Here is a 144,179-nt window from a genome sequence, read left to right on the forward strand (position 1 = left end):
TAGACAATTAAATAAGATAACTGTAAAGGAAAAATATCCGATGCCAATTGTAGAAGATTTGATAGATCGAATGCGCGGTTGTAAATATTTCACGTCCTTAGATTTGAAGTCTGGATATTATCAAATTAAAATTAAAGATGATTCTATTCCTAAATTTGCATTCATTACATGTGATTCAAAATATGAATTTTTAAGGATGCCGTTCGGGGTTTGTAATGGGCCTGCAGTTTTTCAGAGGTTGATGGACACGGTATTGGGTAAACTTAGATTTGGACGGGTTATATGTTTCATGGACGATTTATTAATAGCGACGGAGACACTAGAGGAAAACATACAATGTCTGGAGTCCGTTTTGAGTATTTTACAAGATAATGGATTAACAATTAATTTAGAAAAATGCAATTTTTTTCAAAACAAGATAAACTTTCTTGGTTATGATATTTCGGGCGAAGGAGTCCGACCAGGCACAAAAAAATTGTCAGCAATCAAAGATTACCCAATACCAGAAAACGTGCATCAAGTTAGGCAATTTCTAGGGTTAGTAAATTTTTTTCGAAAATTTGTAAAAAACTGTGCAGTTTTATGTAGTCCTTTGACGAAACTGTTGAAAAAGGGTATCACATGGGAATGGGGCGATGAGCAAAATAAAGCTGTAAACACATTGAAACATGAACTATTAACAAACGCGCTGCTTACTATATTTGACCCCAAATTACCGATTATTTTATATACAGACGCGTCACGTGATGGGATCGGATGTATTGTGGTACAGGTTACTAAAGATGGTGAAAAACCAATTTATTTCTATAGTCGACAGACAACGGACGAAGAAAAAAAATACCACTCGTTTGAACTCGAGTTTTTAGCCATTGTTGTGAGTTTAAAGAAATTTAGGCATTATTTGTTGGGAAATCAATTTAAAATCGTGACTGATTGCAATGCGGTAAGGTATACTATTATGAAACAAGAAATAAATTCTCGCATAGGTAGGTGGGTGTTACAAACACAGGAATTTAATTTTGATATTGTGCATAGGCCGGGGAATCAAATGCAACACGTAGACGCGTTAAGCAGAAATCCAGTCGGTAACTTCGCAGCCCCTGTTAATGAAAGTGTGATGGCAATTAATGTGTTGGAGTCTGATTGGCTATTATCAGTACAGTTGCAAGACCCTAGTATATGTTCAATTAAAGATATTTTAGCGTCAGGCGAGGCCGAGTCGCATAAGCAAATTTTTAACTGCTATGAATTGCTAGGGAATAAAGTGTATCGTAGAACTGAGTATGGTAGGAGATGGGTAGTACCCAAACAATGTATATGGCAGGTAATAAGGGCTAATCACGATGATATAGGGCACTTTGCTGTGGATAAGACGATTGAACGCATAAAGAGCAAATATTGGTTCTCTCATATGAAGAAAATTGTAACGAAGTATGTAAATAATTGCGTAAATTGTATATATGGTAAAAATGTTCACGGGAAAAAGGCTGGTAAATTGTATCCGATACCTAAATATGCTAGGCCTTTCCATACGTTACATATAGACCACTTGGGGCCCTTTGTTAAAACAACACAAAAGAATACCTACTTATTAGTTATTGTTGATTCGTTTACCAAGTTTGTATTTATAGCCCCGGTACAAAACACTAAAAGTAAATGTGTCATAAACGAATTAAAGAAGATTTTTAAAGTATTTGGAAACCCCAAGAGAATTATATGTGACGCTGGAAGTGCGTTTACCTCCAAGTTGTTTCGTGATTTTTGTATTGAGGGTAAGATTAGGCAACATGTCATAGCTACAGCGATGCCACGTTCGAATGGACAGGTCGAAAGGTACAATCTTACAATTTTGGAGGCTTTGCGGAGTAAAGGAGCAGATACCGATAACAATAAATGGGACACTCATGTTACTGATATCCAACAAGGTATCAATTCCACAATTAATAAGTCTACCGCCGCTGTCCCAAGTGAGGTATTTTTTGGATATCGATTGCAAACTGATTCCGACAACCTTGTTGACGATATTGAGCAAGCAGTAGATGTAACGGCCTTAAGAAAGAAAGTAGATGAAAACATAAAAATTGCTGCAGAAAAACAAAAACAATTATTTGACGCGAAAAGAAAAGAAGCCCGAGTATATGCCGTAGGAGAGCTAGTTGTTATTAAGATACCTAGTCAAAGCAATGACGGACAGAGTACGAAATTACTTCCTATTTACAAGGGACCATTCCAAGTTGTAGAGGTACTAGGTCACGACCGGTACAAAGTGGCAGACATGCGAGGCGCTGAGAGGACCGCAAGGCGATACGAGGGCGTCACGTGTGCAGAGAATATGAAGCCCTGGGTTCGTATCGCTGACGCACAGGTCGACGAGGGCACCCCGGATGTGTAAACCGGATGTTGTCAGGTATGCTTTGTATCAATCATTAAAATGGTAATAAAAACAAATAACATGTTTTTTTGAAATCATTTTTATTACATGAAATATAGTTTACAATTATTGGACATCATTACATATTGCAGTAATTATTCTATGGATTATCTAATTATAAAAACATAAATCGTGTCTAATGCATAATGCTACGAATATGTGTATGTTACAGTGAAGATTAGCATGAGATTGGCCGCTGATGGAACAATAAAGCTAATAAAAACTGTGAATACAATATCGTTCATAATGCGTACATGATAAGTGTTATTTTTAATGTGTGTACTTGAGTTTATTGACCGATGAAGGAATAATAGACTCCTGAGCACACATTAGAAGAGTGAGCGTGTGGGTGTCAAAGCTAGCCGATGACGGAATAGCTAGGACACGGTGGCATACCTCACTCTTTGAAAGAGGTAAAACCTTACAAGTATGAGGATGATGAAGACTAATTTGTTATTTTCTTCGCAGCATATGCATCAGACTTGAACGCATTCGGGACGTAATGCGTACGTAGGAGGGCCGGATGTTGTCGCCGCGAGATGACAGCACTTGGTGACGTCGATTGACGTCACATCCGAACGAGCAGAGTGGGGCCGACGGGGTTCTCACGCCACCAAGTTGCAGTGGAAGGGAGAAGACCGGCGCGCCACACTTTTGTACTTGACTTCGAGCGAGAATGTTGTCTTGATTATTATTGTACTTTGTTGGATCAAATTAATTATATTGATTATTTATTGCGACCCTTGGCTTTCATTCTATAGGATGGACGAGTGTAGGGTTTTTGGTATTTAGCATACCTACTTAATTCGTTTTTAAAGTTAAGGGTAGTTTGAAATTGAAGACTGTTATTGGTTGGGTATAAAAAGAAACTACACTCGGCCGACGGGTCTCAGTTGGTTGTTGAGTCGGGCTAGCAAACGGTTGTCATAAGATGAGATTATTGTGTATTGGAACAAGACAAGATGAGATTATTGTGTATTGGAACAAGACAAGAAAATAAATGGATAAATATATTCAAGGGTGTTGTTATTTTACAATACATAGAAAACACCCATGACTCAGGAACAAATATTAGTGTTCATCACACAAATAAATGCCCTTACTGGGATTCGAACCCAGGACCATCGGCTTCGCAGGCAGGGTCACTACCCACTAGGCCAGACCGGTCTTCAAATCAATTGATACCTTTATTTTAGGTTATCGGACTTTTGCCGTTTTATTCGGACACCGTTACTGTTCGATACTTATTCAATTGATACCTTTATTTTAGGTTATCGGTCTTTTGCGGTTTTTCAGTCCCTGGCTCACTGGGCAACAACGGGTTAAAATAATAATCCCAAGAAGGAAGCACAATGTTGACAAGCATTCTTGACGTCTTTTCATTTCGAGGACTGCATTTTATTATGACAACATACGTCGCAAATTCTTACTTTTTCTCTTTCTTTTGATTGCCGTCAGTGGCATCAGTGTCGTCGGACAATTTTGACTGAATAGTACTTTTGTTTGTCATCAGTTGTCAGTGCAAATTTGGTGCAAATAGTAATTACTAATTACCGCGTAGGAAATCTCTTCAAAATGTTGGAATTTAATTTGATTATTACTACAGTTTTATTGCTACCAATATGCGAGGTAAAGTTTGTATTTGTTTGAATATACGTTGGTACAGTCTGCACTCACCATCAATAGTACCTGATAGACCGAGGTGCAAAACTGTCTGCCTCAGTATAATAGTTCAACATAATATTATTTTTATTATTATAACTTAGACTACTTAGAAAATGTTAGATGCGTTTGACGCGTAAGTACCTAACTTTTCTGCTGACCGTACAATACATAATTTACAGACCCTTTTAGTTTAGACAAACTAACTAGGTATTATTTTCCGAAAACTAACGGGAATTAACTTGAGACATAATTTCATTCAACAGTTTTTAATGATTCACGGTTCGTTTCACTAGACTTACCTATTGAGTATTGACACAATCTGATGTTTAAACAGATTATTTAAGCTAAAAAATAATGTGCAAAAACATGTAAAAATAGTGTGCTAGAACAGAAAATTGTTCCTATTTGATCCCTCCTAGCAGGGAAGAAAAGTGCCACGTTGATCCCTCCTAGCAGGGAAGAAAAAGCCCTTTTTCGAATTGGTGATGTGAAAAAAATCTTGCCGATAAGAAACCTTGATGAAAACAGAAAACTCTAAGCTAGCGGTCCCTACACTTTAACCCTTTTTCAGGCATAGTACGATTTATCGACCACATACACGCCAATAGAATTTGGTTGCGATGTATGGTTCAATTAGATTGCACTTTCGGTAAATGAAATGTGACTTGTCTTCAAATTATTAGGTACTCATCAAAGCTGGCTTAGTTGGAATATATTTGGATATTTTATTAGACAACCGTATATATTGGTGCAGCCTGGAAAAGGGTTAAACTTTATAGACTGGTTAATGGTTAAAAATCAAGTTTTGCGGCATTTATTACAGTGCGCTACACTAAGAAATTCGTCAAAGCAACACTTCCTCCTCTACACCAAATCAAATCATTGGTCAACACCAGGTACCTAATCTATTATTAAATGAAACATTGAGCATTGAAAAACATTAGGTGCATTACGTAGTGGTGGCGCTACTGCGCCAAAATTCCCTTTGGACCTTTTTTATAATAAAAACTCTACGGTGACTGCTGGCCACCTAGACATGACGCTGACATATTGACATACTGACAACAGACTTCACTCTTGTAAAATAAATCGCCGCATCCAGTACTGATTTTATTGTGATATTATAAGAATCCTGCAAGTTTAATATAATATATATCGCTCCGCCCGCTACAATATACTTAACAAGAAACCGCTTTTAATTTTGTGGACAAGGACGACGGACGAACGGGTAAGTCACCTGCGAGTATAAAATTTCTTTAGAACCGCACCGCAGTATCGGCTCCAGCTCCCGGATTCTCCGTATCCTCTAAATTCTAAAAGTTCACGACAATCTTTCATTTTTGGTCCTTTTCGAACCGCGTATTGATCCATATTTTATTTATTATATGTTCCGCCATTTCCGCTAATTTCATCTGTTTTATTTTTATAATTTCCGCATTTATATTCCAACATGTCTAAATTAGAGTTGGAAAATAAAATAAAAATTTTGAAGAGTAAGGAAGAGAAAAATATTAAACGTGTTTCGCGTATTTATGATGCTTCAAAAAATATTTCAAGTTTCGAATCGAGAAACAATGAGAAGTTTATGGCTGATTGTGAATCAATCGAAGAATTACGCGTTAAGGCTGTGCATCGCAAAATAACAGGATCTTAGAAAGATGGCAGTGGCTAGCCCCGGAAATAAACAGATGTGATTTTCGGATATATGTTTTTTGACTATATGATAAGAGATTTCATGCTAGTCGAAACACGAATGCTTAAAATTTTCTCGATAGAAAATAAATCCAAAGTTACCTCTTCATTTTCCTTAAGTACCTCAGTGCAACTAGAAAACACATCCATATCCAGCATAATCCACTTTAAAGTAAAGGTTTTCATCTCGTCTTAATTGTCATAGCAAAGAATATTTACTTATTATCATTATACCGACGGATTTATCATCGTTTATGATTTTATGAATTCAACTGAAAACGCCCATTTTACACAATTCGGCTTCTCATTCTGTCATGCGTCAAAGTCATAAGTGCATCCTTTATGCCAGTAATGTTAGATGGCCATCGGGCCTCAAAGAGGTAAGACCTATGTCAAATCGCGCAGCGCTCCGGATTACGTAAAATTTACATATCCAATAAACGATGAGTCGTAGCTCCATTGAGTAGTAACGGAATCGGAGGTCTACTACAGGTGGTGACATCTTTACAGGCCTATACGTTACGCATGTGTGCGTGTTTGCTTAGCTAAGTCAAAATATATACTCTTTGAACAATTACAACGGGTTAGGAAATTTCGACAGTTGTTGTAATGTATTGGTGGCTGTGTGATATAAGGCATCAGTGAAAATTGCGTCGCCTATGAGTGACCGATCTTCGGTTCTAACCTGAACCATCCTCAACTTTTTGTATTTTTTTTTTCGAAAATATCTATAAAAATATTATTTTTGCTTATCTTATTGTAATATAAAAATAAATCGTAAAATAAAATAATTAAAATTTTAAAATAAATCTTGTCTGTTTCATACGCAAATTAATTAAAATTATTGAAATATGTGTATTAATAAAATAATTACTTATGTTATTTTAATATTACGAAAAGTTTTATTCGTAAGTATTTATTCATACCTATTTGTTGTATCTTCTAGTCACATTATAATTATTTAAGTACCACTAAAAAAAGATCCCTACTTACAAAAACTCACACGGTTCGGGGTTCGAACCCGCGACCATAGGTTTGAAAGCCGCACGCCAGTACAATTTCACATACTTACCTAATTTCTAATTTATAATGAATAATGACAGGATACTGTGGAAAAAGTGAAATATGTAATACACTGTACTCTGTTACTATCATTATACAGTTTGTTTTAGCTTGACTAGGAGGAATGAGAAAAACGTGCCGAGCGAGAGGCTTAAATCTATCTGTCCCTTTCTTAAAGTTGCCAATTAAAGAAATGATGATTGGTTTATGACATTTGTTTTGATATTCATTGTTTCAACATATACTTGGTCAATCAGATCTTGTCAGTAGAAAAAGGCGGCAAATTTGAAAAATGTAGGCGCGAAGGGATCTCGTCCCATAGAAAATTTGAATTTCGCGCCTTTTTTTACTGTAAAGTTTTGCTTGACCAGCTATAATTTGTCGGTATTTTTGGCATACATTTAATTACTTTGACAAATTTTGCTTTTTAGTATGTTGCGATGACTCAAAACGTGTCGCCTGGGTTACCAGCGATTTTTATAATAAAACTTTATTGAGTCGAAAGAAATGGTTGTCTACTATACTGGGTGGAAAAAAATAATAGGCTCTGGAGGGAAAGTGCCTTAAAACCTTAAGTTGGCTCATTTTACTTAAATTAAGCATTCTTTTATTTTTTTAAGAAACATCTATAGTTGGTCAAGCAGATCTTGTCAGTAGAAAAAGGCGGCAAAGGATGATGTTTCGCTCCCATACAAGTTTGGCCAACACTCGCTAAACATGGGAGGTATATTATCAGGCTCTAAACATGAAATGGAAGTCCCGACAGTAATTAGAAATTCACGGACACTTCACAGAACATTATAAAAGCGGGATTTCTCTACGATTTTGAGGTTAGAAATTCTGCCGTAATGGGTATCAATAAGGTATCATCGTACGGATATGTTAAATATTATTATGCCTTATTACAAGGAAATAAGGTGCCGTAAATAGTGTAAACATATCCATGATATTAGGCATTTAAAGGCTGTCAAGGAACAAAAATCGAATGAGTTGATATTAGGTTAATAGATTTTTTTAAATACCTATGATAATACATACATTCAATATGCGTTCCATAAATTAATAAGCCATAACATGCGAACCGGAATAGAGTATAACAGTTAGAGCTATTTTATAGTAAAAATTGTTATAGCATCAAATGTAAAACCAATCACATAAGTAATAGTTATTTGTTTTACAAGGGGGCAAAGTTGTTGTTTAACCGCTCGTGCTAATATTGATACCCGAGCAAACGAAAGATCCCAAAGTTGAACCACGAGCGTAGCGAAAATAGAATCTTGAGCGTTGCGAGGGTTTCAAAGCACGAGAGTTAAACAAAATTTGCCTCCGAGTGAAACACAACATTTTTCACCACACCAACCCGAAGCAAATATTTAATGTAAAATATCAAACAAAATCAAACCAAATAAATCCAAATAAATGTTTTTAAATATTTATCATCCAAAATCATCATTTAAAAGTCAATTCTAACATAAGAAAACAACTCAAAATTTGCATTTGATTACTTTGCCTCACATGTGAATAAAATGCAACATTGCTATCAGTTTTTGAAGTGCAAAGTAAGCCTTTCCGAGCTGGTGTGGTGAAAACATATTTACTTCAGTTCCAGAGAGAGAAGGGAATATAGTAACCATCACAGGATTGTTATAATAAATTCAATAACTTTTCCAAAAAAGAAAGTTTGTTTATGTTTGCCTAAAAGGCAGTTAATAATAAACTTAAATTATTTCAAATAAATTAGGATTCTTAAGTTGTAGGTTTTTATCATATACGCAATTTATAAATAAGTTAGATATACATTTTCCCTTTACTTTTAGTTTAAGTATTTTAATGTATTTTTAACTACATAGTATAAATATTCGTGTTTTAGTTTAGTTACTTTAAACCTATTTTTGTGTTATTCATACCCTGATATCAAATAACGTTTTATAAAAAAAACAATAATCAATTTTAAAGAAGAAATAAACGACTCCAATGGGGAAAGCCGGTGAAAGTTAATTGTAAATTGGTGCTCATCTAGATTTCATACAATACCATCAAATAAATATGTAATAATTAATATGAAAACACAATCCATAGCGACTCTATTCGTTCTATATTCGTTCGCTATTCACACGCTATTCACTTTTGACGTAAGTCATTTGGGCATGTTACAATTAAAGTCATTGGAAAAAAAAGTTTTTACTGTATCGCAGTTCTGTTTGCAATTTTGATACTTAGTGCTTAAAACAGTATGTCGTTAGTGGTATGAATGTTTTTCTTTGAAGAACATTCTAAGTAAGCGTTATTAGCATCAACCATCAGGAACATCGTAGAAATGTATTCTGCTGCCATACATTTTTGTTTAGCTCTAGACGTCCATTTATAAACTGTCATTGATTCTATGTAATGGCGCAGGATGTGTTGATTTGGTTTAATTACTCTTTTACTTATTTTTGTTACTAAGAAGTGTCCGTTGGAATCTAATATATGTATGAGATTGTAAGAAATATGATTAAATTTATCATATATATGTCGGCGGCCGATCGTAAGATCAGGCATATCGTGAAATTCCTAGGCATATCGTGAAACGTGAAAATCTTTGACTCGTTCCCTGAGTCGACGGAGCCCTGCGGGCTCCTATTTCTGGGCAGTTTGCCCTTCGGGCATCTGAAGCAACCTAACGAACCTATCCTACCTATGTATTGGTTTAATGTGACTATCGTCAAAACATTACACAGGAACATTACGATCTGCCTGATCTTACGATCGGCCTACGACATATATATGCTTATCGAATGGTAGGCTAAATTCGGCGTGATCCTTTGAAAAATGTAGGCGCGAATAGAAGGATATCGTCTCATTGACCAAAGTATTTAACTATCTATCGGTGTATATACCTATGTACTTAGAAGTCTAAAATATCGTTTATAATAATAATAATAATCTCCTCACAAGCGTCATCGGGCGATGAATTTGCCACTGCGCCCGATACCAGCGAGTCGAGCGACGAGTGCGGGCCGCCGCCGCCGCCGCCACGACCACCAGCGCGACGCGGGCGGCCACCGCTGCCGGCACGCTTGGGGCCTGCGGGACATCATGCTCCGCCCACGGTTCCCGCTGCCGGTGGTGTAGTGCGTCGCATGCGATGGTCTCAAACAATGAATGAGAACGTCATGCGCGCCTACTATGGGGCTACAGAGGGGGGAACCGACTTATGCGCGTACCGTGTCCGAATGCTTCCACTGTTTCAGGCCCTCGAACCAACCATAGACGTGACTGCGCAACGGCTATCGGATCAGGTGCGAGTCATCCAGCGGCTAAAGCGGTTGGATGACTCGACACTTGATCGGCTTCGCCTGGAGGCTCTCTCTACTCGCGCAGCTTCCACCTCGGTGCGAGACCCGCCCGCCACATCGCCGGATCCGGTGCCGGCACCCGACCAGGCACCGGAGGCGCCGCGGGTAGATCTCTGTGCCGACGAGGAGGAGTTCGCGCAGAGTGTGAGTAGTACAGCCAATGAGCAACTGAGGAGGACTTTGGATGAGGCGATTACGCAGTATCGCTCCACACCCAATATTAGGCCACGATTACCACGTTTGCCTATGAATAGACACAATCTAGCGCTAATGGGAGCCCTAAACGCTTTACTAGAGCCATATTTGCGGACTAGTAAAGATTTAGATGATACGCACGCGATCATGTATTGCGGAGCCATCGCGGCGTGCCGTGTTGCACGAGTCAAGTTTCCGGACTCTGAACGTGCACCTAGGACCGCCGGGGGTGCCCCCGCATGGCAAATACGGATCGAGCGACGTATCAGCTCTTTTAGGACTCTTATCGCAAAGCTGATCTGCTTCAGGGGGGGCAACAATCGCCCCCGAGTAATGCGCTTTGTAAACCAGGCATTCGCGGGGACGGATATCAGGCCCAGCGACTACATGGCCAACATTACGGAGCGCATCGACTTTCTAAAGCAGAAAGTCTATGCATGGGCAAACCGTATTCGCCGCTACAGAGAGCGTGTGGACCGATTCCAGCAGAACCGTCTTTTCCAGAGTGACCAAAGGAAGATGTACCGAAAGTGGGAGGAAACCAACCCTCGTGCGTCCGACTCGCAGCCACCGGAGGCTACTGTCATGAATGACTTCTGGCGTAGCATCTGGTCAGTGCCTGTCGGACACACCGAGGGGAGTTGGATGAGTGTTGTCGAGCGTGAGTGCGAGTCCATCGAACCTATGGGGGCAGTCACCATCAGCCCCGATGACGTAAGTTGTGCCATTCGCACGGCCCAGAACTGGAAAAGTCCTGGGCCGGATGGATTGCACAACTTCTGGCTAAAATGGTTCCGATGCTCACACTCCTGCTTGGCAGCACAATTTCAACAAGCCCTCGAGCTTGGTTCTCCCCCACCTTCCTTAACAACTGGTGTCACCTTCCTGCTCTATAAGTCCGGTAGTACCACGGAAGCGAAGAACTACAGACCCATCACATGCTTGCCTACACTCTACAAGCTCCTTACATCCATTTTGAGAGCAAAAATCAACGCGCACATTGTCGCAAACAATATTTTGGCCTCTGCTCAAAATGGATGTAGGGTTGGGTCCCGTGGTACTAAAGAGCTCCTCCTCATAGACATGACCATCTGCCAACAAATCCGGCGGAACAGGGGGGCCCTCTCAGCAGCCTGGATTGACTACAAGAAGGCCTATGATTCGGTGCCTCACTCATGGCTGGAGAGGGTCTTAGAGCTGTATAAAGTTGATACAGCTTTAAGAGCCTTTCTAAGCGCGTGTATGAGGCAATGGACCACAGTCCTTCGTCAACCAGGAGGCGGGGATGGGAGCCCTGGCCCGCAGGATTTTATAAGGATTGAGCGAGGAATATTTCAGGGTGATAGTCTGAGTCCTCTGTGGTTCTGCCTAGCTCTGAATCCTCTCAGTACCTTGCTGAAGGATTTAGAACTAGGTTGCCGGCTTCGGAGAGGGGGTGAAGTCATTTCTCACCTTCTGTACATGGATGATCTCAAATTATTTGCACCAAATAGCCAAGACTTGGTGGAGCTACTGAAAACTACCGAAGTCTTCAGTAATGCCATCAACATGGAGTTTGGTGTCGATAAATGTGCGGTTATGCATGTACAGCGGGGGAAAGTTGTAAATTCAACAAATTTACAACTTTCTGAGACAATGTCTTTCAGATCCATCTCTGAATCAGAAACCTATAAATACCTTGGCATGTCACAGTCGTTGGGTATTGAGGAAGAAGGTATTAGACGGTCGGTGAAGGAGCGCTTTTTCAGTCGGCTCACAAAAGTACTCAACAGTCTTTTGTCAGGAGGCAACAAAGTGCGCGCCTTCAACGCCTGGGTAATGCCTCTACTCACATACTCCTTTGGCATACTAAGGTGGACTCAGACCGAGCTGGATGCCCTGGATCGGAGGGTCCGACAGCTGCTCACCACTCACCGTATGTTGCACCCACGCTCGTCTGTTATGAGATTGTACATCCCACGGAAATGTGGAGGTCGCGGCTTTCTAAACACCAAAAATCTCCACAACCGTGAGGTGTACAATCTCAGGAATTATTTCCTCAACAACGAGTGTGGGATGCATTGTGATGTGGTGGCAGCTGACAAGGGCCTCACGCCGCTCTCCTTGGCGAACGAGAACTGGCGCAAACCTGTAGTACTAAGCACCGAGGACCGCAAGGCGGTATGGAAGGATAAGCAGCTACACGGGCGGTTCTACAAGGCCCTCACGGGACCCGATGTGGACCTGCTCGCGTCGGTGAACTGGTTACGATTCGGGGACCTCTTCGGAGAAACCGAGGGTTTTGCCTGTGCAATTGCGGACGAAGTGATGATGACGAACAACTATCGGAAATATATCCTGAAGGACGGTACGGTCGACATTTGTCGGGCATGCCGCCGTCCCGGAGAGTCACTCAGGCATATTATCTCCGGTTGTTCTCATCTTGCTAACGGCGAGTACTTGCACAGACATAACCTCGTAGCCAGAATTATTCACCAGCAGCTTGCCCTCCTATACGGCCTTGTGGACCGCGAAGTGCCGTACTACAAGTACTCACCTGCGCCAGTTCTCGAAAATGGTCGTGCCACGCTCTATTGGGATCGATCTATCATCACTGACAGGACTATTGTAGCCAATAAGCCTGACATCGTGCTGATAGATCGATCGCAGCGCCGGACCGTGCTCGTCGACGTCACCATCCCCCATGATGAGAATCTCGTGAAGGCCGAGAAGGACAAGTCCAGCAAGTACCTAGACTTAGCCCACGAGATAACCGCTATGTGGGATGTTGACTCGACGATCATTGTTCCTATAGTCGTGTCAGCGAACGGTCTCATAGCGAAGAGTCTCGACCAACACCTAGAGAGACTCTCGCTGGGTGGTTGGATCAAGGGTCAGATGCAGAAGGCGGTAATTTTGGACACGGCGCGTATAGTACGTCGATTCCTCACTCTGCGGCCCTGACCACCGGCAGCTTGGACCCTGCCCCGCTGCCGGCGGCACCCTAGGTTAGGTTTTTTATAATGTGTTTATATATTTTTGTTATGTTTTGTAAGTGTTTTTATATTTTACTTTTATACTCACATTGTAAAACCCTAACCTAAGACCCTAATTGAATAAAGAGAATAATAATAATGAGTTGGTGGCAAATAAGCTTACGGACCTCCTGATGGTAAGCTTTCGCCGTAGCCTATGGACGCCCGCAACCCCAGGGTTGTAGCAATCGCGTTACCGACATACCTTTCTTGAAGAACCCCACACCCACACTGATGGAGCTCCAGGAGAAAACCTCGGCAGGGAGCGTCCGCGGGAGGGGCCTCACACTGCGCGATAATGTGAGGATGAACACCCTACCGACGGCGAGCGGTACGGTGATAGAAAGCGGCCGTTGGCATCATGTCAAACAATTTTTCAAAGCACAGCCCATCATTGTACAAGCGGTAGAACACACATATGGAGATACGATATATTTATACTACGTACATGAATAAAATGTAATTCCATATCAATAAGGTTGTAATTTGCATTTAGTGACCGTAAATCCCAAGTAAATCTATTTTCATCATATTTTAATATTTTACCAAAAATAATCTTCTCTCTTTTCTTGTGTTATTTTCTTATTATCAATACTCTTATAATACTTACAATTAACTATGCTGTTAGCATCTTCCAAAAATCAACAATAAAAACTTGCTACGTAGTCTTAAGTTTATTACAACAATATATGTAATTATTTTATTATTTGCCATTAGTAACAACGCCATCTATTTCTTTTCTGTCCGAATTTAAGTTCCTGGCGGACCGCGTTACGCGTTATGGTAGTTAACTGTTTTGAAGTTAGATGGAGTTCAAGTGCACCGCGAAGCGCTTCCATGTGTGCGTGCTAGCGGGGGGGACGAAGCTAGCGGGTGTGGCTTACGAAACGCTATTCGCGGCTTTGGTAGGGCCTTAATTTCGAAACAATTCTCGACGATATTAACAAATATACAATGTCTCTCATGCCTGGCTCTGAACCTGATTATGCAGCCCTAGATTCTTTCGGGGATATGTATTCGCCAATTAAACGCGCTCGCAATAATATTATTAAAATGTCATCACCGCAAATAAATACGGAAAATTGGCCCATATTAAGGCCAACATACATGACAATAACCAGTTGTCTGACGCGCAACGTGTGCAATACCTTGTTAGCTAATTAACAAATAACGCTTTAAAATTAACTGCTGGCATAATGCCTAATGGTGAAACTTACTACATAATTTGGAACAGTCTCGTCAAAAAGTATCAAAACAAACGCGCTTTGGGTACTTATTACTTGAACAATATACTCGATCTCAAGCCATGCACAAATAATTCCAGCAGCCTTAACAACTTCATTGAGAAGTATTCTGCGTCTATCTCTGCACTTAAGCAGTTAGACATCCCTGATTTGACCGATTTTATATTTTTAAGTTGCGCCTTGAGGACCAGCGCTGGCATTATAGCTAGCATTATGCTGAGTTGGGTCCATTTCGTGATGCACACTTATTGATGTCTTATTTCCTTGCTGTTGTTGTCTGTACATGTTCGTACATGTTTTGTGAACGTCACAAATAAATATCTTTTTCTCAAAAATGGACGGCAAAGTCGACTTTGCCGTTTAAAAAATAGGTTGCGAAGCGCGTAGTTTATGGTCAGTCAAAAATTAAAAAGTTAAAAACATTGCAGTCTCGATTTTGGGACTGCAATGTTGCATACAAATTCCATTATTTGTCGAGTTCCAAACTTTTTAAAAGTTGAAATGGCCATATCAAATGAAGGCACAGGCCCATTAAACAGTCAAACAGATGATTAGTACCGCGACTATTTAGCTGTCTCAAATAGGTTGGCGTATTTTCGGCAGAAAAATACACTTCTATTTTTTTATTAAAAAAATAAAACGGCAGCAAAGCTCATTTTTTCAATTGTTTCTACTTTTTTCTGTGAAAATATATACGTAAGAAAGTTGCTTTTGTAAAATATTTCTATGATATTTATATTTCTTGCACCATTTTTGAGAAAAGCACTATATATGACTCGGCTGGAAGGCTACTTGCTGGCTTCGGATTCAATTAAACGGACTCCCAAGGTCGTCCGTTTAAAACGAATCCTCAGCCTGCAAGTAGCTACTTCCGAGCCTCGACAATAATGTACTATTATCTTATCTTTATCTATACAAATCTCGGCGAGAAACGGGGTTGCCGGGCGCGTATCCCTATTAGCGTTGAAAATGTCGGGATAAAATCAAATGACTTTTTCGGGAATTTATTAAATTTTCGTTTTTTTCGGATTTTTAAAGAAAAGACCAATAAGTCATTAAAGTAAATGACAAAACTGTGACAACTGAACTGAACTGACGCCGATCCGGTGTCAATGGCAAAGTAAGTCTATAATCATTCAATCGGTTATTTTTCTTAATACTCACCCGTATTAAGAAAAATAACCGATTGAAACCTGCTTGAATCGTTTTTTTTTTCAGAAAAATTGAAGCGGTAAATCTCATGGTTTTTTTCCGTAAAAATCCGAAAAAAAACGAGCCGTTTGGAAAGAAACGGAAATTTTCAACGCTAATCCCTACATCTACTTGGCCTGCAATCCTTCGTTTCCCGGCCTCTCTACGGTAATGTATGTAGGTACTATTAAACACTGTTTTCTATCGAATATTTCAGAACTAAGGCAGAATAAACCAATACAGAACGAGTTTCATGTTATTGTAAATAGCTTTGATGTGGGAATGACAGCGTTGGTGATTGCCGGAGCAGTGCAGGCACAGGACAAGTTTCCACAACTAGACCCGAAACTTGCCCATTACCACACCGCTGCCTGGAGGTGGACCTTAAGGCAGTTGACTCTGTAAGTACCTACTATACTATTAAACCAACTGCTTACCATACCTAATATATACGGATAAGTAATCCCAAATAAGCTAGAGTTAGATAGATCATCAAAAGTTGCGCGTAGATGGATATCAAGTACAGTCGAGGACATAAATATGTATACATTTTTTCACCTTATTTCAATGGGTTAAGGTGAAGAAATGTATACATATTTATGTCCTCGACTGTACCTATCTAAAAATTCAGTTAAGTACTTATTGGTTTTAAAAAGTAGGTAGGTACGTAGGTACAGGTATAGGTAGGTATTATAGTCTAGACTCTATAGTGAAGTTCCTAAAATACGGCGTTGCGTGAACAAATGATTTCCTTTGGCAGGATTCGTCCTTAGGACTTAGGTCCCAAGGATGGATTTAAGAAGTGGAGCCTGAATATATTTATTTATATATATATATTTCGGGGATCTCAGAAACGGCTCTAACGATTTTGATGAAATTTGCTAAATGGGGGTTTTCGGGGGCGAAAAATCGATCTAGTTAGGTCTTATCTCTGGGAAAACGCATATTTGAGTTTTTTGAGTTATTTCGTTGAAAATATGATACTAAACTTCACTTAGAACTTAAACAATTATTAACCTCAGACGTCGCCGACGCTTAAACCCCCCCCCCCCCCCCCCCCCCACCTGCATCAAAAACTAGGTGGCTCCACTTATTAAACACAAAGATTATTTTCTGCCACAGATCTTTTATTCAGAGAACGCATTAGTTGACCGTTTTATGACCTGAGCCTAAACACACTCGACTATTAACTGTCCATGTTATTGAACTAATCCACAACGATTATTGTTATCCAGATACCCGGAACTTAAGAAGTTTTGCCAATTGCACAAAGTATGGCGTCGACGATTCCACTACGAGGATGTGTTCGTACCCGAATGGTTAAAAAAAATGTTGGTATGGGTTGATGACACCTCATGGGATAAAGAAGAAAATATCACTCAGCGGTACAATATATACGCAAAACGAGAATTTAACAAGGCAGATAGATATCCACCCAAGAAATTCGTTTCAAATGAATCATTCAGCAATTCAACCAGTACATTCTATCCAGGCAAATTTGAAAAAACACTATATTAGACGTGATCATAAGTGATATCAACTGAAATCATAAATGAAACAAAAACTGAGCCAAACGAAAAAATATTTGGGAAATTAAGAAATTATGAAACACGTCATTTTCATAGCAAGTATAATATTATATTATTAATAATTAAAAATACAAGGCCTTGAATACCTACGTACCACTGGTTATCTAGTAGGAACAAGATATAAAGACAATGAATTCCAACGGAACCCAAATTACACGGCTACGGTTTATTAATAATTCAATACTGTTCTCTAAACAAGGCCCTAGTCTTAATAAATGCTCAAAGTAGGCAATTTCTTATTAATTAACTCAGCTTTACATACTACTGCACAGTACTTACATGTATTCGTTATGATAACTAGAGAGGCAAGACAACCTAACTGATAGGTCCTTATAGTGTATTGGTTTTGAAAGTCACCTCAAGCTGACCACCGCGCCGGTAAGATATGATCGAATTGCACACAGCTACAACTTTTATAAGTACCTACACTCTCTTTAGACTTGCATAGGTACATCCGAAATATGTTTTAGTAAAACATAATAATGTAAATTCTTACAATTCTTATTAGTCAATTCGATCAATTGTTCAGTTTACAATAAGTCTTTGGCTTAATTAATCATTATTGAAAAGTATAATTAAATCATTAATGAAACGAATTAAAAGTATAATTAGATTTTAGTAGATTATTCATTTCATCAGATATAAAATGATTGTTTTGTCATTTCTTAATTACTAATTACTGAACTATAGACACAATTTGTACCTATCCATTTGACAAGACTCTGCGTACCACAAAAAGGCGATATCTACACATTATTACAACGACCCAGTATGTAATGTAATATGTACGACCCAGAACAAATTCGTTTTTAAAACAACATACTTTTTAGAATATCATGTACTATTAATGTTTTTTTTTTAATTAATACGAAACTTATGGATTTACATTTACACATAAGGTCACAATTTTTTTAATACAAAGTACATATTCTGTCATATACAACATGGCATGTAGGACAGATTTACTTTTTGCCTGTTAGTATTTATTACGAGATATAAATACTAACACCCGGCAATTATTATTGGCAGGTGTTTGGCAACCGTGATACTCTGTGTGTAGCGATCGAGTAGCGTTGAGAGTGGGCAGGGCAGGGAGTTCACGGGTCGACGAAGGAGATCATGATGTAGCGCGTGCCGGCCGTGACGCGCAGGCCCTCGTGGTAGTGCGTGAGGCGGCCCGGGTGCATCAGCAGCCAGCCGGGCCGCGTGTCCGTCACTGAGCAGTTGTAGCGCAGGAAATGGCAGCCGCCACCCTCGTAGTCCAGCTCTACAACCACACATTATAAACTTTACATACCCATAACGTTATACGTTCATATCTGACGATGTACCTTTCTTGTATGAAATAGGTCAATACTGCGTTAATTTGTTACCTACTCAATGTGGCATTGGCAACTGTAGGAAATGACACGGACTCTACTGCTAATAGGAGCCTATTTTTCTAATAAAACAATACAAAATACAAGTACCTAAAGAGCTGCAACAAATTTCACCCTTAATTTGACGTGTAAAATACTGGACATATGTTCAGAATCATTAATGATAATGAGCGACGCGTCGAGGAGACTCAAACTCACAACCTTCCGTATTTTCTTCATGTGAATCATCATTCATTCAAGCATCTGAATTTAAGCAGTTCAAGCAATCGCGATAATTAATCAAACATAAAAAACTTGTGAGCAATGGCTACCTAGGGCGTGAGTTCGTACATTTATTCGCATAATATATGCGCGCTATTTCATGTTAACTTAAAATCGAGTTGAGATATGCGGATAGTGTGATTAGTTGTGTTGGTGTGATACTAACTGGGCGTGTTGAGGGCCAGGTTGATTGTGTAGGTGGAGGAGTCGTGGTGCGGCCGCAGCGAGGGCTGCTCGTCGGGCCGGTAGCGCACCACGAAGTTCATCAACGACACCGGCGGCTGCCAACATACACCACTTATTATGTCAAACAAGAGAAAAAATATATAATAATTAATAACCCTTTTCCAGGCATAGTACGGTTTATCGACCACATACGCGCCACTAGAATTTCAACTTTAGCATTCCGATTTAAAATTCAAATTAGATTGCACTTTCGGGAAATTTTACTTGTCTTCAAATGAATCATCAAAGGTGGATTAATCGGAATATATTTGGATTATTCGGGAAAACCGTAGATCGGTGCGGCCTGGAAAAGGGATAAACTTAAATATAGGTAGGTATTCTTTTTTCCTAAATAATTCTGGGTAATTAATTTTCTTGCGTTTAACCTTTTGGACGCCAATGACCGATATATCCGCACCGCAGGTTCAACGCCAAAGATAGACCACCACAAACCACAGAGCAACATAGACCTACGTGCATATATACCAGCAACATAGACCTACGTGCATATATGCAAAAAGTTCAATTTCAGTTTTGACACTTCGGTGACGTGGCGTCCTAGTGACAGCTTTTGTATTTGACACGGCGTCGAAAAGGTTAACATATGTTCCTTCAGTATACTGTGTAACTCGTTGCTGGTCCACGACCACTTGGCTTGCGCCAACTGGCACCGCATAGCACCCGCCATAGTCTCTTGAACAGTAGATGTGAACCACTCACGTTGTGATAGTAACCGATGAAGACCATCTCCTGCAGGGGACGCACGTACTCCTTCAGAATGTGCAGCCAGTGCTTGTCCAGGCCCACTTGCGTCATGTGGATGTCCCGCGTCGGCACCGCCTCGTACCCGCCCTCCAGACGTTTGTCCTGTCGAACAGTATTAGGTACATCGATTATTGTGAGATAAGCTAGCGAGGGCATGACAGTAAAGGCATTGAGACGGGACAGGCAAATGTCAGCAACTATTAGGTACGTATAATTTTAAGCAAGTTATAAGCAGGCTCCGAAGTTTTCATAACACTGATATTAATATTTAAATTAAAGTCATACTCATTCTCATTTAATGATTTCGTCCTAAAATGCCTTTTTAAACATCCTAAGCACGTAATAAAACATTGAAATTGTGCTATATTTTTACTTAACTATCTAGTTAAACATACTATTTAGGTGTCCGTGCCTTCGCTTGAACCACATATGAGATTACACCCTTGTAACTCAGCCCTAATCTAGCGAATTTATCAACTAGTAGCGCCATCTATCGCACTACTCATGTACTAATGTCGCCCGGTTGCCAGCGCTCGGCTGCTTGCTCTCCAGTACGCTTTTGTAACTCAGCCGAGCAACACGTGTACAAAGCAAGTTTAGAAGATCGAGAAATTTCACATTCCGCTCGGTGCCCATGGCCCAGCGACGAGACGCAGTGACCTTCCTACAGGCACCATCATAAAAAGTACGGGAACTTACGCCTCATGGCGTCGTCCCGTGAGACGACATGGCGTCGTCCCGTGAGACGACAGGCGTTGTCCCGTGAGACGACAGGAGTCGTCCCGTGAGACGACATGGCGTCGTCCCGTGAGACGACAGGCGTCGTCCCGTGAGACGACAGGCGTCGTCCCGTGAGACGACATGGCGTCGTCCCGTGAGACGACAGGCGTCGTCCCGTGAGACGACAGGCGTCGTCCCGTGAGACGACAGGCGTCGTCTTGTGAGACGACAGGCGTCGTCCCGTGAGACGACAGGCGTCGCCCCGTGAGGCGACATGGCGTCGTCCCGTGAGACGACAAGCGTCGTTCCGTGAGACGACATGGCGTCGTCCCGTGAGACGACATGGCGTCGTCCCGTGAGACGACAAGCGTCGTCCCCTGAGACGACATGGCGTAGTCCCGTGACTCGTGAGAAGACATGGCATCGTCTCATGAGACGGCATGGCGTCTTCCCGTGACAGTACATGGCATCGTCCTGACAGACGACATGGCAGCGTCTTGTAAGATAAAGAGCATCGTCTTGTTAGAAGACCTTGTGACATTCCGCTCGGTGTCCGTGGCCCAGCGATGAGACTAAGTGAGCTCCTATAGCTATCGTCATAAAAAGACTACGGGTGTAAATGGCACATGGCTTCGTCCCGTAGGACCGCAAGCGTCATTTATTTATTTTTATTTATTTAAACTTTATTGCACAAAGTATATACAAAAATGTACAAATGGCGGACTTAATGCCAAATGGCATTCTCTACCAGTCAACCATAGGGCCAAACAGACATCTACAATTGGTGCAGAGAGAGAAATATACCTATTCAGTGAATATAAAAAAAGCAAACTATACATATAAACTACATAAATAAATAAAATATATATAAACTACTACATATTTATACAATACATACTATAAATATAATAATGATGGATATTATTCGAACTCTTGTTTTAGCAAATGCTTACGCAACAACCGCTTAAAAGAAAACTTACTTGGAGCTTGTCTAATATTTAGAGGGAGTGAATTCCAAAGACGACTAGCCTGGACGGCGAAAGAATTAGTCATAAAACCAGTACGGTGAGAAGGTATGGTCAGTTTGAGAACGCGGGAGGTACGCAGCTCACATCCTGGACGAGGAGTATCGAAGACGAATTTACTTTTGAGATATCCAGGAGCAGAAGGCTCAAACAGGATCGAAAATAGGATACAAAGGATCCGAAAGGACCTACGAAGACGGATGGAGAGCCAGTGGAGCTGCCGGCGGTAAAAGGAGACATGATCGTATTTACGAAGTCCAAATATAAATCTAATACAGTTATTGAGTAGACGGTCTAGTTTATTGAGTGATTCCTGAGTGGCATTAGTAGTACACACATCCCCGTAATCAATTATTGGTAACACTAAGGACTGCACTAACATTTTTTTCGTGCTTACAGGCAGAAAGTTTTTAAATTTATATAGAGTTCTAAGTGTACCTGTGACCTTCCGACTTGTCTCCGAGAGCTGACCAGACCAGGAAAGGTTGGAATCTAAAACTAATCCGAGATTCTTAACCCGACTGCTCACCGGAATTACAGTATCCTCAAAAAGGATCGGAGCAACAGGTACTGTACTCAACCTAGACATTTGCCACTGGCTACCTAAAATTATGGCTTGGCATTTAGCTGGATTTACACAAATGCCAAAGCTAGCAGACCACTCGGCGATGTAATCCAAGTCAGCATTTATTGATGAGATAGCCGTGTTTATATCTTCCACGCCAACTTGCGCGTACAGCTGAAGATCGTCTGCGTACAAATGGTAAGAGCATCGAATCTTGGCGGTAATAAGATTAATAAAAATTGAAAAGTGAAAAGGAGAGAGAATACCGCCTTGAGGTACTCCAGTACTCAGTTCAGACCAATCAGATAACGAGCGGCTGGCACGGACTGCCTGGGCTCTATCGGAAAGATATGAAAAGAACCACTTTGTGGCATCTGAAGAAACCTGCAAATGAGTAAGAGTAGCCAAAAGTAGGTCATGGTCTACCGCATTAAAGGCGTTGGAGAAATCTATCAGCACTAACACCGTAACTTTGGAAGATTCCATACCGAGTCTTATGTCCTCTGTAACTTTAAGTAGAGCGGTGGTGGTGCTGTGTCCAGACCGGAAACCAGACTGCAGCGGTGAAAGGAGACTGTTGCTATGAACAAAGTGTGAGATCTGTTTGTGGGCCGCGGCCTCCAGTATTTTGGACAGAAACGGGAGAATAGATATGGGACGAAAGTGGCTAAGTGAGCTCGGATTATTAATTTTGGGGAGTGGGATGACAAACGCCTTACGCCAGCATGATGGGAAAACGCCAGTGAGTAGAGAAGTATTGACTATGTGAGCAATAACTGGCAAGACGCTGTCCAGAATGTGAATAATCATAAGACGACTGACATTATCATGGCCAACGGCCTTAGATTTAATTGATACTATAATTTTGCGGATTTCTTCAATGGCGACAGGAGAAAAAGTAAAAGGAACGATATCTGGAGAAGTAAAAGAGGCAATGAGAGATAAAGTTTTGAATTTAATTAATGGATTGAGAGTTGATGTTTTAGAAAAATGCGAATTTAACTGGTTTAATGTAAAAGAAGAAGAATCTATATCAGGTTTACCTTTACCAATGCCAAGCGATCTCAAAAATTTCCAGGTGTCAGCAAGGGATGAGTTCAAGACATTTTCGTGGATATGCCGACGCTTTGCTGCCCTTACCGTTTGGTTACAGCGGTTTCTAGCAGCTTTAAAAAGACCCCAGTTACCCTCACTCCGATCCTTCTTGTATTTACGAAACGCTTTATCCCGTTTAGCCATCGCCATCCGAACATCCCTTGTGATCCAAGGAGCAGGCGGTCGCCTCAGTCTCACTGCGCGAACCGGCGCGTGTGCATCAAATAACTTTAAGAGAGAGGAGTTAAAATTGGCTACTTTCTCATCTACAGTTGATGCACCCAACGCGGCAGCCCAATCAGCCGAAGCGGCGTCCCGCTTCAAAAGATTTATATCAAGTCGGGCAAAGCTCCGCAAATGTACGACTACCGGTTTTGGTTTGGGTGGCTTGACTTTATATGTTAAGAAAATCAAATCGTGGCGTGAGAAGCCCGGTGCCAGAAACTGGCCAGAGTTAATAACGTTATCTAACGACGATGTCAGAATCACGTCCAGCCATGTATCAGGGGAGTCAGAATTGCGGTGCGTAGCCTGCAAGGGCACTAAGGAAAAATCTGCCGCTTCAACAATAGATCTTAGATGCCGTGATCTGGATTTGTCCCTCAGCAAGTCTGTGTTAAGGTCGCCCATAATTATGTGATGTGTGCACTCTGAACCTACATCCGACAGAAGGTCTTCAAATGCTGCAAAATAGTCAATAGTGGGTGGACAGTATATCACGCCCAGAATTATGCTCACACCGTGCAACTTTATTTCAAGTATTAGATTTTCCATTGTACTGGAGTGGAGAGAGGGAGAAGACTTAATAACTTTGTACGGAATGTCTGCGCGCAAATATATGGCCACTCCACCACCCCGCTTACCGGTACGGTCATTTCGCAACAGGACAAACCCGGGAAGGCTGCAAGAAGTCGAAAGGACATTGGGTTTAAGCCAACTTTCACTAATGAGAATCGCATGAGCATCGCATGAAGAAAAGGTATCAAAGAAATCTGAAAAGATCTGAAAAGTGCGTCATTGCGTGTAAAACGATAAGACGTCATCCTGTGAGACGACAACGTCGCGTTAAGTCACTTTATTGTTTGATGTCTACACGGTCGGGCTCGTATTTAAGATCTGCATGGTCATGAACCAATGTGCGAACCCAGTTATTAGACGTCATCATCATTGTAGCCGACCGAATGGTGTTTTTCAGAATTTCTATTAGCGGGTTTGGCGCGAAATTGATAACGAAATGCAGTTACAGTAACTGTCTCAACCCGCCGGGAAAAAGGAAGATTTCCGTCTTAGTCGTGCACAAATGTTGGTCTTGGTCGATAAAAAACAATTGCCGGGGGGATACCAAACACCCCAAAAATATACATTCTGATGATCCTAAACTGTATGACCAATTGGCAATTAAAAATACCAGTTAAGAAGCTGTGAAAAGGGAAAAGTACACAGTGGAAAACCTTGTGTTATACTTTGCCCAACTAGATCCTATACCAAAAAGAGAGAGGGGGAGGCAAGAAAATCGACAATAGTTTTAAAGAAGGAACGAAGATTAAAACTTTCTCTCTTCTGAATAGGATTACCAATACACGTATAATGCCAATTCATTTACGTCTCTGTCATAGGCCAACAAAAGATAGCCCTTTACTGCAGCTCTAAACCTGAAAAGAATAAAGGGTTTATGATATGAGTGGAAAATCATCGCACTTAATCCCTCTTTAGATGATGAATGACTAGTCAGGTGGATAGTGACTTTGGGAATACTGAAGCATCTCCTGTATCCTCTCCAAATATTGACCATTAGCTACAACATAGCGGCCTGTCACAAAGAAAAATCTTTGCGCTATAGTCTAGAAATTATCTATACTTACTTTAAATCGTCTACTAAGTAGCTGTGAAACAGGGACCACTGAACTAAGACTAACACGTAGAAAACAGCAACTCTACCTTCCATCACATTCCGTTCAAGAGATCGAACTGACAAAAGCATTTATAATGCTCCTTACATATCAGTCAGGTAGAAACTTGTGCAATCAGGTTCAAATCCTGTAAGTAATAAGCTCCACTTTGGAAGATTATCTAAGCAGCGGGTTGTCAATCGACCTGCCGTTAGTATAACAATCATGCATCATAAAACGTTGACCGCAAACATGAACTCGTACTAGTGGTATAACTATCGGAAACAGACGGTATTTGTAGGAGGTCCTTTCAAAAAATGACTAAAAGGACCAACTAGTACAATGTTAATGTAGTACGGCAATCCCCATTGTTACCCATGATTAATCAATACGAGGTTAAACATCGATTTCTTTAGTGGTAAACGTTATACCTATGTATGATGAAGCGCACCTCCAAGCTATGTAAATAAATAACGAATTAAATTAGAGGTGAAGCCGACTAAGGGAACTAAACCGTCGAACCAACAGCGACGGTCCACGTCCACGGCTTTGCATCTAAACGATGATTGTAATTTTTTTTTTTTTCCAAAAAGACAGATTAAATGAAATCACTTCAGAATCCTTGAAACCATGTGGATTGCGGGGCAAGACATTATATGTACATATATACAAACGTACAACGTATGTAAACGTACAGCATACGTATGCGTAATATTTAGAAAATATTCAGTCAAAATAGGCAGTCACTGATAGCAGATACCTGATTTTGAAAGAACACGGGTCAGAAATACCCTTCTTTCGTTTTCCAGATGAGAGGTTTCCTTTGTAGATAAAGAAGTACTCACATGATTTTGTAAAAGAATTACAAGTTACGGTGGTTTAGGCAAAATGCAACCTTTAATGAAGATATATTATGTAATATTTTCACAGGAATACCCGAAATAGGACATCCTTCTCCTCCCAAATAAATGGAATCAGAGGCATGATACTACTGATAGCACGCTCATCATCATCAAACAATCACGCAAGATCTAAGTGAAATATGATCCTTGTAGTGACTCACAACTACAAATTTGGTCGCCGGTCAAATAAAGACTGCAATATACTCTGAAAATCAACACTTACTCTGCTGTTATTGCCAGATCTGAGTACTACAAGCTTAGCTGAAACGTAGTAGTCCAGGTTTTACAGCATACTATTGAAACAGGTCTCGTAGGGCATGTAATTTTATACAACATCGTTAATTCAATCAAGTAGAGTTGTTGGATAGGTGTACTGGGTGTAGTACCCTTCATTTATACCTACCGTTATAGGGCAGATGCGCTGCTAATCGAATTAGAGCATTAGTTGTGAAGACAACTACAATTCATATATTTATATACTTACATCTTACATGCTTACATCATTAATAAATACAGTAGGTATCTATGAGATGTCAGTAGACATATGTCAGCATTACATCTAGGTAATGACAAATATAATATGTCGCATAAAGGCTTAGATCAGTGGTGGGCAAAGTACGGCCCGCGGGCCATCTCCGGCCCGCCGCCGGTCCTATGAAATAATTCGTATATGGCATTGGCCCACGATTATCAATTTATCACAAATCAAAATAAATTTTGGCTACAATTCTGGCCCTCCACTTAAATTTTCTAAACTTTCTGGCCCCCCATGAAGAAAGTTTTCCCACCACTGACTTAGATATTTGGTAATGAATGCACACATGTTAAGGTTTGACAGGAAATGTGCCACATCATCGCCCGCGCGTGCCGTTGCTGGCGCATGACTTGAGATTAGATGACACATGAGGCTTGACCCGTGGTTTGTGCCACTGCAATGATATATGCCAAGAACTTACTCGTTCTGACCATATACAAATAATAATAATGTTTTAATTTGTCTGGGTGGTACGAAAGTTTCGCAATTGGTTTTAATAGGTTATACTACAATTTAAAGTGCATATGTCCACCTCAGGGCCGTCTTAAAATATGCTGGGGCCCTGAGGCACATAAGAATTTGCGGCCCTTTATGAAAGTAAAGAAAGCGAATTAAACTAACATTTTTCTAATATGATCCTCTATTCACTATGGGTAATCAAATATACTGCTTTTGTCTGTCATTCGGGGCCCCCGGACGGTGGGGCCCTGGGCACGGGCCCCGTGTGCCCTTATGGTAAAGATGGTACTGGTCCACCTCCTCTACTCTTATTTAAAGAGTATTCCATCGTCAGTCAAGAGGTATTTACACTCTTATTAGAAGACCGTATGTAGGTATAGGAAAGCATTAAAAACTTACAAAGTGTGCTAAGTCTAACAACAAAGCATCGTACAATCCATTACCACCGCGCGAACCATAAAATCTTCAATTTGGGAATCAGCTCGCCACCAGAAAAAGTGAACATTAAACGACCTAAAACTACAAACCTAAAAATTATAGGTGAAGGCATTGGAATGATTCACAGACTAAAAAATCTTCTAAAATATTCTACTTTGTAGTCGTATCTTCAGTCAACACACAATATCATGGAGAGATGTCATCCACAACAACTGGAGTTGTCAGCATCGCTTTAAATTCACAATCATTCCATACGATTGTCACCTGCGTGTCAGTGATTCTTTTCATTTGTTACATTCGCATGCATGACTGACAAGACAAGCATATAAATAATATAAGCCTGGTTGACCAGGCACGAGCCTAAATGGCATGTTGTCAGTTATCTGTGGGGAGTAGTCAATTTAGCAGTATAGTTACCATAGATGTAAGTAAAATGAGGTATAGATATGGTACGATCGTGAGCCATTAAATATAGGTTACGGAACCTATTGAGTTAGTCTTATGGGTGACGCTAACGTGTCAAGTTGTCACAATCGTTGGATCAAAAATTTTAATTTTGTCAACTATGAACGTCACACGTCTACATTAATAAAAGGTAATTGATAGTTACACTTAAAATAGGTAGGAACCTACCGTTCCATGTAAGAAATAAATAGCTACTCATGGTTTACTATGGTTGTTAGTATTTGTGGTATTTATTTATGGTTGTTATTAATATGGTTGTTCTTAAAGCACCTCACCTAAAACCAATCAGTAAGGAAGGATGTATTATCGCCTCAGTTGAAACTACTGCTAGGTAGTTGAGAGTTGTTACTAGTTAGTAACGCATACATTAAATCATGAAGTGTTGTATTATTCTTCACTTTCGTACGCTACTTTCAGGCAGAGGAGTACTCGATTCGAAATAAATTTCAATTGCTTCCACAAATAAACACATTACGTTTATAATTTTTAACACATTTTCGGAATATGTTGTCCTTATGTAATGAGCTATGTACAAATAAAGCTGGTATACCTAGTCAGTAACTATGAAGTGGATTCCAGACGTGGTGATCAAATCGACCGATTTGATCAGGAAACGAAAATACTGGCGTCACAAATTGATATTCTTGCGTCCGCACTCCATTTTATCGTTAATATCGGTCATAATCTGCGGTTGAATTCGGCGAGGGAAATTGGCGTTTGCGTCCGCACGGCCTGATTCGATCGGACAATTTAATCAGATTAGCGAAAATTGACTCGTCGGGATACGCCTTTAGTATCTAAATAATATCAATATCGTACTCTAGTGGGTACCTATACCAATATTTGGTTATTCTTCCACATTAAAATACATATTTCATTACATCTGACCTATGATGCAACTTACCAATTTACATTAAATTGTTGGAAAATACGATAAATCAGAGAGAACCTAAGCTCTTCCAATTAGTTACAAACAGTTTTTGGATGGGGCCGGCAGTGCTATATTTGTGTTAAGCAGTATATAGATAAGTAGTATTTTGTTTTATTTTTGTAGAATACATAGTATCATTATTTCATACATCAAAACCTTTTTATCACCTATATAGTTGGCTGTTGTAAGGAAAACATCAGAGGTAGTCTGGACGGAGTTAATGTAAAACTCACTTGATGAGGTTCACGTTACATGCATCAGAACTACTACTTCAGATAGTGGTTACACTTAAAATTGTACAACCTACAAGTACCTACTTATGTCTTTAATAATCATTTTAGGGAAAGTTTATCAATTAATAGACACAGTTTTGTTTTATATAAAAAGTTAAGTAGTTAACAGTCACAATGCATAACTTATGTTGCCAATCAGTGCTAACGATTATCTCATCTATCGATAATTACAAATAAGGAAAATATAGTTCAGGTTTGACGCAAACAATTCTTTAGTAGATCAGTATGGAATAAATTTCAAGGCCATATGGCCTTCTTCTTCTTCTTTATAAGAATATTCTTATTATGTGATTTTCGCATAAATATAAATATTATTAGTCACAGTACGCCCGGGCCAGCGCCGGCAGAGGTTTAAACACGTCTCATATGTGGTTCAAGCGAAGGCACGGACACCTAAATAGAACCGTTTTTCCCCCGAAGGGTAAAAAACGGATATTTAGGTTCCTGCCGAAGCTTGAACCACCGCTAAGGCCCTTGCCGGCTTATATGGTACTGGAGAGCAAGCAGCCGAGCGCTGGCAACCGGGCGACATTAGTACATGAGTAGTGCGATAGATGGCGCTACTAGTTGATAAATTCGCTAGATTAGGGCTGAGTTACAAGGGTGTAATCTCATATGTGGTTCAAGCTTCGGCAGGAACCTAAATATCCGTTTTTTACCCTTCGGGGGAAAAACGGTTCTATATTGTTGCGATCTATCAGTTGATATCAAGATGAATTTTAAAAGAGATAATTATGAACTTATCAAAATTACAACTGACCAGAATTTTTTTCAGACGAGCTTTCCAAATAATATGGCACAAAATCATCGCAAGGTTATGGATGAGTATCACTTTTATTTATCGACTCCATACTCTCCATAGCTCACATCTACTGTGCTTTAAAAAATCCGAAGCCTAATAAGTAACAGGCTTGTCAATACGTGTCACGTGAATGTTTCGACTATGGTTTCGACATATTACAGAGTATGCGTTAGCGAAATCACTACACCTTATAAAACAAAGTCCCCCGCCGCATCTATCTGTTTGTATATTCGCGATAAACTCAAAAATTACTGAACGGATTTTCATGCGGTTTTCACGTATCAATAGAGTGATTCTTGAGGAAAGTTTAGGTGTATAATTTGTAAACCCGTGTGAAGCCGGGGCGGGTCGCTAGCACTCTATAAAACCCCAACTTCTAGCAGCAAATATATAGGTACATCAACTATGCTTACATTATTGGATCCATCGCTCCACTGGCCGTACGCCTCCATGACTGCAATCCACTCCTTGCAGAACCGCATGGACATCATTGGGAACCAGTATACATCAGGACATGGCTGGAAATAACAATAAATAATCAAAAACTTTCTCCACGAGTTGTGGCTAAGTCGACTAAATAATTATGTATCTGTAACAAATTATAGGTTCAATACAATTAAGGTACATTACACATTCCGATATACCAAGTTAAGTTAGAATTTAAATGTCAATAACAGCTTAACCCGTCGAACGCCCACCATACAACAAATGATGCAAAGCAATTGGACCCCTATTGATTTGTAGTAACACACGTCTGATACTGAGTCGCAACGACCCAAATTGAGTTAGCATCACACATGTGAGGCTATAATATAATAGGCCTTTTAATCTGTGTCAGATGTTTTAAGCAGCATCCCGGTAACGACACTTGCGTTCGTGGCTGTATAGCCCTGTGCGGGAGAGGATCCCTCGTCCACACACGCGGCAGGTGTATGCTCCCCCAGGTGGGTGGGGGTTGGAGGCCTGCTCGTGGCGCCTCAAGTGTTTTTCTTTTAAAGAGGAAAACCAGACATCGTCGTGCTTGGATTGGCCATAATGAACAACACGTCGCCACGTGGGTCGATCTTCGGCCAGTTTCTGCCATTGGTTGCATGAGATATTAAAGGCAACCATATCACGCTTGGCGCAATCTTTGTAGCGCAGCATTGGTCGCCCGACCGGTCTTTTTGCATTTGCAATCTCTCCTAGTAGAATTTGACGTGGTAAACGAGTCCGTTCCATTCGGTACACATGCCCAAGCCACCTCAGTCGTCTCTTCTTTAGTATGGCTGTGATACTAGGAAGCTGTGCATCGCTTAGAACAGACTCGTTTGTCACGCGATCCTTCCATGTGATGCCAAGTATGCTCCGCAGACAGCGCATGTGGAAGGTGTTCAGCCGGCGTTCTTGTTTTGCGTAAGTAGTCCAGGATTCTGTAGTGTTGCGTCAGTAGTGTAGTAAATGAAGCAAGTTGTTGTATGGAGACCCGTGCATTAATTTCTCAGTCGATGAAATTTAGCTTGGTTATTGTAAAGTATGAGCCGAGACTAACATATAAATATCCAAAAAAAAAACACTCCTAAGTTAGGTAAAAACATAAATCTGATTATATATTGAACCGAGTAATTCCTCAGTCCAAAATTATTTTACAAAATAAGTTATTTGTATCAGTATGTGATACTAGAAAAAAATCTAAAAGTTTTGTCAAACATGAGAATATTTTTTTATGATACTTCCTTTTTTTGACGCTCATTTTCATCGGAAAATTGCTGTCATTTTTTTCTTCTTATATGATCTTAGAATATAATTTGGCGCAGTGGGTAGAAAAATCCAAAAAAAATGCGTATCGAAATGTATGTATTATAGAACTATTAAAAACTGAGAGTGGAAATTTTTTAGATTTTCATTTTGTAGGTATAAAACGGCAATAAAATGGCATTCCAGTGAAAAAATTAGACTGAGCAATTTTCCGGTCCAAGACACGCCATAAATTTTTATTTTATTAATACTGGTATTTCTGCTGGGATATTTTTTTGATATTTCATATATTGTTGCAATACGTTACATGAATATGTCTGGTGAAGAAAGTTTGAACGGAGCATTTTTCCGTAAAAAGATATTAACGATTTAAGACTTTAGGTATTTACTTTAATTCTATTTTTTTCCCATCACGGAACAATGGTGTTCCGGACCTTTGGGAGGCGTGCGCGGAGCCGAAGCCAACACGTAGAGGCCCTTTTGACACTTTAATGAAATGTAAGGGGTACACCGAGCGGAGGCTGCCCTTGCCCGTGTCATGGGACGCACGCAGAGGCAGCACCCGCCAGGGTGTAAGGACTATTGAGAGTTGATGGAATCTAAAATGAACTAGGTTATTGGGTGAAAGCGATGGACTAAGAACTGAGCTATGGGGTAAAAAACCGGACGCCTGCCTAATAAAACGGTATGCAATTTTATTTCAGGCAGACGGTGACTCGCCCTCACAAGATGGGCCCCCACAAAAAGCGACATCTAGGATGGCTCAAGGGCAACACCGGTGTGAGCGGCTCAGGGGTGTCGAGAGGTGTGCGCCGCTTTCTACCCAGTGGCTGTTAACAGCCACTGTGCCAACTCGCGTCTTATGCATATTTCACTTCCACCCCTGGAGCTTATAGCTCTAACGACTCCACTCTGGCCGGCCGGCTAAGGCAAGCCAGAGGCAGAGAATCCTATCCCACCCACCCTCCTTGCGGGTAACAGAACTCCCCAGGAGCACTCGGGTACGTGAGGTCGCTAATCCCCAACAGCTCGCCACAAGCTGCCCTGCGTTGACTGATTGCACTGGTAAAACCAGCGGGCGATGGGGTCGTCACATCCCTACGCCTAATTCTATTATTATTATTCTTTGGAAATTTATACAATACTTTTTATTTATTGATACTTTATCATACTGTAAAGTTTTTTCTGGCTGAGGAATTACTGCGGGGTCCACTACCTTTATTTACTACACTATAGGGCGCTCCACGGATAAATAACTAAAATTCAACATTATGCGAGATAAAGTTTAGTAGGTACTTTTATGCTTAAGTACGTCATTAAATTATTCGTATCGGTACCTCCAACGTTCTTTCAACCAAAACTTTCAATTTAGCATATATATCTCCGTACGAATGTCCCAGTATAAGCACTTAATGTCTCTTGAAAACGTTGACGGTCCAGTTCACAATGGCATACTAACACCTTTGTCACAAGTCAAGATTTCACTGGTGTCATTACACATATAATATGCACGTCCACTTTCATTCGGACTTCGGAGATATCATAAACCCATTAATCACTATAATAAAACGCCCGCATTGAAAGTGGTTCTATTTTTTGTAATGGACGCTTGGACGAAACATTATTTTGTCAAAAGTAACTGTATAGCTTGCTAAACGTTTTTATTGCTTTCAATAGACACTGTAACTTGTATTACAACACGCCCAAAATGTCTATCAAGTAAACAATAGTTGTGAAAGTCGAAATGTTTAGATTATAAAATTAGACGCTTGGTTTCGATTTATTTCAACCCAGACTGGTAGTATAATAGTAAAAAACATGAGTGGTATAAGATGTGGGACGCTTCGCAGGAGCGCGCTAATTGAATGATTATGCGAATCGCGGCGCGGGGATTGTTTTTACACTGCAATTTAACAACGCAAACAGACTAAGTGGTTATCAACAACAAAAACATATACAGCTATGTGCAATATAATAGCACTCATATAACTTTAGATCAATTAATTCAATTATATTGGAGTTTTATTTATGATTCTTCGGCATCACTTAACATTAATTCCAAATTAACTGTATCATTATTTCAATTTAGTATCTTGACCATTATTTTCAATCGAAGCTTCACATCTACACCCGTCTCTTCCAGAAAACATTAAACTTCTCTACACGATGATCTTCTTCGCTGACTGTACTAATACCTAGTCCATCATTCGGACTTTGTTATTGCTTTTTTATCGACTACTTGGTTTGTTTGCTTGCTTGCGGCTCTGGTGATAGTGCTGCCCACAGCAAACCACGACTATCTTTAACCTATTTTTAGAAATTATTTACAGAAGTTATTGGGTTATCCCTTTACCAGGCTAAGGGATACATATTTTCCACATTCGGCACTTCAAACATATATGTTGTGTTATATTTTCTATGCGTAAAACTGACATTGGATTGTCATTTTTGAAATGTCAGCATGGTTAAGGGTTAAACACTGCTATTATATTGCACACTACTGTAGGCACATGTCCATAAACAGTGTTACAGAATTTATACATAAGGAAAGAGTTACTGATCAAGTGATCAGTATTTTTAAGTCATGTTCTATTATCAGTGCTAAGCGCATTGGACGGGATTAGAAAATTTCCTTTTAGCACATCTAACATTTTGCATGGACGCCAATTAATATTTTTTGCAGTTCTTGTGATACAGTACCTAATTCCCTGGTTTTTATTAAAATTGTACCTAAATCGATAACCCGAGTTCTTATTTAATAAAAGATGCACATTGAATACTCTCAAGAGTACAGCAAGTAAGAGGGTTGTGCCGAAGCAATACGAGTAAAACAATACAATACAAATCCTCTTGATTGCACTACCTCAGAATAAATGTAAGTACATGTAAACACAAATAACAAATGTGAAAAGATGATTTGTGTACTGACCATTGCGGGTTTCTTGCCCTCTTCGAAGTTGGCGGCGTAGTCTGGGTGCAAGTAGCGCGCCTCCCAGTCTGGCTTGTTGTCCATCACCTGGTACATGTCAGGGTGCGTGCGAGACGTGTCGAAGCTCTCGGGGTTGACCAGGTGCCCAAACTCCAACTCGTTACTCACGTGCATGAACACACCCTGTCAATCATGCCATCTTTATATTCGATATAGACATGCTAAATTACGCATCAAAATTGGCTCTGTGTATATTTCGATTTGACGCTACGATGGAGATGGAACACACGATACAAACTTACACTCACAGACTGCTAAAATCTCCGTTGTCTTCTTGTACTAAAGTTTACGAATTGTCAGTTAACCGTGTGCACGATGGCACAAATAGGTATAGGAGCGAAGCTAAGTAGTGTCTAAAAAGATTTCATTACAAAATTCATGCAGATAATTTTGACAATTAATCTGTCCAATCAGCCAACAATCATTATAAATATAAATAAATTAGTAACGTACGAGATCTCTAAGGTTAGCGCAGAAAGCCATGTCGGGGTCCACAGCCTCCTTGTGGTAGTCGACGGTCTTGGCGGCGCCGGCTCGGAACGTAGCCATCCTCATCAGGTAGCAGTTGGTGATAAACGGCACGTTCCATATCCCCCTGCGGACGGACCACATCTCATGTACACAAGATCTAATAAAACCTTGTAATGATAAATCTACTTTTACAGTTCTTAGGAAGCGAATACATATAAAACCCAGGATACATATAATAGACTAGACGTAAACAGTCAAAATCGCTCTCCTTGATTCGACTGGCAAATCATGTTACGTTTTGGCAACCGGGTTTTTTAACCTAAGTAGACCCCGCTGAATCCGAATTTGCCGGTTGCTCGATCGAATTCTTGATATTAAAGGTCCGTTTTTTTAGTTTTTTGTAAATAACTCCTAAACGGTGGCGCATAGCAAAAAATGTTCTTACACATAAATAATCTGCATAAAATTGTCTACTAGAAAGATTCCGTACAATTTTTCGCTAGGATCAATATTCAAAGAGATATTAACGCGGCAAATTTAATTATAATCACTTCTAAGGCCCCTTTTTTTAGTTTTTCGTAAATAACTCGTAAACGGTGGCTAATATCAAAAAATCTTGTTAAACGTTAATAATCTACACAAAATTTTCTAAAAAAAAAGAGTATGTACACTTTTCGTAGGGATTAATATTTAAAAAGATAATAAAGAGGGAAAGTTAAAAACATATATTATAAACATAACTTTCCGGCGTTAATATCTCTTTTAATATTGTTCCTAGCGAAAAATTGTACGGAATCTTTCTTGTAGGTAATTATATGCAGATTACTTGTGTAAGAACATTTTTTGCTATGGGCCACCGTTTAGGAGTTACTTACGAAAAACTAAAAAAAGGGACCTTTAATATCAAATATCTCACTTCCGGTCAAGAATTCGATCAAGCAACCGGCAAAATCGGATTCAGCGGGGTCTAATTAGGTTAAAAAACCCGGTTGCCAAAAAATGATTTGCCAGTCGAAATAGAATTTTACAAAAATAAGACCAGTCTATAAGGAAGCCAGTTTTATACTGGTTTTATATGTATTCGATTGGCGAAGCGAAGGGAGTTTTTTTGCATACATTTTTAAAGACCATTCTTTTCATTATCTGTAGCGTCACACTGGTACAGTCAGCAATCAGCATCAACAGTAGCGAAATTAACACCATCTAATATTTTTACATCGCAGATATATTAAATATACTTTTAAGATTTTAATAATTGACCGAGCGTCAGCGATGGTCTCCGTTTCAGCTTGGTCAAAAATGCTTTCGTATATCCGGAGAATCAGGAATCCGGAAACATAAGAAAGCATTTTTTTTTTTCAATATTTCGTTAAAATGGTGGAGCGGCAGTTTTAAGTTGTTATGCTCGCGAGGTCTACAGCTCACAGAACCACTTAGTTTTATATCTAATGGACATAGACATATAAAAGTGATAGCGGACAGACTTGACTGCCCGTATATGAGACACTGCTGCGAAATGCATGTTTCCAGCAGTGTATATACACTCTAGATTCTAGATTAGAGTCGAGATTAGTTAATTAGGTACTAACATTAGGAACGTAAGTCTACTAACAAATTGTATGAGTCCATAGTTGCTCGAAATAAATATTTTTCATTTCATTTCATATCATTTTATTTCATAGCCGACATAGGTATCTGTTTTGGAAAAGATCACGTATGCGGAATAAAATTTGGACAAAGTTTTTAATACTTAAGTAAAACTTAAAGAAAAAATAGAAACGGAAATTATATGTTACTGTCAATTTAACATCTATTCCCTTATAAAACAAAAACCAAAAGTTAAAATATTTTCATTAAAATATGTAGGTAAATTAATTTCTGTCTCATAGTAAGTATAAACACTAATCATAATCAATGTGTAAATAGGCCCCAATATGAAGGCCATCCGTACTTAAGACACACTTTCTTGTTATGGGATAATCTTACACCAATCCTATTCCGATTATAGGACACGAGTTCAGCATATATCGTTTTATTTTCCTCTTTAATTCAACTCTCATACTTCACCTATTTATCTAACAGATAAAACTGCTGATAATAATTCATTATAACCTTTAGTTCAGACATGATAACCTTTATGTTAGGTAGTAGCCAAATAATTGGTATTTCTTATCTTTTGAAGACTTAAATAAAAGCAGAAAAATGCTGTCGCTTATTTCGAAAGTGAGTGGAGAGATTACAGAAATGTAACGACGAATACATGTAATTTTGAACACCATATAGGTAGGTCAATGAAAATCATAAGGAATCTCTAATTAAGGCATACGTCCTAATAGTGAACAACCTGCTTGCCATGAATTAAGGTGTTAAGATTCAACTACTGGGACCATAGCCAGCACTGGGACATTTAAGGTAACCTATTTAGGCCCACTTGCACCATTCCACTAACCCGGGATTAAGCGGTTAAACCGTTAACCTAGTGTCAAATTGTACTGGTAACCATGGTAACGCCAGATTTAACCGATTAACCCCGGGTTAGAAGAATGGTGCAAGTGGGCATTAGCGAGTTTTTGTTTTCATAGTCTTTCATTGTTCTATGTTGGTAAGCGTACGTCTACTTTTGTTTAAGTGGTGTAAGTATATTCTTAACATTCAAAACGCAGATGATAAATAGCAGGTACCAATAAACTTAATATTGGTAGGTAACGCTCGTCCTATAAATATTCAATATAGTTGTAGTATCAATGTACGAAATGCGAAAGGATATGACGATTGGTATATATCAAGCAGGGGACGAGACAAGGGCCCTCCTGCGATCACCTCCGCCATTAGTCAATTGAGAGATTGGCGTGGCGAGCGTGCAGAGCTGCAGTCGCGCAGAAACCTCGCGGGCCCGTGCCAGCGCCCAGGACACCTGGACTTCACCTCTTCCCGCCAATAAGAACCTATCAAAATGTTCTTCCTTAGAGCTAAAATTCTCTTAGGATTGTTCTTAGTATTCTGGTTTATAATCGAGCCAGCAAGTGCGCGTCGTGGACGTTCTAGAGGTAGAACGAAATCCAAGGTAACGCTTTGGTCTACGTTAACTGCTACGCTCTTATAATTGGCTGGTTTTGATGTTTTTTTACTTGCAGGTGCAAATTGGCTTACCTATTACTGGGAAATATAGAGACCCGGAATCCGATCAATATTACAACAACAACGATGTAAGTGAGCTTATTAATTTTGTATTACAATTGAGTTTCGTTAGGAATAATGGCCGATTTGCTGATATTGATACGTATTATAGCCTGACAAGTCCCAGTGCCAGTGCGAACCTGGTACTTACTGGTATTTTTATTTTATATTCAAATTTAGTATGTTTTTATGTATTTGTCACATCTAAACAATTACCAGTTTATTTGAGTAGTTGATAGTTAGATTATCTCATGTAAAATGATGTGCGTCCACGTTTAACACAGCGTTTATCGAATTATATCAACCGCGCGTTTTAGTGTGTCTACGGTAATAAACTAATACTCGTAATAACACTAATGGCCGTTGTAATTCAGGGAGCCAAGATCCTACTGGCTTCGCACTTCGATCTTGAGTACGTGTTGGGCCACAAGATCGCCTTCCTCTGCATTGCCAAGGGCTCACCGCGTCCTCACATCACTTGGTTCAAAGACGGCGTCGAAATATTTGCTCATCATTATCTTCATGTAAGCGAATTCTTATTTTACTTATACATATTACGTTATAAACTTAATTAAGCTCACTATAAAATAGTAATAAATAAACATTATTAAGTAATTCCACTTTTTAGTAGTTTACATGGAAACTAGAAAAAATGCTCCGTGTTAAATATATTCATTATTAAATGTACCGTTTAAAATTCGTAATAGGTACTTATTAGCGTTGTATGATACCATATGGTACTAAACAACTATAAACGCACTGTTTGAGGCGCTGACGCCAAGACACAGAGCCGCATAAAGAGAGGCAACGACAGTTAACCCCTGTTGGTCGTGATTTAACATAGTAGCCGAAATAATTCGGACAATATTATAAATTGCTGACTTATTTTTATGTAACGATTTTTTATTAGTCGCTTGGGGCACCTACAAGGACTGAGTTAAGATAGCTGTAGAAGTGTAGAGTATTACATATTATATGTAGAACAGGGACCATTCGACGCTCGGCATACTCATTTCGATTAAGGTTAGGGGAGCTCTGGTTATGGTTTGCAGACTGTAGTCGCAACAACGACGCAGTTCACTGAACATTCGTTAACCTCATTATAACTTGATGAGACTCATAAGCTTATGAGATATTTCTGTGTACAATTTTGTGTCTTCTTCTGTTTACTGTTACGTATTTTTATGTTATTCTTTCGTTACACATTGAACATTTACTTTAACAGCTATTAGTTGTAAATAAAAATATGACAACAGGGTCTGTTCGCTAAGCCACTTGTACTTTTCGCATTGCATAATGATATCTAGCCAAATAAAATAAGTATATCAATAAATAACTAAATTAAACATTCACCACAAAAGTAAATAATTTAAAACATTTACTCGTCTAATATTTATGATACTTATGGATAAATTTCTTGTCGTCGTTCAATGTCGTCCTTGTCGCCCGGACGCAGTCCATAACAACGTCTCGATTTACACCTAATTATCCTCACAAAATCAGCTCAGTAGGTCACGCTACATGGAATAAAACTAACAATAAGTTTTGGAGTTTAATCCTTATGAATCGATATACATACTATATAGACTCATAATAATAATAATAAGAGACAGAGAGAGACCTAGAGAGACTCTCGCTGGGTGGTTGGATCAAGGGTCGGATGCAGACGGCGGTAATTTTGGACACGGCGCGTATAGTACGTCGGTTCCCCACTCTGCGGCCCTGACCACCGGCAGCTTGGGCCCTGCCCCGCTGCTGGCGGCATCTTAGGTTAGGTATTTTATAATGTGTTTATGTGTATTTTTATTGTTTTGTGTTTTTTATTTTACTTTCATATTCATATTATAAATAACCTAATCTAAGAAATTATATGAATAAAATAAAAGTATAACTATAAGCTCGGGGTATGAAAATGTATGGGGAGTAAAATCAAACGTTACGTCACGTTATGTTTCGTGCGAAACTTATCTTACACATCCCGTAGCATCGGCTGCATGGAAACACTTTTTTATCAATTTTATAATATAATCGTTCATAAGGAGTAAACTCCAGTCGTGCGTCGGAGCTGACACACACACACAATTTATTTTATCGAATAATGGAAATCGAGTCTAATTTAGCTCAGCGATGGGCGAGAATAACTCGAATCAACATACAGACGAGTTAACTCAATCAAGATTCTGTGCAACTCGACAGCTAACTGACTAAGAATAATAGCGTTGTAGCGAAATCTACTGGCAAACCTGAATCGCTAAACTTACAATTGCAAAACTAGACTTACAATTGCACTTAAGTATTGAGATAAAGGATAGTATCAGTCAATATTTAAAAAAAACCGTCTATAGGTTGGTATTGGTATCTGATCCGCTGACTCGGCGAATGAAGAATGCCCGTCTAAATTTAGTACCTAACTAAATTATCACTAACATATTATAAAATAAAGTCCCCAGCGGAGTCTGTCTGAATGTCTCTATTTTCGCAATAAACTCAAAAATTACTAAACGGATTTTCATACGGTTGTAACTTATCAATAGAGCGATCCTTGAGGAAGGTTAAGGTGTATACTTTGTCAACCCCTGCGAAGCCGGAGCGGGTAGCGAGTTATTTTACTTTTAACTCTTATATTGTTTCTTCAGTTCATAAGAAAACTGAAAGAATTATGAACCTAAACAGTAAACACGAATTGATGAATATTGTCTTTATAACGAACAGATTCACGAGTGGCCGATCGGCGAGGACCGCGTCAAGTCCAAGATCGAGATTGACCCGGCCACGCAGATGGACGCCGGCGTGTACGAGTGCACGGCGGACAACATGTACTCCATCGACCGCCGCTCCTTCAAGACTGACTTCTCCATTGCCTTTGACTAGACGTGCTACTGACGCCTGACCTGTGTCTTGCGGTGCACCGTGCACTGCATTTATCGTGCCGCTTACGAACAAAACCTCAAATCACTTTTCCCATAAAACACGATTGTTTTAAGACTTATCGCGTTTATCTCACCAACTTTATAACAGAATGAATATGAATTTAATAGATGTTAATGGACTCCACTTCCCGTGAGATTAATAAATATATAATACGCTAATATACCTACATAATACATATATTGTAGGTACCTCAGAATAATATATCAGGCGCGGGTACTGTACTCTACACTTGTACTGATTTGTTCTTAAGTGCCCTGACATTGGAACTTTTAATTATAAGGATCGTTTTGACTCCTTATGTACCATCATTTTGTATGACAATTACAATATGAGCATCAAAGTTCAAATGGCAGAAGCAGCATAATATACCTACAAGATCAATAATAGATATTGTTATATGCTAAAATAGAATATATTTTTATCCTAGCATTATTAATAGTACCTCTGTATGATATCGTTGAAAGTAAAAAGGCGTATCATTTTGTTACCAACCCATTTATTTGGAGGAGTGTGTAGTAATCAGTGGGTAGGTATTATATCAACATTACACGAATTGAGAGCTGACACGTAAGCTCACTGTTCTCAGTAACGAGAACGCCAGGCATTCTTATGAGATGGTGGCCGCCGCAATCGTAAAATGAACTATGTAGGTTACAGTGGCGAGGTGTCCACAGAACTCGACTCCCAACGACTTGCCTCATTTGAGACACCTTTAAAGGTCTCAAAATAATTTTTAGTAGGATAGGTTCAGTCAGCACCAAAAAGATAGTGGCGAGCAAAGTGGCCAAATCTATCGTAAATTAACACATGTTTGTTACCATAGAAATAAGGATTTGTACCTATCAATATATGTATTTGGCCTCTTTGACCATCACTATCTACATATTTCATGATTTATTTGATGGTGACTGTAGGTACCAATTGCTAAAGCAAGAGATTTAGGTGAAAACAGTAGGTACCTGTTCTCATATGAAATCAAATAACATAAGTACCTAAAGAATAATTTGTGCCGTATGTACGAAACATACTCGTACTATAATTAGTAGTCACTCTACTCTTAGAAAATGTGAAACGGGTGTTTCTATATTCACAAAGTCAACATGAACCCTGAGCTGCAGTCTACACTACCTAATTGAGAATGCTATGCCGCGAAGATTGCAGGCGAGGCGAGTTAGCCAACAGGTAGAAACGCAAACATCGGCTCTAAATGTGGTACATTTACTATCTACACAACCTAAATATTAATAATTATGATATGTTTAAGTTTCGACATGTTGTTACAGTCTCTCCTTTCCTGGCTGATAGGGATAGTTGATAAGAACTTCAATGAATTATTATTCAGCGTTATACATAACGGTGTCAACGCGCCGTGTTATTTAACTACTGAGATAGCAAGTACGTACAGTGCATACGTGATCTCATGTTGAGGAAGATGTGACCGGCTGCGAGAAAGCCAGTAGCGATCGATTATTTTCTCTCGTAAGAAAAGTATAAATTTAGTATGAATGTATATATGTAGATTGGTACAATTAAGAGAGACAAATTATTTAACCATAGCTGTTTACTCTGCGTGGCCGCTTTTTAAAGATTTAACACTGAAGCAAACGAAACATTTACTCATGTTACTTCTTCTTACTTATCATCGACAATGCAACAGCTGCTTACCTATTAACAACTCACAGTTGTTTGAATGTTGTGTACACGTTTAAATATATCTACTTCTAAATACATATATGAAAAATAAATATCGCCGAGCAGACTCTTACCTTATGGCGTGAAATGCGATGTCCATGTAATCTGCAGACCTCGCGTAGAAGCCTTGCGAATTGATCGTGCCCCAGAAATTGGACCAGGCTCCTTCGAAGCGCTTAAGCATCGGGGCGATGACGTCATAGCCCGAAGAGAGCAAGTACCGCAGGGTGTCCGCCTCCACGCGGGCCACGCTGTCGATCGAGAAGAGGTAGTCGCACGAACTGCCCAGGCAGCGCTCCCTAAAACAGAACAACACTTTTTCCTATTTCCACAACATGTAAACCGTGTAGGTACCTAAATACGATTTCATAAGATCACGGGCTCGTAATGTTTACAAAACTTGAGATTGTGATATTTTAACTATGTTACAGCTAAAACTTACATATTTATACAGAATAAAATGGTAAATAATGTCAGCTTTTAAACGTGAGTATAGCACAGCATCAATAAGTATACCAATAGGCATAAACTCAATAGATCAATTGAGAGCAGCATGTTTGATGTAACTATTAATAATTGTGTCTGTATGGGATGCTCGTATTATTATTTTCATTAGGCTGCTGTACAAACCATATATTTTTGAATATGATAGTCTTACTTAGCAGTGTTCCTGGCTTCTGCTTCAGTGATGAAATCACTGGGCTTAATGCGCTTGGCTGTAGCATATTTCCTGCTGTTGGTCTGGTACCACGCATCAACATCTGACTCGTGATACTCTACGTTATTCCGCAGAAGCAAGTGAAGTTTCTCTTTCGGGTAGTTAATGTCAATTAATTGTTTTAGAAACTCTTCCAGGAAAGGTGTAGGTTGCTCGATGAACACGGCCAGCATAACTGACGGTAATTCTTCTTCCTAAAACAAAAACGTCGAAGGACTCAGGATATTAAAGTTCATAGATAATTTGTGAACACAACCTGGTAATATTTTACATAGCAAAATATTGCAAGCTATCAATCTCCAGTCTTATTAATATAGAAATAAATAATATAGGTATTCATACCAAATATTTAATCTAAAATACTTCATAAATAATCTCCTGCAAGCCCAGTCTTAGATTATATTGCGTAATTTAGGGTTATAACTCCGCTTTGTACCTTAAGTTGTATCTTCTTGGCACTACACAACGTACAACCCTCAGATGCCGACCAGGATTTGGCCAAATAGTTGCCCAAATGATTGAGGGTGAGCTTGGAAGGGCCGTTGCCGTGAACAATCAGCGGCCGCTGCTTTGTGGCAACATTTGTAATGTAAGGCCATTTTTCTTCCGTAGAGTTGGCAGTCAGCTGAACATCCGCTATAACATGGACACAATATTATAATTTGTTGTATAACTGGTACTTGTAAGTTTCTTATTTGTCGAGAACTTAATAACTGCAGTTGTTCAGAGATATCCTCAGATATCAATTACACAACACATTAACAGTTTAAACTGACACAAATCTTGTAGCAGCAGTATCTAGCGTAAGTGACCAACCAAAATGTGGGACTTTTTCACAACGGCTGTTGATGTTGCTACTATGCATATAGTACTTACACATATATGAAATACCAATTATTTCTTTGGTTACTAATAAATAAATAAAAAATTTGATACTTACATAAAGCTCCATTTAAATTTTGGAATATAGCCGAGTCATGGTCAAGTGAGATTTTTAGAGATTCCCTTGCAGTCTTATCCAAATACACTTTAGTATAATACAACTGATCATCATCTTTGTCATTGATAGGTTTGTAATTTACTATCTCCGAAAGTTCAGGCAAGTACCCTGAAATAAAATTTTATTAATATTGTTGTATTATTATTTATTTATTTTCAAACATTCCGGTTCACAGTGGAAATCAAACGCCAGTACATGGAAAAAACATGGAACATGGAAATGTATATGTACTTTTACTTCATCATTTTACTAAGGGGATTTTACAATGATTATTAGACTTAAGAATCCATGATGTATTTACCAATGAATCCTCCGGAATTAAGATATGGGCTAGGAACCTCCGTTTTAGGATACATGCTTGCAAGCTTCACATCAGGCCAACAGAACTGCTCAGCAGAAAACAGAACTCTGGTATTTTCAAAAGATTTAAATTTCTTGATTATCTCTTCTATGGTCCCCAGGAACATGACATCATAACTATGAGAGGGAAATATACAAAGGTACTTATTAATGTAATGGCTCAATAATACTATTTGCTGAATTGACAAATCTCATATTGCAAGAGTATTGCAATTACTAAACTAAAAGTAAACTATATGAAACTATGAAAGAAATACATATTGTAACACAATACTTGTAATAAATATTTCTGTGAGAGCTTAATTTATTCCATAATTTTTTTCAGTGGCAGATTTTCCCTAAGGCTCAGTAGGCCCGGGCCTAGGGCGGCAAGATATTAGGGGTGGCAAATTGTGAGAAAAAATTTGCTTATGATAACAATAAATAACTCAAAATGTAGTCAATAGGTATGATGAGTACTAAGAAAGGGGCTGCTACAGGGCCTGGGGCCTAGGGCGGCAAAGACTGCACTCCGCCACTGATTTTTTTACACTTGAAGTCAAGTCTCTTTGCTTCAGTAATTACTGTAATTAGTTTAATTTCTAACAAAGCACACTCTGTATGAACCTTTCCACACCTTGCTGCACCAAGTATTTAAAACTGAATATTAAAAAGTATTATTTTATATATTTTTACTACTATTCTCACCTGTCTGTGAAGAGAATGATTTGGTCCTTGTCCCCTTCTTTCTTGAGCTGATTGATGTAGTCTTTAAGTAAATTAATCTTCTGGCCACCACCAGCATAATTCATGTCACCACCCGTCCATTCTTGACCTTTGCCGAGCACCTTTACCTCAATGCCATACACACTGGCTGAGTGCAGGAAGCGTTGCAAGCCATGATTATCCTCCGTTGCAACTGTGACCACTTTGACAGTTTCTGAAAGAAGTTAATTACTTTTTATACAGATAATTCAATAAAAACAAAACAGAACAGAATGGATTTCCTATAACTTTTCATTCTTAATTTTAAGTATTTATACATATGTGTATAATATAAGGTATAAATATTTTGTAAATAAGAATAACAAATAAACTTATGTCTATTACCTACATACTAAGGTAAATCTCCTACAAAAATATGATTGAGTTCAACAAGACACTGAACAGCATCATGTTTAAGTTCTGTTCAATTAACAGCATACATACCTACTGACACTTACCCTAAAACTACAACAAGCTTAAATACTATTCAATAAAACAGTAAATAAAATGTACAGAACAAAAACATAATTGTATTATCACACAATCAATCAACACATACCCTTTCCATGAACCACGCCATAACATAGAAGTATTACAATAAATATCCCTCTGAACGTTGTCATGTTCCCAAATGAGCCCATTCCAAAAGTCAAACAGACTTCCGCACCGGGCGAGTCACGAACATAAACTGAAGCTCGTAAAACAACGCGACTAAAAAAAGACTTGGGCTACGCGGATACCACGATCGTGCTCCAGATACGTGCTCCCGCTTCCCGCCGCCGATAAGCTCAAACTCTGTTTCACTCCTACAATACCTAATGTCTATAATCATTAATGTTAACTGCTGAGATACAGCCGTCCGATAATATTCCAATTGAGCTTGCTTTCAATTATATTCATTGTATTAAATGTAACAGACTGCATCGGCAAGTAGTGGACTCCCACGATTCTTCCAGCATTACATCACCTATAGATTAGGCAGAGGCACCATAGTTAATAGTTACAAAGTTTACAAACATTTTATCTTAAATTTACTCTGCAATGCAATAACATCGATTGTCAAAGTGTCATTTACTGAATCTGACGTTGCGACCGTTGCGGCACGTCACTGGGTGGGTAACTAGGCTGTAACCGCGAAAATCGAAGTTCGCAAATTGCGGGCATTTTTCTCTGTCACTCTTATTACGCCTTCATTGGAGTAAAAGAGAAAGATCCCCGCAATTTGCGAATATCGATTTTCGCGGTAGCCCCTCTGGGGTAGATTACGCTCCGTAGCGAACGAAACGTAAACCGTCTCTGTCGCACTAATTACGAAGAGCGATAGAGAGAGATTACCGTATCGTTCGCTACAGAGCGAACGATTGGTATACTGGCTAGGCACCCAGAAATGACAAATCGTTGTCGATTATCGTAACGATTTGTCATACACACGGTAGATAAAACTGCGCAGTTCGGACTGCACAGTTTAATCGCTACGATTTATCGTTACGTATGTAGCTGGCATAAGCCAAAACGATAATTCAATATAGGGTTGCCAACGCTGATCTATGCGCAAATCTATGCGGAACCTATTTATTAGCAGGAGCGGTTAAACAATGACTTTGTCCGCTTGTAAAAGAAAAACCTAAGTCTAATACTACTCTTTGACCAAACAATTAATCGTAATTTACTCAACTTGGCATTTTATCACACTGTTGCTGAGCCGCACATGTGAGCGAGACAGCGATATACGCTCACACACCGTAGCAGCGTAGGTACTTCCTGATTAGCAGACTGATTTAATTATTGTTATTGCTTGAACTTCACCGTTGATGTGGGTGTGGCTAATATGCACATCATGTCAGGTCAGAGTCTGATGATAAGATCCTAGAGAAATCGAGGGAATAGGGGGTATTACTGCAATGTTCTGCCGCAAGAGTGCAGCACCTTGCAGCACTATGTTGTTTAGTAAACCATAGAGTAACTTAAACAGACGGCCTACCGCGAACCACTTTCGACATGTTGCCTCTCTGTCGCTCTTGTAGACTTGTTCGTAAGTGTGACAGAGAGGTAACACGTCGAACGTGGTTCGCGGTAGGCCCTGTTTTTTGACAGGTTTTCACTATGGCATTGACGGATCAAGGCAGTTTGTTTACGGAACTTTCGATTTTCGTGATTCGCGGTAGGCCCTTTGATTGCGCTTGTGACGCCCTCTACGCAGAGTTTTGCGTAATATTCCCTATTCTTTAATTATTGTAGGCATACCTATAGTTGCCTATAGTGACTTTAATAAATATTGCTGATCATCTTCTATTCGCCTTAAACTCTTTAAAGAATAGGCCAGGAGCTGGTTTCATTAAAGTAGTGAGTGATAAGATAAAAAGCACAGCTTACACATTAGGTATACAATACAAAGCGTAATTTACAGTTCGCAATCGCTTCGCTTATAAGTTCATACACACCAAACATGTGAGATACGGATGATTATTTATGGCCAAAATGATTGACAAGATAAAATCGACACCTGATACCTGAATAAATAATAGTACTAGGTACAGAAGACTCACTCTCTAATAAAACGCGTCTGTTACGATCAGCACAGATATGGCCGCTAGGTGGCGACAGCGCCACGCGCGGCTTATGGCTAGCCACCAAAATTGGTGTGGAACTGATGTACTTTTAGCTACCTGTAGCAAAGCGACGAAATCGCGGAGTGAGCCACGCCTAACCTGAGTATGAACATTTTTATATGGGTCGATTATAAAATGTCAACACGCTCTTTTTTTTAAGAAGGAGAGAGAGAGAGAGAGAGTATCGGGAAGTGATTTTCAATACGAAATACCAGATACCTCATGTCTAATATACGAACTAGTTTTAGTTCGTATATTAAAGAAGAAAATGTCCAAATATATCAATATGTTTTATTATGGTTTTATTGGCACGATGTTGAAATACGCTGTTTTTTTTTATTTGCCGCCATTTTCAAGTGCGTACTTTCCCTACTTTCATTAGCCCAAATGGAGCTTGATTAAAAAAAAATCTGGCAAACACAACTTAGAATATCAGCAGTGATCGTACATTTTCCAGCATTTTTGGTGCAGCGGAGTGGTGTTAACGGAATTGGTATAAATAATTTCAACCCTAATGATTAATTTGCGTTAATTACATTAATATTAACCTTAATTTACCATTTTAGTTGAAATTATCTATAGGTACCAATTCCGTTTAGCAGAGTGGTGACTCTGCTGCACCAAAAATGCTGGAAAATGTACGATCACTGCTTATCAGTCAGTAAGAACCAGGAAAATTATATCTACTCATCCCTTTATTTTGGATACTTACGTAATAGGTACTAGGTACTAGCGTGACAAAGACAGTATGATTGTCTCTGTCTAAGTGTGCAATCCTGGGCAAAACTATAACCTAAAACCTCCTTGGTTACAAGTTTGTGAAACAAGCAAAAGGCGCGAAATTCAAATTTTCTAAGGACCCATCGCGCCTAATTTTTATAAATTTGCCCTTTTTTTCTACTGTCGGAATTGGCTTGACACACTAAGTATATCCATTACTCCCTTGGAAGAGATGAAAATAATATCAATATCAGCTTTATATCAGCTGTTATTCCCTGTAAGCCACCATGGAATGACCCCCATTATGAGCGAGTATGACGAAACCTGGATAACATACCTTTATGCAGCAGATTGTGAGGCTGGCAGGCAGCGTCCTCGGAATTCGCGCTGCAGAACTCTTGAGTGGAAGTGCCCGGTCTCAGAGCGATCAGCATCGCCAGGACCCAGCAGCAACATTTCAGAGGAAAGCATCGGTGTCCCCGCAGAGCCATCTTGACGGTGAAGCTTCCTAACACCGACTGCTATCTTTTCTTCGGTCGAACTCAAGAAATTGACTGCATTGCTTCAATTGGAAAAAAGTTAATTCGCCGTGAAATGAAAGCGTTGCCCACCGTTGAAAGGCCAGTTGGGGTAACAATGGTTCAGTAACATTTTGCGGTACATTATTACTCGTTTTATTTAATTTTTGGCGATGGTTTACTTTCTTTTATACTAGTTGGTGGCAGTAAGAAAAAACATAACGGGAGTAATAACCGTTATATATATATTTATCTAGGTTTACTTTTGTGCAAGTTTCTAGAAAAATAAATTAGAGGAATCGTTCGATTTATAGTTTTATGTTTATGGTCACTACTATTATTTTGGTCCAACTTCCACACTGACATCGCGTTATGAAGCGTTCACACAGAGCACAAGGCAGGGATGAGGCCACCATACATAGGTGCAATTTTACTAGTGAAATAGTTTTGTATCAACCTTATAGGTACTCGCCTGTAGAGTGATTTTGTAGTAGACTTATAGTCTCCTCACCATTATTTTGTAAGGGCATATATATAATCGAAATACATTCATACTTTTTAATCATTTTAATATAATTAAGTTAAAAAAGTTAGGTTAGCACGATTCACGATGAACAAAAACGGATGCTTTGATCCGTACTGAAAGCTTATTTAGATAAGTACTGTATACTTATTTCAAATTTCCAAGTAATCCAAGTGCCATTAGCCCTATACAGTTACATCTGTTTCTATGAGGCGTGCGTCTCTTAAATTAAACAGGTATCTATTCATAGCTGCTGGGGTGCACTAAGCTTGTTTCAATACAACCCCGTTTTCCCTATTCCATTTTCAATCTAATTTGCACATTCAAAAATTGAATATTTGATTAGAAAAATACAGCTTACTTAACGGTATCATAGATTGTGAACTACTGTAGGGAAAGTGAAAGTAACTGGGACAATGGTCATGCTACAGTAGCGATCTGTTGACTTCTAATCGAAAACTGCTCGTCTGTCTGTGTCACGTCAGGGGCCGCACTTTTTTTTACTCAAGTGAGAGCCGCAACAGTCAAATGTCGTGGTGCATTTAGTAAAAGACACTAACTCTTCAAATCATAATCATGAATAATCAAAGGACAATTAAGGTATCGTGTCAAGTTAGTAGGTAAACGTAATCTGTGAACCAGGCGGCTTAGCACGGTCGCGTTTTTATCCCTTGTCACCATGCCTGTCACGTTCTAACAAGTACGTAAGTGCGAAAGGGACGCGCATAGTGATAGACGATAAAAATGGAACCGTGCTGCGCCCACAGTAGGACCAACTCAAATAAAGTGCATCTTAAGTTTTTTTCAAATACTTACCTACAGATTACTATTATCGCCCTTAGCTAAAACATCTGTTATATTACTGAACATCTCTAGATTAGGTATTCTAACTTTAAAACGCCTGTGAGATTTCAATATCTATGTACATTAAAATTACGAGTAGTTAATGTGTATTTTAAAACATGTAATTCACTTACTTTTAGTCGACTATCTCTCGACACTTGTACTTTGGCAATTTTAGTAAAAACAATTTATTGGCCTGAAATTCTCCAAAAACAACATCGCAATACTCGTGAATGCATAGGTATAATAGGTACATGCACAGATTGTAATCGCAGGCAACCCAGCAATACACAATGGGCGTTGTAAGTTTTGTTGATACCATAATAAGGTAAGTAGGTACCTAGTAGGGTGGTTCACGTTTGTATGGGAAAAATTCAAACTCTAGCTAGAAGAAGCGGCACCTGCTCATTTTATTACACTTATTATATTGACAAAATACGCCAAGTTTTATAATCTTATCTCAACTACAAGGGGGTGCTCAAACACTTTGAAATTTTTCAAAGTTGTATGAAATCCAAAAAAATTAAATTATTATTTTTTAGATTTTTATGTGAGTAGTAATTTTGACATTATTAGAAAGTGTGATTTAAAAGTTATTAAGTAAATAAACATTTTTATTTCTATTTTTATGATTTTTTTAGGTGAAATTCAAAAATTCTTACTCTTGAAAAATTGTAAAAAATATAAATAAAAATGTTTTTCTACTTTAAAACTTATAAATGACATGTGCAAATAGTGTGAAAACAGATACTTAAATAAAAATCTGAATAATAAATACTTTTTTTTTGGGTTTCATACAACATACAAAATTTCAAAGTGGTTGAGCATCCCCTTGTAGTTGAGATAAAGTTACGAAACTTGGTGTATTTTATCAGCATAATAAGTGTAACAAAATAAGGGAGTGGCCCCGTAGGAAAATAAAAAAAAATGTTTTTTGAACCACCCTAGTACTTAGGTACTTCGGTAGGTACCAAACTATTTATAACATTTCGTCTATTTTGAAATCAAAAGACTACCAACGTTGTAATACCTAAGACGGGACGGAGATTACTCAAATATATAATAGCTATATAGTATTAGAACTATTACTTAAGTAAATATTAAGTATATTCATTAATTAAATGGGAAACTGTGTTAAGCAATAAATACAGTCAAGAAAATGGAGTGGGTCGGCACATGTAAAGCTTCATTGGAGTTAAGCTGGAATCCTATTAGAGTAACGAGATTACGAGCATTCATCAGGAACGATGTCTAAGGCTCATAGCAAGTGCCAACCTGACTGGCAACACTCGTCGGTTTTGATACGATACCCAATATCATAACAAAAAAATGCCACCGAAGGAAGACCCTGAAACCACCGCTCTCAAAAAAGAGCTAAACGATCTGATTGCTTCTCTTAAGGTAACTATTTGAAATAAGCACTCAAAAGTTAATAGTCTACAGTTAATACCAATTATTATAATTAATACAATTATTTCCAGGAAGCACAACAAAAAGTAGCAGACACGAAACTCACTGAGAAATGCGGGGACATGGCCGATTTGTCCAAGATACGTCTCGTGACTAAGAAAACCTTAAAAGGACACATCAATAAAGTGAACTCGGTGCACTACAGCGGCGATTCCAGGTGACGACAGTTACGCTAAGCTAAGCGATAGTAGTTATTATAATAATTTTGTAGCATCATATTCATATCTTTGTCTTCCTGTTAGTTTCATGTTTATCGTGCAAATTCAATCAATCAATCAATCGTCTTAGACCCCTAAAATGCCATAGCGATATTTACAAATAAGTCTACTCTAGTATAAGTGAAATGTGGTTAAATAGGTAAGGTAAACGTACTAGTGCTCGACATGCTAATGCCCAATAGGTGACACCTTGCTGTCACCGCTAATTGACAATGACTTAAGTTTCAAGATAACATGTACCTAGGTACTGGGACCGCGTCGAGCAGTCGAGCACCAGTACGTTTACCTTAATGTTACGAGTGAATTTTTTCATGGCATTTGCCCTTGATTAAAACGTGGAAAAATTCAATCTAAAAACTACAATTTTGCGTTAGCCCCCTCTTACTTTGAGGATTTTGTAAAGTCGGACCAAAAAAAGTCTGCAGCGGATTTGATAGCCCACGCAGTGCAAGTGTCATTTCTACGTCATAATTTCACAGACTTGCACTGCGTGGGCTATCAAATCCGCTGCAGACTATTCTTGGTCTGACTCTACCACGCAGAGTAAGGTTGGCATAGTTACGGGAGTTATAAATGTGCTGTAAAAACCAAATCAGATCTTTGTCTTATTTATCAGACTGTGGCGAAATGAGCTGGATATGTAATGTCTTATATATCAGACTCTGGCGGTGTAAGGGTTAAATACCCCATCTCTAGATAGCGATTGATACGGTAGCAATCGGCCTGAAAAATAAACTATGTCACTACGATGTTAACAGATTGAAAAAAAAAATACTATGGCCATAAACTTATTACGATGACTATGGGAATCAAATTAGAACTAATAATAACGGTTTGAGGAATTAATTCCCAGAAAACTGGAAATCGTTTTAATACTTTCATTTGGTCCTAAATGCGTGTAATCCGAGTTTGCGCAATCCCAGAGGGCCGATTTTTGAAATTCGACCGCTCGATTTCGTGTATTTTGTTAAATAATATCTCCACTACTAGGCATTTAAATTCTACTAATAGAATTGAAAACGAGTGGTCATTAATGGGTCATTACCACTAGATTCCCAATTTCTATCGCTCGTATTTCAAAAATTAGCATTTCGCCGTTTTCCACCGATTTTCGAGTGACGAAATCGAACGATCGAAATTCAAAAATTCAAAAAAAGGTGTGCATAAATTCTTCGAAAAAATCTTATTTGGCTGGCCTAAGCAACTTACAGACAAGGAAACTTACAGAATAATAGGTAGGTAGGTATAAGTAAATAACTGAATACTTACAAATTCTCCTGAGAGAGACGTTTACGTTTACGTCATCGCTTGCCATTTGCATTGCCACAGTCCTTAGCATCGCCTAAGGCTGCGGCCTCAGCAGCAGCGGTTGCATAATTTATTGTAAAGGTAGTGCCAATGATTTATTATAATTCAAGATATGTTATAGGCGTTCCAAAATTGAAGCGCTTACCTTGTGACAAATTGTACAAGTTGCCTTTAGTCGCACCTGGGCAATCGAGAAATGTGCACGTGCTAAAATCACCAAAAGAGAAAGAGACGAGCTCATGTTTAACAACGAGTACGACAAAGATGAATGGCATGCGTAAATTAATCTAAAATAACAGGTTTATTCGTAGCTATAGAAATAAATATGGAAATATATATTAGTGCTCCTTTTATGTATGAGTATTTTAACCTATCTATAGTTATATATCATTGCGTAGGTAGCTAGGTAGTGCACATTTTATGTTTTCCTTTTGGTTTATCTCCTCTTATCTCTTTCGTCTACTCGATTACTATACTTAAATACTCGTATTTATAAAGAAATTAGCAAATTGATATGTCATATTTCGTGTTCCCACAGGCACTGCGTAACAGGTTCACTAGATGGGAAACTCATAATCTGGGACACCTGGAGCGGCAACAAAGTGCAGGTCATCCCACTGCGCTCTGCTTGGGTCATGAGTGTCGCCTTTGCGCCTTCGGGAAATTTTGTCGGTATGGGGTTCACTTATAAATATCGTGAGAATTATCTCGATTTTGTACCCACCTACCTAGCCTTATTGAGCTTGCTGTGGGTCTAGCTCTAGAGTCTAGGTAGGTAGTTTTGTGTAAAATTGTTTCATTATTTTCATTTATTTTAACCCTTTTCCAGGCATAGTACCTACCTACGCCCAGTGACCTCATACGCGCCTTTAGAATTTTAACTTTAGGAGTCCGATTTAAAGTTCATATTCGAATGACTAGTCATTAAATGAATCATCAAAGCAGCAGCCTGGAAAAGGGTTAACTCGGCTGAATGGCTCTGGGCCACATAAACCACTTTCAACCCTTGGTTAACAATGTAGTTATGTAGGTACTAGTGGATCTGGGAGCTGTAGGCCTCACGAACCCCCACGGCTACACCATTAGATTTTTTTCTTAAACTGACCGATTTTTTTTTATATAATTTATCGGGACGCTCAAAAATTTCACCACAATCTGCTTATAAATATGATACTTAAAGAAGAACGAACGAAGATACAAAAGCATTTTTGCCCAAGCCGAAACGGTAAAGCTTCGTGCTCACTCGGTCAAGGAATGTTCTGACTTCTGTAACGTTTTCCAGCATGTGGCGGTATGGACAACATGTGCACGGTGTACGACGTGAACAACCGCGACGCCACGGGCGCGGCCAAGATGGTGCGCGAGCTGGCCGGCTACGAGGGCTTCCTCAGCAGCTGCCGCTTCCTCGACGACAAGCACATCCTCACCGGCTCCGGCGACATGAAGATGTGAGAATGTGCGATTATCATACTGATGCGGATCAGCACGACGCTCCGGTGTGTAAAAGAGTATAATATAGCGATGTCCTGCTCGCACACCGGAGTGGCGTGAGGGTCCGCATCAGTGTGATCACACATTCTGTGCTATATGAAGACCGCCTTACGCTTGTGAATTAGAAATATCAATTTTTAAGGTTCCGCTACCTACTAAGCATTCGCTGTCCGTTCGTCAGCGGGCTCTATCTCTAAAACGAGCGTCGTACTAAAATTTTTGTGATGCTACGGAATCTTCGAGAAGCGAGTCCGACTGGCACTTGGGCAATTTTTTAATCATAAACAGTAGGTACAGTAGTCAAAGACATTCCTGCTATACTGAAAAAAACATTCTTAACTTTACGTACGAGTAGATACTTGGAATGCCAAGTGCCTGATTTCTAGGCAAGCAGTTACATAACGCAACAATTCAGCTAGATATACCTATTTCAGGCACTTACAGTTATTATGTGTTGCAGATGTATTTGGGATTTAGAAACAGGTAAAAGGGATAAGGAATTCGATGCTCATGCAGGCGACGTGGTCAGCATCTCTTTAGCACCAGGTGCGTATTTAATTTATTTAATATGGGTGCATTACATTTGTTATAATTACTTTTCATATATTATAGTTTGATATATCGTTATTTTGAATAACGTAATAAATGGCATACTACCGTAATACCTAATTAACGGTATACATAATGTTATTATTGGTATAATGGTCATAAGGTATCTTTACACTTCGTATAATATACATTGTCATAATTATTACATACTCTAAAGCATATTATTTGTTATAACAAGTGACATCTCATAATTATTTGTGTGGCATAATAGTTGCATGACATAAATGGGTCAGGTTAGGTTGGAATACTACACCTAACAAAAGGAGGGTTAGGTTAGGTTACAACTTTGACCCTCCGTAGAATAAAATACTCTGGCAAAAGAGTGGTTTAGGTTAGGTTTGAACTGCGGCCCCCGCAGAACATAACCGTGAAAAAATTGGTTAGGTTAGGTTAGAACTGCGACCTCCCTAGAATAAAATAGCTAGCAAAAGCAGTAGGGCTGCGTACTAGTTATAAAAAGTATGTAAAACTTTACGTTATCAGTAAATTAAATATGACAAAAAATGTTATACAATATACCTATGTATTTATACTTGATAAAATGGTATGAAGTATTCCGTTATACAAAAATATAATATAACAAATGTCATTATAAAACATGTCTATATAATATTTGAAAATGATATTATATTAGGCATTATATCAATGACAGTTTAGATGAAATCACAATATAATAAAGGAAACGTATAATAAAAATTACATTATAACATATAATAATATATCAAATGGCGTTATAACATATGTACGATAGTTTTTTTATAATTATAATAAACATTACACACCCATTTAATATATTTAACAAAACCTTCATGTAGGTAGGTATGTTTATCTGTGTTTAATGGCCTCCCATCCTAGTCGGTAGTGACCCTCCATACGAAACTAACGGTTCATGTTTAAAATTCCAGTAAGGGTATTTGTTTGCGTGTTTATGTTCCTGAGTTATGAATGTTTTCTACTGACCCATTTGGATTGATCACCCTGTATATTATACAGATGATATTATTATGGAGAAGTCAGAAACTATGAGAGATAGCGAAATCTGTTCTTAGGAACCATACACGGTGTGGCCTGTAACACGAGCAAATAATTAAAACATAGATTGTACTCCTCAAACGGTGACACTTTTGTTCTACAACTTTTAAAAATATGAAGTATTTAGACTCCCTATTTTTCATACAAAATAAATATTATCTTCAATGGACGCCATCGCCACGCCATATCATTGTGATTGACGTTGCTTGTCACGCCTTAAACATAACAAAATTCGCAATACATTGCGTCTTAGAATAAACATTAAAGTGTATTAAAAATCAAACCCCAAGTTATTTTTAAAAGTCGCTGAACAAATGTTGGTCAGTATGAGGAGTACAGCCTACAGTTTAATTTTTTGCTCATGTTACAGGCCACACCCGGTATATGGCTTCGATTTTAGATTTAATAATAATGACATCCAAACTTTATTTTTTTACTCTCATACATAACCGGGAATCGAACCTGGTCAATATTCTTTATGTAGGTAATTGCGAGTAGTATTTGTTTGTATAATTGATCCTGAAAGTATAAGGACCAAATTTTGCTATGTAATCTTGTGTAAACATTAGACTGAAATGCCCACAATTTGAATAATTTTCAAAATGTGTTAATTAATATGAATCGGTCATCATTATGAATCATTTATCTGAATAGACCACTTATGCATATCTTATCTGCATCGATATTATGCATTACAAATTACGTTTATTTAAAATTAGAACGCATTCGTTCAGCGGGCGTGCCATTTTATTATAAATTTGAAAATGGAACACTTAATAACTTTTTGTTTTCTTGGGATTACTGTTGTGTTCTTCGAGCAACACCGGCTTCCGACACATCGGAAGGGAGGGGCCCAAGCGATATCTCACCGTACAAATCTTTCTGCCATTTTTCGCGGGGGAAAGGTGCACACAGTCGCACTTCTCACAGACTTACATACAAAATCCAATCTGTAATGACGACACAAATACATAGAAAATGACACACGTCAAAGACAAATCTTGCAAACCTCGATCTCTTTTTGTGTACGGACGAGTGACAAGTGTCACAACACGCACACTAACACATTTTCGTTGAAGTATGTTATTGTATTCTGAGAGATGAGAAGTCGGATTTGTCGCTCGACATTTTGCGGATCGCAATTTGTACTGAGCGAGCAAAGTCGATAAATCCAACAATTACATGAGACTAAAATATAATAATTGTGTTTGAATGTAATTAAACGTATGATATGTAAAAAAAATATTACATGTGAAATGTAACACTTTCTTTTTGTAAATTTGATGTCCCCGACCATTATATAACAAAAAACCGAGCAAACAGGCATTTTTGTGCAGCAGTGTTCACGCGCGCGTCTGGACTCGGTCTAGTGAAAAATCCAAGTGCAACTAGTTTTATTACCCGCGCTAGATTAGATTGACGCGCTAATCTTGTACCTCGGCAGAGGGGAAATAGTGCGAATGCCGCCTCCCTTCCGTGTTGCTCGAAGGTTGTGTTTTAAATCAAAGGACCCTTTTCCAAACCGCTTTGTGTTAATTTTAGATAACTATCACATTATTATTGTGTTATGTGCTGTGTACTAATGTTGTAAAATGCGTTTAACGAATAAAGAACAACATTAAAAATGTATTCCTTGTGACTTATGATTCGCACCATCAACAATAACATCGAAAAAACTAGCAGAATTTACCTAACATTGTTTACACAGACTTCGACCAGGTTCGATTCCCGGTTATGTATGAGAAATTAAAAAAAAATGAATGCCATTATTATTAAATCTAAAATCGAAGCCATGGTTCCTAAGAACAGATTTCGCTATGTCTCATAATTTCTGACTTCTCCATACGGACCCATTTGGATTGATCACCCTGTATATCATTGAACTATTATTAATAATGAGCAAGCAAGCAAGCAAGTGAGCAACGATTTAGATAGCACACGCAGTGCAAGTGTTATTTCAAACGTCCATGAAATTATGACATAGGTATAAATAACACTTGCACTGCGTGAGCTATCAAAATCCTTGCACACTTGGCCTAACTCTATACAGCTACTTATACATTATTCCAGACATGAATACATATGTCACCGGTTCCGTGGACAAGACGTGCAAACTTTGGGATATCAGAGATGACAAAGCCAAACAAACTTTCTTCGGTCACGATGCTGATGTTAATAGCGTTTGTGTAAGTTCCAAGCTATCCTTAATTGTCTGATAGTACCTAACTCTGATGACGCTAATACATTGACGTACCTACCCAACGTTCACGGCTAAACCATTTTACATTAAATCTGGCATGTATTTAGTGTAACCCTGGAGATAGCGATAGAATATCAATCCCCTGATTGGACAGAAGTGAACGGGCACGGACAGAATTCGAATTTAACACAGTTTTCAGCTCACCAGAGAAAAAATACAACACCGAGGGAAAACACTACCTGTAAAATATTACAAATAAAGAAAGAAGAGTAATATCTTTGCATACAAATAATTAGACAACTAAAGCTAAGCGTCTCAATAAAAAAGGCTTAAATTAAATCGAATCAAAATAAGTAATATTCAATAAGTAGGTATTTATCATTTAGAAAACATCGATTAAAAGCCCGACCTACTTGGTAGCTAGGGTAAAAAACAACATACAAAAATATTGTTTTGCACACTATTATCTATGCCATAAGAGTTATTTTATAATATTATCTTCATAGAAATCCTATTTATTATACTATTTCAGTTCCACGCTAGCGGACAAGCGTTCGCGACCGCCTCTGAGGACAAAACAGCGCGGCTCTTCGACATCCGCAGCGACCAGCAGATAGGCCACTACACGCCCCCGGGTGCTAGCGGCTTTACCAGCTGCGGTCAGTCAAGTCGTTATCTCCTCGTTGAGTATGGGTTTATATTCATAAACTTAAGACCTTTGAAACCGCATCCGAGTAGAAAACAGTTCGACTTTTTTACACCCACAACGATCAAACCGTTCTCGTCGGTAGACAGTATCACTAGATGCGATCAGGCAAAGCGTCATAACGTAACTCTCGTTGCCAATTTTCTAAAATTAAAGCATTTATGACCACTGCCGTAAGGCTGTTATTCAACGTCTATAGCGACCAGAAATTAGTTTCCCGGGTACCAGACGTTTCACTAGCGGTGGTTTTTAATTTTTTCTGGTTTATTTCCGCAAATGCATGTTAGGTAAACTTTTCGGTACCTAAACAATTTCAAAAGGTATTACAGAAGCCTTCACCTTCACCCACGTGAAACATGCAGAATTAGCGTCAAACTTTCCATGTAATTATGACGTATAAATAACTACGTATGCTACTAGCTACTAGCACTGCGTATGCTATCAAAATCTTTGCAGACTTTTCTTGGTCTAACTCTACCTAGGTATAGTCTGATAGAGTCGGTATATACTTATATACAACAGAGGTTTTGCGTTTTGCGAATGTAGCGAGGATAAATAAGCCGCGTATGCCGCATTACTAACCTTGATAAACATATGAATAAACAAAAACTATATAAGGAAGAAGAGTTTAGTTACCTTGCATTGCAATGACGTAGACGTAACCTTTGCTAAATAGCTAGGTCAGGACCCTAGTATGGCGGGAGAAAACCGCAAACACATTCATAGGTAATACCATAGCTAGTCTGATTTACGCGTAAAGTTTTACCTGCAATGAGTAGGTACCTATGTACATGCAAAAGTGGATTCCCCAGGTTTTCCTCTTTACCTATTATTACAAGTAAGTATATCAATAATTAAGTATTTATGTCAGTTGAAAAGAGAAACTTCATGAATTATAATAAAACACACTTGACTTAACACAGTAAACAGCATAGTCATCATGATTGCAATACCTACAGTCTATTACTTTGACGTTAATTATTTTTACGATTACCCAACGAATGTTGGTGCCTAAACGTCTTATGGTAATTAATGACGACTTCTAGAACTCGATTAACTTGAGACTGTGTGATAATTATAGAAACAAGTTTATGCTTAGGTACATTTTTATTTCTAATAAAGGTGAGATTTTATAAATTTAACCTAATTTATGAGTCAACCTCAAAGTTATTCAAGATTGGCATAATTCATTAAAATTTAAAAATTAAGGTCATGAGTTGTTAACAAAAAAAAAATATTTTTTAGAATTTTATGCTTTTAATGCTGATTGTATTTCTTTTTTTAACAATCATAGACGCGTCTAGTCAACCCAAAATTATTGAGGTGGCATCGTTTTAAACCGTTTTTTTAAGTAGGTAGTTTGGTCCAATTTAAATAAAAATCCAGCAATGATGATGGGATCCATGAGGAATTGAGGGAAATCCTCAAATCTCATAGGATACATATAGCGTTTTATTTGTAATTTTCATTATAATTCATAAATCATAAACCACACATTTGTATTCATAAACGTGCTATTTAAAGAAGTGAAACTGCTGAGGAAGACCAGGACGGAACTCTTCAACGGGTAAAAATGGGTTTCAAGGTATAAAGACAATGATACGTCTACAGATATTTTTGTCCCTAAAGAACAGTGTTTATGCTACAGGCCTTTCCCCCAGCGGGAGGTATTTGCTGGCTGGCTCCGACGACAACACCGTGCATTCCTGGGACACATTAAAAGTATCACACACGGGTAAGGATTCCTTGCGTTTTAATATCTTTACAGTTCTAATCCAATCTTCTATTTAGAAAGTTTATCAATCTATTATTTTGAAAGTTAGTACGTTTTGCAGAGATGCAGTCTCTACCTCAATATTGCACCTACCTACTCATATGGCTCCATACACCATTGGCCATGATAGGCAATTACTGGTGAACCCGATCGTGTGGAGGGCTTAATGACCTACAGTGGCCCATGATCGGCGATGATGGAGCTCAAGCACCATTCTGTTGGTTTTCAGGCTAACAAAGGAAGTGGCGACCATGATTATGCGCATACCTACACGATGGAATCGTCGCCCATTCTGTAATGGACCATCATTGCCGTTGGTGTAGAGGAGCCATTACGATACCCATTAAGAAAATTGTCACCAAATAATCGCGTGTCTGTTTTGATGCAAACGCGAAACTGTAATGTTTTCAGTTGTAGGTATTATAATAATAATCACTCTGCCGCGAGTATAGTATAGAGTATTCCTACTAAAAGTTTACTAAGTATTAATATTTTATTTTGCAGGAACGTTGACAGGTCACGAGAACCGCGTGACGTCAATCTCGATAGCTCCCAACGGCGTCGCAATGGCCAGTTGCTCGTGGGACCAAAGTGTCAGGGTTTGGGGCTGATGCGCTATCTCTGTTCCTTTTTCATACTTTAGAAATATTTCCAGTTTTTTAGCTAAGGAAATGTATCAGCCGCAGTATGCAGCCATCGCATTTAATTGTCACTTCAGTAATACCTACAGTTTGTTAATGAGAACTATGAGAAGTAAGGCGTAGCTTGCACCTGGATATCCCTACTATTTTGAACTCTAATAAAATAATATACCTACTATAATGTAATAGTTGTAATAAAAGTTTACGAGGTATAAGTATTGTTCGTTTTAATGTTCTTCTTATTAATTTATCACATAAGTTCTGTACAAGTCTACAGGACTATATCTTATCTATATATAGGACAAATATGTTATTTTATCAGAATCAGAATCGAAGTCGGTTTTCTTTTTTAAGGGTTTTTATTTTGTCGGTCGGTTATAATAATTATAGTTCGTTTTTATAGCATTGAAAAAAATGTACAGTCTTAACGTGTCAATCCTTTTATTGAAAAACACTTTTGAAAAATAAGTCACGGCAAATATATAACAATTATGAATCATATACAGGGTGGAAAGGCACGACGATCCTTTCCGGAAATGGGAGATAGTTTAGCCTAAGCTCTATATTTTCTCCATAGAAACTATGTTAATATGGGCAACCGTTTCTAAATTATGACCTTTTAAACATCCACGCAAAAAACTACTTTGTTCTAACCCTAACAGGTGACAGGGTCAATGAACTTACTTGTAAACAATCAGTATTCGACAGGAAATTATGCTAATTTGTTGCCATCTAACCATTTTTAGGTCTGCTTACAGTGCTTACAGCACGGTAAGAATCATTGCAGGATTTTCGCTTTCTTAGTGGTTCCACTTGTTCAATACTTGAATGAAATAGTTATGTTATTCCTTAATATTAATAATACTAACCACAACATTGTTTACAACGACAGTTCAAATGGTGACATTGACAACCACTCAAAAGTACGCAATCGTCTTATAAATATCTCTGGTTTCCTTGACTGATAAAAAGGTTTTAGTTTCTTAACACGTTTCACAAAATTATTTTCGAATAATTGGAAACTATCTAAAATAATTAAAAATAACAAGTAGGTTGTGTTAGTTGCACCAAATGAACTTGCAAAAATTAAATACTAAGAATAAATCAAGAATAAATACTTCTTCAATACCAAACTAACAAACCTTCTTGCGTGGTAGGAAATAGACAAGACGTCTGATGTTTGAAATTAAATTTTCATTGAACTATACTTATTGAATGTCATATTCTTCAAATAAAAATGTTAGATGCTCGTGGCTATTTAAATTTGTGGGGCTGCGTAAAAGATATGGTGTACCAAACCAAACGGAATGTGAAACTGCGGACGAAATGAGACAAAGGCTAATTGGTGCTTTCTGCGGAGGATAAATGACGAAGAGCATACACTATATCGCATGTGCATCGACATACTCGGGTACGGGCTGCGGCGGCGTTGTAATACACGGAGGTACATTTGAACACCGTATGTGAAAAGAAGATAGTATTAAATATTGGAAAAAAGTAATTATCTAAGAAAGTAATAAAATTGTTTGTAATATTTTTGCATGCATTTGATTTATTTAACATTTATGCGTCATTCATACATCATTGCGATACTGTCAACGATCGGAAAAAAGTGTAAAGTCCCGAGCTTTCCCGACGGAGATCCTTAATCTAGCCGTCATGTGCACATGCTATAGGGTTATCACCACAGTTAAAAAGTAGTATTTTTGCAATTTTTATTTTTTACTCAATTAACGATTCTTACCATTACCAATAGTCTCTGTATCACTTAAACGACCTAATACTTCCGGGAAGGATCGTCGTGCCTTTCCACCCTGTATACGTATATATTATTTACATTATTTTGCTTTCATAATAGTTACTATTTTTTTAAAAGCGTTTTTTAATTAAAAGACATGTCAATATTGTTAAAAGCATGGTGCTTCTGAATGTTAAAGATGTTACACCGGCTTTAGAATACAATTATTATACATAATGGGTCTATAATAGATTTTATTGACAATAAACGTAATCGTGATAAAATCTATTATAAAGGCAGCATACTAGTACATTGTACACGAACATGCTTATTAGGTACTTAATACTCCAAGTGTGACCCAAAACCTAGAACATAGATTTCAGCCGTAACGTAGGTACTTAATGCATTCGTGAAATGTAGGAACTAGTCGCAAGTTGCAGTCTTCGTGGTTACCTACAGCTCGTCTACGAAGCGCCTCTTTTGAAGATTGTGCCACAGCGGTAATGTTCCCCAGAACCGCGACCTCCACGCCAGATTTTTCTTCATACTTGACTCCTTAGAAATCTCCAAATACTCCATTTTCTTCGCGGTTGACGCCTTAGACCATTTGAAGGGAATATTCACCGGCTTGTTCGGATTTCTAAAAAAGTATGGTATGTAAGGCTTGATGTGCATTCCATCACACAAGGATCTTATGTTTAGATTTTTGTGAACAGTTCATAGACAAAAATTAGAAACCAGTAGGGAGGTATATAAAAAACATTTTTTAAGCCGTTGCGATGTTTACTTTCAAAAAAAGTGTAAATACGTTGCTGGAATATCTTTCAGTACGAAAAAAGTTATATTAATATTTCCCTACACCTGGGGAAATATTAATATTACAGACGCTTACCCGGTGGTCGCAAAATTGGTCCATAAGTTCACGATTAGCTCGCTCATTTCTATATCTTCATCAGAAAACTCATTACTGAGGAAATGTATTGGAAACAAATGCATCAGTTCATCTGCATGGCATACACCTGTTAAAGTAAAATAAATTAATTTTCACCACATCAGCACGTAAGGGCTGCTCTCTTTGTAACTTCAAAAACTATAAGAAAGTGGCATTTTATCCACATGTGTGGCAAAGTTAAACTGATGTCAATTTAGAGTTGCTTGCTCATGTTGGCCTATATAATTCACTTTTAAGTGATGGTTTTGAATGATAAATATTTATAAATAATAACATTCCTTTGAATTTGATTTTAACGTACGTTTTGTAGGAGTTTTATAGTTAAGTAGTATTTTCCTCGCTTTGGTGTGGTGAAAATTTTTGTGTTCCACTCGCAAGCAAAGTTTGTTCAACCCTCATGCCTTGAAACCCTCGCAACACTCAAGATTCCACATTTTGGAATGGTATCAATATTAGCACGAGGGGTTAAACAACAATTTTGCCCCTTTGTAAAACAATATTACATTACGATACAAGTACGAAAAGTAGGAAATTCCTAAGCTATTTGTTGCGATTTACGTATTCGCAAGTATATCATACATATTACAACGTTTTACAGTAAGATATGGCCCTTTAAATTTTCGACACAGACACGTGAAGTGCATATTTACTGTAAATGACCATTATGCAACTAATTTTATAGCTTTCTGGCTTTTTAAAATAAGTATACATATGCACTAATAAGTATTACTAACCATAGTCTCCAAGAGGATCTCCAAATATCTGAGAAAAGCTGTTGTTGGCTCGATATGCCAACTCGTATAGGTAGACAGGGCTGTCGGTGAGATGGGTGAACTGCTCGACCGCCTCTACGGCAGGGTATGCAAAATACGAGTCACTATATATCTGAAAGCATAATTTCATTATACTCTACATACGAAATAACAATTGAAATAAAAAATACAATGATGAAATACAGAGGTAAATCACAGCTGCTTTTCCAGACAACCTTTGAATTACGGGAAACATAACCAATTGTATCTTATACAGTAGCTTTTCAATTGAGCCTTTAACTTTAACAGTACCGTCATTAAAGCCAACTTTGCCACCTGGGGAAACTTTGCCAAAAACGATAATTTTAAACAAATTCGTTAATGTAGAAATTTTTTAAATACTTATGGCCACCCTGCAATTTTTAGCAGAAAATAGGTTAAATTTGTGAGAAAACTATATACCAAACATGTGCACAACTTGACTTGGGAATTTTCAGCGAGTTGTCAAATATAGGGTATACTTCGGCGGGCAAAAAATTGTTGAAAATGAATGCAAGTAGAAAAAAATTGAGAACCCTTTGACAAATATTTCCGGGTTTAAGTTATAAAACATGAAGCATAGATTATGTCCATTGAAGTTTAATCTAAAAAGGCCTAAATAAATAAATAAATAAATAAATAAATAAATAAATATTATAGGACATTTTTACACAAATTGACTAAGCCCCACGGTAAGCTCAAGAAGGCTTGTGTTGTGGGTACTCAGACAACGATATATATAATATATAAATACTTAAATACATAGAAAACAACCATGACTCAGGAACAAATATCTGTATCATCATACAAATAAATGCCCTTACCAGGATTCGAACCCGGGACCATCGGCTTCATAGGCAGGGTCACTACCCACTAGGCCAGACCGGTCGTCAAAGACACAATAGTTTTGGCGGTGGGCAATGTAATCCGGTAATTTACAGACCTATGGATGCCAACATTGCCCACCACCAAAAACGGCATAGGGTTGTCACATTTGACAAATTTACCCAACTTCGCAAGTAAAAGAAGAATGTTTGTACACTAAAGTAAGTTTATAAATATATACTGTATTTGATTGGTCTTATTATCCTTTATTTAGATGTTTTATCCCTTTAACGTATGAAAAATACAGCAAAACTCATATTTAAGGCCATTAAACTATTGTAACAGGTTTTCTCTAAAGTGACAACCCTAGCCTTTGTAAAATGCTTAGGTGAGTCTTGTATGGAAATGTCCAAAAACGGGTAGGCAACTTTGCCCACCAAAATTATTCAAAAGTTTTTACACTTATCGCCAAGATATTAACAGGGAACGGTAAGTAGGATTGCCCAAAAGCTTTAAATGATCCTTAGACATCATCGTCATACGAGCTGTATTTGAACACCAAAATGACGTGGGCAATGTTGGCGCAAACCCCGGATATCTTTGCCCGCCCTCTAAAACGCCAAAAAGTGGGTAAGAACATGAATTAAAAAAATTTCTTCAATTAAACTGATGCGTTTGATCACTATGGACGTGCTGAGCAAAAAAAAGTCATATGATGTGATATAATTTTTTGAGATATTCCTGTTTTTTTTCTGAAAAAGCGGGCAATGTTGGCTATAATGACGGTAATGCTCGCGGCACTTACATCCTTTTAATAAAATATAAGTTATTGGAAAGACTATAGGCTCAACTGATCCCGTTCAGAACAATTTTCGTGGAAAGCATTTTTTAAGCTATATTTTCTTAATTATTTTAAAAGCTTTCACTTAATTGAAAGAAAACCTATTTTCTGATGTGCACTTTAACTGTTTTTTTGGTTACAATATGTAGGTATTGGAGTGCCCCCGTAAACATATATACTATGTACGAGTATATAATTTTTCCATTTAACTTTTAGACTAAGCGGCTCACAAGTTCCTACACCTATGTTCCTAAATTAAATATAGCTAATAGTCTTCTAGTAAAATGGTTGTCACATACGAACAGACGAACGGACGGACAGATGGACATTACAAAACTATAAGGGCTACGGAACCATAAAAAGAGGCACTTACGTCTAGCAAACCTTGTTTGTATTTCTCTTCATCGTTTTCATCGAGATAGTGTTCTTTGACCTTTTTATTGATTATATCAGCAAATGGTGAGTTTTCGTAATAGAATGTGACAGGCGCTATAGCCTCGAAAGCAGATTTAAATTCATTAAATCTCGTCCGATTTGCAGTAATCCCTGGAATTAATATAAAAATATTGATAATTTCATGATTCCCATCCAACACCCCAAAAAAAGTCAAGTGCTCAAAATGTGCATGTAAACAAAATAGACGAAAAATTATGCGAGCACAGGTATACTTTACTTTATACTGCAAAATTTTTGAACGACTTAAGCCAGGATTCAGGATTCAAAATTGGCTGACCGCGGGGGCCTAAGTATTGCGTCATATCCGTAGTAGTTTTCGAGAAATTTGAATTCAATCATTTTCAATCATACCGTGTTTCAATTGTCTCCACTCTACCCTACTTCCTGCATGCGTAAAACAAAAATGCGCCTTGATGCACATATCTGCGTCTATCACAAATGTGTTTGTTGATTAAAAAGGTGAATAGGTCCGTTAAAAGGCAGGAATTTTTGAGGGTGCCTGTTATTCACCTTCGTAGTTTACATAGCTGCTGCATTACTCACAAACAGATTTCAGGCATCCTTCTGCGCTGTTCAGGCCAGTCATCCACGGTATGGAAGCAATATCTTGACTGCTTCTCGGAGCCACTGTCAAGAACGCGCCAGGGAGGTCCGGCTCCACTACTGCTTTAAACGGAGTCATTGGCTCGTAATCCCACGTCTAAAATCCATAATTACATGTTCTACATTAATATGTGACTAATTCGGTTGTCATAGTTATTAGGCTGCTACTTATGTATCCGGAAATACAAAAAATAACAAATATCTATAGTTATAAATGGTTTTTCACCACACCAGCTCGGAAAGGCTTACTTTGCACATCAAAAACCGATAGCAAAGTTGCATTTTATTCACATGTGAGGCAAAGTAATCAAATGCAAATTTTGAGTTGTTTTCTTATGTTTGCTGGTTGAATTGACTATTAAATGATGATTTTGAATGATAAATATTTAATAACATTCATTTGGATTTGATTTGGTTTGTTTTTGTTTGATATCTTACAGTTAATATTTTCTTCGGGTTGGTGTGGTGAAAAATGTTGTGTTTCACACGGGGGCAAATTTTGTTTAACCCTCGTGCTTTGAAACCCTCGCAATGCTCAAGATTCCATTTTTCGAACCACTCGCTACGCTCGTGGTTCAATTTTGGAATCTTTCGCTTGCTCGGGTATCAATATTAGCACGAGCGGTTAAACAACGACTTTGCCCCCATGTAAAACAAATAACTATTATTGCCTTTGTATTTGTCCACCAAGATGAATGATGCACTTTTGCATAAATGTTGAAACGACTTTTCATAGCACTTTTTCCATTCAGGGGGCCGATTTTTGAATTTCAACCGCTCGATTTCGTGTATTTCGTCCAATAATATCTCCAGTACCCGGCATTTAAATTCTACTAATAGAATTGAAAACGAGTGGTCAATACCACTCGATTCCCAATTTCTATCGCTCGTATTTCAAAAATTAGCATTTCGCTGTTTTCCACTGATTTTCGAGTGACGAAATCGAACGCTCGAAATTCAAAAATCGGCCGCCTGATCTTGGTATACAAGACGTGCATTTTGTACGCAAGAACGGCTCTTTCGCGAGTTTTTCTTTTTTTTTAAACCAAATGTTCATGTAATAATCTACAATATATAATATCTTACAAATGCTCGTCATACTATTGCCATGAGATTCCTCTATCTTGCGATATATACTATGACCATCTTGCATTATGAGTTCGTTCACAGCATCTATATTTTGTGGGATAACAGCCGATTTTGAGCGTTTTTTTTTTATTCGTCCTACAGTAAATACCGTAATATACTACGACCACAATTTAACTCACTAAAACATTGACCTTCGATGGAACTTACTCCCCAAAAGTCGAAAAAAGTCGATCCGTGCACTATTTTTGAGTTTATCCACTCCGAACATCGTAAAAAAAATATCTGCATGAAATTTTTCGTAAATCCGTTGAAGATGAAACAAAGATTTTTTTTAAATAATGTTAAAATGTAAAACCAATTGATAGACATGTGAAACAAACTGTATTTTGCTTCCAAAGAGTTCCATTTTTATATGTTATATATATATTTTTAATATAGTTCCAGTAAGTGGCCTATTCCGAATGATATCCTTCTACTTTTTTTTTTTCTTTTTTTAAAGAAACCAAGTATAAAGTGGACTTGGATATCACCGGACACAAATACGAAGAACGAAATAGACTACATTTTGTCAAACTCTCCCAAACACATCACTAACATAGACGTACTCAACAATGTAGAGTTTCCAAGCGACCGTCGAATAGTAAGAGCAACATTAGCCATCAAAACCATGAAAAAATGCAGAAAACACTTTAAAACCTCAAGTCCATCACTGAAAACGGAAGACGACATAAAATCATACCTTTACAACCTCGAAACAAGCATCAACGCTATACCAATCTGCGAAAAAAACAACATACAAGCGACCTATGACTCGTTAGAACTCTGCATCAAAACCAGTTCAAAACAGCGAAACACGAGCAAAGATGAAAACAAATGCTATCATTTTTTCGGGGAATCGACTAAACTCCTACCTAATACATAGACGCAGTGAACTGCTAAAAGTCAAAAAAAAAACTCAAGACCAGAAAAAAGAGCTGTCAAATGTTTTCAAAAAATGTAGCAAGGCGATAAGAAATGACTACAATCTTCACAAACAAAAAACAATCGAAACAAGCTTAAAGCATTACAGAAGCGCCAAAAAAGGATATAAACATCTAAGTACACACAAGGACTGGATACAGAGTTTAAGTAGAGATTCGAGTGAAACAAAATCGAGAAAAGACGTCATCTCAACCGCGACGACATTCTACGCAGACCTATACTCCAAAAAACTTGGCGACTCAACACCAGCGGCAACTGTGATCAACGTACCAGAAACGCGCTCTTCCGAGATTATCCATTTACACGAGGACGAAGTATTGAAGCATGTCAAGAAACTGAAAAGCGATAAGAGCCCTGGACCTGACGGCTTAACAAATGAGGCGCTGAAAATAGGAGCACCGGTACTTATCAAACCGTTGACACATATATTCAACACGGTACTCAACACCGGGAAGGTTCCAAAACAGTGGCATGATTTAGACATTATTCTGCTATATAAAAAAGGAAACCCTTTAGACATTGCCAACTACCGTCCGATAAGCTTACTATCCAGCGTATACAAGCTGATCGCATCTATCATACACGACAAAATCAGCCCTCAAATAGACGCCATGCAGCCAGTAGAGCAAGCTGGATTCCGCCCCGGTTTCTCGACTATGGATCATATCCACTGGATGACACAAATAATAGAAAAGTTTGGCGAGTTCAATAGAAGCTTATACATCTGTTTCATCGATTACACGAAGGCATTTGACAGCATCCACCATAGCTGCATCTGGGACGCTCTACACAAGTGCAATGTAAGCCCAACAATCACTACAGTCCTAAAAAACCTCTACTCAAACAACACAAGTAGAGTAAAACTGGAAGTTAGAGGCGACGAGATCAAAATAGACAGAGGCGTCAGACAAGGCGCTCCATTATCCCCTAAAATCTTCATAGCTGTCCTGCAAAGTGTTTTCGCCGAGCTGAACTGGGAAACTGAGGGCATTAAAATTGGAAACACTCGTCTTAACCACCTAAGATTCGCTGACGATATCGCAGTCCTAGCAGAAAATCATCACGATTTAGAAAACATGATACATCAATTAAACACAGCAAGTATAAAAGCAGGCCTACACATGAATTTAAATAAAACTAAGATAATGACAAACAGTACTAAGAAAAAAATCATGCTAGACAACACCGAACTAGAATACGTCGACCACTATATATATTTAGGGAAGTAAATATCATTCTCTAAAACAAACAACGCGGATGAAATAAACAGACGAATCAAATCCAGCTGGAACAAATACTGGGCAAATAAAGAAATATTGAAAGGCAACTATAATCTCCATATGAAGAAAACTGTCACGGACACATGTATTCTTCAATGCTTAACATATGGCTCCCAAACTTGGACTTACACAAACAACATAAAAAATAAAATAACATCGTGCCAAAGGGCGATGGAGAGAAGCATTCTAAACTTAAGAAGAATCCACAAAGTCAAAAGCCAAAAGATCAGGGAAAAAACTAAATTGACCGATGCTCTACAACAAGCGCTCAAATTGAAATGGCGATGGGCCGGCCACGTAGCCAGGTACACTGACCAGCGCTGGACCCTCATATGTACCAAATGGACCGGTCCTTATGGAAAACGAAGCGTGGGACGGGAGGAAACAACTGGCTTAAAGTGGCACACAACAGAGATAAGTGGAAGAAATTGGAGGAGACCTATACCCTGCCAAAGAGATCCCAATAAAAAAAAAGAAAAACTAAACAGAGAGAGAGGACATAAAAACTATTAGATTTAAATACATATATATATATACTTTTCTTTATTAGTTAGTCTCTAATGAAACAAATTTATAAATTATTAGTACTGTTGGGTGATTCTTAAATTGTGTCCAGAAAAATTTTTTTTTCAGTAACGTTTAATTTTTCACATATTATTACATATATCAAAAGTACATACAAAAAGCAATTATTTGTTTCATATGGTCAAGCTTAATACCCTCAGGAAAGGTAAATAAAATGAGTACATAAACACGGTTGTGACAAAGTGACCCTCAGTCGTGACATTTCGGCATTATGGTGGCCAACTCGGCTATTTTGATTAATATAGTTATTTTAACATAGCCTAAGTCACTCCTATGACTACGACAAACCTAATGACAGCTCAGACGTTGAAATCCGTCAAACTATAAAGGCTGTAGAACGTGACAAAGAATTCGATACACATCATACATACATAAGAGCGAAAACCATTTTTTTTGCTTTGGCAGTCGGGCAATAATAGCAAATGATCTGTAGCTAATAAAAATGCATTTCTGAAAAGTTCATGTGCCTCTAAATTAATCAAACGAATTAAGAATGACACGACCACGTGTCTATATGTCACGAACGTGGACTTAAAAATCCGTGGCGGTGACAGATTTTTGAGGCCACGGTCGTGATAATTTGGAACATGTTAGATATTACATAAACATTTCCTTTGATTTTGCAAATGTTAAATAATTAACTTAATCTGCAATGTATGAGATATATCTTATGTTACAAACAATAACGTGAAACTGCAACTTACTTTTAAAACTCTAACACGGCGGTGACGCGTTAAGGTTGACCGTTTTTTCAAATGAACACAAATAAATAATTTTCGACAAAACTTCTCCCTTCAGCCATTTGTAAACCTGACAACAACACAGTGTTGCTGTTCTAAAAAAACTTTAATAAGGCTGCCAGTAGTAAAGATAATTTTCTATATTACCATGCGCGGTGGTGACGCGAAAACTAATCACAAAATGTATGTTGTTTAAAATTATATAAAATCGTTATAAATCCATACAATTTTTAAACAATGTTGTAGAACAAGGATTAGTGTTTTATATTTGATATAAATTATTGCAAAATCACTTCATATTTTTTCAAAAAAATAATCAAATATCACAAAATCTGGGGAAGTCACACTACACGGTCCGTGACATTTCGCACTTGTAATATTTTTTTTATATGTTTCTAATACTCTTAGGACAATACATTTAGGTGGACCTAAAACTAGAGGTAAATTGCTGAGTATATTGATATAGAGTTTACTTATTTTCACAAAAATACATGCTATTCTTACGTGTTACACAAAAAATGCATAAGAATAAGAATTACCCTGTTACGGGAAATAAAAGGTTTTTTTTATTATTTTTTTATTTTTTTTAAGTGGCCCATTCCGGATGCATAAGTAGCAGCCCTCGTAACACAGAGTTACCAGCGTCTAAACGTAAATGCAAGCGTACCGTTCAACATTGCACTTTCTGTATAAGCAAAGGACAATCTATCGAAAAAGTCAAACAGAAATCCTTCATGTACTTACGTAGAACTGGAATTCCGTGTTGATAATGTCGTAGCTATCCTTGGTGCGAAGGCACTCGAGCATGGCATCGGAGGGTGTTTGGGGGCACTCCAGAAACTTCGCTAAGCGGAAGGCTTGCCTTAACGGCTCTCCTGGAGGCGCCTCCGCCCACGGTACTGTAGCCACACCCGACTCTGATATCGCTTTGTGGAACAGACCTGAAATATACTCGTACGTATACACATATGGAAATCATGTTACAATTAATTTTATCACACCCCCTATCAATACTTTTTTGAATTGCACTTTTAATTTAAACGAAGTCCCGAAGTCCTGTACCGTCATCTGCACTTACTTCTTGTGATTCAAATACGGTCGCGCTTTCATCGCCAGTATCGTTTCCGTCACTTTCTATCTATGAGAGTGCGAGAGTACCGCATTACACGATAAACGATATAAGTGCAATCATTAACCCAATGGACAAACCATTAGATTGCGAAATAAAATATGAAAATGTCTTATACAAAAGTTAGTTCCCAAAGCACTTATTTTTCACTTACCTCTACTAGATTTGGACAGCATGTGAAAGTACGTGCTCGCACCACCAGCACTTTCTCCAAATATGGTGACGGAATCTTTGTCACCTCCAAAACTAGAGATGACTTTTTGAATGAACCTCAGAGCCTCTTGTTGGTCTTTAAGACCGTTGTTGCCGGGGCAGTGCGGATCCTGCGTAGATAGGAAACCGAGAGGTCCTGTAATATCGAGATATTGTTCTATCATCTGTACTATATGAAATGATATACTGCAACATTGAAATTGTACCTATTATCGAGACATTCTAACCTGCAACTTTGGTGTTATTAATAAATATTTGTATTTGCATATAGTCATACATTTTGACAGCCTTTGTACCTACCCTTTTTTTGTGTGCTCTTGAGTGTCTGATTATTTTGTGTAACCAGATAAGATATAATTAATTCTTACATATTGTCTCGTATATCTATCCGAATATATAGATTACGTCTAAGTGCCACTATAAACGCTATAATTTAATAGAAAAGTTGATATTTAAATGGTGGCATAGCCTGACTCTAGATTTTACAGTAAATAATAAATTAAAAAGTAAGCACGTATAATTACCTAATCTGTAATTGATCCCCACTAGGAGAACGTCCCTATCTAAAAGATGTTGCGGTCCGTACATGGCAGTGGAGGAATCTCCACACATCCAGCCTCCTCCGTGGATGAAGACCATCACTGGCAATAGTTTGTGATCGTTGGCGAGCTCCTACGAATTCCAGAAAACAGGTAGGTATTTAATAAAATAATGGTGTTTACTTCGTTGTCTTTACATATGTGGAGATTAATGGATATTGGTTTATAATTTATGAGCGTTAGCACACTATCGGCATGTATGGTGCAAGTCTACTCTTCTATTTCTTCTTGTAGGGATAAGTTCGCCTTTGTACTAATGACGAATGTTATTTTTTCCTGTTTTGTTTTGATTTATGTACAATAAAGTGTTTTACTACTACTACTACTTGTCTCAGAGGGCGTGCAGGACATCACAAGCACGATCATCATGAGTTCTAGAGCATAATTTGACACAAAAAGTGACTTACGTTTATGTAGCTTCGATTTATTTTGAGGTCATTACTCATTAGTCATATTATATTTAAGTACCATATTATAGTTATGTGATCAAGTGTGGTGATGTCATTTTCAATAAGTAGGTACCTACTAGTCTAGTAACGTAAACACCAATCACTTTCTCGGGTCAAGCCAGGCTCTATAACTATTTACTTTACTCGTACCGTACCTACATAACGTGCCCCCTGTAATTGCAGGCGTCCATAGGCTATGGTGACTGCTTACCATCAGCCGGGCCGTATGTTTGTTTGCTACCGACGTGGTATAAAAAAACGTACCCTAAAGGACCTGTTCCAAAATCGCCACAAAATAAATTTTTAACCTTATTTATGGAACGTATTAGTAACTTACTTCACTGGTATATGGGGTGTAAATGTTGAGATACAGGCAGTCTTCCTGGCCAACTATTTCAGGTTGTCGGACATAAGGATTTCTCTGCACACACGCGGGACTTGACTTTGTGGCATCTAATGTGACGCTCCATTCATTCACTGGGACAGGAGCCTATAAACAAGACAATGAAAAGTATAATAAGTATTTAACTTTAAAATTAGGGTGGTGTTTTTTAGTGTTTCGGCGTCCGGTTACCTACAAAAAAAATGAATATGTACATGACTTTGAAATTTTGGAGCGATTTGTGAGTATTAGGTACTTACTTAACATCCACTCCAACTTAACATAAATCGCGAAGATTTTCTTTTCAGACTCTACCCATTCGTACCTAAGTTATGATTAGGCATAAACCGTACCTAAACTTATAGTAAGTAGGTATTTATTTTTAATTAGTGTAACTATCGGTTATAATTAGGTTTATTATAACGTCTTAATTGTTTTTGAAATGGGTAGCTCGTAGCTACCGCTTCTTTCAATTCGGTTGCAAAATAAAAGTATCGTGAGAACCTATAAAACGTAGGTACGTCACCCTGCGTAAAAAAACACCGTAGATTGTTTAATGTTTGTAGTCACTGTTGTGTACATTGAATAGGTAGTAATAAGTTTCTATGGAGATCTATGAACTAATACTTTTTTTTTGACATTTAGATTTTATTCTAGAAACATTCTAGAATGTTTGACGACCTTTTTGTGAAATTCTTAGTATTAAATTGGATATTATGGATTTAATATTAACATCAATAAATTGCTCTGATACCTAATTAGCTTTTTGAATTAGATAATTGCTAAATAATATATAATACTTACGTAAAATTGATTAGTGCTTGCTGCTAGGCCTACATGAATCAAGTGTATTTGAACTAGAACTAGAACTTAATATGTTTTATCAAAGAATGTAAAAAAGGAACATAGTTATATGTATAATAATAAGTGAGCAACTGAGTCAAAACGCGTAACTGAACCCAATTAATTTAATTGCCTTGACGTACCCAATAACAAAAACGTGTAGTAAATATGTGCCGCATTTCCATAGTTAGTATAGTTACCTATGTTATATGTATGTAGGTTAGGTACCTACAGCTAAATTCCAATTGTTATTATAAAAACCGAACAAGTGCGAGTCGGACTCGCTCACCGAGGGCACCGTACAAATTTAACTTATTTTTTATTTAATGTTTTACAAATTTACAGTTTTGAGATATTTCCCTGTAATTCTTGTAGTGTAAGACTACCTATATAACTTGCCTTTTTGCGGCATAAACGGCCGTATCTTTTTCTTTACGTTAACTTAGAAATTCATTGACGTATAAAATCTCAGGACTGGCCTTACGGGCAATAAGAATGGGGCCAGTACAGCGGTGTGACACCGCTACAACGCGATTGGTTTATGAGTTCGCATCACGCGCGCGATTGGTCGCAACTAGCTGCGTTAGGCTGCGCGATTGGCTCGAATTGGTGAATCACACCGCTGACCTAGTACCATTTTTAGTGCCCGTAAGGCCAGTCCATAGATATAATACGTCAATGTAGAAGTTTGATTTTTTCACAGCTTCAAAGGTACTGTAGACTGTATATATTTTTTTAATTTCAACTCGAGACCTCCACGCGTTCCCAAGATAAAGGTTCTAGACAGACAGACAGACGAACAACAAAGTGATCCTATAAGGGTTACGTTTTTTTTCTTTAGAGGTACAGAACCCTAAAAATTACCCTATATTACCCTCCTATTCCTATTAATATAGGTTATGGTAATAACGAAATGAAGTAGAACAATCTACTGAAAAAAAAGCTGTTATTAAGTATATATATCTTCCACCACCGAGAGGAGACGACGCGGAATGTGAATATTCACATCATTGTCGACTGCAAATTACTGTTTTGTTATTAAAATTACCCACATGAAAGCCTGCTTTTCCTTTCTCGCTTAGCTATGGGAAAAGCACCATTAATTTTTAACATTACAGAGCAATATCACAGGCATCGAGGCATAGAAGCGCATAATTGTATACGCAATCCGATATGCGACTTATAAAAAGAATACGCTCATGGGTCGATGTCCGCGATATATACAGATGCGGCAAACATATTCACGCAGACTGTAATATTTAAAGTTTTAATATGTGTAGCTATTTTGTTTTCAAGCATGAGTTTTAATCAAACATAAACGTAAATGATAGCTATTTTAGATAACCCACCTTTATACCTATATACTCTCAATCATAATTAGATTCCAAAAAAAGTAAGACAATGTTGCCACTTTTTACTAGCGCGTCTTGTATTTATGTAAAAATAAGTAAGTAAAAGTGCTTTTTTAAATCGTAGGAGTAAAATTACCAATAAATAAATTATCTTAGCGTGTTTATTTATAAAAAGGAATTTACTATTTTACAAACAAATTATTGCAGTGGCAACATTTTTTGGATTCCAATTATGATTTAGAGTATAGTAAATACAAACTAAGGTAGATGTCCGAGTGCTCGTCTAAGTCACAGGACATGTCTGAGGTTACGAGCATTTTAATAAATGTATTTTCACCAATTTTTCCGAGCCCCGTGTTTCTGATTTGAGATAGTAATTCTTTAATAATGTGGTTTTAACTTGCTGTATGAAAACGATTCTGCAAAAAGCATAAAACCATTGATTCGGCAGTTGGGTGAAATACATTGGCATTACCTTGACATTTTAATTATGACGTCTACTAAACAGGCCGTTAGACATTAAAGATAGAAACTTGAAAAAAATATGTTATGTAGTTAGACTAAGATAAGACTGCAACGATTTTGATAGCACACGCAATGCTATTATTATACTTACGTCACAATTTCATAGAAGTTTGCAAAATTGTTACAGAATTTTCTTTGGCTAACTCTATAAATTATGCCACCCATGCTATCCTACTTTTTGTCAAGTTAAGATTAAATACCATTCGAAATATGTTACGTACTAACTAAAATAAAATTGTATACCTACTTAGGTAAATAAAATTCGGCTCTTGACTCAAATTTTATTTAATTATATTTCCAGCTCCACAGTCAAACATAATGTAACAAAAAAAGTTGTAACTTCTAGTATAATAAATAACTAAATAAAAAAATTGAAATAAAAAAGCTAAGCTATAATAATTCAAACGAACCAACTTCTAAGCTAAAGCAATCACACTATTGGCAATAACCACCGTGATAAAAACACCCAAATAAAATTAAGGCAAATTAGTAAATACTAAGTTATTTCTAATAAATCCAGCATGCTCGATTTAAAAAAGTGAGTAATAAATTAAATTGGTCACTTTGCATTTGTGGATCGTTATAAAGCACAATACAAACAAGTTCCTGCGTAATAAAACAGCTCGTGATCGATTATTAAGGAAATACCAATATACAAAATTACTCATTGATCCCATATTGATCCTATAAATCTATAAGACATGCTTTCGATCAATGTTACGCCACCGTTCCTTCGCCACATGGCATCAACCAAATAAGATTGTGGCATGTTTTAATAATGCTTCATAAAAAGACTTATTTATCTAGCTAATTTAGAATAACATGTCCTTGGCACCCAATATTTATGGTCTTCGTACATTGTCGACAGACAACGATTGATTACCAAGTAGTCTGATTTGAATGTCTTAAATTTGGACATTAGATAGAGAATATAAATTACAGCAGTCAGCAGCAAAAATTTTCGAGTTGGGGAGGTAATCAAGATTATCTGCACAAGATCTTATTTTTAAGCACAAATGTGTGATTTGATGTGATCATTTTCAACATCTCGCCCACTTAGCTACTCGTGGTTGGAATGAAACTTTACTACTAACTAAATTAGTACCTAGCTACTCTAGCTAGTACATTTCATACGAAACTCTAAAAATCGAATACCTAATTTTCTGTAAAAATATTTAGAGTCATGCGGATCCCTAGGTTCATTACTATTTTATCCCTGAGCAGATGTGCAGGGATCAGGTACTGTAATATCCCATATATAATTTACATATATTACAACTCTAATAGTATTTTGAAATAAGAATCCTGTGATGGTAGAAGTGCCAGACCGGTTTACGTTGAGTGGGCAAGAACATTTTCTTTTTGATTTTAGCGTTTCTTTGGTATAATATAACATCCACCACCCCACTCAACGTAAACCGGAAAATAGTTTCATTTTACAAAATTAATATTTTGTCGTTAAGGTATATTATGTAGGTACCAATATATTTGAAATTTAACCATATCTACGCTTAAAAACCCTCAACATATTCAATAAAGTACAATTTTAGACACAAACATAATGCAAAGATTAAGATTCCAAATGAGTCCAGCCGTCAAGTACCTATGAGAGTGGAATTAGTAGATGGCCATTTCTATTCAAAGTTGTAGCCTCAACTTTTGTTTGTATTATTTCTGCAATTTCAGATTCAACATTTATGAAAATGGTCCAAGTCAACGTCAATGTTAGTGTCCTTATAGAATTGTTTAGGGGAGAGGGGGGCAGCCTGGTACACTTTTTACATTAATTGTCATAGTTCAAAATATTACTTATTGAAACCAGTTTTAAGCCTCTACACAATAACCTACGTTATTAACCTATGTAATTACTGTATTTGCACATATATAATGCTAAAGATAATAGTACAAATTAGATTTTTACAACTCAGGGAATAATGTTCGATACTGCCCCAAGAGTGGGTAGCTTTGAACTTACATGGGGCAGATTTGAAAAATGGGCTGTAAGGGCAATAATATCGAGATATACGCGTTTTTTTTATCGGTACTTGGCACAATTTGTCACTAGAAATAATCGTGTTAACAGTTTACTCGTATAATTTGCAGTTACAACATAGATGGGGTAGTTTTGTACATTCATGTTTTTTGGAGTGTTCATAGGTGCCTCAGTGGGGGTAACTTTGAAAAGTATTGAAATCTTACTAAAGCTGCCCCCTTGAGGCAGTTTTGCACATACCATTTTTCAAAACTACCCCAATAATGTTTTAACAGCGGATTATATGAGTATTTATTATATTTTGGTTCCATGTGATGTGATTCTCTTTATTTTTATAATTCCTTAGCATTTTTACCTGTTAACAAATAAATCATATTATATTAAACATGACTAAACGTAATAATTACTGAACCACTTAGTTCATGGAATTTAGGTAAATGCATTATTAGCATTTACTAAAATAACTAAAATATTATTACGGTTTCAATTTACATACCAAATGCCAGTCAATATCGGGGCAGATATGAACATTTCTTATAGCCGGGGTAGTTTTGAACGGACTGCTGATCAAAACTGCCTCCTATTTATTTTTCATAACTACCCCAACACCTACTTAAAAAAATAAACGTCGTTATTTTGTAGAAACATCGCAAATTTTGATTATTCATCCTTCGTCACTAAACATAATAGATTGTTCTATCTAATAAATTATGTTTCACTAACCACTTCCTTCAAATACAGCCTGAGAAACCTTACAAATCTGCACAAATACCGCTAACGGGTAGCATCGAAAACAAAATAAGCTACTGGTTCGTTCATGTTCTGTCAAACTTCAAAAATGTCAGGTGACAGTTGTGTGGGTCGATGTTGCAAGCCCAAAATATGGATTTGTATCACTATCGCATCAAAAATACATTTTAAAACGCATTTGTTCTAAGCTGCCTCCAGTGATAGCTGCCCCCTTCTCCCCTATTATTTGGTCGGTGGTGCAACGACACCGATGTAGGTATTGCGGTCGTTGCGGCAAGTCAGTCAGGCCGTATTGCTGATACCTCAAGATTGCCGCTGCCATTTTAACGTATTTCATTGAAAACCATAGTCATACAAATCTAGTGTCGCTGCAGTCAAATACGACCGCAAGCAGCATAGTGGCTACAATTAGAATGTAGCCTAAAGCGTCATTATACAGTGTGTAAATCCAATACGGACAATAAATTAAACCAGATATAGAATTTATCCATGTAATCATTAATTAAGAAGTTTTTTTAAGTTACACTTGAATTAATGAGATACGAGCTTTTAATAGTACCTAAGTGCCAACAGTTGACATTTAGGTACTTTGAAAAGCTCGCAACTCTTGTGTTGCTTTACATTGCGGGCCAAATTCTTTTGTATGGATAATTTTTTCATTGTATTTCTAAGCAAAATATATCTCCATATAGGTACTTCTTAAGTCCTATGCTAATCACCGTTTAAATTTGCACCCGTATTGGATTTACACACTGTATACTTAATACCTAGTCAATTTCAGGGGAAGTTTTACAAGTTGTGTAAAGTTAAAAAAATCAAATTAAATTTTGTGATCGTCTGGATGCAAATTCAGTAGCTTTTAATCGTTTTATGTGCGGTGGTACGGTTCACCTTGTAAATCAATTTCAAGTTTTAATGGACGTTAAACATACTCGCAAACTTGCAATGATGAATAAACAATCACAAACATTAAATTTGACTTATCATTATTTGGCTCTTATTTGGATGTCCTTTTAGGCGCATCACTCTGTTTAAGAAGTATTTACCTAGTCAGCTACGAGTACACATTATCTCGTTTAAGCATTTACGCAATAACAAACATTTGTTTTAAATGTATGACATAAAAATACTTTACACTAATATTTTATTTCTTATGTCATACTGTTTGCATTCAATATATTCTCGCTACGACTCATCGAAGCCATTGAAAAAGGTCATTGCTATTTGGTAAAATAAATACGTTATCGAACCTGAGTATACATACCTAAATAATATTCCTGTGGTCGTGTACATATTAATAAGGTACTTATTATAAGATCACTCATGAGATTGAGCCCGATGAAATACAAATCTTAAAAAAAACGACAAATAATCAATATTTTCAACTGCATTTCTACTTAAGGGGCCCACTGATTAACAGTCCGCCGGACGGTATCGGCCTGTCAGTTGTTCGGAACTGTCAAAATTTTGTTCTAACTGACAGGCCGATACCGTCCGGCGGACTGTTAATCAGTGGGCCCCTTTATAGGTAACATGCATGTGCTGAGATAGAGCCCGCTGACATACCTAACGACTTATGTGTAGGTACCTACCTATGCTCTTATACCTTGTGACCACCGTCCACTTTCAGACATTGCACGTAAATAGAATCTCTCCCAAACACGTACATTTTATGCACCTATTAGGTGACCTGAGCATAGTGAGCATGTGCCGACGGGATTCACGGCATACGCCGACAGCGGCGGCGCCTCAAGTCAAGTTGACTAAAAAACCCACAGATAACGCTGCGGATTTAAAGTTCCCAAGACCTGTGGCAATACCTTAAGTCAATTCAGACACTTAATAAACTTTACTAACCGATATACCTACACAAACAATGGTGTGAGTTTAAATAAGCGACTTATAATCTAAATTAATACAACGATACAAATTAAACATATTAACTTATATTAAGATTTATGCTGTAGCCTAAGTTTTGGTTATAAGATGCGTTGATATTAGAGGTAAAATAGGTAATATAGGTACCTATAATCCGATAGTCGTTGTAAGTAGATACTATACGCTTTAGATTAGATGAAACAAGCGAAGCACACGTGCCACATCTAATGCCGCTTGACCACAAATAACAGAACGTGTTTTATTTTAGTTTATATGCTTCTCACCGTGTGTATTTAATAATTCCAGTATCATAAATTAATAAGTCACTAGCAGTATAATCCGTCTAAACTGATACCTATTAAAATATGTACCTACCACAAACAAAATAGTCCGGTCTGAAAGTTCCCTGTAAAATGTATAATTTAATAACAGGAGTGAAGTACAATTCTCTACCGCTGATTGTAAAACAATAATTATAACAGGAAAGATACTTTAATTACATATTTTGCCTAGAATTCGCACAATTACATTAACTAAACGGGTCTTAATTGCGTACCGACACTTTATACATTTTCTTATTAGTCCTGACGATTCGGACTAACGGATTTGCGACCAAGAACGTAAACTAGTATACGTTAAAATAAATTCCTTAACACAATGAGTGTAAATCGTGAAAAATTTAATCAATATAAAATGCATAAGTCTTACATACACTTAAGTAGTTATTACATACACTTTTATGCATAGATTAGATACGTTCAAAACTTGATTAATAACGTTCGCATAAATGCTTAAAAAAATATGGCTGTAATATGAAATATGCACCTAGATTTTTTCAGAGTTGTTCTGCTAATCTACAAAAAATAACATTATATAACAAAAAATCTCACCTTAAATCTTAATTCACCGACAGGAGGCTGTGCATATGGAATAGACGTAAAGGCTGAAATATTTCTTTTGCCCCGTGTATTCAGGGAGTGACCCCTCACCGGCCCGAGGGGAGTCTCCACCACTGGCGAATCATCGGCACTCACACTAACACACACCAATGTAACTACAATTCCTAAACTAATTAATACCGATATTGCTTTATTACCGCAAACAGTTAAGTTGCTAAATAATTCGAACTGGTTTGGCATGCTGACGAGATCAGAGATGACCGTTCTACCTCGAACGCAAAAAACAAAGTGGTAACAAAACTCCCGACTCCATCGCTTATACGTCGGCGGGTCGGCTTTAGGAAAATAAACTTAGATCATAGCAAGTAAACCGTCACTATGGTCGTAGTGCATATAATGCGTGCTTGTGCGAGTTGTGCGCTATAAAAGACATGCGCATAATACTGAATTCTGGGTGTTTACTCTATTGTTGTGGAAATTATATTTTTTGTAAAGAAAAACGTCTTTTTTATTATAACATGACTTTAATGACTGGCGTGATGATATTTCATCGAATAAACTATGGACCACAGACCTGTCATTGTCTCGCTGACGCTTTTACGCTAGAGTCTGTGCGGAAAGAGAAGAGTCGTGGAATGTATGCGGCCTTGATGCGGCCCAATACATTCCACAACTCTTTTCTTTCCGAACGGACTCTATGGACGGTAGAGGAAGGACGACAATCTCTTACTAGAACTGTTGCAGAACCTCTACCTCAAAGAGTAGTATAATATATATGCTCTACCTTCAATTAAATAAAACAAAAGGGTACATTTGACATATAAATTTCAAAGAAGCTGAACACTGGGCAAGAATCATGAATTTATGGGGTGCATTACGTTTGTTATAACTACTTTTCATATATTATAGTTTGATATATCGTTATTTTGAATAACGTAATAAATGGCATACTACCGTAATACATAATTAGCGGTAAACATAATGTTATTATTGCTATAATGGTCATAAGGTTGTTACATACTCTAAAGCATATTATTTGTTATAACAAGTGACATCTCATAATTATTAACAAAAGGAGGGTTAGGTTAGGTTAGAACTTTGACCCTCTGTAGAATAAAATACTCTAGCAAAAAAGTGGTTTAGGTTAGGTTTGAACTGCGGCCCCCGCAGAATGAAAACCGTGAAAAAATTGGTTAGGTTAGGTTAGAACTGTGACTTCCCTAGAATAAAATAGCTAGCAAAAGCAGTAGGCCTGCGTACTAGGTATAAAAATTATGTAAAACTTTACGTTATCAGTAAATTAAATATGACAAAAAATATTATACAATATATGTATTTATACTTGATAAAATTGTATGAAGTATTACGTTATACAAAAATATAATATAATAAATGTCATTATAAAACATGTATATATACTATTTGAAAATTATAGTACATTAGGCATTATATCAATGACAGTTTAGATGAAATCACAATATAATAAAGGAAACGTATAATAAAAATTACAATATAACATACAATAATATATCAAATAACGTTATAACAAATGTATGATAGTTTTTTTATAATTATATTAAGCATTACACACCCGAATTTATGATTCATGAATCATGAATTATATCGACGCATTGCGCAACCTTAGCTGTTGCGTTACTAACTTACTATGTAGGTGCAAAGAAGGATGTTGCATATATATTTCGTTTTAAAAACAAGTCACGGCAAATATGTAACAATTATGAATCTAATACGATAATTTGTATTCTTCTGCTTTCATAAGTAATAGTTACTGATTTTAAAAAAACCGGGCAAGTGCGAGTCGGACTCGTGCACGAAGAGTTCCGTACCATATGCGAAAAACGGCAAAAAAAAACGGTCACCCATCCAAGTACTGACCCCGCCCGACGTTGCTTAACTTCGGTCAAAAATCACGTTTGTTGTATGGGAGCCCCACTTAAATCTTTATTTTATTCTGTTTTTAGTATTTGTTGTTATAGCGGCAACAGAAATACATCATCTGTAAAAATTTCAACTGTCTAGCTATCACGGTTCGTGAGATACAGCCTGGTGACAGACGGACGGACGGACGGACGGACGGACGGACAGTGGAGTCTTAGTAATAGGGTCCCGTTTTACCCTTTGGGTACGGAACCCTAACAAGCGTTTTACAATTAAAAGACGTCAAGATCGCTTACCTTCTTTCTAATGCTAACAAAACGAACTAGTAATAATAGTTTTCGCAAACCATCCGTAATATTAGGTCCAAAACTAACTCGAATATATTGGTTTAGGTGTGACTATTATTTGAATAGTTTTATAAATGGCGGAAAACACCCAGAACTCACTAAAAATATTGGTAGGTAGGTAAGTACTTAATTAAGTTATGAACTTGTGTGGACCAACCTCTAACTATTATGTTTAAATGGTTTTTAGTTTTTATGAACTTACTGGGTAACATACCTTTATAGGTTATTTTATTTGGTGATTGTATTGTGCATTTGATTAACCACAACAAAAGTTCGCTTGGTGATTGCCCTTCTCGCTTTTCCTTGAATATGATAACGCAATCACCTAGCTGGGCCTACTATGCTGTGGTGTAATTTTTCGACTAGTCGCCCTTCAAGCGTCACGCGTTGCGTATACTGTCGTTATGGGTATTTAATTAATGCATTATATTTTGTAATTACATACATAAACGCTGGGTCCATTTTCGCTGTTTTATTTGCATAATTAGTTAATGACCGGAATATAAAGAAAAATATGTAATAGGTTAAATTTATGGCGCCAAAAAAGATATTCAAACTTCTGAACTAGTCCAGCTTTAGCAATTGTACATATCTGTAAAGATCCATACTCCTATTTGAAGGACATTAGCTCATACTGTGCAATAACATAAATACATAATATATATGTATTAGGTAGTTTATTTATATAAAAAATACGATCAAGTGCGAGTTCGTTTAACGCGCACGTCTAACACGAAAGACTTGACTAGAAGCAACTAGAAGTATACTAAGTATTTTTGTGTACAGCGCCATCTATCGGCAGATTGGCTAACTAATTTGCGCGTATTGTGTTGGTTTTTCAGGGATAATTATTTATCATGTGAACCGATTTCAACAATATTCGTTTTATTTGAAAGAAGGTGTTTTTTGTGTAATCTAATACAAATTTCAAGTATAATAAACACCCGCAAAGGGCGTTAAATTGCAAACTACCTACCATTTTATTAGGTAGGCGTCCGGTTTAATGTCCCATACCCATAGCCCAGAATTTAGTCCATCGCTTTTAACCAATCCCATTAGCCTAGTTCATTTTAGATTCCATCAACTCTCAATTATTCTGGCGGGTGCTTCCTCTGCGTGCGTCCCATCCGTGACAAGGGCAGCCATCTGCTCGATGTACCCCTTACATTTCACGAAAGTGTCAAAAGGGACTCTACTGTTGGCTTCGGCTTCGCGCACGCCTGCCAAAGGCCCGGGTCACTATTGTTCCGCGATAGGAACATACATTTCAAAATCGGTTCAAAAATCACGGAGTTCTTAGAAAGTAATGCCTGACATGTGATAAAATAGGTTTTCGCTATCGGACATCATAGCTCGTAACAATTCTTAAGGCGCGAAGTTACCGTCCTAACGTCAGTTTTCGTTAGTGGCCGAGTTTATTCATATTAAATTTGTCATGGCCCTGAAAATAATTAGGGTTATTTTTTAGGGAAAATTTCTAAAGGGTCCTACTGATTAACAGTCCGCCGGACGGTATCGGCCTGTCAGTTGTTCGGAACTGTCATAATTTTGTTCTAACTGACAGGCAGATACCGTCCGGCGGATTGTTAATCAGTGGGCCCCTTTATACTGTGGAAAATTCCAGCGCTTGTAACGTGGATCACTTGGTGTACCTATTACCTACGTAGAGCTCAACTTTACTACACAAAACCATATCACTTCAAACCCAAAGCAAAACCAAAACCACCTGACTCCTGCACCAATATATGTTTACCAGTGGTGCCAATGGTTCAATATTTAATTAAATTATTTTTCACTTACTCTTTTTCCTTCATTATTATCATTAAGATCTAAACCTACATCTTAGTCTTCATCAGCTTATGCATTAAGCAAACCTTGCTAAATCGTCCCACAATGGAGCAAAGACTGCTTCGTGCTAAATATACTGGATTTCAAATCCCAGCCGTAGTTTGTATTGTAAGGACAGATACTTGGCTCTTCTGGATTTTTGACTGAGCTTTCAAATCTGGCAAGCCACCTTTGTCACTAGAAAAAGGCGGCATTTTCGAAAAATATTGGCGCGAAGGATCGATCTCCCACACAAATATTGAAATTTGCGCGATTTTTAAGGGAAATTGGCTGTTTCTACTTAACGATAAAGAAGTTCGCTTGCCGGAGGTCAGAATACCTATAGGTAGTTTCATATTTTCCTTGGTAAACTTTAGAAATATTTAGGGGGGTAAAATCTTTCTAAACCTCCAAACCATATTACTGAAATATCTATTAATAAATTTAAGAAATATAAAGCGTAAACTTATTTCTAAAGCTTAATACCACACAAGACTACATGAATGATAATACAACGTGGGATTAATTGTTATTCGAAATGATTATTTATTTATTAGGTATATTTTTTGATTATTGATGAGGAAATGGATATTCCGATGTACCTATGTAGTTACTTCTTTTGTTATGTTTTTATTTTGACATTTAGATTTTATTCTAGAAATTCTAGACTAGTATTTTTTATACAATTTTTTTTTATGTTTGACGATCTTTTTGTGAAATTCTTAGTGTTCAATTTGAGCTGTATAATAATCCAATGTTATTATAGTATAATATTAACATCAATAAATTGCTCTGATAATTAGATTAAGATAATATGTAGGTACCTAATAACTATTCATAAGTGCTTATTCCTAGGCCTACATGAATAAAGTATATTTTGACTTGACTTGACTTGTATTTTAAAAATATTTATTAACGAGTACCTATTAGTAGGTACATTTTTTTTTTATTTATTCAGGTAATTACAACACAATATCTAAGCTTAATTACAAAAGTATCGTTAAACCAGTAAGGTTTGTGTCGATACTCCATCCGCGGTAGATTTTATACAACAATAGAATAACTTTTAACAACATATAACAACTTATAACAACAATAGAATAACTTTTAACAACATATAACAACTTATAACAACAATAGAATAACTTTTAACAACATATTATATTTAATAAAAATACTTCGTGATTAAGTAATATCAGGGGTGCGAAACTCCTGACTTCGGTCAAACTCGGCTCCGCTCGGCTCAGCATTGCTCCGAGCAATTATTAGGGTTGGCACCACTTGACTTCCTTTTGCGTGCACGACCACAGATAAGATAATCTCTTGATTTTTGACAACCCTAAATAGCCGAAAGGGATAGTGCCATATATTAGAAAGGGACAGCATGATTCGACCCTGAACCGCTGTCAAACTTCGTTTTTGTAGGAAGTTTCCTATCTGTACGGTAGTACTATTAATTATTCTGTGGTAATACTCCCTGGGATCAAAAATGCGCAAAGTTAAGATTACACTTTGAAAAATCACGGACTGATCAAAATCGTTACTAATTGTTACCAAAAATAAATGTGTTGTAGACACTTACAAACAAATTAAACGTTCCTATTAATTGTTTATTCGCAAAAATCTTCGTCCTCGCGTTATCCCGGCATTTAGCCACGGCTCATGGGAGCCTGGGGTCCGCTTGACAACTAATCCCATGATTTGACGAAGGCAAAAGTTTTTACGAAAGCGACTGCCATCTGACCTTCCAACCCAGAGGACAAACTAGGCCTTATTGGGATTAGCCCGGTTTCCTCATGATGTTTTCCTTCACCGAAAAGCAACTGGTAAATATCAAATGATATTTCGTACATAAGTTCCGAAAAACTCATTGGTACGAGCCGGGGTTTGAACCCGCGACCTCCGGATTGAAAGTCGCACGCTCTTACCGCTAGGCCACCAGCGCTTTATTCGCAAAAATAAAAATAAATAAAAACAAACCAAATGTGTAAGCATGTTTTACTTTAGACAAACTTGAGACCCATTCTTAAGTAGCTAATAAAATTATAAACAGGGGGAGGGGTCGGCCACTTCTTACTTTTTCTTAAATACTTAGGTTTGGAACGGGGACAAAAATCGTCTTACCTACGTAAATTACGAATTCATTAAACAAACATAAACATAATTTATTTAAAAACGTATTGCATGGTTACATTTCATATAAAACAAAGACTTAAAAATAGTCATGGTTTACTGTGAACCTGAACTAGGAATCCCTGTAGGAGATCCCACATATATGGTCGACATCACCAATCTGTCTGACGGATGAAACTATGAACATATGAAAGAAAATATGTTCCAGAACATAAATAAATAGGGTTGCCTAAAGAAATATGGTCAAGGCTATTTAAAAAAAAAATTGAAAAAAAAATTGTCGGCGTATTTCACCGATTTGTCTGACGAACGAAATAAGATTCAATGGAAAGTATACAACTTGTACAACATAAATCAACTAGGTTGCCTATCTTTTTCCGGTCACTATTATGTGGTTGCCGACGTTGCCGTGTTTAAAGAGGTGATTTTATATCGATAATTGCACTCATCTGTCTGACGCTTGAATTATACATCAAAATGATGGTAATTTTCAAGGCCCCAACGTTTTCTGTTCTCTTTGACGGCGCAGCAACTAGTATCATTTCTCTCTCCTCGATCTTTTAAAAATGCCGTTTGTCAAAAAAGGACAACTATACTGTTGACAAGATGTACTTCAAATCAAAGTGTTGCCTTTTTTGGTGCATCCAGGCTGTGTATGTGTGCGTAAAAACGTGTATGTGTGCTCTTTTAGGGATGTGAAAAGTCGATTTTAATCATGTTATATATCGATAAACGTTACACAGCGGAACGAAATAGCTATTAATTAAAGCTTCAATATCTTCGTTAAACATAAACATAATTGAAATGCTAATGAATAATAAATATATTAGAATATAATAGAATAATTCAATTACTGCGGAACACATATTTTAGTAGGTATTTATGTATTTTAATTAAATATCTGAACTTTCCCTTCGTTCCCTGCTGGGGCGTGACGATAAAATTGTGATCTGATAACCACAATAAAGAATAAAAACGTTTTTGTTCATTTTAGGTATCGTTAAGCCTTTGAAGTAAAATTAAAATTGCAAGAAATGTCGATAGTTTATCGATATGACTTTATCGACATAGCTACAGCAAGGTGGTGTTAAATTGTTAATCGTACACTAAACAAAAGTGGCAACAGTGAGCTCGCTGAGACGGTATCTCTATATATTACAAATCTATGGTAATTTTATTGCAAGTACAATCAGGGGTGCGAAACTCCTGACTTCGGTCAAACTCGGCTCCGCTCGGCTCAGCATTGCTCCGAGCAATTATTAGGGTTGGCACCACTTGACTTCCTTTTGCGTGCACGACCACATATAAGATAATCTCTTGATTTTTGACAACCCTAAATAGCCGAAAGGGATAGTGCCATATATTAGAAAGGGACAGAATGATTCGACCCTGAACCGCTGTCAAACTTCGTTTTTGTAGGAAGTTTCCTTTCTGTACGGTAGTACTATTAATTATTCTGTGGTACAATGGTATAGGGTTGCCTGCGAAAATCCGGTCACAAATAAGGGTTGCCAGGCTTTTAATTAAAATAAGAAGGGAAGACTTTTAGCGATAACTTATAAACGGCTTAACTGATCAAGTTTGTTTTAATTTTATTTGATTGAGTTTTTTAAGCACTATTTTCATGATTTTTTTTATATTTTTTGGACACATGGTTCAAAAGTTGGAAGGGAAAATCTTTTTTTTTGCTTTCTAAACGATTATTTCCGAAATGATTCACTTTATCAAGAAATGTTGTTTAAGGACCCCTGTTTATTTTGAAAGGCCTATCCAAAGACACCCCACACTATAAGGTTGAAACGATAAAAAAATTGTCACACACATTTTGTTTCTTTCAAAGCGATTATTTCCTAAAATATTTACTTTATCAAAACATTTTTCTAAAAAACCGTATTTATTTCAAAAGACCTATCCAACGACATGTCACACTATAGGGTTGAAGCGAAATAAAATGGTCACATACATACATTTTTATTTTTTTTCCTTTGATATCTATGTTGTAAGATGTCATTTGATATGAGTTTAAAAATAAATAGGGTTTTTGAAAAAAAAATTTTTGATAAAGTGAAAATTTTAGGAAATATCCGCCTCGAAAGAAACAAAATGTACGTGAGATTTTTTTTCGTGTCTACCCTATGGTGTGGGATGTTGTTGGAAAGGTCTTTCAAAATGAATAGGGGTTTTAGAAGAACATTTTTTAGAAAGTGAATATTTTCGGAAATAATCGCTTTGAAAGAAACAAAATGTGTGTGACAATTTTGTTATCGTATCAACCTTATAGTGTGGGGTGTCGTTGGATATGGCTTTCAAAATAAATAGGGGTCTTTAAACAATGTTTCTTGATAAAGTGAATCATTTCGGAAACAATCGTTTAGAAAGAAAAAAAAAAGGAACTATTGAACCATGTGTCCAAAAAATATTAAAAAATCATGGAAATAGTTCTATGGAAAAAACTCAATCTAATAAAATTAAAACAAACTTGATCAAATGATCAGTTAAGCCGTTTATGACATATCGCTAATAGTCTTCCTTCCTCTTATTTTAATTAAAAGCCTGGCAACCCTTATTTGTGACCGGATTTTCGCAGGCAACCCTATACCATTGTATTTGCAATAAAATTACCATCATTTTGATGTATAATGCAAGCGTCAGACAGATGAGTGCAAATATCGATATAAAATCACCTCTTTAAACACGGCAACCACATAATAGGGACCGGAAAAAGATAGGCAACCTAGTTGATTATGTTGTACAAGTTGTATACTTTCCATTGAAACTTATTTCGTTCGTCAGACAAATAGGTGAAATTTGCCGAAAAAAAATTTTTTTCAATAATTTATTAATAATAGCCTTGACTATATTTCTTTAGGCAACCCTATTTATTTAAGTTCTGGAACATATTTTCTTTCATATTTTTATAGTTTCATCCGTCAGACAGATTGGTGAAGGTCGACCATATGTGATTATGTGGGATCTCCTACTATGTGTTTCAGGCGAGAATGAATGGCGCCTAAAGCCCCCCATTCACACTCCTACCTTGTTTTCCGCCTCGTTGGGTAGGATTGTGTATGGGGGTTGCGAACTACGAGCCGACCTACCGTTTAGCCGTTTGTAGGACGGCTCGTAGTCCGCAATCCCCATACACAATCCTACCCAACGAGGCGGACTACGAGGCGGACTACAAGGTAGGAGTGTGAATGGGGGGCTTAAGTGGACAGTTGCACAAGGACGGAATGGCGGGCACACTGTTCCAAAATATGAATTTGCTCACCCATTGTAAAGTCAGTTGATACTGTCACGCTAATTAGGTAATCATGTAAATTATACCTACTGTACAAAGTGCTACAACTAGCCACTATCGAACATCGGAGTACTAAACCCGGAATTTAATCAGAAAATCGGCCATAGTTTTACTGATTACCGGATAACCTTGGATATTACGTTTTCTGTGATAAGTTGATAAGATGACAAAAATATTTAAGCGAATAATGAAGATAAGTAATGATAATGACATTGTATTTGTATCGTACATTACGAATTGACAAATGAAGTAAGTACCTACCTACTATGAAACATTTTGGAAGATCGAGACTCATCGGTCAAAATATTTAGCTGAGCGTTATCCGCAAATACCGAACAAAATAAAGTCTTGGTAGTTAAGTATTATACAAAAAGCGAAGAGAAGTTCAAGGTGCAGTGGGTTCAGAAAACGAAGTTTTTAAAAAGCCGTAGCTCTTTTTTGGATCACAATACGGCTGCCATACATTCAATTAGCAATCTTGAGGGCTTTTTCTAGTGACTTCCGCGATTCGAATCCTAAGTTTTTGACTTTTGCTCGATAGAAAACGATCACGAACATAGGTCTAAAACGGACTTTAAACATTCGTAACAATTTGTGCACAAAAGATAAAAATATGAAAACTGCTTCTAATAACGCGCAATTTTGTGCTTGAGCGAATTCCGCGATTACTTTTTTTTTTAATTTAACATTAAATAAATAAGTTCAAAAACATGATATCAGCGGTCCCGTGCACGCAACTTCTTTGATCAGATGCCCGCTGGGCTTGAACGAAGGCGGTCCTATCGCGGGGCGCACTAAACTGACAGTTGGGTTTTGCAATTATTTTGACATTAAATCATATACGTATACGAAAAAGTATACCAGTAGACAAATTGTATTTAAAAAATAGGGTAAATTAATTATCATCACAGAGAGCTCGAGTCTCATCTTAAATTTGATTTGTTGTTGTTTACGGAGGATAATTATTAAAAAACGCAGTAAACTATCTTAAAACAATACGGTTCTAAAATCATTTAAGTAATTTGCTCCTTGAAACCCCGCTTAAAATGAAAAAAGTTTGAAGACTCATACTTACTGATTGGAGTTAATTTTCATTATGCTGGTATTACCTAATATTGCGTAATTTTAAAAACGTACCCATGTGACTTCTGTACGTCAACGTCAATGAACCATGGACCTATATAATAGGGACAAGACATATTGTTCTATACGTACAATTGCTTATAGAAATAGCACCCATTTTGACGGCACACACATAAATATATATCTGTCTCGTTTTTACTCAGCACTGTAACCCATAGCAAAAAAAGATGACAGTATTTCTTATAAATACCTAATGCGGCCGAAAATCCGCCATGTTTAGTTCCCCAAATGTCATTGTCTGTCAGTTCAGCCGGTACTTGTCCTGTCAAAAAGTCGTGGTGAAAATTAAAATTATTAATTATCTTTCAATATTTTGCTTGTGATTGAAAATAATTGAAGCCAAATGTGAATAATTACGTCGCGAATATGCCAGTGTATAGTGTATTAGGGTGCGGCATAAGAAAACCACCAAATCAGCCATCTTTAACCTTACACAGGTACGCTATCATTTACATGAAAAATATTGGTTATTGTTAATGTTCCTGGGAAATGTAAGGATGTTTCACATTATAAATAGCAAGGTTCTTCTGTGCAGTTATAGATCATGAAGTGATTGGATTTATTTAACTATATTTTTACGCTTAAATAATGTAAACATTTCAGCTAGGGTTGTACTTTATTTATCGACTTTGATATCGATATATTATGATTGCCTATTTATATTTTCTTATTTTATCATGCTACCCCGCTTCAAACCAACTAAATTATCTTAATTTAATAATTAAATCATTTTTTATAGGTTACCAAGAAATGAACATAAAAAGAAAGTGTCTGGAGATGGAGATCCTGACCGACTCTCGGGAGCACTAGGGTAACTCGGGGCCGTGGGGTCGTTACTCCACAAGCTGCCCTGCGGGCTTTTTTATATCATTATTATATTTTTTTTATATAATTCGACATTAAGAGACCATATACTTACATAAAGTTGTAATTTATAAAATGGTTAATGTATTGTTATTATTTTTGCTTGTATGTAAATTCAATGTTGACGTATAAAAATGCCCTTGTGGCCTATTTGCTGAATAAATGTTGAAGAAGTTGAAGAGCGGAAGTCATTCCTTATTTTTGTAATAAAAAAAATGTTCTGAAGGTGTTTTGTTTTTTTTTCACCCGTCGCTTAATAAGCTTGAATTTTGTATCGCTCTCACTTATAGATACGGCGCACCAAGGTCGAGGTGCACTGCGGTAGTGTGTTACAGACTTTAGGGTTAGCAACACAACAAAATTGATTGTAATGGAGAGGTAAAGTCCAAGAAAAACACGTACACTTATTCTGACATCCAAAACAGATGGCGCTGTACTGCGCCATGTGTTTTGCGGTCACTAAGTTGTCAAACGTCAACTTTTGAAAATCAGAGTTTCCGCAAAAATCGCAATATGTATTGCGTAGTACAGCGTCATCTCGTTTACCTGTCAAATTTGAAGCACGAAATTGTCCTAGACTCCACACATCTTACTCAATCAAAGTATCTTTTCACATAACAATATACTAATAAAGAATTTTTATTTATTTACTTACTTCCTATTAAAACATAAACTCCACAAATAATACATACTTAGTATTTTAAATAAAATGAGCCGAGAACGTTAAAAAGTTATCGATGTATCGATAAAACCTAGTAACAGTAAAAATCTTCTGGGCAGCACTAAAACCGCCATGTTTAGTTCTAAGATGACGTCACAGTGGCACGCATTATTCCTTGACGTTTCACTTCCATAGGTTTCATATTTCAGTGCAATGAACTGATTGTGATGACAATTTTGTGATCTTGTATTTATGTTAGAGAACTTTTGATCTTCAAATATTACGTATTCTAGCTGTAAACAAGCCATTTTTGGCTTAGCAGTTAAGAAACATGAAACTCTGCGATTCATTTAATTGTTTAGAACTTTAATAAATGAAAAAAAAAAAAAAAAATACGGAACGATATGTAAATATTTCGTGTACTACTTGAAAATCTTGAAGCGGTACACCTATTTTGTTGCTGTGAGGTCCGCCCAGATATATAATGCGGTTACGTGCTGTTCTGCAAACCTTCATGAAATTAAGAATAAATATACGACTACGGTCTAGCCTCAGTCCTAGTGAGTTTTTGCGGCTCGTGAGGCCGAGATATACTTGCCTACGAGGCTTACAGGCCAATACCGTTGCGGACTGGTTTACTGTGATTGTCTATGTATCGATTGTTATCCAAATTTACTATAAAATAAAACAAAGTTTCTAGTTCAATTATATTCTGTGCATATTTAATTTTATTTTTTATACCTCGTCGATGACAAACAAGCATATGGCCCGTCTGATGGTAAGCAGTCTCCGTAGCCTATGGACGCCTGCAACTCCAGAGGTGTTAGGTACATGCGCGTTGCCGTGCCTAATCCTCCGCACCCTCGTTGATAACTGGAAACCATACTCACCGGCAGGAACAATACTATGAGTAGGATCTAGTGTTATTTGGCTGCAGATTTCTGTAAGGTTGAGCTCTGCTCTAGATCTGGAATGACATCCGCTGTGCTGTGTCCTACCACACAAAGCGAGATGTAATTCACGGTGCCCATACCTCTCTTTTGGACGTAGTTCAAGGACCAGAGGAATGTCCATTTATCTTAAGTATTTTCGTACTAAATAACTACACAGATTCAGATTCTGAACATATAACCGTAAGTTTACCAAAAATTTGGCGTAGCTGTACAGTCAGATGCAGAGAAAAACAATGCGCCAAAATTAAATTTCCACCCTGCCAGGACTTTATTTATTGATAAAGATAACGATATGTTTGCAAAAATGTAGTGATGAACATAGGTGGACAGTAATTTTGGATGCGTAGGGGAGAGCGGGAAAAAACGCAACACTTTGTACTTTGACCTTAGTTTCTGGCTAACCGTTATTATTTTGATGAAATTAATGTAGTCATATATAACTTCATTGCATGTTCTGTACATTAACATCTTGATTAACCTTATAATTGTGTATTTTGTATGTAAGTACCAGAGTGACTAAAAAAATCGTCTTTTGTTACTCATGACCCCGTTGGCGTGCAGAAAGTAACACGTGTGGGTCAAAAGTAACAAGGCACAGTGGGCTGTAATTAATATAATATGATAGGTATATCAAATCAAAAAAGTACTAATTAAATATGTAAATTATTATTGATCACACACTTTAATGTTTGCATTTTAACTACATAAACATTAGCATTTTAAGGAAACAAATCAATATTAAGTCCTCGTTAGAAATTGTTTTTATTTCAAGTGATGGGATCAATTATTCTGTTGTAAACATGTTTTCTACTCAGATAATTCAGGGTCAGAGTTTTTTCACTCACAAATATGGCATACATCGTTTAAATCATCATTGACGCATTAAGCATGTGACACCATATTAGAATCAATAGGTATATATTGTATGGGATGTAAATGTTACTTTTGTACCTATACGGCTTTGTTACTTTTGTACCCGACCGCATTTTTCTGAAAACATGAAAGATATCTTTGAAACGGAACGTGCTCGAGAAAATAAATTGCAATCAATCTAATCAATAATCAATATCCCTTCGGGTGGCAGGGCCTCCGGTTGAAGGGTAGGAGAAATGGCGCGGCCATTTTTTAAAATATGCCCCTGCGTGGCAGAAGGCGGGAGCCGGACACTTCCCTAATTGGCGGCGAACCGGGAGACGGTTCCGTCATAACAAGCCCGTGAGTGGCAGAGACCGTCTCCCGGCCTCTGTGCGACATCGTATTTCGCGCCTAAAATAAAACCGTTAAAACTATGCCTTGCTTGCTCACTCTTGCAAGATGCATTCGTCAATAAACAAGGATGGTATTCCTTAACGGTCGAATTCCCGCGTAAAATAAAGTTTGTTAGAACTGTGTGAATCATATTAAATGTATTGTTTTGTCATAAAAACTGCTTTTTCTACAGTCAATTGTTTTATTTCCTAATTATACGTATTTTTATACATGAAAGTAGAAAAAAATTGGTAATAATATGAGATTTGATCAAGTCCAGCATAATTCACATAAAATAGAATGTAATGCATTGGTATACAATCAAATAAACCACTTTATGCTGAATTCAATAATACATAGTTAATATATATCATTCATACATATTTCTTGAGAAACGGTCATATTTCTAACACGCGCCAAATTCGCGATGACCATCCTGGAGGCCCCGCCACTTGACGTATATTTTTCCAAAATGGCCGCGCCACTCAACCTCAACCCACCGTTAAATCTGAGGCGCCGCCATTCAACGGCTTGTTATGTCTGTCCGTCTCCCGGCTCCCCGCCACTTACCGTAGAGACCGGGAGCCGGACAATGCCACTCTAGGGGATATGCAAATATTCAGAAAATGTATGTATTTTAATACAACGTAAACATCAAATAACTAAAAGTCGAAAAACGTACTTTTGATTCGAAAAATCACGTTGCGTCCTCTCACACAACCTAATAGCACGTGGCGCCCGTTTCGACTGAATGCAAGTGAAGGGGGCGCCACTGTCTATCACCTAATAGCAGCGGAGTGGTGTTTTGACTATTAGATACACCTACAGAGCAATAGTTACTTTCCTTTCCACCCGCCGTTACGTTTGTCCCCGCTCTCCCCTACATTTCACTTGAAAAAGCATGCAAAATGTTCTTATTAGCTAGGTACTACAACTAAATATATACAGATTGAAGCTAAGCTAAGGTAAGTAAGTTATATAATAATAACATCATCGGAATACACATATGATTTCAATGAAATTGTCATTGAATTGATTTTGCGCCTTATCGAAAGCCCTATTGAATAGAGTAGTACCTAAATAACGTTTTTCACCTGACGACTTCTGTATTTATTCGGTTTATTTAGTACGCGTATCTAATGAATTCGATTTTAGTTAATTTTTCTTTTAAATACGTCACATGTGACATGAACAGACAAGGAGAGTAAGATAAAATATATTGTTTCTCTTCCTTCTTTCAATGGAACTTTTTTAGAGTTTCTCTTCCTCAAAGGAGGCTAGTGGTTAACACGAAACTCAAAATCAACTCAAAATACTCTCATTTGCATCTTAAAAAAAAACAGGATGGGTCACTGACCTGTCCCAGTAAAGTGAGGTAGTGTGCTTGTGTGTGAAATGGGGTAATTTGACAGAATCTGAAAATTTTCCTCGGGCATACCTCGCCTTAAGTTTGTTACGCAATAACATTAGTTGTTCTAATTTAAATGTATTGTTGAGGGCATTATATTTTATTCATGAACACTTTACCAGGCTAAGGGATATATATTTCCCACATACGGCACTTCAAACATGTGTTCTATTTTGGATCGATTGTCATTTTTGAAATCAAGTGATTATGGAGCTACCAGACAGAACCTAGAAGGCCAAAAAGCTATTAGTGAGGGGTCTTGCTATTCTGGTATTTCTGGTCATCTTGTTTGGAAGAAAGTATTGTCTAGTTAATATCAAAACTATCAAATTAAAGTGCTTGGTTTAAAAATGTATAATATTGTTTTTAAATTTACCATTTTAAAATAATTAGCAAGATAAAAACGAAATAAATAAATATAATTATAGGTATTTGACATTTGATAAGAAACATTAGGGCTTAGCACAAATACAGTTTATTTTGATCTCTATGGTGACTTAAATCTATCAGTTAAGAGCTCCACAAACCTTGCAACAAATCGAACGCGGTTTTCGATCCATTGCCGACTAAGTGTGCAAAAAATCAATCGTTGTTCTGTTTACTTACTATGCATAGTTTTTGGCACACCGCGAGTTCTCAGTTCGAGGCGAACTACTAGTTGTAAAAGAAACAAAAAGAAGTACATTAATTGCAATTTTTAATTTAATAAAATTACATTGTGACCAGTAGTTTCATCATCAACAAAAACAAATAAAGTAGAACAATATAAATTATTAGATATTACATAGAAAAAACAAGGCGATTACTTATATTTATATAAGTACTAAAACCGTTTAGAAATGCTTAAATGTATTATACCACAAATCCCCATCAAAATGTAATAGGAAAATATTTATAATAATCATAGGTACCTACCCAGGTACATACAGATAAGGCCCTTGGTTATTAGCACTGATACAATTTTATAGCACCATTCAATATTATTTGGTAATATTTACAAATTGGCATGGTATTTTTTGTAAGGGGCCAAGCCAGCTTCAACCTTGCTGCCTAGTTCCGGGTGGACTTGGGTAAAGATCTTGATAGCCCTCTCTTGGATGAAAGCCGCGGCATCCTTGAGGTGGCCTACAAAGTTCGAGATGGTACGCTGCTTTTGAGCATCATCAAACACCTGTTTGTAGAGCATGGTGGCTTGAGAGAAGTTATCTTCGGTTTGGCCACTATCATAGCGGTCGACATCTCCGGTCAAGTTGTATCTAGGTTGCAGACGTTGTGCGCGGGGGCACTCTTGTGGCCCAGAGAATGAGTTGGGGAAATAATTCGGGCATCCTTCCTGGTTGGCAATAGCTTGAGGTCCATCGCGTTGGTAATTAGAAACAGTGACACGGTATGGGCAGTTCACAGGGATCTGCAAGTAGTTGGCACCCAGGCGATGGCGGTGGGTGTCGCTGTATGAGAATAAACGACCTTGCAACATCTTATCGGGTGACGGCTCGATTCCCGGAACCAGATTGCTCGGACTAAAGGCCAATTGCTCAACCTCAGCGAAATAATTCTTGGGATTCCTATCCAAAACCAGCTTACCTACTGGAATCAATGGGTACTCGGCATGGGGCCAGACTTTGGTCAAGTCGAATGGATTAAATTTGCAATTCTCTGCTTGCGCCATGGTCATGACTTGGATGTAGAATGTCCACGAAGGGAAGTCGCCTTTGCCAATTGCATTGTACAGATCTCTGATGGAATAGTCCGGGTCGGACGACGACAGTTCAGCGGCCTTATCCACGGGCAAGTTCTTGATTCCTTGATTGGTCTTGTAATGGAATTTCACCCAGTGAGCTACTCCTTGAGCATTGACCAGTTTGAAGGTGTGGGAGCCATATCCGTTCATGTGTCTGTATCCGTCAGGGATTCCACGGTCACCAAATAGATATAAAACCTGATGGATTGTTTCTGGCCTCAGAGTCAAGAAATCCCAGAACATATCGGGATCCTTTAGGTGGGTTGCGGGGTTTCGTTTCTGGGTGTGTATGAAACTAGGAAACAGAGTAGGATCTCTGATAAAGAAGATAGGAGTGTTGTTGCCAACTAAATCCCAGTTACCGTCATCTGTGTAGAACTTGACGGCAAATCCTCTAGGATCACGAACAGTATCAGCCGAGCCGCTTTCACCCCCGACAGTTGAGAATCGGACTGCAATAGGTGTCCTTTTTCCAATAGTTTCAAACACTTTAGCAGCGGAGTACTTGGTTATGTCATGGGTGACCTCGAAATACCCAAACGCGCCGGCACCTTTAGCATGTACCACGCGTTCCGGAATACGCTCCCTGTCAAAAGCAGACATCTCATCCAAGAAGTTGACATCTTGTAAGAGGGCAGGGCCGTTTTTACCAACAGTTTGGATCGCAGTCTTCACTCCTACGGGGCTTCCTGATTTGGTAGTAATGAAACCAGGGGAATCCTGAAAACAAAAAAAGGGTTTTAGTACAAATAAACACCAAAGTTCAATGGCACTATTTTTGACTTCTAAAGGAGGACCTTATTGTGACGAGGATGGAGGGTGCTTTTTTACCTTTTTTTAATGTAAGGTCAACCGGGATAAATGCTACTATTTATGTATTGCGTCATTTGCGTCGCTTTCGTTATTTCTCGAATTCGATTGGTAGGAACGCCCTCAATGTTACGTTTTAATTATATAGTTCAGGGTTTTATCACTAGATAATGGGAGCTCTTAAAATTGTTAAAAAAACTCAAATAGACGCAATAATCCCATAGTGGCATTTACCCCGGTCGACCTACTTATCGGTTCTTGATTTCTCGTAGACAGCTGATATTTTTTTTAGAAAGGGATTTATTTTACACTTTACAGTTGGTCCAATGATTTGTGGATCTGAACTCTTCAAATATTATAATTATATTATATTATATTCACTAATAGTGATTTGCTATGTTTTTGTCCATTTACTCTCAGTAAGTTGATAACAGACTTTTGGTGAAGTTGAACTGATGGTGAAGTCCAGTAAATAAAGGCATACCGTTTTGTAAAGTTTTTTTTTATTAGGTATGGAGATTTAGAGAGCACTAAAGATGTATATATATAGGTATATGATAGAAGACATAGGATACACACTAAAGAGCAAACATTGATTAAAAGTACCTATTAAACCGTAACATAAAAGGGTCATACAATCGCTTAGCACATTCAATGCGTAGGTATCGACATATTAGTGTACAGGGTACAAAGTACAAGTAATAATTACTTAATTACACTAATACAAGGACACTTTTGAAGACATACGTAGTCCCGTGCACATAATGATTTAATCAAAAATACCTACTTATATCACTGCTGTAAAAGTATCTTATATCATGCTTAAATACCAGAATCACTAAGTACCTATACGAATAATTGTTCTTTCAACTATTTTGGTAAATAACCAAGTTTGATGAATTGATAACACCAATTCGAGATAAAGCGTAGCTAAAGGTCAGCAAATTTACTTAGGAGTCGAGCAAACAGAGAGAGTTAAGTTCTTAAACGACGCATTAAGTATAGTAACGACTTTTCTTTATCAAACTCGTAATACTTTCAACAAGTTTTACGCGATAGTTAAGGAAATTTTCAATTCAATTCCAATAAATTCTAAAGAACAATGGAAAATAGAATGATAAAACATTTATAACCTGTAAATATAAAATATAAATAATAAATAGTTGTTTACATGATGTTAATGGATTTTTGTATCGACAATATAACTTAATAACCTAATAGTAGTAAGTACTAAATAATAACGTAGGTAGTAGGTAGTTGTTATCGTGTTCCATATTAATGGCATAGATAACTAAGAACTTACTTTGCGATTTTTCTTGTAGTTGACCATCTGGTCTGAGGCCGGGTCCCTTGATGCCATGTTCTGAAGTTTTCTTGCAAGTCTAGTTCGGTGAAAAACGGAGCAACACACTGGACGCGTCCTGTGAACACAAATACCGCACTTCTCCGCGCGCGAGCCCCTTATATAGAGTTTGTGCCGATAAACAACTATCACGCCAAACGAGTGCAACCGGTGACCGATTCAACGCACACTAGAATCGGTACCTATTGAAGCGTTCGATATGTTTTACAAATAACACGCGATAACCAATACTGATCAGCTTTATTAACTTGATAAAAATTATTTCATCAAAAACACTAGGTAACACATTATGATAAAAACAGTCTCGAATAAACAAGCATAGGCTGTTGTTGATGTGACGTCACTGAGTTCGGGCCATGAGTGGCAGAAAGCGCGACGATAACACATCTAGCCGGCTTGCTCGGAGTAATTAACAATGGAGCCGCCATTAACAGGCGTTCCCCTCTGTCGAAAATAGGCGGCCAATGGTCAACAACTTGTCAACCATATGTATGGACTGACGTTTATCTGACATGACGTACCTATACATTTGATGTGCCCCTCCCCCGCAAAAAACGGCAGACTATTTTGTACCGACGATTTTAGACATGGCGTCTCCGTTGGTTATATCCTCTAAGCCGGCTTGCCCCCTCCCGCTCTCGCGCCGCCGCCGGCCGGCCCGCCTCAACCGGTCGCACCGGCTTGATGCAGACAGTATTGCAGTATTGCCAACATAAAAAACATAACACGCCCATGGTACCCATACCAAAACTCTCACGCTACCGTAAAACGGGGCGAAAAGACACGGTTTTCAACTTCAAGGACGATTTTCGCCAATAAATCAAATGATAAAAGCAAAAATTTTGATATCATTTTTTGTGTCTTGGTTAGTTCTCCAATTTTGCATTTGTGAAATCAATTTTTACCCGCCCAATTCAAAGAACATCAAAGAAAACTACCTATATTCGCCATATCCTTAAAACGGGGTCGATAGACACAAGTAAGGGGTGAATAGAAAAATTCAGTTTTAGTAGTCATAGGTATCGAATTTGGTCATTATTATGTTGATACTTTATTGGCAAATAGTAAATATATCTGTTAAACAGTTATTTGATACAAAATTGTTTTTTCGTGTCTTTTAACCCTCAAGGCGTGTTTTTTCACCCCTTTGTGATATCTAATCACCCCCTATGGCGTAACTAATCACCCCATATGCGTGTCCACTGACCCCATTATCATGTAAAATTGCTTGTTGATAGTTTTTTGTAAGAAAATGCTTCATTATAGAGAAAATTGGTGATATTATTTATTATTTAGGTACTAGAGATACTATATTACCAGGTTAGCTAATTTTTACTTTGTTAATGTCACTACATTTACCGCTAGACCAAAGTTCAGAGAGGCTTCATTTCTTACCTCGGCGAAGCCTTACTTTAGAGTTTAAAAAATCTAACTTTTAGGCAGTTTGATTAAGTTCTTTTGGTATCAAAGCAGAGAATTAATAGTCTACTATATACGTATTCCAAAAACTCTGAGTTTAGAGTTGTATGTACTTACTTAAATATAACAACTTGAAAGAAAAAGTTCATAATTTCTCTATTCACCCCGCGATTTCTGTTGACCCCGTTTTACGGTACTACAAGAAGTACAATTATATGTTTCTAGTTACACTACAAGCCCCTTTAGCCCTAACCCCAATCAATAAATTTAATACTTATCTCTAGTATTTTTTCTTGGAATGCTTGTAGTCCCCGAAGTTTGATCCCCAGTAAAGTAATTTGATGCAAATTTTGAGTTATTTGAACGTTGCCTCCTTGTAAAACAAATATGTAATTATTGTTCATGCATGTTTTATTGTTTTTCATTTATTTATTTACCTGTCTACTGTGTTTATTTTAACTAAGAAACTTAGGGGAACTAATACTAAATAAATAAACAATCTTAGAATCCTTTACTAGGTATTTTTTACGCCAAGTTCCTCTCATTTTAAAATTATTTTTGTCAAAATATTATTTAATGTATTCCGTAGTAACGGAAAAAACTGAACTCTGTCAAGACCCTTTATCTCGGGATAGCGTGGGTGTAACGAGTAGAAATTAAAACCGTATAAGGTCTACAGTCCCTTGAAGTTGTGAAAAAATCAAACTTCTACGTTAACGTAAAAAAAGATACGGCCGTGTATACCGCAATTGCCGCATAAAACGTATATTTCGATACTATTAAGGGAACCCAAATTTATAGGGTAGGTACTTCCCGTTGACCTACTTAAAACTATGGAATAAGTAATATCGTCTAACGTAGCGTACTACGTAGGCGAACAATACGCGAACGCGAAGCGAAGCGATGCGGCGCGCGGTGAATCAATCCTTTGATACCTATAGAAGTGTCCTAACGTGGGCGATCTCGTTCCGAACGCGAACGCCTCGGGCCCGCCGCGCCGTGCCGCGCCGCGCCGCGTCGCGGTCGCGAGTTGTTCGCTTACGTAAGACGCAGCGTAACACTACAAGTACAGGGAAAAATTGTAAATATAAAAAAAAAATTATAAAATAAGTTAAATTTGTACGGAACCATCAGTAAGCGAGTCCCACTCACACTTTTCCGGTTTTTTATTATTATTTGTTGTAATGCTAAATATTTTTCCTTTTTAATACGACTTAGACGTTTGTAAAAATATACCTACTTATTTACTATTTGTTATTATAGATGCTCTAGTACTTTTAGTGTAGTGTGTATTTTAACTTGAGATAGAGACCGCAGAACGACTGAATCGACTGATACGCGATCTAATTTTGTTATTATTATTTGTTGATATATCGGTAATAGTTATCTATTGCTGCATTCGTTATAGCAATTTACGGGCAGTGTGGTTATTTATACACAAAGAAAAATTCAATTGTCTTCCTATTTATGTAGATATGACAGTTTTTGAGAAAGAGCTTGTGTCCCTTCGGGTGCGGAAACATCCCTTATACTTGCATCAAGTCCCATGGAGATTTAAATACATACCTACATATGGGAGGGTAAATTTTTTTCGCGATTTCGGGGTTGGTCTCATAGTAAAAGTTGCTCAATATAATCCCAAAACCTCCCTGGCAACATAATGGGAATGCACTTCTTTTTTGGCTAACCTGTATAAAAGTAGGTACTTTATTTACGTGCGTATTTTATCAGCTTTAGGTAGGACCTAAAGCTGATAAAATACGCACGTTTTTTATCACTAAGTTCAGATTTGCATTCGGCCACCAATCATTACGTAAGTTAAACATAGCTGGTGGCAAGGTCAGGGCGCAAGTAACATACGATTTTGAATAAGTGCCGTATAATGGTACTAGCAATTTAAAGTTGGTAGGTTAATTTAATTACGATTCGACATGAATTGAGGTAAAAATATGGAATAAGTTACATTTAGTACCACGAAACGTGTATATAGCAAAATAAAATTGTTTTTTACCCATCGTGCTGATTAGAGTCCCAAGTCACCGAAAGATCCCAAAACGCTCGAGGTTCAATAAGCGTCTTGAGAATCTTGAGCGTTGCGAGGGTGTCAAGGCACGAGAGGTGAAAAAACTTTGCTACCGTGTGTAACAACATTTTTCCCCTTACCGGGAAAATACTAGGTATAACTACAAATTACAATGTACTTAATCTAAATTATAGCTTATAAATATTTATGATAGAAAATCATCGCTTAAAAGTCCATGCTATTTATCAGCGAAAATGAAGAAAAGAAACAACTCAAAATGTATATTTATATTGAAATTTAATTATTTATTTCAGGTATTATAGCCATACATGTTTTAGTTACAATTTTTCTAAGAAACTATGTTAGTATCCATAATATCATCAATATCATCATTACATTAAGTTTAAATAAAGAAGTACCTATTAAATTACTTGCACTCTAGAGCTAGAGGATAATACGCAATTTTGCTCAGTGCTTTCAAAGCGGGTGTGAACAATAGTTACAGTAGGTAGACATGTCAATGAAAATAGGTATTGTATTTAATTGACTTAGGACGGTAGGTACGGTAATAATGTATTTAGGGGACGAGGAAAAAAAACATCAGGTAGGTAAGTAATTTAGCAACGCTGTCCTCTTTTCCACATGATTGCGTTTTTCACGCAAATTGCGATTTTACAATTAAATCCTATCAATATCAAACTGAATATGAAGTCTTGCCACAAGTCATTTACAGTTGGCTATTAATTACCCACTCCTAATTATTATATAGGTTGTAATACCTACTTACTAGTTCACTGGCTAGGTATACGCTCTATAAGTAGCAAGGCACAACCGAATTAAGAATAATAAAATTAACTAATCTGTTCCATTGTGCCCGTAAGTTGATTTAACATAAACTTTAGCTATACGTAGGAGTTGAGGAGTTGTCTGATGTCTCAATTCCTCATGGAACTCATAATCAGAACTAGACCTTGACAAAAATGTAAATGAGTGTCGTTGAGTAGCTCCGTTCGGTCTCCTTCAGCAGTTCCACTTCATCAAATGACATTAAAAAAGTGCAAATTATGCATGATTTGTTGATGGAAATACAAAAATCGCTATATTGAAAAGTTGCCTTGATTCCCCACGAATCCCGTAATCAGAACTAGGATTTAACAAAAATGGGACCAATCTGGAAGTAGGTATATTTTTATACAGGTATCATAAACCCTCTATAATGCGTCCCAAAACCGCAAATTACGGCCAGTATAAAGATAAAACTGTTTTGTTAGAACAAATTTCTTATCTATAAAAATGTCGATTATATCAATTTAATCATTTCAAATATCGAACATCTCTGAAAAACAAAGGATTTTGAGTTAGCATCTATTGTAACGTGGCGTAATTTTGACAAATCTTGTTGTTCGTTGATATCTAACGATACCTAATTATATTATATATTTAAAAAATAGGCCCCTGAGGCATTGTACCACGGATGATTATGGCGGCATTTCCTCGCTGTATCGCAATGCTGATACGTTGTGCGAGGTAGCCGCCAGCTCTTGGGTCACCTAATTGTATTAATTATGAACGATATAGTTGGGATCGATTCTAGTTTTTTTCTACATTAAAAAAAACTACGGTTACGTGAAAATGTTTTCATTTAGGTACCGCCCTTTGACGTTCAGTTTATCTTATCGCAAAAATGTGTATGTTATTTAATTTGTCGATCAATTAGTGTATTATTAGATGAATGAGCAAGCGATATTTCTGAGACACTATCTGATATGGGTCATTTGCAAATTTATTGTACTTTGTCTAATTTTTTCTTAACATTCTCAGTTTCGTAACGAAAATTAACCATACAAAAATGCAAATTTGTATAGCTATTAACATTCGTAACGAAACTGAGAAAATTAAGAAAAGATGAGATTAAAGCTACTGTTACACATGCTGATTTCTAGCACGAAAGCATGCCACTATTGAGCAATTGCTACTTAGTAGCATGTGTGTCGAAACATTGCTAATAATGAGCATGCTCGTTTTGAGTTTGCTCAAAAATCAACGGTCGTGCGATTTTTGGGCATGCTACCTGCAGCGCGGGTGGAGGGGGGCGTGCTTTTAGCGCGTGTGAACAGGTTTGCTTATAGCTGGGATAGCATTTCGCATGTGTGTATCTTGTTTCTGTATAGCGTTTGCAACTTGAGATAGTAAAAAGTCAAATTGATGCGGTAGCATCCGCAAATAGTTTTTATAACCCGCAGCATCTTCTTCTCGCATTTCTGTAAGCAATTGAGCACTTGCACCAAAGTCCTGTCTTCTAGATATCCAATCACGGACCCAAATCTTTCTCTTTCTTTTCTTTTTTTGCCGAGCTGATATAAGTTTCTGGATGCATTGCATCGCCAGCAAAAGGATGATCTTATTCAGCTCCATACGGATAGCTGTTTGATTGTCCATAGCTTTGTTTGAACTGACAGAGAGCGAGAGAGCACGCTATAAAATAGCATGTGTATTTGGAGTGTTTGCTTTGAGTATGCTTATTCAGGAGCATACTTAAAACTAGCATGCGTATTGCTAGCAAATGTAAACTGCTCATAAGCATGCTCGTATTGAGCATACTCAATAGCACGCTTTTTAGCATGCTATTTTAGAGCATGTGTAACAGTACCTTAAGCAGGACATATATGCCACAATGCCGGTCGTGACATGTGGTTCCTGCATGACCCCATCATAGAGAGTTTATAATAATGTGTGTAGATAAGCATTGGAACAGACACATAAAAAAAAACACTCGTATGATCCTCTAATGAAACATTTTCCAAAACCAAACTGAGAATCATGCACCTTCATTCGAAATAATGAAAACGATTAAAAAACCAACTTATCTACAGAAGAAATGTAGAACGAATTAAGAACATCCTCCTTTGACAAAGTACAATAAGTAAGTACATACATTATACCTAAGCCAAGAATCTTATCATAATCTGATAAATATTATGATGTAAAAACTGGTAATTGGTGTTCGATACGTTGTCTAAAAAAATACCCACCTACATTGATTCTATGTACCTACATATACTTAAACAGTAAAACTACACATGATGCAATTCATTTGATACCTCAATTAATACATAATATGTACCTATACATATGTATTGTTAGGTTAGGTCGGATTCGAGTACTAAGGTCCTGTATCATGTTCCTAAATATAGTCATATTGGTTTATATAAAATGGAGGTAGGTACCTACTTGCATATTGTTTTGTATTATGTTATTTATCTTCCAACCTTTGCGGAGGTCAGTCAAGGTCAGTTTAATTTCAAGGTTAGTTCAATTATTGATAATACCTAGATGGTTGGTTCCAAAGATCGAAAATAATTGGTTGTGCTAAACTTTCCACTTAAGACGAAACAGGAGCTGAGTTTTAAATATTTTAGGTAAATATACCCGTCTCGCTAACGGAGGGCGGCACCTAAAAGTAGTGCGATAAGGACAAGGCGTAAAATCCTGCGTAAAAATCTCAAAAATCGAGGTTTCGTACTCCTCTGTTTCCTCCTCCAAAACTTAACCAATCGTAACCAAATTTGGAAATCTAAATGATTATGAAATTATCTGTGCCGGACCGTTTTGCTTTTTTGGCTAATTGATATCAGTTTTGAATGCCACGCCTCTCATTGCGGCATAGTCAATTAGGCCATTTTTGAAGGGCCCTAGCGCCTTAAAAAACAAAAATATCAATAAAAGCAAAACGGTCCGACACAGATATTGACAATATTAATGTGTTGAAAAAATCATTGCTCTAGCTTCAAAAACCACGGAGGAAAACGAGGAGTACGTTTGTATGGAGAAATGACTCCCGTTGGCTCTTAAGACAGCATCCACTTTTACGTAGGTAATGATATCCATACTTAATATTATAAAAGGAAGTCTGTCTGTCTGTTACCTCTTCACGCTGAAACCGCTGAACCGATTTAGATGAAATTTGGTATAGAGATTGTTTGAGTCCCGAGGAAGGACTTTCATTCAAGAAATCACCCTTTAAGGGGGTGAAAAGGGGAGTTGAAGTTTGTATGGGGAATCAACAAAACGCAGATTAAATAAAATAATAGCTACCTACCTAAATTAATAATTCCACTCTGACGAGGTCGCGGGCAAATATTATATATATCATTTAAAAATGTGAGCCTGTGACAAGAACAAAAAATAATAGCGCTTTCTCTGCTACTCTTACTGAAAGATAAGTACATACGTTACGTTATGTCGTTCGGTCACCTGGCCGTAAAATGACCTGGCCTGGTTAAATTTTTTTAAATAAATTCTTTAACCACGATAACCCCTGATTTTCGGTTTCTATTGTAAACCCGTCTCGTTTGGCATTTTGTTTAACTTATTCCATATTTTTTTATTAAATGTGATAACTATTTATAGTTCGTTTTTTAGCATTAGAAATAACGTAAATAATCTTAATAACGTGTCTTTTTATTCAAAAACACTTGAAAAATAAGTCATAGCAAATATATAACAAATTATGAATCATATACGATGATGTCGATGATTTACATTCTTTTGCTTTCATAAGTAATAGTTACTGATTTTTAAAAGGCGTTTTTCAATTAAAAGACATGTCAAGATCGCGTAGTCTTTTTCTAATGCTAAAAAATTTAGCTATAGTAGTATGACGAAACTGTATTATTTAGTCAGCAAGTCACGCCAAACTCTTTGACACTTTAACAACTTAACACTTCGCCATGTGTTAATAGTGTTAAACCGTTAAGACGGTTACTTTACCTTGCAAAATACTCTTTATTTCCAGTAAATAAAGGTACATGTAATCTTACAGGAAGACTCACAAATATTATTTCCTGAAATCATTGCGCAATTAAGTAGGTAGGTACTTTATTGACCTGACATTGAGCTACATCGTGACTAAGCATTAAATCTCATTAAAGGGCATCGTAAAGTATGTAACTACTAATTACCTACGTTGATCCACTTTTAAATTGGGTCCAAACATTTAGTTAAGATACACCATTTTAGTCTTTTATACTGGCACGAGACGAAATAAAGAAACAAATTACGACTTTGTAACAACTTTAACATATGAATCACATGATAAAGGCATCATGATTTGTAAATTTATGGAGTAGTATGGAGGAATGTGATGTATAATTCATTAAGAAGTCGAGGCTTCTAGGTTCTTACTTAGGTCACGTTAAACTCATAAAAGCAGATACGATTCGCACCTATTCGTATTTTTTAGGATAACATCCTTTAAAAAAATAGATTTTGGGTTATTATTTAGGTCATTATTTTGATTATTTTTTTTGTATATCTGTATAAACGACTACAATTCTACCAAATTAATGACCTATAAATCACCCGATATCTATTATTTTACCTACATTAATACCTAGTATTACGTAGGTACATATGTATATACATATTTAAGTATGCAAATTACAAATGAATGTCCCATTTAATGTCTGTGACTTAGTAGTACCCATTCAAAAGATTCCATTGTGGTTCATTAACCTCATTCTTAAAAAAAGTTTAAATATGACTAAGTTTATGGCCTAAGTAAGGCCCCAGTCGCAGTAACAAACAACAGTCCCAAATGTACTTAGTCGCAATCACAGTACCAGTCCTAGACCCAAAGCCGGCCCCAATCAGAGTCCGAGGCGGGTCAAAATTCTAGTTTAAAATTTAAATTAGATCCAGGTTTGAAAGGACTATTTCTAGCATTTTAGTTTCAAGGTAACCACCTGCAGGGCCTCACGTTCGCATGAAAATCGTAAGAGTATCGTTGAATATCTGTTTAATTTAAACTATAAAGATTTTCTTTGCGCTTTACTGTGTTCTATTACATACCTACCTAAAACAAAGATAAAAACCGGCCAAGTGCGAATCGGACTCGCCCTCCGAAGGGTTACCTACGCACAAATATAACTTTATTTTTATTTTTTTACATATTTATAAATAAGTAGGTACTTGTATAAGTAGTGTAAGACGCGTATTACTTGCCAAATTTCATAGTTCTAGGTCACCGAGGAGTACCCTTTAAATTTGATTTGATTCCCTTGGAGAGTGTCCAAATATACGTTGTTTGCGGCATAAACGACCGTATCTTTGTTTTTCGTTAACTTAGACGTTTGATATTTTACAGCTTCAAGGGGCGGTAGAGTAGAACCAAGTAGACCTGAGTATTTCGTTTTAATTTCATCTCGATACCTCCACGCGTTCTCGAGAAGGGTCTTGACAGACAGACGGACGGACAACAAAGTGATCCCATAAGAGTTCCGTTTTTTTCCTTTTGAGGTACGGAACCCTAAAAATTAATAGACACAACATTTCTATCAGACCGTCCTCGAGGTATGCGTTATGTAAGAAGATATTATTATAAATACTATCAGTAAACTTTTATCCGTGTTGTTCTTTGGTTTATCTACATTGCACAAACACGAAGTGAAAAGGCATCGTGTAGGTAGAGATGGGTCGCGGGTATTTACCCAATTTACCCACCCAGGTAAATACCCGGTAAATACCCATCTACCCGGTATTTACCCGTATCTACCCAAATGGTCGGGTAGATTCATTTCTTGTTGCAAATGTCGATTTGTGTTAAAGTGGAGATATAAACCGAGTTAATGGTTGTAATTATTGTGTGTCATTTAAAATGAAATGGTTTAGTGAAACCTGCAGTTGTAACTAAGGAATTTTTAGTGCAATTTTGATAAATATTTAAAAAAAGGCCGTCATAAGATTATTATTTTTAAATTTGAGTAAATTATCGTACTTATACGTTGATAATACATATTCCAACTTCGGTCGGCGGGGGGTGTGGTTGGGGGGAGGGGGATAAAATAGAACTTTTTGATATTTCTTGGAATCTGTCATTAATATCGAAAAGTGTTGTATGTACAAACTAAAGTAGTCATAATTTTCTACAAAAAAGGTTATATGCATTTTTGTCCTAAAACTAACTGTATTTGACTTATGAGCTTTCCAAGTTGTGATACTGCACAATTTTTTTTTATTATCATTCATAAGTAGTCTTTATTTTCATCTTTCTAATGTATATTAAAAGCGTTTTAAAACATTTCCGGAAGCCAGGGAATGATTTTACACGATTTTCATAATTGTACTGATATATTAAAATCGAATTTCACCTCATAGCAACCTTTTCGTAATTAGTTTGAACATACATTTTATGTAACATTATAAAAAAATACTTAAATTAATCTTATTTATACTCACATACCATTAAACTCATTAAATTTAGAAGAAAAACGAAAATACCCGCGTATTTACCCGCGGGTAGGTAAATATCGGGTATTTACCGGGTAAATACCCGCTTTCGGGTATTTACCCGGGTAGTTACCCATCTCTACGTGTAGGTATCAGCAATTTTGTTATTGCGCCAAACACGCTGTAATCACCTTTAACTTGACCGGTCGTCGTAAGGAGACATCTATTTGCATACATTTAAATGTATTAAAGCTCAGCGACTTCGACAACGAAAAACATACTTACTCCCGTCTAATTTAGTAGCGTAAAATAATATCCAGCCAAGGAAACATGTAATATTATGGAAAATAATTAAGATCGCCCGCGACTCCGATCGTGTGACGGAGTTAAAGTCAGTTAAAGTCGTTTAACTGCCTCCGGACACCGGGCAGAAAAATAAAATTTTGCTATAGGTATAATATTATACAGTCAGCAGCAGAAGTATAGCGTATCAGACTAATATGCATCACAAGTATCTTCCATTCTGACATACTTACATACTTTTGATATATTGATAGCTTAAGGTGCCGTAGGTACAAGAAAGCGGAATTTTTGAAAAATGATACCGCTTTTTTACAGTTTCCAAAAATGTTATATAGTAATCTTGATGATTTTCACTAGGGACTTCATCGATTCGAATCCTGATTTTTAGACTTACGCGCGATAGAAAAAAATCACGAACATAGGTCTAAAACGCACTTTAAAAAAATTTGACAATTTTTATGCACACAACACAGAGCGCCTGTTATTCAAGGACAATCTGGTGTACGAGTACCTATTTTCCGCCCGGTCTCCGATCAGAGATGGTATCGCGGATGCACCACTGCACCAGGGCCATTTTATTGAGCAATTGTATTTTTGGTGGAACTCGTCGATTACTTTTTTTTATTAAAACTTACAACTCTTACAACAAATTAAAATTCAAAAACATGATATTCGCGGTCCTCAGTACGCACATCCATCTCGTTCACGCTTACGCTCAGTGAGAGTGAGAGAAGAAAACGAACCTGCGCTGCCTTATCAAAAAGAGATGTCTTTATATAAAGAACAACGTCACTGAGCAGCAAACTATGAAACTTTCATACAATAAAGATTTGCGAACACTTTTACGGTGACATGCGGTTTGGTGCAACTGACCCTTAAACTGTTGCTGATACCTTTGAATGCAAAATGTCGAGATATGTATCTAATTGTAAAGTAATCGAGAGCGACATATACTTTTGGCGTGTAGTTTTTTAAGCTTTGTACTATTAATGCTGACTGTACATATGGATAAATCGCGACATTAACTTTCAAGTAGTTAGGTACTTATGAATAAAGTTTTATTACCTATAGGACATTAGTATTAGTGTCAAGGCGGTGAATGAAGCTACCTGCAGGCCTAAGTATTGATTTTGAACAGGTGTCCTTGGGAAACCGTATATTTTATTATGAAGCAAGCAAATGTTTTGGTCAATTGTGGATGTTAATGTGGATGTGGATCAATACTAATATACCAATAGGTCTGTTAATTAAGGGCATTAAGGGCAATCGCATTTATGGGGCAAATGCGCCTACTCTATAAGTAGAAACGAATAGCGCCTGCTCAATAAGTAGAAATTAATGGCACATTTTCACTAGTCATAACAGAGTTCACCCGTGGTATAAGTGGCTCTAGCTTTAAGGGGCCCACAGATTACCAGTACGCCGGACGATATCAGGCAAAAGGTAACAGTGGCGAATACACAGGCTGATATCGTCCGGCGAACTGGTAATCTGTGGGCCCCTTTAGACTAGATTATTGAAGTGAAAACTTCTTTAGCGGCGCTGTGCACTTTTTGTGATGGGGAAAAAACGTTAAACTCGCGACAGGTAAGATTCGTAAGACGTAAGACGGACACGTGACCTGATCGAAAAACTGTTACAATGTCATTGAGTTTTCACTTCTGCCGGCACTCCCGGAGTGCAACCCGTTGTTTTTTTTTATTCTTAGAGTACCTAGTTGCATTTGCCCCATAGTTGCAGTCGGACCACGCTAAGATTTCATGTTTTTGCAAAGTTTGCGCGGTAAGAGTCTGGGTGAATATTTAGTACGAGTATGGTAACGTAATATTACTCAAATATGTATATCTAAGTTTAAAAAATTCTGATTTTTTTTTCAATATTTTTAGTAATGCCTATTAAATTAGGCATTTAGTTTACAACCACTACGGATCTGTATTGCACGAATAAAAAAGTATTAATAAAATAAATAGTAAAGTCAGCTCGTACCTACCTTTGTGAGAAATGTCTTTTAATCACGAATTATTCCCCAGCCTAGCCTAACCGAAAAATGAGATGATAGTTGTTAACTTGTTACTTTTTTTTTCATTGTAGGGAATACATGTAGAGACATTGTAGGAAAGGGACGAGAGGTATTTGATTTCTGGAGAACGGAGGCAACATTTTTACATGTTGACGTGATATTAACGTAATTCCTATAGATAACTCTACTTTGTTATCATACTACGGTATTTTTGGAGATAATGATATCGAAGTATGCCTACAGAATGATTTTTTAAATGGGGCATTGAGGACAGCTATCAGGTCCCGACGTCCCGACTTAAGAAAGTATTTTTAGGCCTATAAAAAGACCTTCCTAACTTTTAAATTAAAGATTATTGACCTGGTAATGTCTGGATTGTTTAAATGTTTTGGAAAATAATGTACAGTCAGCAACAAAATCGCCAAAGGGTTTAGCAGGCTAAGGAAGGAGAAGTGGCCCCTGTGACGAAAATCGGGTTTTTATAATGTCATTTGTTGGCTATCATATAATATAGAAACACCTTAACTTTCAGCCCCCTATCTTGAACCGTCACCGAGATACTGTCAAAAACGTCATTTTATGGACACATTTTTCAAAGTCGTTTTTCTCCTGAACTATATAAGATAGAGCAATCAAACCAAATCATAGCTACAAAGAATGAGTAGGAGTATAACTCAGGGGGCCGATTTTTGAATTTCGAGCGCTCGATTTCGTCACTCGAAAGTCAGTAGAAAACGGCGATTTGATAATTTTGAAATACGAGCAATAAATAATGGGAATCTAGTGGCATTGACCACTCGTTTTCAATTCCATTAGTAGAATTTAAATGCCTAGTAGTGAAGATATTTTGAACGGAAAATCACGATATCGAGCGCTCGCAATTAAAAAATCGGTCCCCTGTTTTTTTTTAATATTTAATTCCCTGAAAAAATAATTATTAAAATGCCAGAGATTTTTTTGACAGCTCTTTTCAACAAGTATTTGTAAAGATACACCTATGGAAAAAATCACATAAACTGCAAATAGTATTAGCTACTTTTTTTTTTTTTTTTTTTTTTTCCCTAGCCTACTTTGGTGTCCCACTGCTGGGCAAAGGCCTCCCCTCGTTTTTTCCACTCGACCCTGTCATCGGCATTTTCCCACCATTTGGGGTAGAATGCGTCTTAGCTACTACCATGCGAAAAATCAATTCAATATAATTGGTGCAACATACTTAAAAAAAATTAAATGTCAACTCGCTACACTCGTGGTTCAATTTTGGAATATTTCTCTTACTCGGGTATCAGTATTAGCACGAGCGGTTAAACAACATTTTTGGCCCCTTGTAAAACAAATAACTTATATATATCGGGGATCTCGGAAACGGCTCTAACGATTTCGATGAAATTGCTATATGGGGGTTTTCGGGGGCGAAAAATTTATCTAGCTAGGTGTTATCTCAGAGAAAACGCGCATTTTTGGGTTTTTATATGTTTTCCGAGCAAAGTTTGGTCTCCCAGATATTAAATATAATATAACGAACACTCCCTCTCTTTGTTCTATTCCAGTCAGTACAAATCATAATAGACTTAGACATAATCTATTTCTCTATTACTCTAGGAATTCTTTTGTTTTTGTTTGTTTCCGGCTTGTTGTTATCCTCATAAAACATAATTAGGTATATTATTCATAGATTTATATTGACATACCTAAATAAATCATTTTATAACATGAACATAACGCTTACGTGGGGGCCGATTTTTGAAATTCGACCGCTCGATTTCGTGTATTTCGGTCAATAATATCTCCACTACTAGGCATTTAAATTCTACTAATAGAATTGAAAACGAGTGGTCAATACCACTAGATTCCAAATTTCTATCGCTCGTATTTCAAAAATTAGTATATCGCTATTTTCCACCGCTTTCCGAGTGACGAAATCGAGCGATCGAATTTCAAAAATCGCCCCCTTGATCGTTTTATACATAGTGCCTGTGAAAATATATGAGCTCGATCATATATTTTGCAGACTTCATTATTTTCTCTACTAAGGCGTTGGTGCATTTTTTTTTATGTTTTCATTTCCTTTAAACATAAAAACAGTCTTAAGACAGATTGAGCCCATTGAATATAGGTAAAAGACTTTTTATTAAATTTGTGTTTGTTTGGTAGTTTTACAAACAAGAATGGTTTAGGTAGTTGTGTTGTATGTTTATTATAATACTAGCTGTGCCCGCGGCTCCGCCCGCGTGTAATTCGGTCTGTGTCAGTAAGCGGCTAATTTCTAATCCTAATTTCTCTCCCTATCCCCTGGAGGCGGAACTTGAAGTAAAGTTGACATATGGATATGCTAGAGGACTGAAGTCTAGATAAAATATTTTACAATTAGGTACCACTAAATAAAACTACACTCCAAAATCAATAGTTTTATTCGCCCTTATTTAAATTTTACACGTGATTTAAACTTAGAGAATATAACCAAACGGAGTGGTCATTAACAGGGGTTCCCCTCTGTCGAAAATAGGCGGCCAATGGTCAACCGACGTTTAACTGATATGGCTGTGTACGTTACGTGGGTACACATTTGATGTGCCCCTCCCCCGCAAAAAACGCCAAACTATTTCGTACCGAATATTATAGACATGGCGTCTCCGTTGGTTATATTATCTAAGGATTTAAACGACAGAGTAGTAGGTGAATATCGGACGATACAGTAAGGTACAATTTTTTTGGTACATTGAGTGACGTTCATTGCTGCATTTCAGCTGAGAATGGAAATCAGTCACATCATTTTATCACGAAAATTGACAGTGCCGCAGCAGTAACGTTGCAGCAGAGTACCTAATGCTGCTGCAGGCACCACCCAAATGGCACCTTAATCATAAACAGCTTATAATGTTGTTGAAAACGCGAGCGAAGCGAGCGCGAAAATTTTTCGATTTAAAAACGCAATTTGATAGACAGTTGTACATTTTTACTTTTAGTATGGAAATCAGTCACATCATTTTATCACGAAAATTGACAGTGCTCCAGCAGTAACGTTGCAACAAAGTTATGCTGCTGCAGTCCCCACCCGAATATCACCTTGATCATATCTTAGAAAGTTATCGAAAACGCGAGTGAAGCGAGCGCGAAAATATTTCGATATATAAAAACGCAATTTGATAGACAGTTATACATTTTTACTTTTAGTACGGAAACCAGACACATCATTTTATCACGAAAATTAACAGTGCTGCAGCAGTAACGATGCAACAGAGTAATGGTGCTGCTGTCCCCACCCGAATGTCACCTTGATCATATCTTAGAAAGTTATTGAAAACGCGAGCGAAGCGAGCCCGAAAATTTTTCGACATAAAAAAACACAATTTGATAGACAGTTGTACATTTTTACTTTTAGTGTGGAAATCAGTCACATCATTTTATCACGAAAATTGACAGTGCTGCAGCAGTAACGTTGCAACAGAGTACCTAATGCTGCTGCAGGTGCCACCCGAATGTCACCTTTATCATAAACATCTTAGAATGTTATTGAAAACGCGAGCGAAGCGAGCGCGAAAATATTTCGATAATTTTTGGTGCCCCCTAGACATGGTGCCCTAAGCAAGTGCTTATTTTGCTTAAAAGGGTTAATCCGGCACTGCAAATGACAGAGGTCAATGTTTTTTTTTTCAAAGTACCCAACTTCGTGGCCATTATTAAGTGCTTAAGGAGGCGATACGTATGAATATGGATTTGATATGGATGCAATATAATGTTTACTCAGCTCCCCAAAAGATGGCACTGTGCAATGAGGGGCAATTAATTTACTGTCGTTTAATTTTGTTGTATATTAAATCAACACAATTATTCAATTAAATTTGTTGATATCCGTACGATTGATTGAAATTTTAGAAGAGGGGCTGTTCTAAACTTAGAGTTAATTTGGCAAAATCCTTCCTCGGTGGCTTATTTATGTCACATCGTATTAAATTCAGCGCCATCTGTTAGTTTACCAGGGTACTCTATAGTGTTCACACATATTTGAAATAAGTTTGCCCCTCCTTCCTAAGTAGCGCCATACGATTCAGGGGCAAACTTAAGTCAATTGAATGTTGTGGCTACCCCCCCTTTTAGGGGTTGAATTTTTATAGCCTATAACCTGGCCGGAGATTTTATCGACAGATTAGTAAAGTTTTCATCAAAATCCGTTCCGCCGTTTTCACGTGATGCGCGTTCAAATAAACAGACAAACAGATAAACAGACAAACAGACAAAAATTCTAAAAACTGTTGGAACGTGTTCTGTGATCAATTCTAAGTATCTCCAGCCAACTTTTTTTCAAATATCTTCCATGTACAGACTTTCGACCCTCTTCAGCTTTATTATATGTATACATTACTTATGCGTATGCCTTTGCCTACAAGAATTAAAGCGACTGCGAGGTTTATTTATTGTTTTGAGAGTTTTTGAAGTGTATGAATTTGTCGTCTGCCGTAAAAAGTTTTAAACTACATAAGTACACATGTTTAATTAATTAATTTCCTCACAGTAGTCCTGAAAAGCACTTTGTAATTACTCGACTGAAAGTGCAACAGATGGACTCGTATTTTCGAGGCCCAGTTATTGCCAAGTCAGTGCAAAGTTATCGTGGCCCTACGGTCCTAGTTTATACAAAAGGTTCAATTCCTACATGTTAAATGTTTGATCTTACAACATTTCCACTGTAGTTAATGTAGGTATAATAAAAGGTAAAAAAAAAATAGATAAGTACCCATAACTAAACGAAATTGAATTAATTAGGTAGGTAATTAACAATACTCGATAAGGTGATATAGAAATTAAGCGGAAGTGATGAATAAATGTTATATACATTTTCTATTACTAGTTTATCATCTTCAGAAATCTGATGTTAAGCGTGCATGATGATCCGTTATCTCCGGACAATGCATTATCGATTGCGACATGCCGATCCAGTGAACAATGTTCTGCGACCTTAATACTTAGGCACGTTTCGCCATGCCGCTGCAAATAGCTGATGTTTTCAAAGCAAATTAACATTTATCGCTCAATAATTAGTGGTCACCATTGTAAAAGAATCATTGCCAGAACGGCTACGCTCACAGCCAATTTAAATATTACCGCTTTTTTTTAATTAGTATTTGCATGTGGTGTGTAGCGTCCGAGTGAGCCATCATGTTGGCTGTGTACTTCCCTATACTTGTGTCTTTGGCTGTGGCAGCTCCAGGAATTTCACGTACATGCTATGATTACTGCAATTCAAAGTAAGTTTTACTTTACATATTTCTTTTTTTTTTCACCACACTTGCTCAAAAAGCTCTCTTAATCTTCTGATATCAAAGCACAAAGTAATTTAACTCGTTTCTTCATGATAGCTGGTAGGGTTGACTTACTGGAACGCGGTAATATTGAATGAGAAATATTGAATAGACTTCAAATTATATTTAAGTATTTACCTCCCGGTATATAATTTTGTGTTTCACTAGGCAGCAAAGCATTGCTTAGGTTAAATAATATAGTTAATTTCTCAAAGAAGCAGGTATTATAAAAGAAACATTTTGAATATTATTTAATCAATCAATTATCAACAGATATAACATGCATGAGATTGTTTTAGTTTGTTTGTATAGTCTAGGATGCAAATGCGAATTTCTGCACGTGTCTGTGTTTCACCGTTGTTCCTCATAGCCTTTACAGAGCTACTACCACTTATAGTTTCCGAAAAAATAGAGCCGAAAATATTTGTTAAAATCTTTTTTTTAGGGTTCCGTACCCAAAGGGTAAAACGGGACCCTATTACTAAGACTCCGCTGTCCGTCCGTCCGTCCGTCCGTCTGTCACCAGGCTGTATCTCGTGATCTGTGATTAGACAGCTGAAATTTTCACAGATGATGTATTTTTGCTGCCGCTATAACAACAGATACTAAAAACAGAATAAAATAAAGATTTAAGTGGGGCTCCCATACAACAAATGTGATTTTTGACCGAAGTTAAGCAACGTCGGGCGGTACTTATGGATGGGTAACCGTTTTTAGGGTTCCGTACCCAAAAGGTAAAACGGGACCCTATTACTAAGACTTCGCTGTCCGTCCGTCCGTCTGTCTGTCACCAGGCTGTATCTCACGAACCGTGATAGCTAGACAGTTGAAATTTTCACAGATGATGTATTTCTGTTGCCGCTATAACAACAAATACTAAAAACAGAATAAAATAAAGATTTAAATGGGGCTCCCATACAACAAACGTGATTTTTGACCAAAGTTAAGCAACGTTGGGCGTGGTCAGTACTTGGATGGGTGACCGTTTTTTTTGCATTTTTTTCCGTTTTTTTTTTCATTATGGTACGGAACCCTTCGTGCGCGAGTCCGTCTCGCACTTGCCCGGTTTTTATAGATAATGGTACGGACGAAACCCTTCGTGTGCGAGTCCGACTCGCACTTGCCCGGTTTTTTTTAATTAATATTCCGATTTTGAGGAATGATAGGTACTTTATTTCGTTACTTACATTAGCTTTTATGTGCAATGCAAACCACTAGATATATAAAAATTGATAATCGTATTAACTAAAATCTTTCTATAAAATATATCAACGCTCAAAACAGATGCCGCTGCAAACGTTTATGTTTAATTTTTCTTGATGATGTATCCAAGAAAACCAAACTGCCGGGCAGTTTGATTTTTTTGGATTTTTCATCATTATTGTAAGAGCTAGAAGCATTTAAAATTTTGTATGAAACCTGTTTTTCGCTCCTAACTTTATAATACAGAAGTAATTAAAAAAACAAAATAAATCAAACAGTATGACTAAAATACATTAAATTCTGTAAAAATAATTTTTATAAGTAATGTCAATATCCAGGGAGGAAAATGAGGACTACGTTTGTATGGAGAATAGATCGCCCCCTTTCATCTTAAGGCAGGATGACATCGTCTAATATTTTGTTTTTTAAATTTTGGAAACTTTAGTTACCTACACATAATGTTCAAAATGGATTGTGAAAATTCGAACAAAAACTTGTACACACAGCAACACTCCTGACTATACATTAGTGGACCTTATTACAAAAGGCATAAGGTCTACCGATATACAGTTAACAGTGTGGGCGACTGTACCAGAGATATTTATATAACTCCGTATCTTGTACGAGGGGAGAATAATGTAACAAACTTGTACAAAAATGTTTGTGCCGCACAAGTGTCGCACATTGGTGGAATCCCGCCTTTAAAGTATCATTCTGGCTAAAAACTGAATACAACCTAAAATTCTTGCACGTATGCAACATTAACTAAAAACATATTTATCTCAATATGAAATGATTGAATATACTAGTAAAATGCCCTCAAGTAGATTGATTTAAAAAGGTTTTAGTGGGTTTATATTATTAGAAAATATTTTACTTTATTATAAAATTAGAATAAATTATGTATTTGTGATATTTATTTTTCCAGAGAATCCAAAGCACTAAAAAATATTGTGCCCCTGGAGTGTAATTGTGCGGATTTTGTAAATATTGTGATCGATTCCGAAGAGTCATCCACGCTCACTCTAGACGATACCGGCGTTTACTTTGTACCGGCAGAAGTTCCATTCATCCAAGATCAGTTTAATTCTCAGCCTTTCTTCATTTCAAACCCGGCAAAGTTATTCCCAAAAACAAAATATAGAATAAATAGAGATTATGACTTTTCAAAAGTGCCCCTAAACGATCCCTTGCCTTCGCAGAGCGCACATATTGAAATATACGAAAAGACGGAAACTTTTTCACAGACCACAATAGATGAGGAATCAGGAAAGTCCCCATTATATTTAGATATAGACGTGCAGGATTCGGTAGATACAGATAGAACAGCTGAAGATAAATATACCCTTATTGAAGACTTTGAGACCACCGAAAAGGCTTTGGTTAAATGTCTCGACTTCCAGATTGTACATTACACAAGGCAACATGGATTTATGAAAGAGTTCCAGGAATTCTGGGAAGCCAGAAATTTATACAAATATGAAAACTGGTCTGATTTGGATGTAGAGGAAAATATTCAAACATGGTGTAGTGAGCCTACTTCTATAGTGCAAAAGAGCCTCCAGGAAATTAAGCAGGGGTTACCAAAAAAAGAACCTAATTCCAGGTCCGTTAATAATATTGCAGATAATGTCAATAAAACTGACATAATAAATATAACTAACGAAACAATCATGCCAGAGTTTACAGAGACAGAAAATACAACATCCCCTTTCGGTTCTAATATCCTGCAGTATGATAATGTAACTGAATCACCTAAAACGAGTAATAAAAGCACCGAAGCAGATACTGTGCGGAATAATGTGACGGAGACATACGATACTACATACAATCCGATCGTAAAGTGGGCTGCCGTCAATATGAATACGTCCTCCAGTTTAAATACGGATAATATAAACGAAATACAGCATTTAACTTTCCCTGCAGATGCACTGTCTGACACAACTGCGACAACCACAGACGAGGTATTATTAATAGATTATCCGGACAAAACTAAAATTGCGACGACTACTATTAATACATTATTTGCAGACAAATTAGACATAACTAAAACTACATCAGTAAAACCAGAAAATGATTTAGACACAATGGGTTCTGAAGATGTTATACACACCTACGTCCCAGTTACAGACGTTAAGATACTTGGCGACAAAGATGACATTCAGATCTTAAATAACAATACAACTTTGGTCCACATCTCGACCACCCCTTTAAGTACAGAACAATCCCTGGGAACAGAAAGTATCATTGATAAAGATATTTTCGATGAAGAATCTTTAAACGAATACAATACTCCACAGATTTTAGTCACCAATGCTCAGTCTGAACTTCGAAGTGCGTACGAGGAAAATGAGATAAAGATACCGAGAATAATAACCAAAGAATGTCATAATAATACCATACAGAGTATAATAGACGGCATTGAAGAGTTACCAAATAATGATTTCACAGATAATGAGTCCGACATAAAGGGCCGTCTTTATTTCGTTTCAAACAAAGAGCTTGTTCCAGTGCGTTTCGTACAAACGAATGGTGGTACCATCAATTTGGGCATAGATGGGCCCGGACTGTGTGATAAATTAATCCGCAAAGCTGACAAAAAATCAAGCTTACTGACTGCCTTATGTGAATATATGCAAAGTGACATGTATCGAAATAAAAACCCATAAAACAATATACCTTTTTACTGTTATTATAAGTTATTATTTTGATTTTTGAAACGTTTTAATGAAAAAATCATACCACTGAAAGTTTATTGTTTAAAATTTTGTTTGTCACTATCGTACAGTTAGACCAACCTAAGTTGGCAGCGATTTTGATAGCCCAGACTGTGCAAGTGTTAATATAAACGTCAAACTTCTATGAAATTATGACGTTTGAAATAATACTTACACACTCTGTGGTATCAAATACGCTGCAGAGTTAGCTTAGCCTGACTCTATCTACTACATTCCAGTTTTTTAGTAGATACTAACCAATTTTTTACGAAAATCTAGTTTTGATAAAAGTATCTATAAGGATTTAAATGGAAGGAACTCCTCAAATCTTATCTTAGGCAAATCAAGCATTTGTATTTAAATTGAAACTAAATGGGGACTTAAAGTACCTTTTTCAAACCTCATGATAACTTTAATAATAAATGAAATATTGATTAGAAAATTTATAGTTTATTAGTACTTAGGTATCCACTTAGATTGCATAGAGGCCTGAGTTGATATGTCAAAGCATATAAGTTTTTTATAACTTATAAATGTCAAAAGTGCTGCTAATGTTTTACAGGGTACTTATATGAGAATTTAGGTCACATTTACATACACATTTGCAGACGCACCACCGCTATTTGATGGTCGTCCAGAAATCATGTGATTATATTTGGCCTATTTTTAACCCAATACCCCCCCCCCCCCCCCCTGGTGATATTTGGTGATTTTAACGCTCTGATTTTAAATTTTTATTGGGTAAATACGCATATAAACTACAGCGGATTATTTAATCTGAATTAAATTGCAAATAAAGAACTCTTAAAGGACAAATACAGGACTACCAATGCAAATAAAGCTCTAGCAACCATTCTCACCATCAGAAACAACTGTATGTTGGTCTGCTCCAGATTTTCCTTGCCCTACCTCTCTACTTCTCTCTCTCATCTCTTTATAATTAACTTATTGTAGTTAAGCATTTATTTGGAAATTCAACAAACTTACCTGTGAGTTAAGTTCTATTTCAATTATATTAGCTGCACAAATTTCGAAATGATGTAAACTATATAGTAGTAATTACCATGAAGCCTTCAACCAAACTTCATAGTAACTCCTACTACATAGTTGTTATAAATCATTTCGATTTTGTGCAGTGTAATAATAATAGACAGTTACCTATAGTTGTTTCTAATACAGAAATGTATGTGTTTCTAATACAGTAGAAGAGTCCATAGCTACAAAACTAATGAATACAATTTTATTTGTTTGTCTTGCAGTAAACCTAATTTGTAATGTAACTATATGATTACGAATTATTGATAAAATGTATTTATTTATAAGCATCCGTCATAGCCATACTGAAAACAGGTATAATGTATTGAGACAATAGTAACCGGACCACCTCTTCAAGACAATGTTGGGGTAGTGGAGACAAGCCATAAAGAAAACAAGTAATGTGAGTATCTGAGTATGATGCAGTAAGTGATAGAAGTTGAGAAGAAGGTAAATGTGTTGTTTTCAAGCAAAAGGTACCACTTTGTTGCTTACCATGAGGACGATTTTTGCTTGTATCTTTGTATGAATAACTTGTCAAAGTTTCTTATGGCAAGCGACAAAGAGTTACCTTTAATTTGGTTAAAAATGACACAAATAATAATAGTATGTTGGGGTAGTGGAGACAAGCCATAAAGAAAACAAGTAATGTGAGTATCTGAGTATGATGCAGTAAGTGATAGAAGTTGAGAAGAAGGTAAATAAATGTGTTGTTTTCAAGCAAAAAGTACCACTTTGTCGCTTACCATAAAGACTATTTTTGCTTGTATCTTTGTATGAATAACTTGTCAAAGCGTCCTTATGGCAAGCGACAAAGTGTTACCTTTAATTTGCTTAAAAATGACACAAATAATAATAGTAAGTATAGGTTTCCTACACTGTTCACTTTTTCTACAATTGTCCGAATGCCTGCTGCGACCGGTTCATGGGTGTTTAATGTTGCACCTGTGAACAGGTTCCAGCAGGCATTCTACATGACATTAAAGCTCTCCAAGGGGCCTATATGTGTTGGATCTATATCCCCATGCAAGCCTATCAAAATACCGGGATTTATAGGCCCATGAAATCCAAGGAGATACAAAGTAAGTATAGTAAGGTGCATTGGGGTAACTTTGAAAGCAGTGTAATATTGAAATTGGCAAATATCTACTAAACTAGAAGCACAGCATACTGTAGCAACAATAAGCAATATACCTTGGTAAGTTGCAATAGCGTAAGTGTTGCTAAAACATGCCGTGATAATGATAATATCACATTTTAAAAATTACCCCGCTTTTGAAGCAATACACCCACAATACACCTTACAAAGATTAGTAATAAATAATAACCTATACTACTTATTATTATAAATTAGTTTCTTAAAAAGTGTAAGAATAATATTATGATTTTGTATGTCATTACTTCAGAAGTTGTAGTAGTAGTAGTAGTAGTAGTAGTAAAATACTTTATTGTACAAAAAGAAACATAAAACATGAAAGAACACACATCATTAGTACAAAGGCGAACTTATCCCTTTCAGGGATCTCTTCCAGTTAACCCTTGAGCAATTGAGGGAGAATTGGAGAACGGTAGACATAAAAGCTGTACTAAACGGCATAAAGATAAAATATTTAATATCCTACAAGATAGGTAAACCTATATCCTACTATAATTATGTATATACAAAGTATGGGATATGAAATATAACAAACATGCAAACAGCTATATATATTTAAAATATATAATACATATAATACATTACATATGATATAATACATATATACTAAAACTACCTAACCGCATACATCTTTTAGATTGAAGTTCCGTCAGAAAGCCATAACTTTTTTAAATTCGCCTTTAGCGATGCGACCGATTGACACTTTCGAAGAGAAGACGGTAAGGAATTCCATAATTGTTCTATTATTATTATTTAGTTGTTCTGCTGAAACTAGAATATTATCGTCACTAATTCATAGCTGGCTAATAATCGACTGCAACAAATTCACCTCACACGTTTTGTGATGATTTGTTGCATTTACACAGTGAATAAGTAGGGTGTTATATAATCTATATATTCCGATTTACTATTTTATACTAAAATAATAATATTTACCAGCTTAAGCATCTTGTGACTTGCTTTTATAAGTTAACTGAAAATAAATACTCCAATTTACCGCCTATCAATTTTTAGATCTGCTGTCAATGATGTCAATGTCATTGTCATATTTAGGCTTTTACAAACGTCACCGATAACCTCATATATTTGAGGTACATTGCGGCATTTCATCGATCGATTGAATTCGTTGCTCCTACTTAGCCGGCAATTATCTAAAATGCATGCCGTTTATGCATTTATTGTAAGGTCTATAGAGGCCTTCGGTCATCAAACTACAAAAGTCCGAATTGCACGATTGATCTGGTTACAATTTAAATGGCCAAGTTAAGGATTCAATACAAAAGCTCTATGTATAATATAGACGGTCAAGCAAATCTTGTCAATTCCATTTTATTTCATTTCTTCTATTTTATGTCGTGTTAATAATAAAATATTAAAATAAAATATTATTAGCAATATTACTAAATATTAGGCCAAGCGCGCACCACGACTTTTTGTCGCGCGATAATTTAGTCGCAGAAATGTAACGTATGTGTTTATATGGCAGTGCGCGCATATGCGACAAAAAAATCGCAGCGATTTTAAAATTGTGATTTGTCACATTTTTCCGCGACTGCTCGCGACGCGATTGTCGCAAAGTGAATTGCAGCATACGGAGTTGTATGGCCCTGCGCGCACTGCGATAGTAAAATCGCACCCTGGACCATGGTATAATAATATACTCCGCCTGGTACTCCATTCCCGTCTTTTCTAGGTCACCTAACTGACACGGGCCTACGTCATCATGCGACAGCGCTATATGATAATATGCGATAGCGCTATATATAGCGGCCATGTTGTTGTGACGTAGGCCCGTGTCACTCTGGGAATGGAAGACCATGTTTTATTAGACTATGCCCTGGACCTCAGTCGGCACTTCGCTCTCCAAGCCTCAACATGTCGGAACCTGCTTTTCCGATGGAATCTCAAGACGAGACGCTAGATGTTGACCATTTAATTATGGAAATAGAAGGAGATCACCTTTGTGGTATAAATACTCAAAGTTATACGGCGATCGCATATTAAAGACACGTTTCATGACAAACGACTGCTACGAAATCCATGTTGAGAATGAACAAATCGTCGACTTTTTCATCGCAGTGCGCGCAGTGAATTTTCTGCGATATAATACAGCGCGATTCTAAAATCGTGTCGCAAAAATTAAAATCGTGGTGCGCGCTTGGCCTTAATAATATTTATTTTAAACCACAGACGCAGTTAAGAACTAACTTATCTTTTTAACTCTCTGTTACAAAATAGTTAACATCAACATAATAATTACATATTATTACTCAAAATTAATATTACAATTATATTAAGGAAGGAAGGAATAAAAATAATGTTGTAATTTCGTTTATGGATGAAATAATATGAATCCATGGACATAATTTAAAAAAAATGCTACTAGTGTTGTATAGATGTTTTATCGACACGCGTTCAGCAGCCAAGCGTAAGTAGTTTTTTTAGTAGGTTTAAGGTTATACTGTATTTATTATATTTTTAAATTATGAAATGGGTCTATTGACTGAATCATTAATTCAAATAAGTAACATAAAACATTTAGAGGCATTAGGATAGATTAAAGGCCTGTCCAGACGAGAACAATTTTTCGCCAATCTGATTAAATTGTCCGATCAAATCAGGTGGCGCGAACGCAAACGCCAATTTATTTGGCCACTTTCACCAATTTTAAATTTGTGGTGATATTTGTGCGCTATAAATTAAAAAAAATGCCCCCAAACGCGAATACTAGCGTCACAAATTAGTATCCTTACGTCCGCACCCCATTTTATCGGTAATATCGCTCATAATCGGTGGTTGAATTCGGCGAGCCAAATTGGCGTTTGCGTCCGCATGGCCTGAATTGATCGGACAATTTAATCAGATTGGCGAAAAATTGTCCCCGTCTGGACACGCCTTAAGATAAAATGTCGCTCACTATGCAGTATTGTATAGTCTAATAAAACATGGTCTTCTCTTCCCAGAGTGACACAAGCCCACGTCACAATAACATTGCCCCGTTATATAGCGCTATCGCATATTATCATATAGCGCTGTCGCATGATGACGTAGGCTTGTGTCAGTCACGTGACCACGAAAAGACGGGAAGAGAGTACCAGGCGGAGTATATTATTATACCATGTGAACTAAGATACTATATAAATTTTCATATGCCATTAACTTAAGATATCGAGCGGATGTATTATTGTAACAAAACAGTGTGTAATGCCTCATGATACTATAATTAATTATATCCAGGCATCTTAACATAAAACATTATAGTAGTGTGACCCCTTTAATATTAACTACAATATTTAATATAAAAATATCGACAGTCGATAATAAATAATAACTTATTTCGTGTCACTATTGCGCGCGTCCCTAAATTCTCTCTATATTTGTCTTGTCACGATCGAAGAGCAGAACAGTTAACATCGAGGAGAGGTCGTGGAGGATTTTTACCATCTAGCCACCATCGCCGTTCGCCAATTACACCATGGCTGATACCGAAAAGGCGCCGCAGCCGCAGCCCCAAACACAACAGCAACAAGACCCATCAACCCAGCCGCAACAAGCTAAAGCGGCCAAACAAAAGCAGGTCATTGGTAAGTGCCGCTACGCCATCTTAGTTTTCGGGTGCCCGGCATTATGTTATCGAAAGCACATGGCCGCTAAAGTGTAAAATTCATTATTTTCGTGTTTATTTCGTTTTAAGTAGCAATTTTAAAGCGTGTTTACATTCGCTAACATTAAATGTAGTGTTTTGGTTGTCTAAATTACTCATTTGGACAAGTAGAAGCCTTATTGATCGAATGTTGACCCCGGCGCACTCGCGTGGGTACCTAGTGCATCGCGACGCAGGCTAAATCAATACCGGAGATGCGTCTCATTGCTCCGCCGCAGATGAATTCGTGTCAGGAGAGAAAGAACCTAATTTTGACTACCTGTGCGGGTATTTCGACTGTTCAATGCTCGAATATCAAATCGGATTCCAACTAGCAAGACTGATGCGTCGAAGGTTGTTTACTTTATTATTTCACAAATTAATTTCAAGTGCATTCTTCTATTACTGTATCATAGGCAAGTGTTAGGCATTAATTGTGTATAAACAAACTTGTTTGTTTGCTTAATCAATAAGATAATTTGTTGCTGTGACACCACAAATATGCTCAAGGAAATATATTTCTAGAGATAAAGAGACCTTGATTCCTGATGCAAGGATGGTATGGTCTTCATTTCAAATGAATATGTTGGATTATTACCAAGTTTTTTGGTTATACGATATGATTTATTTAAACAGAAATACCCTATTTATTTTCATACTATGATAGAGACACTATAACATGTAAGGTATATTAAAATAATTAGAATAACTGGCCACATTGTCAACCAAAGGGAATTTATTATCAGTAGTCAACTAGTCAACAAGGTTATAGATGCAAGTCTGACCCAACCTTAACTAACAATGTAGGACCTTTTGACTGAAATGTAATTTTTTTAATGGGATTTGTTCATTGAAGTATTTTACATAGGTATGGCGCCAGTATAAGTTTACCTGTCAATCCCTAGAATTGTGTCAAGTCCTTGTTATTTCCCGATTCGCCAGGTTCTTGCTTTGTCGGATTTTATGTTTAGTCAGATTATGAGTACTAAAGTAAATCTGACAAAACAGGAATAAGGTGAATCGAGAATGAATCCAATCCATCCTGTTTATATAGGGTGAAAAAGAATGATTTAAGTCTTTATTTTAATTAATTTAAAAAAAACTGATTGATAATTTTTTATTCACAGCTGAAAAAGTATCCGGCACCGTCAAATGGTTCAACGTCAAGAGTGGATATGGATTTATCAACAGGTAATAGTAATATGCAGTCTCATTCCTATTCTTATAATATTTGTTGTATCGAGTTGCAAGTTTAAAGCCATTCATTGACCACCGACTAACAAACCTTATGACTGTAAGGTGTGAATTATACACAGACAGTGTAAGGTGAAGGTGCAGCGCAGGCTTTGGCAAATCAATTTGGTATTAATTTGTTTGTGTCTAATCACTGTGGAATGTGCTCACGTTTAACGTGTAATCCCGTTGCACTCCTAATTCTTCTACATGTTGACAAAATTTATAAAAAGATATATTTATTTCAGGAATGACACCAAGGAGGATGTTTTTGTGCATCAAACTGCAATTGCCCGGAACAACCCACGCAAAGCTGTGCGCTCGGTCGGAGACGGCGAGGCAGTGGAGTTTGCCGTGGTCGCCGGGGAAAAAGGCTATGAAGCAGCTGGAGTCACTGGTCCCGGCGGCGAGCCAGTAAAGGGCTCGCCCTACGCAGCTGACAAGCGCCGCGGTTTCCATCGCCAGTTAGTATTATTTGTGGCAAAGTTTAGTAAATTGCTCTAAAATGTATATATTATGCTTATTGATAACTGCATGTGGTGACAGGAGTTATACATATATATTAATTTTAATTTTTTTTCTAGGTATTACCCCCGTCAAAGCGGCGGACGTGGCGGTGAAGGCGCTCCACGCAGAGGTGGCATGGGACGCCGCGGACCCCCGCCCACCCAGGGGGGCGCCCAAGGGGATGAGGGGCAGGAGGGAGGCAGTGCACCGCCTCAGCGTAGGTAAGTTATAAGTCCCAACAAACTAATGTAATGTAGTAATTGAAACTTGTTAGTGTGATGTCAAATCACAACATGATTGAAATTTGAATCTCATTGCAGTTACTTCCGTCGTAACTTCCGCGGCGGACGTCGTGGAGGTGGGCCAGGACCCATGAACCGCGGCGGAGGCGGCTTCCGCCGCATGCGCCCGCGCAACAACTACCAGGGCCAGGGCCCGGCTGGCGGTCAGCCGCGACAGAACGGCCAGGAGGGCGAGGCCCCCGCCACTACGTCATCCCCGCAGCCGCAGCCGACTCAACAGGCCAAGCCCAAGACCACCAAACCTGCGGGCACTACCATTGAGACTACCACCAATGAGAGCCAGGCCTAAACACCCGGCATCTTGGTGTGGCACAACCCCTTGTAGTGCATGTTAATTCTAGCTGTGCCACACTCCATCACATTTACTGTCTGTTCAACCAGTGTTGTTTCAATGTTGTATCAGGCTCTGAGATATGAGATCTTCGTAATTATAACAACAATTTATCTTTCATTCATTATTGGTGGGGAGGTACAATAAAAAAGAACTGCAAGTATCATGGATTTAAGATGTGATATTTTATTATTAAAAAATAATTTATTGTTCTAACCTTTTTAAATTTTGCATTTTTTACTTGCAGTATTTTTTCTTTGTGTATATTAATGTATTTCTGATTTTAAATCAAATCTATGAAGAGGAAAAATTTGTGCAATTAACGTTTGATATTGTAAGGGATATGCAGGTCCAGTGCCCCAATTAAATTGAGTAATGTGAGAAACTTTTGTTTCAAGTTTTATTTTGTGCTGCATGTTACGAAATTATTTTTATTTTAATTAGAAGTACTGTACCCACTTGGAAGATTAAAAACTTCTTTATACCTGTGTGAAACATATTTCATTTCAACATCAGTCAGCAGCTATGCAACCCTTTTTTTCATCATCACGTTCGACGTGTTGCCTCCCTGTCACACTTACGTACTAGTTTAAAAAAACGACAGAGAGGTTCGCGGTAGGCTCTGATTTACATACGGGCACTCCACCGCGAACGATTAACCCTTTACCAGGCTTACAGTTCAAAAATGACAGTCGGAAATAGAACAATACGTTTGAAGTGCCGTACGTGGGAAATATAGCCCTTAGCCTGGTATAGGGTTAAAACGGTTCCGCTATGTCATGGCGTCGCACACTACGTTTACACGCACTTCGCTCTCATTTCCGATTATGCTCGCTATGAAACTGTTGGCAGTGGAAGGCAAATAACTGAAATAGATTATTTACATAAAATAGTTATTTGTACAACAAGAGATCAAAGTTTGATATTTCTTCAAGTGCTTATTTTGAGTCCCGTGCAAGCGAAAGACTCTATAATAGATTCACGAGCATAGCGAGTGAATCTAATTTAGAATCTTAAGCGTAGTAAGGGACTCAAAAGCGCACGAGATGTAAATAACTTTGATCTCGTGTAGTACACAAAAATTTTCACCTGAGCAGTGAGAACATACGAGGGGCGTTCAAAATATTCTCGGTATTGATATCTTACAACCTCTTCTTAAATTTCTTTCGTTACTGGCCGCTAAGGTTTATTCATTGACATTAAAAAAATATATAATTGGAACCGAGATGTTCTTTTGTTTTTCTGCAATTGCTGAACAAACATGAGCATCATGTGCGAATTGACAATGTTAACTAAATTAGAACATCAATGCGTCATAAGATTCTCGACAAAACAGGGTAAAAATCAAAAAACCATGAAAGAGGAAATGGATTGTGTTTACCGTGAGTCTGCTCCTTCTTTATCTACCATTCAAAAGTGGTCAAGCGAATTTAAACGTGGAAGGGAGAGTATTGAAGATGACCCTAGACCTGGTCGGCCTGTAGTAGCTACTTCACAAGAAAATATTGATAAAGTGGAAAAACTTATATTGGAAGATGGTCGAGTGAAGGTAAAATCTATAGCTCAAGTAACCAATCTTTCTATTGGTATCGTACATGATATTATCCATGACCATCTTAATATGTCAAAAGTAAGTGCAAGATGGGTTCCGCGAATGCTGACTCGGCTTCAAAAAGACATGCGTGTAGCGTGTTGTTCCGATGTTATTGACCTGTGCGGTGAAAATCCTAATGAGGTGCTGCAAAGAATAGTTACTGGAGATGAAACCTGGGTTCATCATTATGACCCAGAGAGTAAACAAGAGTCCATGCAGTGGCACATTAAGGGTTCAGCTCATCCCAAAAAGTTCAAGGTCGTCCCTTCAGCTGGCAAGGTCATGGCCACGATATTTTGGGATTGTAAAGGAATATTACTAATCGATTATAAAGAAAAAGGTGTAAATATCACACGACAGTACTACGCTAACATTCTACGTCAATTAAAGGATGCAATCAAAGAAAAGAGGCGAGGAAAGTTAACCAAAGGTGTTCTGCTTCTGTGTGACAACGCCCCCGTCCATACTGCTCATATTGCCAAGGCAGCTATTGTTGAATGTGGGTTTGAAACTGTTACTCACCCACCGTATAGTCCGGACTTAGCCCCCAGCGACTTCTTTTTGTTCCCCAATCTTAAAAAGGATCTGCGTGGAATTTTTTTTTCTGACGATGAAGCATTGAAGGCTGCAGTGGAGGAGCATTTTTACACCAAAGATAAAAAATATTTTTATGAGGGATTAAAAAAAAATAATTGATCGATCTTTTAAGGGGATTAACATAGGGGGGGAGTATATTGAAAAATAAAAATATCAAACTTTTCGTACTTGTTTGTTTTCATTCTCATACCGAGAATATTTTGAACACCCCTCGTACCTATTAGACAACTTGAAAAATTATATTTCACAAGTAGCGAATAATATTTTTTAAGAAAAATAAACAGACTTCTATGGGTCCCGGTGAAAGATTATTGTAGATGGTGCGCCCACTTTTGTTCGGTTCTATGAGGATCGCAGTTCAAACCTAACCTAACCCATTTAACGGCGCATGCGGTGCGGTGTACGGGGATTTGAGCGGGAGGGGTTCGGCATCATCATACTTTATACCTACATTTTATGGTAGGTAATAGTAGTTTTCCGGGTCTGAGTCCTAGTCCGGGTCCGAGTCCGGGTCAAAATCAATATTCGAAATCACCAAACGTGTACCATGCGTCGTTGAAGAGTTCTGTTCTGATCATCATCAGCAGTTCCACTTCATCAAATGCGACAGTTTTTAATGTTAATGCTTTATTTTATGATGAAAATACAGAAAATTCTATACGTATGCCTTTAAGATTTGAGGAGTTCCCTCGATTCCGGATCCCATGTTCAAAACTTGAGCTTGACATAAATATGGCTTAAAAACCCAACTAGCGTAACAAACATAACGAAGAGGAAAAATCGCCAAACGCGAGCTATGCGTCGTTAAAGAGTTTCCTGGTCATCATCAGCAGTTCCACTTCCTCAAATGTCACTTTTTTGAATGTATATGCTTGATTTGTTGAACAACGATCGCTATATGTATGCCTTTAAGATTTGAGGAGTTCCCTCGATTCCTTATGGATCCCATCATCAGAACTCGAGCTTGACAGAAATGTGGCTTAAAAACTAAACTTGCTTAACAAACATAACGAAGAGGACAAATCGCCAAACGTGAACTATGGGTCGTTGAAGAGTTCTGTTCTGATCATCATCAGCAGTTCCACGTCATAAAATGCGACAGTTTTTAATGAAAATGCTTGATTTTCTGATGATAATACAAAAATCTCTATACGCATGCCTTTAAGATTTGAGGAGTTCCCTCGATTCCTCATGGATCCCATCATCAGACCTCGAGCTTGACAAAAATGTGGCTTAAAAACTTAACTTGCTTAACAAACATAACGAAGAGGACAAATCGCCAAACGTGAACTATTATGCGTCGTTGAAGAGTTCCATTCTGATCATTATCAGCAGTTCCACTTCATCAAATGTCACGTTTTTCAATGTTTATGCTTGATTTGTTGATAAAAACACAAAAATCACTACATGTATGCCTTTAAGATTTGAGGAGTTCCCTCTATTCCTCATGGATCCCATCATCAGAACTGGGTTTTGATAAAAATGGGACCAATCTGTATGCACATACATACAATCAAAAAGAATTTTCAAAATCGGTCCAGTAATGACGGAGATATGGAGTAACAAACATAAAAAATAAAAATAAAAAACATACAAGCGAATTGATAACCTCCTTCTTTGAGATTTGGAAGTCGGTTAAAAAAATAAAATATAGTTTTGCAAGCCGTTACCGAAAGTGGTAAAAGGCGGCAAAATAAAGAAATTTAGGCGCAAAGGGTCGGCCTTCCATACGAAATTTGAATTTCGCGCTTATTTCTACTGACAAAGTGGGTTTGTCAGAGTATAAATATGAAAAATAAGAAATGTTTATTAGCACAAAACATAACATATAACTAAAATTAATTTAGAACATAAATATTTGTGCTAAAAGGTCCTCACTCAGCTTCTTGTCACGTTGTGTATCCTAGGACACACAACGTGACGCTGATTTTCAGTGAGGCCGTAAAAGACTGAGGCCTCATCCGCACGAGCGGTTTTACAACGCGCGTTAAAAAGTGCTCGTTAATATGAGGCCAAAAACAAGGTGGCATTAGTTGCAGCTTCGTATCCGTGCCTTTCAGAGGTGATGAAACCAAGAAAAAAAAGTGCAGACAGGAAATGATCATATTGGATACGATCAAGAGCCTATATCGTTAATAAAGTTGTACTAAGTCACTAAATCTGCATCCGCGTCAGACGCACCAGCAGTTTGGAGCAAATCTTCTTCCTCGCGTTATCCCGGCATTTTGCCACGGCTCATGGGAGCCTGGGGTCCGCTTGACAACTAATCTCAAGAATTGACGTAGGCACTAGTTTTTACAAAAGCGACTCCCATCTGACCTTCCAACCCAGAGGGGAAACTAGGTCTTACTGGGATTAGTCCGGTTTCCTCACGATGTTTTCCTTCACCGAAAAGCAACTGGTAAATATGAAATTATATTTCGTACATATAAGTTCCGAAAAACTCATTGGTACGAGCCGGGGTTTGAACCCGCGACCTCCGGATTGAAAGTCGCACGCTCTTACCGCTAGGTCACCAGCGCCTGGGGCAAATAATATACCTAATACTCGTTTGGGGTATACCAAAACATATTTCAACAATGGATATGTATGCGAGTACACTAGGCCAAATAATTCTTATTCTCTTTTACGAGAAAAAAGGACAGGAATAGGCACTACTTAACTTACACTCTTTTGTACTTAATGCAGAAAATTTACTGGCTCTAGCAACACCAACGCAAATGTCATCGTGCGACTTGTATCCATGGTCATGAAATCATGGAGTTATAAGGAGTGAACTGTCACTTTTTTTGCCATACTAAATTGAATCTTATCACAGAGCCAGAAAGACGTTCGTACCAGTACAGAGAAAACGGTCTACTTAAGATAGCAAAGGTGGGCCGCGGTGTCTCACTCGCACATGTTGCCAATGTTAAAAATATACCATTGTGGTAGTATTTATATCAATATACTACTAAAATTAAATACCTTCTTATATTATTTAAGTGCTATATTCAGAGTACAGTTCTGATATCTTTTAGGACATTTGTAAATAATTATGATGTCAATATTATTAACTGATTTAACCAAGCATGTGCACAACAATAAAAAACACTAATTTTGATATGGTAGACATTGTAGTAGTAAGTTTGAATATTAATTGGTATCCCTAACCTGATGACATATTTACAAAACACGTGAATGCAAAATTTCTTAAAAATGGTGAAGAAATGTTGCGTTAAAGGTTGTGGGAGTGAAATAATTTCTAAATGTGTAAAATCGTTTCACAAGGAAGCCACAATTATTACATTTTACGATAAAAATACAAGTTAGACATTGTCAAACTCATTAGGGTGACCATGATGTCGGCACGATGAGAACCAGTTTTACCACTTCCTTTATGGTTTTACACAATAGGCCTGTTGCAAGTAACAAAGAATCATGGAAATAATGGTTTCAAAGAAACATATATGTTAATATGATTCTAAAAAATGGCCCAATCTCAGTATAAACTGAAGGATTATTAAGATATTCAATAAAATAAAAGTGCAAAATTCTCCAATCGGCCATTATTACTGAAACGCCAATCAGAAGCGTTCCAAACAGTGACGTCATCAATCCATAACATATTTCTTAGAGCAACATAGACAACCTCATTGACCGAAATCTATACGTCCTCACCAAAGAGTTCGAAAGGTGCAAAAAAAAAAATATTTCGCCACTAAACATTTATTACGTCCAATAAATATTATTACACGATATAAAATAGATATCTATTTGTTATTATTTAAATAAAATGCTAAATAATACGATATTTCAACAACAAACTTTTTTAATTATTTGGCTGAATGGAACTATCATTGCCATGTTGGCTGTCGTAATTAGAAAAAATGAAAAATTAAAAAGTAAAACCGGCGCTCGGTGATTTTCACTCAAAATTTACATGTATCTAAATAATTCATCTTAAACTGCAACCGTGTGAGAGTTTTTGTGTAAAATGAGTTATTGTGATAAATTGTTGTAATGTATTTATCATCCCTAATCGTAATATATGGTGCTGAATTAACAATATCATTCGGATTCAAGGGAAATTCGTAACTGTAAGTATGTAAACAATGTCTACCACCCTACCACCAACTAAATAATGACGTCACAAATGGCATGCGAGGCGTTTTCGCGCGAAGTTTAAACTAGCTATAATAAAATGCAATTATCTATGTTAAGAGCGCTATTACATTTCGGCGTTGAGCGAGTTTAGGTATTTTACGCGCTGCGGCAGGCCGTGCGAGCTCAGTACGCCGATCCCTTCTACCACATTCGCACTACAATGATGGATGAAACATTCTTGATCCTTCGCGAAGCATATTGAAATCAACCATAACAACACTAACTGTACTTAACTTTTAAAGTTCTAAAACTGTTATTTGGTAAGTACGAAAATACTAAATGCAGTGCAAATCTACATAGGGGCTGTTCATAAATTACGTCATCTATTTTTGACGATTTTTGACCCCCCCCACCCCTCAAATCATCCAAAAATCAAGCTTCGGATGAATCTGTTTCCTCCTACGTCATGTTACCATCATCCGATGTCCAGACCCCCCCCCCCCACTCTTCCCATTTGAAACGACGTAATTTATGAATAGCCCCATACTCGTACTTATGAAGGTATATTACTCGAAAGAAATTATAGGTAGCTACTCGCTTATTTACATGTTTCGTCATTGCATTTGGTACCTATAGGTTGTAAAGTTTGTATCAACGAGGGTTTAAAAACGAACTGGTACTGAGGATCTGATGACGATTAAGGTGGTCACGGATACCAATCAACCATGTAGTAACATGATTAGGCTCGTTTGATTCGTCTCAACAAGATCTTTGACACTGAAGATACACAGGGTCTGATGATGGAGCTGGAAGGTGGCCACGGGTACCAGTCTATCATGTAACTAAACAACTTCGTGTTTGGGCTCGTTTGATTCGTCTCAACAATATCTTTGACACAAGACAGTACTCAGGGTCTGATGATGGAGCTGGAAGGTACCATTACCAATCAACCATGCAACTAAACCACATCGTGTTTAGGATCGTTTGATTCGTCTCAACAAGATCTTTGACACTAGGTGATACTCAGAGTCTGATGATGGAGCTGGAAGGTGGTCACCGGTACCAATTAACCATGCAACTAAACCACTTCGTGTTTAGGCTCGTTTTATTCGTTTCAACAAGATCTTTGACACAAGATAGTACTCAGGGTCTGATGTTGGAGCCGGAAGGTGGTCACCGGTACCAATCAACCATGCAACTAAACCACTTCGTGTTTAGGCACGTTTTATTCATCTCAACAAGATCTTTGACACAAGGTAGTACTCAGGGTCTGATGATGGAGCGCGAAGGTGGCGACGGGTACCTGATTATCATCATCAGCTCCATCATCAGACCCTGAGTAGTATCTTGTGTCAAACATCTTATTGCGACGAATCAAACGAGCCCAAACACGAAGTGGTTCAGTTACATGGTAGATTGGTACCCGTGGCCACAGTCCAGCTCCATCATCAGACCCTGAGTACTAACTGGTGTCAAAGATCTTGTTGCGACGAATCGAACGAAGCCAAACACGAAGTGGTTTAGTTGCATGGTTGATTGGTACCGGTGACCACCTTCCGGATCCATCATCAGACCCTCAGTACTACCTTGTGTCAAAGATCTTGTTGCGACAAATCAAACGAGCCCAAACACGAAGTGGTTCAGTTACATGGTAGACTGGTACCCGTGGCCACAGTCCAGCTCCATCATCAGACCCTGAGTACCAAACTTGTGTCAAAGATCATGTTGCGACGAATCGAACGAAGCCAAACACGAAGTGGTTTAGTTGCATGGTTGATTGGTACCGGTCACCACCTTCCGGATCCATCATCAGACCCTCAGTACTACCTTGTGTCAAAGATCTTGTTGCGACAAATCAAACGAGCCCAAACACGAAGTAGTTCAGTTACATGGTAGACTGGTACCCGTGGCCACCTTCCAGCTCCATCATCAGATCCTGAGTACTATCTTGTGTCCAAGGTCTTGTTGAGACGAATCAAACGAGCCTAAACACGAAGTGGTTTAGTTGCATGGTTGATTGGTACCGGTGACCACCTTCCGGCTCCAACATCAGACCCTGAGTACTATCTTGTGTCAAAGATCTTATAGAAACGAATAAAACGAGCCTAAACACGAAATGGTTTAGTGGCATGGTTGATTGGTACCGGTGACCACCTGCCGGCTCCATCATCAGACCCTGAGTATTATCTTGTGCCAAAGATCTTGTTGAGACGAATCAAACGAGCCCAAACACGAAGTGGTTTAGTTGCATAGTTGATTGGTACCGGTGACCACCTTCCGGCTCCATCATCAGACCCTGAGTACTATCTTAAGTCAAAGATCTTGTTGAGACGAATAAAACGAGCCTAAACACGAAGTGGTTTAGTTGCATTGTTGATTGGTACTGGTGACCACCTTCCGGCTCCATCATCAGACCCTGAGTACTATCTTAAGTCAAAGATCTTGTTGAGCCGAATCAAACGAGCCCAAACACGAAGTGGTTTAGTTGCATGGTTGATTGGTACCGGTGACCACCTTCCGGCTCCATCATCAGACCCTGAGTACTATCTTAAGTCAAAGATCTTGTTGAGACGAATAAAACGAGCCTAAACACGAAGTGGTTTAGTTGCATTGTTGATTGGTACTGGTGACCACCTTCCGGCTCCATCATCAGACCCTGAGTACTATCTTAAGTCAAAGATCTTGTTGAGACGAATAAAACGAGCCTAAACACGAAGTGGTTTAGTTGCATTGTTGATTGGTACTGGTGACCACCTTCCGGCTCCATCATCAGACCCTGAGTACTATCTTAAGTCAAAGATCTTGTTGAGCCGAATCAAACGAGCCCAAACACGAAGTGGTTTAGTTGCATGGTTGATTGGTACCGGTGACCACCTTCCGGCTCCATCATCAGACCCTGAGTACTATCTTAAGTCAAAGATCTTGTTGAGACGAATAAAACGAGCCTAAACACGAAGTGGTTTAGTTGCATTGTTGATTGGTACTGGTGACCACCTTCCGGCTCCATCATCAGACCCTGAGTACTATCTTAAGTCACAGATCTTGTTGAGCCGAATCAAACGAGCCCAAACACGAAGTGGTTTAGTTGCATGGTTGATTGGTACCGGTGACCACCTTCCGGCTCCATCATCAGACCCTGAGTACTATCTTGTGTCAAAGATCTTGTTGAGATGAATAAAACGAGCCTAAACACGAAGTGGTTTAGTTGCATGGTTGATTGGTACCGGTGACCACCTTCCGGCTC

The 144,179-nt window shown here is 37.5% G+C and overlaps 8 protein-coding genes across 8 annotated transcripts; 5 read left to right on the plus strand and 3 right to left on the minus strand.

Moving 5' to 3' along the window:
- Window positions 1-5,184: 5,184 nt before the first annotated feature.
- LOC134805308 (uncharacterized) lies at window positions 5,185-18,304 on the plus strand. The gene is made up of 3 exons (XM_063778625.1): window positions 5,185-5,324; window positions 16,050-16,233; window positions 17,068-18,304. Exons 2-3 carry the CDS (start codon window positions 16,115-16,117, stop codon window positions 17,348-17,350), a joined length of 402 nt encoding a protein of 133 aa, XP_063634695.1. The 5' UTR covers window positions 5,185-5,324; window positions 16,050-16,114; the 3' UTR covers window positions 17,351-18,304.
- A 136-nt stretch (window positions 18,305-18,440) lies between these two features.
- On the minus strand, window positions 18,441-46,926 carry LOC134805304 (procollagen-lysine,2-oxoglutarate 5-dioxygenase). The gene is made up of 13 exons (XM_063778622.1): window positions 46,549-46,926; window positions 45,933-46,164; window positions 45,187-45,362; window positions 44,826-44,993; window positions 44,322-44,521; window positions 43,826-44,079; window positions 43,242-43,466; window positions 35,350-35,491; window positions 34,837-35,019; window positions 30,584-30,688; window positions 20,007-20,153; window positions 19,228-19,342; window positions 18,441-18,688 (listed from the first exon to the last, which is right to left on the minus strand). Exons 1-13 carry the CDS (start codon window positions 46,628-46,630, stop codon window positions 18,519-18,521), a joined length of 2,199 nt encoding a protein of 732 aa, XP_063634692.1. The 5' UTR covers window positions 46,631-46,926; the 3' UTR covers window positions 18,441-18,518.
- LOC134805307 (immunoglobulin domain-containing protein oig-4-like) lies at window positions 38,152-41,490 on the plus strand. The gene is made up of 4 exons (XM_063778624.1): window positions 38,152-38,431; window positions 38,502-38,573; window positions 38,919-39,068; window positions 41,257-41,490. The coding sequence occupies exons 1-4, from the start codon at window positions 38,321-38,323 to the stop codon at window positions 41,413-41,415; spliced, it is 492 nt and encodes a 163-aa protein (XP_063634694.1). The 5' UTR covers window positions 38,152-38,320; the 3' UTR covers window positions 41,416-41,490.
- Window positions 46,927-52,439: 5,513 nt separating the features above from the next.
- LOC134804487 (guanine nucleotide-binding protein subunit beta-2) lies at window positions 52,440-62,635 on the plus strand. Its single transcript, XM_063777535.1, has 9 exons — window positions 52,440-52,603; window positions 52,684-52,829; window positions 54,737-54,870; window positions 55,481-55,646; window positions 56,150-56,235; window positions 59,401-59,516; window positions 60,063-60,189; window positions 61,885-61,971; window positions 62,515-62,635. The coding sequence occupies exons 1-9, from the start codon at window positions 52,532-52,534 to the stop codon at window positions 62,619-62,621; spliced, it is 1,041 nt and encodes a 346-aa protein (XP_063633605.1). The 5' UTR covers window positions 52,440-52,531; the 3' UTR covers window positions 62,622-62,635.
- Window positions 62,636-64,720: 2,085 nt separating this feature from the next.
- Window positions 64,721-84,932, minus strand: LOC134805305 (juvenile hormone esterase-like). The gene is made up of 10 exons (XM_063778623.1): window positions 84,536-84,932; window positions 76,260-76,412; window positions 75,399-75,546; window positions 74,816-75,010; window positions 74,277-74,473; window positions 68,798-68,954; window positions 68,172-68,344; window positions 66,076-66,226; window positions 65,282-65,408; window positions 64,721-65,029 (listed from the first exon to the last, which is right to left on the minus strand). Exons 1-10 carry the CDS (start codon window positions 84,782-84,784, stop codon window positions 64,843-64,845), a joined length of 1,737 nt encoding a protein of 578 aa, XP_063634693.1. The 5' UTR covers window positions 84,785-84,932; the 3' UTR covers window positions 64,721-64,842.
- A 16,076-nt stretch (window positions 84,933-101,008) lies between these two features.
- Window positions 101,009-104,557, minus strand: LOC134805270 (catalase). Its single transcript, XM_063778585.1, has 2 exons — window positions 104,183-104,557; window positions 101,009-102,789 (listed from the first exon to the last, which is right to left on the minus strand). Exons 1-2 carry the CDS (start codon window positions 104,237-104,239, stop codon window positions 101,323-101,325), a joined length of 1,524 nt encoding a protein of 507 aa, XP_063634655.1. The 5' UTR covers window positions 104,240-104,557; the 3' UTR covers window positions 101,009-101,322.
- Window positions 104,558-122,158: 17,601 nt separating this feature from the next.
- Window positions 122,159-126,410, plus strand: LOC134805352 (uncharacterized). The gene is made up of 2 exons (XM_063778688.1): window positions 122,159-122,477; window positions 124,663-126,410. The coding sequence occupies exons 1-2, from the start codon at window positions 122,389-122,391 to the stop codon at window positions 126,401-126,403; spliced, it is 1,830 nt and encodes a 609-aa protein (XP_063634758.1). The 5' UTR covers window positions 122,159-122,388; the 3' UTR covers window positions 126,404-126,410.
- Window positions 126,411-132,003: 5,593 nt separating this feature from the next.
- LOC134805235 (Y-box factor homolog) lies at window positions 132,004-135,153 on the plus strand. Its single transcript, XM_063778541.1, has 5 exons — window positions 132,004-132,226; window positions 133,413-133,476; window positions 133,767-133,982; window positions 134,103-134,246; window positions 134,346-135,153. The coding sequence occupies exons 1-5, from the start codon at window positions 132,118-132,120 to the stop codon at window positions 134,614-134,616; spliced, it is 804 nt and encodes a 267-aa protein (XP_063634611.1). The 5' UTR covers window positions 132,004-132,117; the 3' UTR covers window positions 134,617-135,153.
- The last annotated feature ends 9,026 nt before the right edge of the window (window positions 135,154-144,179 follow it).

Source organism: Cydia splendana, chromosome Z (genome assembly GCF_910591565.1).
Source record: "Cydia splendana chromosome Z, ilCydSple1.2, whole genome shotgun sequence".
Lineage (NCBI taxonomy): Eukaryota > Metazoa > Arthropoda > Insecta > Lepidoptera > Tortricidae > Cydia > Cydia splendana.

Bases quoted from the DNA above. Each gene is read 5' to 3' on its own strand.
- LOC134805308 (XM_063778625.1), top strand. From the start codon at position 16,115: ATGACAGCGTTGGTGATTGCCGGAGCAGTGCAGGCACAGGACAAGTTT. The intron at 16,234-17,067 runs GTAAGTACCTAC...ATTGTTATCCAG, and splicing joins ACCTTAAGGCAGTTGACTCT to ATACCCGGAACTTAAGAAGT.
- LOC134805307 (XM_063778624.1), top strand. From the start codon at position 38,321: ATGTTCTTCCTTAGAGCTAAAATTCTCTTAGGATTGTTCTTAGTATTC. The intron at 38,574-38,918 runs GTAAGTGAGCTT...GTTGTAATTCAG, and splicing joins AATATTACAACAACAACGAT to GGAGCCAAGATCCTACTGGC. The intron at 39,069-41,256 runs GTAAGCGAATTC...TATAACGAACAG, and splicing joins TTGCTCATCATTATCTTCAT to ATTCACGAGTGGCCGATCGG.
- LOC134805304 (XM_063778622.1), bottom strand. From the start codon at position 46,630: ATGGGCTCATTTGGGAACATGACAACGTTCAGAGGGATATTTATTGTA. The intron at 44,994-45,186 runs GTAAATACATCA...ATTTTATTTCAG, and splicing joins TAATTCCGGAGGATTCATTG to GGTACTTGCCTGAACTTTCG. The intron at 18,689-19,227 runs GTTAGTATCACA...GTGTGGTTGTAG, and splicing joins CCTGGCCCTCAACACGCCCA to AGCTGGACTACGAGGGTGGC.
- LOC134804487 (XM_063777535.1), top strand. From the start codon at position 52,532: ATGCCACCGAAGGAAGACCCTGAAACCACCGCTCTCAAAAAAGAGCTA. The intron at 55,647-56,149 runs GTGAGAATGTGC...TATGTGTTGCAG, and splicing joins GGCTCCGGCGACATGAAGAT to ATGTATTTGGGATTTAGAAA. The intron at 60,190-61,884 runs GTCAGTCAAGTC...TTTATGCTACAG, and splicing joins TAGCGGCTTTACCAGCTGCG to GCCTTTCCCCCAGCGGGAGG.
- LOC134805305 (XM_063778623.1), bottom strand. From the start codon at position 84,784: ATGCCAAACCAGTTCGAATTATTTAGCAACTTAACTGTTTGCGGTAAT. The intron at 68,345-68,797 runs GTGAGTAATGCA...TATTAATTCCAG, and splicing joins AGGATGCCTGAAATCTGTTT to GGATTACTGCAAATCGGACG. The intron at 65,409-66,075 runs GTTAGTAATACT...TTACTTTAACAG, and splicing joins AGATCCTCTTGGAGACTATG to GTGTATGCCATGCAGATGAA.
- LOC134805270 (XM_063778585.1), bottom strand. From the start codon at position 104,239: ATGGCATCAAGGGACCCGGCCTCAGACCAGATGGTCAACTACAAGAAA. The intron at 102,790-104,182 runs GTAAGTTCTTAG...TTTTGTTTTCAG, and splicing joins ACTACAAGAAAAATCGCAAA to GATTCCCCTGGTTTCATTAC.
- LOC134805352 (XM_063778688.1), top strand. From the start codon at position 122,389: ATGTTGGCTGTGTACTTCCCTATACTTGTGTCTTTGGCTGTGGCAGCT. The intron at 122,478-124,662 runs GTAAGTTTTACT...TTATTTTTCCAG, and splicing joins TATGATTACTGCAATTCAAA to AGAATCCAAAGCACTAAAAA.
- LOC134805235 (XM_063778541.1), top strand. From the start codon at position 132,118: ATGGCTGATACCGAAAAGGCGCCGCAGCCGCAGCCCCAAACACAACAG. The intron at 133,477-133,766 runs GTAATAGTAATA...TATTTATTTCAG, and splicing joins GGATATGGATTTATCAACAG to GAATGACACCAAGGAGGATG. The intron at 134,247-134,345 runs GTAAGTTATAAG...ATCTCATTGCAG, and splicing joins AGTGCACCGCCTCAGCGTAG to TTACTTCCGTCGTAACTTCC.